Source organism: Brachycentrus maculatus, unplaced genomic scaffold (genome assembly GCF_059751285.1).
Source record: "Brachycentrus maculatus isolate JH-2025_06_01 unplaced genomic scaffold, ASM5975128v1 h1tg000073l, whole genome shotgun sequence".
Taxonomy (NCBI): domain Eukaryota; kingdom Metazoa; phylum Arthropoda; class Insecta; order Trichoptera; family Brachycentridae; genus Brachycentrus; species Brachycentrus maculatus.
In genome coordinates this window covers 539,022-683,200 of record NW_028280827.1, presented here as the reverse complement: position 1 = coordinate 683,200, position 144,179 = coordinate 539,022, and the positions used below count along the sequence as shown (strand labels likewise).

Sequence of the window (144,179 nt, the reverse complement as noted above, 5' to 3'; positions counted from 1 at the left end):
CTAAGCCATCTTAACACACCTTTCTTAATTTTATAGATAATGCTTATCTCAGCCTTACATTCTTTTGTTAGTATAACACCATTCAAATATCTATAATACAATGTTTGCCACACATACCTCTGAGATAACGCACTGTTAGCTACTTTCATCCTTTATTTGCCAACTTCATGCTATACTCCTTATATATATGTATATATATATATATATATATATATATATATATATATATATATATATATATATATATATATATATATATATATAGTTTATATACGCCTAAATGGAAATGCCTGGATGGAAGTGAAAACTTACCGGAATCCAGTTATAAATGGACAAATATAGTTTTACTAGATGCCGTGAATCACAATGCATATTTTATGGAAATACGTTCAATATTGTATCAGAAGCTGCGGCCAGCCGACCCGGTGCGGTTTGTGAATGTGGGGATATGTTTGTGGATTCACATATTAAATGAATGTTACATTAAATTAATCAAATGGTCTGTTTTGGACGGACCATTTCAAGTCTCAAAACAGGCTACACTAATTATATCGTGCAAATGTTACCGTTACAGTATTGTGTCTAGATAATATTAATAATAACCGGTTATTTTTTATACATTCCATCTGGAACTCATTTTGAACTCTATACATATATGGAGTCTACCTCCGTAGTGTAATGACTACCGTATTGGAGGTCCCGGGTTCGATTCCTAGGACGTCAAATATAAGTGATTTTTTTCACTGTAATATTTATTCAATATTACCTACTGGTTTCAGATGATGACAGCGGAGAGATGTCATTATCTAAAATCACCTTTCCTTCATATGTAAACGGTCAAGATAACTCTGCGTTTATATGATGCAGTGCCCTTTATACTATCGAGTGCGGATAAGGATTTGAAGAAAAAGAATAATATAATGGATATTCTTTTAGTAAAATTATTTTAATATTTTTTTATTTTTAAAGAAACAATAATGAGTAAAGACATATCAAAATTACGTTCATCAAATTTACATTGATACATATTGATAGATGTTCTGTATGAGTGAGTCCATTTCCTATGTAAACTTCTTCTTTATGATTTAATACTCGTAGCTGTCACCAAAAAAAAAAAAATTGGCACCATCATGAATCATTTTAAGGTTTTCTGTTCAAATGATTTTTGAAGCATTTTTATTCGAATTGAGGGATTGTAAACATACACCGTCATAATTATATCACTTGCAATAATAAAATGGATTCAAAACTGTTCGCGTAAAATGACATTACGCCAAAATGGCCTGCGCTGTGACTGGGTCGCACTAATACGGTTTCAATCAAAACTGTACGCGCCAAAAGGTCGTGCGTCAAAACGGCCCCATGCCTAAACGACATGATAAACCGGCCGCGACAAAACTTCTTTATAAAAGAATATCGTAAATGCATTTATCATTTCTTTCATTAAATGTTGATAATTCTTAAAAGTTACCAATAAACAGGATTTTTTAGTATTTATTTTTAAATTTAATCACAGTATTTGGGTTGTATTTATGTATGAATAGTATCTTCCACCAGTAGTTAGAAATAGTGAGAGTGAGATGATCTTTAGAAAAAAACTGAAAATATATTTGTTTTAAATTAAATTAAAAATGTTCGGAGCGATATATTGCAGTGTTCGACTTCCATATTTATCGTTAATTCTTGGGACTATCAAACCTTTGTTGTGTGTAAATTGTGTATCATGGTTGTGTACCAGAAGATTTCGATATTTTTGTCTAGTTTGTTCTTCAACGGGTGTTTTTAATGTATTAACCACGTGTACCTTCTATAATTAAAATGTTACTTTGTTTTAAATCACTATTTATTCTTCTTCACTAAAATCACAAAAAATTCACTTTATAGTGATTTTAAAACAAAGTTACATTTTCATTATAAACTGGAAAATCACAAAGGTAGTGCTTCACAAATAAATTATACATATACCTTCATTTTTTTCACTATCCTACCAGCAGACAAGCCTCTAAAATAGAGGCTTTGCGGGTTATTCTTTTTTAAAAAATCCAAATTTATTATTATTATTTTTATCTTCTTCTTCCTGTATCGTATCAGGTTATCCGACGTTGGCGATCACTCTGAAGAAAGCTTCTTCTCCTCGGAACAACTCCCCTACTCTTATTTTTTTGTTTTAAACCCTTATATTTCCCACCCAGGATATCTGTTTTCTTCCAGCTCTTGGACTTCCCTCTATTTCTCCTTTCACGATAACGGAATACGAATAATAACGGGTAATTATTAATACTTACCGAGGAATCACTCTAACCGTAACTTAAATAATGACGAGAGATTCCGTTATACATCACGATTCCATAATAATGGATATAATTATATCTCCTTAATACAAATGGTTTAATCACCCTTCAGGCAGTTCTAGAACATTTCATGAAGGGGAATGCTTCAGCATTCTGCTTTTATTACAGTACGTTCGCTGCTATATAGTACATACAAACTGTTTCCTCCTTTAACTTTAACATTATTAAAGACCGACAACGTTTCTTTTTGTTCTTCAAGACCAGAGTTGAGTCCCGATGGACGATGTCAGTGTTAATATCTCTTACTTTGAATAAAATACACGTAGAAAAATAAAACTTTTCGGCCAAGTAATGCGGTAAGCAAATATTTTTTGTTACAGTTTTGCCCAAATGATTTTTTGTGGTTCATTTTAATAAATTAATTTATAAAACAACATTTCGAGTTTGTCCAAATACTTCATATTAGACAACATTTTAAATGTGTCCAAATGCTTGTTCACAAAATCTGGATTATCTCCAATTACGGGAGTTATTTTCATTTTATTTTTGACATCTCATCAAAGATGAAGAAGAATATAGAAGTCTGGGCATTTACGGGGCAGACGACCGTCATAGGCTGGTTTAAATTATCACTTTACACACGTGTAACATTCACAAATTCTACCCAGACTTCTATATTCTTTTTCATCTTTGATGAGTGTCTAAAAAAATCATATTAGGATTTTCTCCACTTCGCAGTTATTTTAACATCTCAACGTAGATGATGAAAAAAATGGATGATATTATCTATAATAATAAAAGCTTTCCTAAATCCAACAGATAGCTGTTGTGCACTCAGTTGTGCTGTGCACTACGTCATGAGATTCAGGAGTTCTAAGAATTTGGTTAGTGTGTTTGTCAATCATGGGTAGAATGGTGAATGTTGCAGTGTGTAAAGTGATAGCTTAACCAGCCTATGACAGGTCATAAATCCTGTAAATACCTAGATTTCTATATTCTTCTTCATTTGTGTTGAGATGTCAAAATGTTTTTAATTCATAGTGAAAAGCTGAAACCAAATAAATTGTACCTAACACAATTTTTTTTAATCCGCACCCCGATAGTGAATAAGGTGCTGTATCGGATCGATACGGTGTTAACTTGGTATTTAATCCCATGAAGCTAAGATTATCAATCATGCCCTCCAGTTTTTGGATTTTGGGTAAGGACTGTATTTGACGGGATACAAATAACACAAATGAAGGAGCAAGAATGAATTCAAGAAATATTTTTTTTCGTTATTTTAAACTGTTCGAGGTGTATTTTTCACATCTTCTTTTCCTTTCCTTACCTTATTCTACCTGCAGATCAGCCTCTAAAATAGAGGCTTTGTGGGTTATTTCCTTAAGAAAAAAACTAGATAGTGGGGGGAGGGGGAGGGGATGTTCGTTAAAACCGAAAGTCCATTATACATATAAAAATAAGTTTATGATAAATAATATTTTTGTTATTGAAAGTAGGTATGAATTATTTAGATATAAATAAACAATAAAAAAAATAATTTTTTTTTGACATCTCATCAAAGATGAAGAAAAATATGGAACTCTGGGCATTTACGGGGCTGACGACCGTCATAGGCTGGTTTAAGTGATCACTTTATAAACGTGTAACATTCACCAATTCTACCCGTTATTGACAACCACACTACTCAAATTCTTGGAAGTTCTGTATATATGAACCAATTTAGAAACCTTGTTCTTGAATCACTAGAACTTCACTAGAGACATCTATTGGTGAGATGTAAAGAAGCTTTTTACTAAGCAGAAACTCTCATATTAGTATGTGAGGTCCGAATCCTGGATTATAATCACACACATGAGAAACGCCAGAAAATACCATTTTCATTTTTATTATTTAAGCTTATAATTTGACCAGACAATTTATTTACAACAAGATGTAATAAAAATTAAATTAAAATTCTATTCGTGATTATCATGGCCGCATAAAATTGTTTACATGCAGCGACACTTGAATTTAAGCATGTTCAGGAAGTTAATTTTTTTTTTACATTTGCCTTGATTATTTGTTCGTTATATCCAAAGCTCGTTAAATAGAGGCCTGATATATCGAGATTTCACTGTACAGGATTAAATGTAGTGCCTTATGTACCATTGGGTATAGATAAAAAGCAGATGAATGCACAACAATCTAATCTAGTATTTAGATTTATATATTTCAAACGCCAAAAGTCGTTTCGCTGTGAAATAAACTCTAGGGTCATAAAATAGAAGTTACCAAATGTGCAAAATGCATATTCTGCTTGAGTTATTATGCAGCCCGACGTGAAACAGTAATTAAACATTTCTCGGGAGAGCTGAAGATGAAGAAAGTCCAATGGAAGCTCCCTTGCAGGCCATTAGCCCCCCACACACGGCACGCCACGTGTCTGAATGCAGTGGTGACGCATTAATATGCGTCTGATAAACACTTGCAGACGACAGTGCGAGGGGGTCGCTCACTGCTTACACCTTACACCACACAAATCCCGGATCCCATGCATTTCTAGTGCGCTAGATAAATTACAAAGATTCCGCTTCCGGAATGTAAGGTTGCCGCAGAAGGTGTCATAATATCTGCCCGCCCATTTATAAGGTTTGTGGCTTCGGTACTGCTTGAATCCCGACGAAGAATATTCGCTTAACGTACTTATTTATTAAAAATCCATCTCATTCACGGCCCAGTTATATAGATCGTTAGTAAATTAGCTGAGTTAATTATAAACATTTTAACATAATTACGATAAATCTACCTTGCTAACGATTTAGTCATTATATTTTCACCGATGTTATTTGTTCGGTTAATAAATAATTGGTTTAACATAAAATTGATACATCACAGAAATTATGGAAATAACAGAGAAAATAGATACTAAAAATGTATCGCAAATACCTGGAACAATTAAAAACAAAAATTTATTGAATTCACTTTTAAATTCAAACCACGATATCTGTTTTGTAGTCGAATCAACTACACAACGGTGCCTGCCGTATTATATAACATGTTTAATGATAAGAAATGGAAGTTAAGATTGGTAATTACCATTTTTTTATATTTATTACAGGTATTAAACACAAATTATTATGTAAAATATAATAAAACTCTGAAATACTGATGTAAATACATGAAGAAATAAATTATTTTATTTCTGCTCATAGAAATGTGTTTTAAATTCAAAGAATCTGTTTGCACGTTTGACCTCGGCTCGTAACGCATGTCTGTATTGAAAACTATAGTGCATGTTGGTCTTCGGGTCCAGCAAAAATCGCATGTGTTAGACATTTTGTGTAGTTTTGAGTGTGTGAATGGTGCTATGGCGGTGAAGGGTAGTATTGTTTGCATGCTGTGTTAGTGATTGTCCTGACGAAGAGACGGGTACGTCTCGAAACCGGTAGACATAAAAATCTCGGTGAGTGGTTATATACTAATTTTATTAACATTTTTGTAAAAAAAAAGAAATAAGTCAAATAATCCATTTATTTGAAAGCATGATACCAAGTATTGAACAAGTATATGCGTATTTTTTTTTAATAAAGGAAAAACATCGTAATAAATCATTTTTCATGTGAGTATTATCCATGGAAATAATTCATTACACAGTGCGATGTATGTATACTATATCATTTTTTGTATTACTTTTTTTGTAACAAAAACATGAAGGAATACATATTTTTATTACTTGTAAATGTGATACAGGCAAGGTGATCAGTCTTATGGCACAGGTGCTATTCTAGGATGGAGGTTAATCTTAATATAGTGAGAGAATATGTATACAATTTTTGTGACCTTATGAAAGTAAGACAATTGTGATAGTAGTGGTGGATATAAGAAAAAATTGGTAAACACAAAAATTACACACAGAGAATGCATATCCGTTTTCCGCAGACGCTCAGTAAATCGTATCGCTACACATTGATCCGGGAAAATTGATTTCGTTCTTTGAAATTGATTCGATTTGATCAGGAGCTCAGGAGGTGGAACGTATGACCCTTGGCTGGCGTGTAATAAGCTAAAATGCCTCCCTTAGTGCGCCTGCTACCTACATGTGGGCATGTGGACCTACCCACTGCCTGCTGCCAGCCCCCGCCTGCACTAGGTAAACAATAATTGCAACACGCCTGTTTGCCTTCCCATAAAACACCTACAGGCAGAAAAGGAAAAGATTTGGAGTCAAATGAAAGCGGCGGGAAACTTCAGTCCGTTGTTTGTGGAACCGCTGTAGTTAATTTTAAATGTAAAAAGGTTCCGTGTTCAAAACATATAATATATGTAACGGAATAACCATGTTAGATGACCTCATGAAATTTTGACACGATTCGGTGTTCTTTGGATTGACGTAAAATTAAAAATTTTGACCTATAAATTATTTTCAACATTTTGAGTATGTCCAAATCCGGATTACCTCCGCTTAGGAGTTATTTAATACATTTTTTGACATTTCAACATAGACGAAGAAGATTATGATCCGAAAAATGAGTAATCAAATTCGCGCATACTGTGTTACGAAATTTACCAATATTTCTAGAAGTTTCAAGAATTTGAGTACATAGTGTGTTTGTACATAATAGATAGAATTGGTAAATGTTACAATGTGTAAAGTGATCACTTGAACCAGCCTATGACGGTCGTAAGTCCTGTAAATGCCCAGACTTCCATATTCTTCTTCATTTATGCTGAGATGTCAAAAACTGAATGTTTTACTTGTTTATATATTTATTTTTATCATAATCATAACTACAAATTACAATCTGCAATAATGTACCCTCAACGGGATTTCATATTTTACAATACTCAATAATAAAATTAAAAATATGTTAATTTTTTATGACATGCAATCAAATAAGACATGGCCAAATGATGTGATCAATTTCAAATCTTCCCACCTCCATTATCCATTATGATTAAGTCTTTTTAGTATAATAATACTTGTTAATATATAAGTAGAAAAATACAAACAGCATTAGTATAATATTCCAAAGTTTCGTTATAACATATCTTTATGCATAATGGAAACAGGTTGTAAAACTTTATCGAACAATAAAAAAAGTTCTTGTGACCAAAATAGGTATACCATATATTGTATAATATATTTACAAACAGTAAATAAGTGTTTATTGTTTTTTGTGTGTCATTTTTTTCCAGACATTGAAAAAAGCCTTAATCATAACAAAATTATTATCTATCAAACCTTAAAAAAAATGTAAATGGTCGTTTGTTTAGTATATTAAATATCCTAAAGTTATTCATAAGTTGCTTTGAAATTTTTATATTTCTTAACCGCAATAGCAATGAATTGCTAATCGTTACAACAACACATGCAATACTCAACATTGCTCATAGAGACTTCTTGCGTGCTTCTTGACAGCTGCTGTCACTATGCATTTTTTAGATTTGCATGATTGATTCGAAGATTTTAATTATTTTTATTGTTTTATAAGCATTGTAAAATAAAAACACCAGAAATGCGTTATTTCCATTTTCTTCCTTTTCTATTTAATCAAAATAAGCCAAAGCAACGCTAAGCCGGATACAGTTAATATGTAATAAAAATATGAAAAATAAATAAAACGTTTTTGTTTAAATATTCTCTTTCAGAGTCAAGGGATTGTCAGTCGAATAAATATCAGAAGTAGTATTCTCGAAACATACAAGGTACTGAATAAAACTGAAGAATTAAAGAATAAGCTAGACCATGGATCGGCAAAGTGTGGCTCCGGAGCCACATGCGGCTGTTTGACATTTTAAGTGGCACAAATATCCACTGGAAAGCTCTTCTACTCTACGTATTCAGGCGAATAATCTTTTTGAAGCTTGAACCTTATTAAAAGCTAACTGAGAAATCGTCCGGAAACGTTTTAAAAATAACTACATACAATAATAATAAATAAAACCCTTACCGCACCTCAATGGTGCATAGGGCACTGCTTCATATAAACGCAGTGTTATCTCGAACGTTTTACACATGAAGGAAGGGTGATCAGCCCTTCACTTCAGGTACCAGTCCAGTGTAATATTGAATAAATATTAGAGTGAAAAAATCACATATATTTATTAAACCCCCCTGGGAATCGAACCCGGGACCTCCAGAACGGTAGCCGAGCATGCTGACCATTACACTACGGAGGCGGACATACAAACCTGACTTAATCAATCTTTCAAAAGAAATGCAAGGATATTATTCGCATTAAGTAGTGTTCTTATGGAATGTTTTGAGTACCTTACACACAAGGGATTTTTTTATCAATTCATAAAATTATTATTATTATGTGTGAAATCAAGTTTTTGTGTGTACCCGTAATTGTTTTAAATAAAGGTCTAAAATTTCAATAAAGGTGTACTAGAACTGCATACACATTTGACTCTCAATATTATTTAAATCGTTGTTATGTGCATACTTGGCTCTTTGGCTAATAAGTTTGCCGATCACTGAGCTAGTCCTATGTCCAGTATAATAAATTAAATTATTTTGTGTATGTCCCCGGATCATTTATAATACCTCATATTTGCTCTAGATCTCCAGAGATGTGGTCTGTGTGGGAATAGCCAATAATAAAGTATATCTACTCGTAGATTTTGTTTCATCATCGCATTTTATCATGGGGATGGTATTATATTGGTAGTCTAGCGAGATTTTCAGGGATATACTACAATATTCATTACGCTTCAAGTCGAATTCTATTTAAGAAGCGAACATAGACCTAAAGGGCGGAATTCCACTTCTTGCTTCATACATAATTACATTAACTTTCCTCTTTTTGGCATCGCAGCTCCACTTGATGTCCATTTTTTGTCAAAACTCTTTATTCAATTTGACCGAACAACCAGTTGGAAACAGTACTGGTTAAAAGATTTTACTGCCAAATATAAAATAAGGAAAATGCCGCTTAAAATGTGGAAAATACTACTATTAATTGTTTTTTTAGACACAGACACGTATGTATATATATATATATATATATATATATATATATATATATATATATATATATATATATATATATATATATATATAAAAATATATATATATATATTTATATATATATATATATATATATATATATATATATATATATATATATATATATATATATATATATATATATATATATATATATATATATATATATATATATATATATATATATATATATATATATATATATATATATATATATATATATATATATATATATATATATATATATATATATATATATATATATATAAATTAAGATGTTTATTTTTATTAATTTACGGTTGAAATGAAACTTCTTAAGTGATAAATTTAAGAAGAAAATTCATTATTGTAAAAATCTATTCCAATTAAATTCATGTAAAATGGTTTAGTGAAACGATATTTGATTGAATGTATAAACATACCGGGTAACCGGAAACGCGTTGTTCAGTCGGTTAAATGGAAAAGAAAAAAATTGATTTCGCGATGCTATTAAAAATATTTGAAACAAAAATGCAATCTAAAACATTGAAAATGTTTAGAGACTGCAGCTGTCAAGAAGTAATCTGTCCACCATGAGCAATGTTAAGTTACGCATGTGTTGCTGTTACATTCAACAGAAGGCCAATATTTTGTTGGAAAAAGTTGTTTAAAAATATATACTTATGTTACATGTAAATAAAGCATCACAGTGAGCAACTTAACGATATTTAATTTATTAAAAAAACTAATATTTACATATTTATTTAAATAAATATATAAAAATACACGCGTAGTTAAACGCAACGTTGTGTCAAAATTTCAAAGCAATCGATGAATAATTTTAAGAGATTTGAGATTTTGAACAAACGACATTTACATTTGTCTTAATATATTATAGATAATATAATAATATTCTCAATATTATTATTATTTAAGGCATTTACTTTGTGGTTAGTCATATTGACTTTTTTTTTTACAAAAATGTTCATAATATAAGTATATAACCACTCACCAAGATTTTTATGTCTGCCGGTTTCGAGACGTACTCGTCTCTTCGTCAGGACAATCACCACCACAGCATGAAAAAAATAGTACCAATACGTACTACATACGTTACGTTACATTACGTACGTACATACGTAAATGGTGCTATGGTGGTGAATGGTACTATTTTTTGCATGCTGTGGTAGTGATTGTCCTGACGAAGAGACGGGTACGTCTCGAAACCGGTAGACAGAAAATCTCGATGAGTGGTTATACACTAATATTACTAACATTTTAGTAAAAAAAGAAATAAGTAAATATAATAATAATTTTTATACCACTTTTTTTATTAAGAGGTATTAAAATTATTACTCTAACTTAACCCTTCACTGCATAGTGTATCAAATTTGTTATATACCCAAAAGTTAGTGTTAAAACGTTCTGTAAAAATATGAGCAACCATTCTTTGTTGTTACTGATTAGATACATTCATAGCTCACGTATATAGTTCATAATTTAGCCAAAATACGCGCTATGAACGCCAAAATAATAACTTCACTTCTCTCGAAGACGAACTGTCAATGCAGTCATGCAGTCATGCAGTGAAGGGTTAAGCTTGAATTATAAATAGTATTTTGTTTCCCCTGCAAAGAAACAATGTGACACTTCAGAGATACCTACCACTTATACCATACATACCATCAATGCATAGCTACCATACCAACCCAATATAAATCTTGTTACCGGCAATGGTGTAGTGCAGGTTGCATACCACTCAGTTAGCAGGCGCTGGCGCTTCTGCGTGTCGGCTGATATTTCCACAAAGGCACGTAAATTAGTGGTGACAGTTGTCACTTGAAAACAGACGGGATCCCACTTCTTTCGATTAAGTAACGTGATTTAAGGCTTACACGGATAGAATACTTCCGCAGGAATTTGAAACGGAATGTATCAATGTCATGGGTGTTCTGTACCTACCTATGATACTACCCATGGTGACTCATTATTTATTTATCAATCTATCCTTGAAATTCTGTCCGCCTCCGTTAAAAAACGATATTCTGTCCGCCTCCGTAGTGTAATGGTCAGCACGCTCTGCTACCGTTCTGGAGGTCCCGGGTTCGTTTCCAAGGGGGGGTCAAATAAATTTAAGTGATATTTTCACTGTAATATTTATTCAATATTATCCTGGACTGGTACCTGAAGCGGAGGGCTGATCATCTTTCCTTCATGTGTAAACGATCAAGATAACACTGCGTTTATATGAAGTAGTGCCTTATGCATCATTGGGGTGCGGATAAGAGTTTTATTATTATTATCCTTGAAATATGTTTGGCGGTTAATTTTAGAGTCACGAAAAACTAGCCAATCAGTAAACATCATATGTATTTTTAATATTAAATAATTTTTTAATCATATATCCTTTTTTCTATTGATAAGATAAATAAAACATATCACTAAATAGTAATAATCGGATGATCATGGAATTATCAAAACCATTTTTTAGAACGCTTGTATATATTTAGCAATACATTAAAGAACGATTTAAAATTAAAATAATGTGTCTTCACTTTATGATAGTGTAGTGGTTAATTTATTTGGCTACCATGCTGGAGGTCTTGAGTTTGATTCCCAGAGGGATAAAATAAATTACGGTAATTTTCACGTATAAATCTATTTAACGATATTCTGGACGCAATGTTATTTGAGCTCAAGATTGATCACCTCGTTTTCATATAAGAAACGATCAAATAAACATAGCATGAATTAAATGCAGTGCCCTATGCACCATTGGGTGCGGACAAGGTTCGGTAATACTCCATTAAAAAAGTCCTTAACGTCCGCCTTCGTAGTGTAATGATCAGCACGCTCGGCTACCGTACTGGAGGTCCCGAGTTTGATTCTCAGGGGGGGGGATCAAATAAATGTAATAGATTTTTTCATTCTACCCTGGACTGGTACCTGAGGCGGAGGGATGATCATCTTTTTTTAATGTGTTAACGATCAAGATAACACTACGTTTATATGATGCAGTGCCCTATGCACCATCAGGGTGCGAATGAGTGTTTGAAGAGGCGGACTGACAACCGATTGACAACCATACTACTCAAATTTTTGGAACTCATACACAGTACGAGTATATGATAAATCTCATGTCGTAAGTCGCATTTATCGTTGATTTGAGAAAAAAAATTATTAAGCTCATTTATATGAATGTCCGCCTCCGTAGTATAATGGTCAGCACGCTCGGCTACCGTTCTGGCGGTCCCGGGTTCGACTCCCAAGGGGGGTAAAATAAATGTAAGTGATTTTTACACTGTCATATTTATTCAATATTATCCTGGACTGGTACCTGAAGCGGAGGACTGATCACCTTTCCTTCATGTGTAAACGATCAAGATAACACTGCGTTTATATGACGCAGTGCCCTATGCACCATTGGGGTACGGATAAGGGTTTTATATTATATAATATATATATATATATATATATATATATATATATATATATATATATATATATATACAGTATATATATATATATATATATATATATATATATATATATATATATATATATATATATATATATATATATATATATATATATATATATATATATATATATATATATATATATGAATGTATGCAAGATCTTAAACCGATTATTTTCATTCTTCTTCATCTATGCTGGGATGTCAAAATGTAATGTAGGGTAGACTGGGTACGGTTGAAACAAAGGACGGTTGAAACAGAGCAAATATCTTGCAAACCGTATGCGGTAGGGTGAAGGGTCCAAGGGACGAACAAAGCGGACAACAAGTTCAAACACGAATATCAGTGTTGCATCGCTCGCCGCACTGTGCAGTTGCTTGTAGGAGGTCTTATTGTATTTTGATAACCAAAAGTAAGTATTTTTGTTCTGAGAATTTTCCTTTTATTACGGTTTCTATTGAAACGATATTATTGAGTATGATTTCGTGTTTGAAATGTAGCTTGTAGAACACGATATAGTGATTAGTTTTAATGTGCCATTATTGTTAACATTACTATTTTCTGTTTTCCACCTAAAGGAGGGGTTGGGGACGGTTGAAACATTTTTTGTGGGTACGGTTGAAACAACATATTTTTTCAGTTTTCCTGTTTTCTAGATGCCGAGAGTACGCGCAAGAAAGACTTCGAGAGGGGAGGTCGACTTGTCGAGGTATACATACGCTTATGAGGAGGTTAAAGCAGGAGATTCACTGCGAAAAGCGGTGGAGAAGCATGGATTTAACCACTGTTCGCTCATTATATATATACGAAAGCGAGATGCATCTGGTGAAGAAGAAAATGGGATATGCACCCCACAACGAAGTTTTTAATAAAGAGCAGGAGCAGGAGCTTGCAAAATACTTGCTACTAAAAAAACAGAGAAAGAAGAGATAAGAAAAGAACATGAAATAAGGTTGAAATGGATGAAAACTAAGTAGGTAAGTCAAGAAAAGATTGGATGGAGGAAAAAGTAGAAGGATCGTTAAAGGAAAAATAATCATAATACGCAACAGGAATCATCATCAGAAGAGGACGAGTGCTATTGTCTTGTTTGTCTGTCACTGTATTCAGAGAGCAAATCCGGTGAAAAGTGGATACAGTGCACCACTTATAAACTGTGGACTCAAGAAGACTGCACAAAAGGTGGTCTTAGCTATGTTTGCCACAATTGCGACTCGGAATGATCCCAAAGCTAGATTTTCGCTTGATTTATGACTAATCAAAATGAAAGAAGTGTTTCCTTTTAGTTTATTCACAGATTATTTTCGTTTGATTTGTTTTTTTTTAAATGCCATTGTTTTTAGTTGTTTTTGTTCATAACATATCTGTAGACTGATTAATATTGTCATGCGGTGCCATAATTATTTATAAAACAAACATAAATAATGAATAAAACGTCTTACAATATTAAATATTGATTTATTTGCGTGTGTTTCAACTGACCCCAATCACTGTTTCAACTGCCCCTGGTATGGGGACGGTTGAAACAAATCGGATATATTTTTTAAATTTGATCTGCCACTAAAAATAACACACCGGGTACTGAAATAATACTTCCCATTAGTAGACAGAACCACACTCTTGTATTTAATGCATCTTCATCATCGCTTTACTTGTTAAGAATAATTCTATGGACAATATAAGCAAAATTGTTTCAACCGTACCCAGTCTACCCTATATAAGTTAGTTTTTCGTTTGCCACAAGTCATGCAAAAATCGATGCTTTCGGCGATAACATGACTTATTTCGTATATACCCACCTTTATTATGCATTTTTTTCTTCAAATAGTTCCGTTACTCAAAGAGACATTATTCATTCCTTTTTGTTTTCGGTTAGCCTCGGATATTGTGAGACTGAAGTGCTTGCCCGCGAATAGAGACGCCGTAAACTTATGCCTCGGATACTGTTTCAACGAGTTACAACTAAAAGTAATATATCACTTTACGCACCTATATTCCAGACGGTAGGTGCTTTAAGGTGATCACGTGACTGGAAACTCTTGCTATTTTATCACGAAACCAACATCGCCGATTCGAACTCTGCATACCAAAACGTGCCTCTTTCTTGGGAAAATATTTTTTATTTAGTTTTTGAATATTCTTGTAGACGGTTGTTTGTCGATATATTTTATACGTAACGTAATAATGTTATGAATTAATTATGAATCATAACTTTTTTCCATCAAACACAAAACGTTGTTTTAGATGTTTGAATGGTAATATATGGAAATAATGCAAGGCTGAGATAAGCACTATCGATAAAATTCAGAAAAAGTTTTGAGATAGTTTGGGCATGTTCTTTTTTTTGGTTTTACAATAAATTGTAATTACAATTTCAAAAACATTACATTACAACATTTTGAGTGTGTCCAAATACTTATTCACAAGTATTTGGACACACTCAAAATGTTGTAAATAAATTATCTGGTCAAATTATAAGCTAAAATAATAAAAATGAAAATGGTGTTTTCTGGCGTTTCTCATGTATGTGATTATAATCCAGGATTCTGACCTCACATACTAATATAAGAGTTTCTGCTTAGTAAAAAGCTTCTTTACATCTCACCAATAGATGTCTCTAGTGAAGTTCTAGTGATTCAAGAACAAGGTTTCTGAATTGGTTCATATATGTAGAACTTCCAAGAATTTGAGTAGTGTGGTTGTCAATAATGGGTAGAATTGGAGAATGTTACACGTGTGTAAAGTGATCACTTAAACCAGCCTATGACGGTCGTCAGCCCCGTAAATGCCCAGACTTCCATATTCTTCTTCATCTTTGATGAGATGTCAAAAAATAACATTACATTATATGATATTAATACAAAATAAAAATCGCACAAAGGCATGGTCTGTGTGTGGGTAAACATATTATTTAAAGTCATAATAAAGAGTACTGGAAAGAATTCGATAGATATCAAAAATATAAATGAATTGAAAGTGCTAATCTAAACTACAAATATTTGATTTTAACAGAAAAATATAAAAAATTAAATCAGTATGTACTTTGTGAATCGAATGAGTGAAGTAAATTAATTTATGAGGTGAATGTAGTTCGTAATAGAAGCAGAGAAAGGCCGAGGAGAATTCGGCATCATCAAATATTTCAAATACTTGAAAGTGGTCACGTCAGGAGTTAGAATAATTACATATATGAGAAGATGTATGAATGTGGAAGAAGCGAATATTGTGAACTAAGACAGATTGGTTTGGCATTCTATTATCTGTGCCTACCCCTAGGGGGAGCGGGGTGATGGTTTTGAAGTAAGTTAGTAAGTTAATCTTAAAGAAGTTCCTGATTGGCCCACACTAGATTATCCCACCTGTTCCCAACACAGATTTAAATAAAACATCGTTATTTAGATAGTAGAAACAAAACTCCACATAATGATCTATAAACTTTGTGCGTAATAAGCAAAGTAAATAATAAATGCCATTACCATTTATAAAAAAAAATTATTATGATGTATCATTGTAATGAAATTGTCCTGTATGGTCATGTTTCATGGCTACCTGTACGAGGTGTTCGGCGGTTCAGCAAAGCCGGCCACGTTTTCGTTCTGGAAAGTGGTTACCACTTCATTTAAGCGCCGAACTGGATCTATTCGAAAATCAGTTCAGAAATATCAAACGTATAATTTGAGCCCTTACTAACTAACTAACTAACTAACGAACCACCACCCCCGCTCTGTAGCACGAGGATGGAATGCCACACCACTCTGTCTTTACAAACATTCTTCGCCTCTTCCAAGTTTATGCATATCTTCATACATACCCGTCGATTATTACGACTCCTATCATCTTGTTTCACTTCCATACATTAGAGTTGGAACCAGGACTCCGTTATGTACTGCCAGTTTAGCTTGCGCTGGTTTTTATTTGTTGTAACTGATTTCAGTGCACCATTCACTCTGTTCCCAGCATTCACTCTCCTTTCTATGTCTTTATCAATCTTTGCATCCCTAGGAAAACATTGATCCCGGTCCGGAATAAAAAATTAGTACAGTGTGTAATTTTTCAAGAAAAATCTTATTTTATATAGCTTTTGATTAAAAAATAAATATTTTATTTATTGTTTCGGCATTAACTTTGTGGTAAGACATGTTACAAATAAATAAATAAATTAAAAGTCACCCTGTGTCAAGTATAATGTATATGGCATTAATGAAGATGATTGCAATAAAATAATTGATTTACACCAATCTTCCTAAGACTCTTGGTTAGCTGAAGGACAATATTCTTGATGCTAATGCCGACTTAGGCGCAGATATGCTGGAAAAACTAGTCAGAAATGTAAAAATTTGCCTCACTTAGCGCATTGACGAGTACAGTGGCAGCCTTCGAGATGTTGTTTTTAAAACTCAATAAAATAGAATTTAAAATGTGCCTCTGTATATAGAAAAAAGAATTAAATCCTTACTGATAATACTTTTTGTGTTATGATTTTTTAAAATAAGGAAGTGACCATCCTGTATGTGGTGATTTTCTTGGACTTATTATGTAAATGGCTGAATATTGACTCTAATATCTAGCTATAGCTTACGTATCACCACATATCATGTTTACCACTTGGCTCCAACTTTATCAGTTTTATAGCCTTCTTGTGAGTAGGTTTGCTCTTTATGTTTAAAGTAACCATAATTTAAAGTAATTTTTTAGTAAAAAATCTTCCCGTTTAAAGAGTTTAGAAAAGCGTTATGTTGATTTTTAAGTTAGGTGATAGTTTTCGTACTGGATAGAGAATCCTTTAATTTTATACCAATCATTACAATCTTTACTTAAAGGAGAGCTTTGAGAATTGGCCCACGTGTAACTTGGCACCACTCCTACCCCAGGATTACTAGACATTATTCTTTTCTTCGTCAGTACGCTGGACGTATCGTTGCGAGCGTAGCTCTCTTATTTTAATGGATTGGAGAGGAGAACATTGGAATGTTGGTACAGATTGTGAAACTCGTCAATCCCGATTTGCCCTGCGGGAGAATAAAATTACAAGTGCCTTTGTAAATATCCGCTCTAATACTCTCGGGAACAGGCAAATACATTTGTATAATGATCGGGAGAGTGTGTAAAATACAGAAGAAGGCATGGACTGATTAAATACTTCCAAATATACTTAAATAATACACCAAATACAGGTCAGGATATGGAAGAAGAGACTCATGTTAACCAATACCCGGCATTTTGCCTTCCCAACGTCTCTGTCTACCAAAATAACGTAATGGCTATTTACGGATACAGACGAACTATTCAACGACTTTCAACTTATGACAGTCAAACAACTATTCGCTAAAAGCATCCTTACATTTGCATTTGAGAATAACTCTCACATAATTCAAGAAAGTACCTCACAGCAATGCCCAAAAATCACAATCAACACGTTTTATGGTAATGTACATAGAACGATAAGATTTTGAAACAATTTTGTGTTATCACCTGTTGATGAGAGCAACTTCTTACAGCCGTCTTTTCCATTTGTTTAATTTTTATATTTAAATCATTATGTTATTCCACAAAGTTAATACCTAATCAATAAATAATGCATTGGTAAGTTATATCAATGGTATGCTGTTGTTTCATTTTCTGTTGGTTTTAAAAAAATATGTCAGTTGAGTAGGTTTTTTTTTATTTGGCAGAGATCATAGAGATGGTGCGAAGAACTCGCTCGGTGCCAATTGAAGGATAAATGTACAGCTTCTGAAATTTTAGTAGAGTGTTTATAAATCATGGATAGAATAGTGAATGTCACACAAAAATAAAGTAATCACTTTAACCAGCTTACGACAGGTTATTTAACTAGATTTCCATATTCTCTTTTACCTGTGATGAAATATGAAATATGAATATTGGTATTATTTATTCCTCGGGAAAATACGTTTTCGGTGTTTGGCAACACTCGTCATTATGTATTTTTTTATCTCTCTGTTTTTCCTTTGTTTTCTGATTGCTTGTATAATTGATTGAGCTGAATTTGATACATTCTTGTCATGATAAATGGGGGATAAAAAACCGATACATAAAATTAATATATTAAATGAAGTAAAATGTTTGTCATATCGATTGCTCGTGTAGTATAAATTTTGTTTGTTTTTAAAACACATTTGTACATATTTGAATTTTGCATGATTTCATTTTTCTCTTGTCCTATTCAATAATAAAAAAAGTCTTTATCTTGATTGATTTCCAATAATACGTATTTATAACGTCTTTCTTCCTTAAGGGACCAGTTCACCCCTACTCACCTTACTTACACAAACTTGTACGAATACGTGTATGGAGCCCTGAGTGTTATCCATTATTTTTATTCATATCTCATATTCCTTTCTAATATTTTTATCCGTTCACTTTTCCATATAGAAGTGATGTTCTTCACCCAGAACTCGGCATTCCTCATTTTTATCACGTCAAATATATTTCAAAAATTTATCACGTCAAAAATCTTTATCCCACAAACTGAAGTGCAGAATTGATCTCTTTCTTTGTGAAATCGACGATTAAGTTAACACCGCATTCATCCTTATGCACATCCTATCAGCATCTAATGAGATGCTGATAGGATGAGGTTAATAAGATTTTTTTTCATAGCTCTCGGCACCCAATGGTGCATAGGGCACTGACTCAAATTGATGCAATCTTATGTTGATCGTTTGTTATATTAAGGCAAGGCGATTAATTGATCTAAAAATATTTATACTTATATTAACCCCTCAGGGATCGAACACGGGACTTCCAGTATGGTAGCCAAATGTTATAACTACTAGACAATGAAACTAGAAAAAACATGTATTTAATAATAATTACTTAAGAAATTGCAAGAATTTAAATGAAACAGAAAACAGACTGCGGAAACAAGCGTAGTAATTCCCGTTATGATTATTGTACGGTTCCGTTATTATTCAAAGTATTTATATTAAAAAATATTCTGCATGAAAATTATTAAACATCTCTCTTGAAATTACAGCTGAAAAACGAATAATTCGTGATTCTCGAGACTGAATAAAATAAGATAAGTTATTCAACATGTTTGTCTTTGGGGTGTAAGGCGGGTGACGGGTGCTGGGCGGGTGGTGGGTGTGGGGGAGGGTGGCGGGCGTGGGGGCGGGTGTGGGGGCGGGTAGCGGGTGTGGGGGCGGGTGGAGGGCGAGGGGAGGGCGTGGGGGTGGGCGGGCGCGCCCGGGCGGTAACTTACAGCGCCGGGTGGGACAAATTAACGCCTATCCAAATGCGATCATTATCTGGAGAAAAATATACGACGACGGCTCCTGCGAAGATCGTATGACCAGATAGAACATGGCTCGCCGATGAGCCGACTCTGATTGTGTATTGAATCATTAGGAATAATGTCGGAGGGTGAACTTCTGTGACCCTAGGTGATTAAATATTTGAATACGTCTCCCAAGCATCGCGCTGTATACCGTACGTACACAAAAAACATCAGGGAAATATTCTATCAATTTTTTAGTTTATTTATTGATTTGGCGTTAATTTGACAAAAAAACACCTATTTTTACATTTAGTCCTTATCCACTGATGCATAGAGCACCTATTTTTTTGTATGAAATATTGACAAATTTATGTTTTGCTTGTTTTTTTTGCTTACAAAGATATTAGTACTCCATTTTAATTTATGTATTAATTTTTAACATTTTTTTCATGTATTTTTGCTAGTAAAATACAACTTCGTAGACTCAAAAAATCTGTGTTTGATTTAAAATTAATAAATAAATTTTTTAGTTTTGGTAAATAATATAATTTTTTTCATTAATTGATTCGGTAGTTACTTTGTGGTAAAATATTTGCATTTTTACTTTATGTTTCACTTGGTAAATATTTCTTCAGATTTCAACGTCTCAAGGACACGATTGTAAAATTTAGACCTAGCTTCACATACGGTGTTTTCATTTTTAATTGAAGTTTTACTTGGTAAATAACACTATTTCTTAAAATTTTAATGTACCAAGGAGACTACTCTAAAATTTAGACTTAGCCTTAAATACGGTATTTAAAAATGATGCTGAATGCATCGGAGCAAATTTAATGAAATTTTAATATTTACCAACTAAAACATAAATGATTTTTTTTTATTTATTTAATGCGAAACCGATATTTCTGAAAACAGGAATATCTTAAAGATATTTGATTCTATAATTAGAAACAAAGGATATAATACAAGAAGGGACTATGGTAATTTGAGCATTATTAAGACTTTCGATCTGTCATTGGGTGTTTAAGTAATCACTTTATACTGCTACTTTTATTTGCTCCTATCCACTCCAAACTAGTGCAAAGAAGACAGGATCGAATCGAGTTGAGTCGTTCCTGTTGAGTTGTAATCTATTTCTATACTTTAAATATAACTTTTCTTTTTCTTACCCTTATCCGCACCCAACGGTGCATAGGGCACTGCGTCAGATTAACGTAGTGGTTGTCTTGATCATCACTTCTGCGCTTGTAATTATATTACTAACAAATATAAAAAATACATCTAAATATTCAAAAAAATGTTTTTTCAGTATGGTTTTATATCTTTTTCTTATTAAGTAGGTACTTACCAACTACTACGGACAACTTTCTCACTCAGCGTGGAACACTATGTATATTACTTTTCATGAGTTTTGATTTGTGTCCCGGTCAGTAACAAGACTATTATGGCAACCCTACGCTTTAGATTCATGGATATAGGAGTGGAATAGGCTTATTGGGACGAAAGTGAGGGAGCGAGTAAGGTACAATACTAACATGTACAAAAATAAATGGAGTTGGAATGATAGGCATAGGGGATGAAAGGGATTGAAGCAGTTGCGGTTACGGCACTCGGGGTTGCATACCCGTAAGCATGAGTAAATTGTATCCAGATCACACGTACGAACCTTTGATCTATTCATATCCTCCATTCTGACCACGTTTCAATATTTTGAGCATCAAACGCCATCTGATAATATTTATTTTTCGTGTATAAAACTTATTTTTTGTGTATGTCACATTTATCTCGATTTTTTTTGGATACCAGAAAATCATTAAAAAATTTTTTTTCTAAAAAAAAAATATGTTTATATGGGTAGTGTAACATTTATCGTATTTATTTGTAAGGCGAAGTCAAAAATGTAGAATATCTGTTCTGGATCCATTTAAGAGCAGTAGAATAAGTTGTATATATTTTTGGTCACTCTTTGTATGTTTTTTTATATTATCAGAGTACTCAATAAACAATTAAAACAATGACACTGTTGGCTGGAAGAAAAAAAGGCAATTTGTAATTGTGAACGAGACAAACATTCATTTATTTATTTTATATTGGCAAAAGAGATTTACAAATTAAAATCATGAAGCGCAGTCATTTTAATATTAAAAATACTAATTACATACGGAGTTACGTTTTGATTATATGTACAATTTACTGAAAAAACTAAAGGTGATTCATGATTAAAAGCCTCAATAACACTCGAATTTTATACTTTATGTACAAAATTGCAGGTAATTAAGAAAATGCTTTAATTTTTGTTTGTGTTGACTGTTTCGCTTCATATGTTCTGGTGTGCAGTTCTAATCCCTATGTGCACCCAATAGTGTATAGAAAATGCATCGTATTGACATGTTACTTGCATGAAAGTGAGGTGATGAATACTGCGCTTCTGGTACTAGAACATAATATTAATAAATGAGTATTAGAGAAAAAAAATCTGTGATATTTATTATGACCTCCCCTAGGAATCGAACCCGAGGCCTACAGCACGGTAGATAAACGCTTTTACCATAATACTACGGAAATAGACAATTGGTGAGAACAGTGGGGAATAAAGAAAGACTAATTAATTAAGGGTGTACTCTCAAATATAAAAAGTCAGTACGCGAGAACCAAACGTGTTGTCATTTTTTTAGAATATTCATTAGAATTTGGCGTATATTAATATTTTTTTACTCTTTGCCTTTAATCACTCATTTCTTTTCAAAACTATATATTTATTTCGAAGAAAATCTCATTTTTTAAATACAAAAACGGTGTTCTAAGCAAAAAATGCAATCACGTTAAATGTTACCTGGATTTAAAAAAAAATAAGTTGCAGGGTTTTTATTATTCCGCCTTAACATATAATTTAGTATTGCATCACAAATTTCAGGTTAAAGAAAAGATACAAATTAATATCTTTGATGCGGACCTGATTTTGAGTGACAGCTAGTTGAGAAAGAAAAAAAATAGTAAGAACATCTGCGACATACGAAAAAATATATTATCATACTCGAAAATTGTATCTAGATTTGATATTATATACCATTTCCTTTGTAAACAAGAAAATCGTTAGTCTCTTTTAATATTTAGTTTTCAACCCTAGAATGGTAACAGGGAAGCGATGTTTGCTGTGGGGAATAACTTGATGAAAAAATAAATAAAAAGCGATTTGTAATTTTTTGAGGCGATTAGTGACGTTTCGTAGTAATCGGTGGGGCGACGTGAATCGTTAGGTCACCGTTGGCTCGTGTTTGCGCTGGATGTTTGCCTTTAGCCAATCTAAATTATTGATTAGTTCGAGCGCACGCCGCGAGGTGTCGGCCTTGTTGAATCTTGATAAGGCCAACAGAAGCGAGCCCACATTACATGACCGGCATGGCCGCCCATTACGAGTCAACTACCCAGATGACATTAAACGCTCCGGAACGGCTGCGGAGACATCCTTTTCCGAAACGTCTTTTGTTCCCGATAGCTCGATCCTTCGGTCATACCGAACGTGCCTCAGTTCATCAATCTAAAAATACACAAATTCCAGATTTACATTCTAAATCACGGGATTGTATTTACTAACCCCCGTATAAAATACACCCGTATTTTTTTCACCGAAACTTAATGAATCGAGAGTTTTCTCTCCCTTTATTTTCCTTCTTTGTAAATAAATTGTTTTAGATGAAACATGTTTATTTCAATTATTATTCAAGACGCAGGATCCATTTTTCACAGGTTCTCATTTGCATGTTTATAACGTTCAGATGATATCTATTTGAATTTTTCTCTGATGCTTTATAAAGAAATCTACTAGCCGAGTCTTTCCTTTTTCATTTATTTATTTCCCGGTGTATTTCTGCGGCGGAAAGTTTAACCGAGTTAAGTCTCAAATCGCAAATTTGAGTTGCTCGGTAAAATTTACCGAACGCAAAATAGAAATGGTAAAATGTCTTTACTAAATATGTACTTAAACAAATTGTGCGCTTATTGCTTAAGGATAAACATTTTCATGTGTAAACAAGTTTTATGCGCTTTTCCTGCTTTTTAAATACATGTTTCAGAATGGGCGGGAGATTTTCATGGCAGTTGAACGTATGTCCGTATAATGCACGGATGATTTATTTAGTTGGTGCCGGATAAGTTTTCTATTCCATGCCAAAGTTTAAAGCCATATTTCAATCGTCATCTACAGGACTAAAAGTGACACGACCCGATCCGTTTTCTAAAAATATCCTTAAGGGAAACGTAATTTACCACACCTAGCTTCTTTTTAAAAATATCTTTACTTAATTTACATACTTTTTCTTATGAGAATTTACGTCTGTATTATCATAAACTATTGTTTACATAATGAAAATTTTCAATAATTGATAAATCTCAACAAATATGACAAATAATATATCTTGGTATTTACAGGGGTTGCGATCTGTCATAAGCCAGTTACGTGATCATTTTAAACAATTATAAGTGGAGTCGAAGCCAGATATATGAACATAGATTTGGACGCACTTAAAATATTGTGAATTTAAGACCAAGACGTAGACGTGAACTCAAGACGTAAGTTTAATAATCAGAAGAACAAGTACTTAAAAATAACGGGAAGAATGTTATGCTAGATATATTTCATAAATTTGTCTGCTATTTAAAAACAAACTTAATAAACTCAACCATAAACGTGCCAAGATAAAAAATGTAAAAGATGGTGTCAATTGAAACTTAAATATGGTTACCGAAAATTAAGTAGTGTGGTTTTATTTACATGTTAATTAATACCCAGATTTCCATATTCTTCTTCATCTATGTTGAGATGTCAAAATGTAAACAAATAGTGGAATATGTACACTATTTTACCTAATTATTTTTAAACACGCTTAACGTCTAATGTATTATATGTATTTTTTGCTACCTTAACCTAATTATTTATTGAAGCATTTTTTAAAAAATAATTTCTATTTACACACCTCGTTTAAAGCAAATATTTTTATACATTTAATAATATTTTTAAACCTTTGGGTGGAATAAAACAGTGGTTGCAAAAAAGATTAAGTTAACTGTTATAAGCAGCGTCCAAGTTACGGTTGCCGAGCAACCCGAAATAATCCGACTTAACGCCGATAGCCAACTGGTCGGCAAAGTGCCTAATTAGCCAAGTCGGCTAATATTGACTAGCCAATGCATCTAAAGTTATAATTTTATAAAATTCATACTTTATTTTTTATTTTTTTTTGCTGTTGAAAAAACGAAATTTTCATATTGAAAACCAACATGACATTCACTGTAATGATGTGATATTGCAAATTAAATGTCGAACTACTACTACTACTACTACCATCACGCCGTTTCCCCGCAGGGGTAGGCAGAGAGGATGGAACGCCACACTCTTCTGTCCTGACATACACTCCACGCCTCCTTCACATCCATATATCTAGTCATACATACCTTCCGATTACGCAGACTTTTGACACCGCCAGATTTTAGGTTCTGATTGATCTGATCGTGCCAAGTCTTGATTGTCAAACTATGAACACTAAATAAATTGGATTTTTAATGAAGTTTACACGGTAAATACTACAATTGTTGTTTATATTAAAATGTGGTATTTACCAAGCAAAACTTAAATTATGATCAATTAATGAAATTATGGAAACATTTTCTTAGCTTTAAGAATCTCTTTAAATGTATATGAGGATCAACAGTTTACATACTCGTACAGATACATATATGGTACATTTATATGTCAGACTTCATTCCAGACTTTGGTGTTTTAAAAGATTTTTTAACTAAGCTTATAAATTACAAAAAGTTGTAAAAATAGATTTTTGATATAATTTTGTCTATGAAATATAAAAAAAATATACAGTGCTCATAAATGTAATTAAAGTAACAAAATAAGTCATATAGTATGTGATTTCAATACGAATACCAAAAATGTAGCGGATAATGTATTTGGATGTAAAAAATATCCCAATATCGGTTTCATATTATTTTTTACACTAAAATAACACCTTTTTATGTTATTTATAAATGAAAGTTTTATTTTGAAAAGTAAAAGTATTAAAAATACTATTTTTAATCGTTATTTTAGAATATTTTCGGTTGTATGTTGATTTGAAATTAAGTTACACACATACAAACATAACATGTTATGTACGTATGCATTTATTTTAACAAACCAACTAACCAACCACCACGTTGCTTCTCCGCAAGGGCAGGCAGAGACAATAGAATACTACACCAATCTGTCTTTGCAAACAATTCATGCTAGCCTTTTACATATTCATGCTCCCCTCATACATATCCGCCGATTATTCAGACTCCTGACCAGACCACTTTGAATTTGAAATACTTGATCATGTTATGTTTTTTTCGGTTTTCTTCTGCTCTTATTTCCAGCTACATTTGTCTTATTAATTTGTTTTTTTTTTACTCATTCGTTCTACATGCCCAAACCATCTCGACGCATATTTGTTTATTTTATCGATAAAGCTTATCCGAGACTTGCATTATTAAATCTGGTGGTGTCAATAGTCTGCGGCATGTATGACTAGATGTATGGATGTGAAAGAAGTGAGGAGTATATCGCTCACTCCTTTCAACAACGTCATAAATAAAAAAACTTGATTTTTCAGGAGATCGTTTTAAAGTTTAAGAATCTTCTTAAAATTTAAAAATATAATGAAATGTATTAAAAATAAATATCAAGCCACTTATTGAACTTTTTACTGTGCAACAGATCTTTTTAGGTTAGGTTACAGTATATTTTCTGGGCATTCCGAAAACATTCACAACTGAAAAATGTCGATTTTTCATATATGACGGTTGTTGAAAGGAGTGAGTGGTTGTAGAAAATAGAACGGCGTGGTGATAGTAGTAGTAGTGGCATTCTTTCCTTATTTGACTCTTGACCTGACCACTTTCAAGTATTTCACATGCAAAGTTTTCCTTGGTCTACCTCTAGTTCTATTTTCAACCATATCCCCATCAATATTTATTTACCTGTTCTGATTTCACTCATCAATTCACATTTATTTATTTTCTTGAATATGTCGTGAATTTTATAAAATTTAACAAATTTGTTTTAGCCACTTTTTATTATAAGTACACTTTAACCTACCGATTTTTTCATCATTAGGGTTTATTAAATTTTAAAACATTTAAATACTCATAATTAATTACATTCCCTTGCCAAATTTTCTACACACTCCGTAAAAATTCTAAATAATAAAAAGAATCTAATACTTTTTTTTGTCATGAATTATTAATATTTTTTTTAAATATAAATATAGTTAGTAACATTTTAATAATCTAAGTACATGCAATCTTTTAACGACATTGAAAATAATAATATTTGAATTCTCCACAAAAGTAATAAATAAACGAATATTCATTAAAAAATAATTTGCATTCTCATTTCCATTTTAATAAAATCCTTCTTTTCTGCAGCTTTACGGTGCTGAGGTTCCAGAATCGTCCGCCCAAGGTTTTTCATTAAGTGTTATTATTACCACTTGTCATATTCTAGTATTTGCATTGCGACCTTTTACTGAAAATATAATTTAACGACACACTTTTAGAAGTCTTGAGGCAACTAAGTGGAAATATTCAACAAATAACAACTTACGACAGTCAAACAACTATATGTTAAAACCACTCTTACGTATGCATTACAATAGAATTACTCTCACATAACACAAGAAAACACCTCCCAGCAAAGTACACGAGTCCACAATCACTTTATGGTAATATTTCATAAATACACACACATACACATATACACAAACTTATATGTACAATATATACATATTATATATATATATATATATATATATATATATATATATATATATATATATATATATATATATATATATATATATACATATATATATAAATATATATATATATATATATATATATATATATATATATATATATATATATATATATATATATATATATATATATATATATATATATATATATATATATATATATATATATATATATATATATGTATATATATATATATATATAAATATAAATATATGTATATATATATATATGTGTATATAATAATTTTTTTTTCTTGAATGTTTTTCGCAGATACTTATGGCACATTTTATAAAATTCAATTTAATTATGTCAGTCCATTTTACACTATAGGATTACTGGGGCAGTGTGAGTAATGCATTATGAAATAGTGTTACTGTTGCTCAAAAATCAATAATTCTTAAATTTCTGAGATACCCACAGAGGAAATATTTAACAAATTACAAGTTATGACAGTCAAAAAACTATATGCTAAAACAGTCCTTACAAATGCATTTAAGATTTACTCTCACATAACTCAAGGAAGATCCTCCAAGCAAATTACACAAATCACATTTAACGCACTTTATGATAGCATAGAAACAAAGTAACACATCAAACAAAACCTAACTCATACGGTTTGAAGTCAAAAGGGCTTTGGTTATAATAAAATAAATTTTAACGACCTACTTTTTGGATAAAATAATCCATTAAGTTATTAAAAATGGAAACTAAATATAAAAGAGCTATTCATAAATGGATAGTGGAAGTGGGTAGATCTGAAATAGATCGCTTCATCAGCCATGTCGTATTTAATATGATTTCATAACTATTTTTCTCGTTTAATTTTTTAAATGAATATTGTAAAATGTTTATTTTTAAAATTATATGAAAAATAGGAAAACTATATGGGAAAACTTAGTGAGTGTACATTATTTTAACAGTTTCTTCGTCTAATTATTATTATTATTTTTAACATCTCATACAGGAGGAAGAAAAATTTAAAAGTCTGGGAATTTGCGTCAAAAATAATATGAAAATAACTAATGTAATTGGATATAATCCAGATTTTGTGAACAAGTATTTGGACACACTCAAAACGTTGCAAACTTTCTTTTTCATTCGACGTTCACTTTGTGTAGTACCACTTTAATATAACCATACCACAAGGTTAACAATGCTTTTAATATACAAAACACATTATTTTATTTTGTAATTATGTGTATGATGATATGAAATACATAAATAAATTAAGAAACGAGAAAATAACTATTAATTCATTTTAATGGTAGGTAAACAAGTTTCTTATGAGAACTTTATACTAACAGGAATTTACTGGAGTAAAAATCATAAACAATAGAATAATGTGCGTAACTTTGGGAAGAATAACATTTAGGACGTGGCTTTATAGAATGAAAGCTTCTCTCGGCCAATTACCGAGAGAAGGAAGGAAGGACGTTTCCTCTCCTTTTTAAATCCCTCCTTCAATACGTTACAAAGAAGAAGTCATTTAAAGCGCTTACTTTTAAATTTTTCGCGAGTGAAAGAAAATCCGAAATATAAGCGCGGAAATTGTTTAGATTCGGATGAAAAATATTATTCATTAGATACTAATTGCGTATCGCTGCTACAAAGCTGGTTATTGAAATGATCACGGTCTCCTCGGCTTCAGATTAAATAACCTTTTGTTCCGCGAATCTGATATTGTTTTTGCGTTTCAATCAGAAAAGATTTCATTAGGTGAATAGCCCCCGAAATATTCCGTTCGTTGAAATTTATTTTCGATATTAATGAGAGCCTATTAACCCGGCATACCGGCCGCCATACCTTGGCGGCTGAGAATATTTTACATTCGCATATTATCCACGGTTTAAGCCACACGTCCGTGGGTAGTTTGTATTATAAAATTACTTTCGTGTGATATACACAAATCAATAAAGATACTCCTCTAGAAAAGCATTTCAATAATAAACAATAAAATGTTTCATTTTATTTTTTGACATCTCATCAAAGATGAAGAAGAATATGGAAGTCTGGGCATTTATGGGACTGACGACCGTCATAGGCTGGTTTAAGTGATCACTTTACACACGTGTAATATTTACTAATTCTACCCATTATTGACAATCACACTACTTAAATTCTTGGAAGTTCTATATATGAACCAATTTTAAAACATTGTTCTTGAATCACTAGAACTTCACCAGAGACATCTATTGGTGAGATGAAAATGACGGTAGTCAGCCCTGTAAATGCCCAGACTTCCATATTCTTCTTCATATTGGATGAGATATCCAAAAATAATAAAATAAAATATTTATTTATAGTAAGAAGATTTTTTTAAAACTTACTATGTTAATTATTAAGAAAAGGTAAAGGCAATCTTATATATACATATATATATATATATATATATATATATATATATATATATATATATATATATATATATATATATATATATATATATATATATATATATATATATATATATATATATATATATATATATATATATATATATATATATATATATATATATATATATATATATATATATATATATATATATATATATATATATATATATATATATATATATATATATATATATATATATATATATATATATATATATATATATATATATATATATATATATATATATATATATATATATATATATATATATATATATATATATATATATATATATATATATATATATATATTTATATATATACACATATGTATATTTATTTAAAAAACTGATATTCGGATGGGTTAATGTAAGGTATGGCAATGCCGGCGGTAAAGTAGACCGGTCGACCTGTAGCATAGAATAAAAGTACAGCCCTCGCCTATGCGCGGGTGTCAAACAGGGGACAAAGCCTTTGTAAATAATGTGTTTAGTATGTAAATGAGGTATCCGCTTTATTCTTGGGGACGATGTTTGTTGGTCCACGTCAACTAACTTTAATTGTAGCCCTTATTCTATTAGCTTCAGGCCTCACCTGATCATTGCGAGACTTAGCGGAGCGCCCTCTGCGCTTGCCGCCCGCCGTCCCCGCCGCCGGGGGTAAATCCTCGTTACTTTATAAGGGTGAAGTATCATATCATAACATGTACGTATTATGTTCCATTCAAATATTTCAACTACATTTTCCTGATGTTAAATTATAATCACAGACAGAAATTTAGGATGCCCCTTTTATCAATTTTATTATTATTATTCGTAAAGCTTTATTAAGCCTAGTTGTAGCCTGAGGGATAAAAAAAAATAAAATTCCAAGAAAAAAACAAAGTAGAGGACATAATGGATTGCGTGGTAAAATTTAAATGACAGTAGGCAGGACATATTGAAAGACAGGACCCCACAAGATAGACCCCAAGATTTCTACGATTGAGACTTTGGGAGAACAAAAGAGGTGTCGGAAGACCCAAAAAGAGATGGTCCGACGACATAGTCGCTGTGGGGGGTAAAAACTGGCTGCAAGCAGCAACCAACTGGAAGAAATGGAAAAAAGGGGAAGAGGCCTATATCCAGCAGTGGAGGTCAGATAGCTCATAAAGAAGAAGAAGAAGAAGTAATAATTTATTCTCATAGTTATTGGTATCCGAAAAGTATACTCTTCTTGACTTTCATTTAAATATTTCTAAAAATATACAAAGCGATCAGCCACCAATGGTCTGGTTAACTAACTAACAAACCGTCACGCCGCTTTGCCACAGTGGTAGGCAGAGAGAATAGAACGCCACACCAAGCTGTTTTTGCACACAATCTTTGCCTTTAAAAATTGTATTATTAATCTTTCAAAAATGTATATATGCTATTTTACAAAACCGTATCACTTGTAAATTTCAGTATAAAGATCTTCAGGTTCCTGAAATTTAAGGTCATAAGAGCCAACATTATTATATTAATACTCAGACTTCCACATTATCATCTAAATAACTCTACCCATTGAGTTGTAATACAAAATCGATATCTGTCTATTTGAAATTTTGTCAAATTATAAAACTTATATTTTACTTTGTAATAAAAACATGAACTTTGAACCAAACGGTGACTTGCATAAGCTTTTACAGGTGTGGGTATGCAACCTCGAGTACTAAAGTAATTGTTATTCCCCTATTTTTCACTTATGGTACTTCTATCCCATCAAATATATTTCACTGCTAGAATCAAGATTCTAGAGCGCCGGACAGATCACCTTGGGTTTACGTTATCAGCAAACAGCATCAATCAGATCCGGTGCCCTATGCACCACTTAAGTTATTCGGGAGAATTTCTGATCACGTTTATGTAAGGTATGGGTGTGTAGTAAGTTTTGTAAGCAATGTAATTTTTTGTAAATATAAACGAAAATATTATTCCTGAATTTTGATGTACTGAAGCCAAAAATATGACAGAATTTCAAATTCTAAGTAGGCATAATAAGGAAAAATGATAAAATCTTACGTAAAAGAGAAATGTGAATATTTCATGGTCGAATGGAAACAATTTGAAGTTGTTTAGTTGCCTTGTTTTAAGCCAGCAAAACGTTATAAAAATGACAATTTCATTGAATGAATTTTCTCTCTGGGGTGATAACCTCGGAGACAGAAAATTCATAAAGCTCATAAGCTTGTTGAAATTGAACGCTTTTTTAACGAGTTTTTGCTTGGAATTGTGTTTGGGTTTAGTTCTGAATACGTTTTCGGATCAATTTCAATTTTGCATATCTACACTACATACATTATGTATTACGTTTATACGTATACACACTTTATATATATACACACTTGTGGATAAATATTGAACTCCATTCTTTAGATTAGTTTTTTTAAGGTACAATGATTTAATATAAGTTTCGATAAGCGGGTGGAGTGAAAAACCTTTTTTTGTTTCTATAGCGATTTATTTTAGTTTTATTCCATACAATACTGGATATGTAAGATTATGTCGTATATAATTATATTAAAACTAAGTACATATATCATTTATTGAATAATCCAGCAAAACAATAAAACAATTGTGGATTAAAGAAACATTAATATTTTTTTTCTCCCGAAAATTTTACAATAAAAAAGATATTTACAATTTCCTACTACACCCATGATAAAGTATATAGTGCGCTTAATTAGTATATAATACAGGTAAAATTCAAGCACTGAAAATGTACGTTTTAGTATAAATGCTGAAGAAACTTACAACGAAATATAAACTCCAGGAAACGTATGCATTAGATGCCGAACCGTGAACTGAAACAAAAATTACAAATTAGTCATAATATTTCTTTGTTTTAGTGCAAAAATAAATTTATCCAAAGAAATTAGGGCAGCTTTCATGGTAGATACCTACTTATCAAGGTAAATAAATAAAACAGTACGAAAATATCAGGAAAAAAGGAACAAATAAGATGAATCGTAGAAATGGCTTTGATTTTTTCCAATAAAAAGATGATATTTCATTTTTGTGAATATAAATGAATAGCACTTCAATTAATAATTTGTCAGCCATCCTTTGCCGGAGGACTTGAATTGTAAATATAACGCGAAAATGGATAAACATCAAAGGAAGATAAAAGCGGATTTGTAATATTTCAATAATGTTTCATTCATATTGTATCGCGTAGTTCCAATTTGTTCGGCATTTAAATAATTTTTCTCCTTTGCATAGGATTCAAGGGGTCTCCCACGGGATAGATTTCCTCACACGGTGTGCTGAAAATTTGTACTACGGAGTTAAGTTACTGCGCGATAGAAGGCCAGTGAATAAAATTCCAGTACATAAATCCACGGGGAAGGTTTGAATAATTGAAACATGTTGCCCCACCCCATCGGTGGCCGACAAAGAAATGAATAAATAAATTAGATAGTATCGGATGCGGAAAATGTATTGTTAATCCGGGTATCGGGTACAAGTCTCGTGTTGTATACAGTCTCTAGAAAGGTGTATCTATGTCGATGTCGGTGCGGTACTCGTATCGAATATCTTTCTTCCCAAGCCGCCTAAACATTAATTAATTCCGTGCAATCCCGGGCGCTGTATGCCAATCCGCAGATACGGCCATGTTAACTGAGATTTATATGCATCTGCTTCACTCCGCGTCAATAATACACTTCCACTTAAAGGTTTTCTACTCTCAAACAAAATGGCGAACAAGCTCCTCGGCGTTATGAAATCTCGCAAACAATACGACAAACTTCGGATGAATTAAGCGAGTATGAAGATACGAGAACGTAAGGACGCCGCGCCGCGCCGAGTAAGTAGCCGCTTCATAAGTAGGCGATAGCGCATTCTGAGGAATCATTTTTAACCGCCTTTACGATTTAATCACTTAAAATTGTTTTTTCACCGAGCAGTGCGCAAACATGATTATTTGGTACACTTCGTAAATAAGTAGAACGGGAAACGAGATTCCGATAAAATGTTCATACAATCAGCTATTGAATGAATACATCGGCGTTACGTCCGATCGGTAAACAAGGGGACCGATAGTTTCTTCCTGACTGATTTATCAGGGGACTCACAACTTGATAGAGTTCTTGGAAAATAGTTATTCATAAGTAATACCGGTAAAGAATTGTTTTCTAAATCAAATATTAGCTCTCCCGGAGAAAGAGCGGACATGCTATACTATAAGGGATACGTACCGCAAAAGGTTGCCTTCTGTAGGTTTTACTTATTGAAAAACCCATTTCAATTTCATAAATTCTTAAATGTCAAGATATTTCCTCCGAAGGGAAACATGAAAGAATTTAGGTGATTTAAAGGCGTCCCTTCTCGAGTTTAAAACGAGGTAAACATCGCTTTCAAATATTTACCCGATTAATATTTTTTTACTCAGATTGAGAAAAATAATTGCGCAAATCGAATCAAACTCTACGAAAATTCGTAAAAACTGTAGGATGATTGTATTTGATTTATTTTCGCTGTTTCTTGAATCAATTTCTTGAATCAATTTCTTGAAATATTTATAGTAAACCACAGTTACTAACTCAACTCTTTGCTTAATATCACTTTACAAAAATACTAATTTTCGGGGTAGGCAAATAACAAAATGAGGTTTAAGTTTAATAAATATTTAGGTAGGTACTGTAAAAAATTATCAACTTTTTTCATTAAAATTCATTACTATTCATAAGCCTTAATGTTTTCCAAACTTTCGGCCCTGAAATAGATTAATTCCATACTATGAAACCATCCTTATATGAAATATGAAAATCTATATTAGTATATGTGAGAAGAATCCCAAAACCAAAAAAAATATCACGTATTTTTTATGAGTAGATTTTCGTGTCAGAATTTTATATTATTAGAAAATCGAAGGAATAACTTTTTACCAAGCACCTACAACACATGTCGATAGGGGTTGACAATGGACCCTCATCTGATTTTTTCCTCCCAAGTAACCCGCCAAGAAATCACAAGCAGAAAGTTTTACTTATGGTGAATGACGGATGTGATTGCTGGAAAATATAGACCCGAAACTGGGACAAACTCGTGGAAGTAGTTATTGGGAGCTTTGATTGCGGTGAGCGCGATGCTAACAATACGACGGAAGAACAGTTTGTTCACTGATAGTTTTACCTCAAACTGAGCTAATCGCCTTAGAATAACCATTCTCGAGACGTTTTACGAACTATCGTTAGTAATGCCTGAGGGGAAGATCGAGTTACGCGTGATATATCTTACGTTTCGACGTATCCAGGATATTATGCGCACAGTGAAATCTTGGCTTTGAAAACATAAATATGTATCAGTATTTTTCGAGGCATTATACTTTGGAAGTATTCAGTAAAATAATGACCATTAGGGTTAATACTTTACAAATAGATTCATTAACATCGATTTTATTTTAATTTCACGTCATCTAGAATTTTATATTTTGAATGATTAAAAAACCTACATTGGATTATATTTCCAGTTTTTTTTAAACCCTTATCCGCACCCCAATGGTGCATAGGGCACTGCGTCATATAAACGCAGTGTTATCTTGATCGTTTACACACGAAGGAAAGGTGATCAGCCCTCCGCTTCAGGGACCAGTCCAGGGTAATATTGAATAAATATTACAGTGAAAAAGTCACTCATATTTATTTTACCCCCCCTGGGAATCGAACCCGGGTCCTCCAGAACGGTAGCCGAGCGTGCTGACCATTACACTATGGAGGCGGATATAAATTTTATACATATAAAATACTTAAACCACACACAAATTTTTAGACTCCATGTCTTTATAAGGACCCTCAGTCCATTTCATATTCACATAAGTTTGAAAATGCCGAAAGATGAAACAAGGCGAAAAAAACTGTCACAATTTTTTTTATACAGTATTTGACGTTTCTGCGGTTTACACTCGGAACTTCAGAATTGTACGTTAGACGCTAAATTAAGTTCATAAATGATACATACCAAAAAATTGAGCTTCTCGGACGTCTCCAAGGGGTGGTCTCCCCACCGTGCTGAGGCAGCGCACCGTCATCAGGCCCTCGGGAAAGTGGTGCCCCGAGAGCCTCACGCGGAGCCCTGAAGACGAGCCTGTTTCCACCCCCCCTGGGCTGTCGAACCACGAAGGTACCTGATAAAATTAAATTGTCATTAAAAGGGTGGTTTTCAATGTTTTCATGAAAAGTTTGACCTTATTACGAAAATTTGAAAGTGTAAACATAAATAAACCGTAGCGCTATCTCCTGTATTTTATTGCTAAACTTGCTGATGATTTGCAAATATTGAAGTATAGGAGAATGAATCAACTGTAATGGGAAAATGGATTCAGCGTGGTGCCAGAAGCCAAATTTTTCGAATTGTCAAAAAAAAAATCTGAACAACCTTATCATTGTCAAATTTTGGGGACAGAGAGAAAAGTGGTGAAGGTATCATAGTTCGGCAGTGTAAAGGCAAAGGGGTATATCTGTCTCAAAACAAATTTTACAGGAGAGCAAAAACAAACTTGTGAAATTAAATAACTCATTTGTTTTATGTATATTTATATACACATATCTTAATAAAACTAAATAAGTATTGAAACTACAGCTATATCCTTTTGCTAGATTACGGAATACACTATTTTAGACATTTTGTGGAACAAACTTAAAATAAATGATAACACATTGTCAATGATAAATACATTTCAAGGTATAATATTAAACCAGTAAAATTATTTGGTAGGCAATCGAAACAAACTGATTGATTTTTTGTTTGTTTGAAGTGTGGATCTCAAATCAGACTCGGTTATGGTAGAGAGTTTATAGTTTAATATAAACGAACCCTTATCTCCTCCTTTTCAATCATCGTTTACTTTGTGTATAACACAACGTGAACGATGAAAGATAAGCAGAATGTTATTACCATACCACAAAGTTGACAATTATATTAATATCTAAAATAAATAAATAAATATCTTTATCCTTTATAAAATAAAACAACTTTGTTTTAACCACTTTTTATTGGTACACTTTATCCAACCGGTTTCGACAAGAACCTTGTCATCATCAGAGTTTATGTACTAAATTCTAAAACATTGAAATACTTATAGTTAATTACATTTCTTTCAAAAACTTCCACGCACTACATACACCATATGAAAATATGATTAAAAAAATATGATTAAAAAAAAACAAGAAAAACTCCTTAATGTTTTTTTAATGTGCATTGCGTAGCGAATACGTCAACTCCAAATGACAACTTGTTAGCTAAATTTTATAAAGTTTATTAAATGTGCCGCAAAGTATCTGTGAAAAACATTCAAGAAATATCCTTATCCATTTAAATAATCTTTTTTCTAGTAACTTTCCTTCAACATGTACCCATGGGCTTAAAAAATATAAAAAGCCATTTTATTGTATATTTTCAAACAACGTCTTCATATTATCAAATATGAAGTTTTATGGACTCCAAAAAATTGTAATTATAAACGAATTTGACAAACATCCGAATTAAACTTGTCGATAAATTATTTGAGTTTGCACCCTCTTCACTCCGTACTTTGTTTCTGGAAAACGCGTGGGAAAGAGGAAAAATAAGTAGCAGCAATATTGTCCAAAAAGGCATAACAGAAACACCAATTTCTTGGGCTTGACTGCGTTTAATGTATGAGCAATTGTTGTGCATGCGTGATGTGTGAATGTTGTAGAAGAAAGGAATGTTTTAGCATATTTTGAGTAAGGGTTTTGTAAACCTTTCTGTCCTCTGTTTTTTAGTAGAGAAACATTATTTAGGCCAAGGGTGGCCAACCCGCGGCCCGCGGAGCATTACACAATTTTTTAAAGTGTATATAAAACTTCCAAAAGAACATTCCATCGTGCGTAGTTTGTATCATATTCCATATATAAAGAAGTATCTCACTATCGTGAAAATTTCTTCTATGGTATTTTCGTGTTAACGTTTCACAAGATTTGTGATCGACTTTAAACTTCACATTGATAATAATACAAGCTGCTATAACTGACTCCTAGATTGACTGAAAGTAAAAATGCTATGTAAAAGTTATTTATACAGTAGCCATGATACTTGCGAAAAATCTAAGCGATATTCAGATAGTAAAATGGCTAAGGAATGCTTGGCGTGTGGACGACATAAGAAAACAAATCGAATATAATTTGAAAAATCGAGCATCCAATATCATATTTTATGCTCTAGCATTAGATGGAAGTACAGACCTAACAGACACCGCCCAAGTGGTGATTTTTATCAGGGGCGTTGATGTCCATTTTAATAAAATAGAATTATTAATATAAGAATTAGCGGCATATATATATTTCATGTTTCCTTTGAATAATAAAAGAATTTTTGTTTTACGGCCCAGTAAGAAATCTGATTTCTAAAATCTGGCCCGACTGCTAAAAAGGTTGGCCACCCATGATTTAGGCAGTGGTAGAAACTTAATCACCTATTTGAAGTCCAGGCCTTAGTGTGTGGTAGATATGATCATGTGGTCTTAATTTACTACGTTATTTATGTGTATGGTATGCAAATAGTGCAAGTCGTATTCTGGAAAGGTAATGTTTTTCTTTAAGTGCATACAATTGGTCGTGTATTTTTTAAAAATATTTTAAACACATTTTAGTAAAATGTTTTTTTATTTGATTAAAAAGACAAAATAAGTAAATAATTATTTGATTTATTACCATCATATGCTATTCATTGCATAACCAGCTCATAAAATGGGTAAATATTTTTATTAAATTATATTTTAAATTATTTTATTGATTGATTCGGCACTAACCGTATTTTAATAATGCCCCAACAAGGCGAAAAAATTGTCAAGACGAATTTAAATATAAATTTTTACGTTTAAAATAATACAATTTACAATTTAGTAGACTCTAAAAATCAGTATTTGATTTTAAAATTTTAAAATGTAAATTATGGAGTAGGTACCAATTAAATGCCATATCAATAAATGTTTTGTTAATTGATGTTTTAAATAGAATTATCTGGTGGTGAAGGGTAGTATTGTTTGCATGTTGTGTTAGTGATTGTCCCGACGAAGAGACGGGTACGTCACGAAACCGGTAGACGTAAAAATCTCGGTGAGTGGTTAAATACTAATTTTATTACCATTTTTGTAAAAAAATAAATAAGTATGAATTATCTAAATGAAAGTTTACAGTAAAAAATAAGTAATCTCTTGAACCATCCTATGATAGGTCATAAGCCATGTAAGACACTCATATTTTTCTTCATCCATGTTGTGACGTCAAAATGTTGAATGAACCTTTAATTAACTGGAAATATTTCTTATTTATATTTACATACATATATATTTACAACACAAAATATTACCGTATTTATCTGTCCTCTTTTCAGTTCTAAATCTCTTTTATGTCACATAACACCGTTGAAATGTTATTTAGCAATTTACTTGTTTTTGAAAATAGGTTAATTAATGTTGATATACTTTCCCGTATCGTACATTGTAATAATACGGGTTTCTTATTACTTGTTATGTAATGTTGGATATGAAATATAACAATCTACATTTACGAGTATAATACTAATTATTTCACGATTCACAAAGGTTACTAGATTATACCATGATTAAAATAATGTATATTTTCGTATTGGGATACTTAATGTATTAAGTATGGAGATGGTAATGTTCACATCATTTTATTGTAAGGATAAATCAAATTATACGATCGATATTCCGTTCTTTGTTATAACTCAATTCAATGAATTTTCCTGACGATTTTTTCATTATTATTTGTTCGTTATCAACACGATCAATACGATTATACTCGTATTCCGGTTACATATTTCGTGAACTAATTATTTTTTATCGATTAAATGCCTAGTTATCTAGATAAATCAATCGATTTTTAAATTCAATTGTATTTTTTAAAGAAAATACCTTATTTTTAAACGTTCATATAGATTATTTAAATAAATTTATTTTTATTTTTTAAAAGTAATATATGCATTACTATAATTTTTTTTCACCTTTTATCTTTTTCGCATCCACCAATGTAAAAATCTATATATATATATATATATATATATATATATATATATATATATATATACATATATATATATATACATATATATATATATATATATATATATATATATATATATATATATATATATATATATATATATATATATATATATATATATATATATATATATATATATATATATATATATATGTATAAACATACATACCGGGACCGGAACTACGTGTGGGGATATTTTAAATATTAGTCTCCATTTTTATTTCTACCATAAGGTATCTTTGAAAGTTTAGAAAGCTTCGCCAACGTCACTGGTAAAAGGAAAATTTAAAATTATTTGACGACGCAATTATATGTTTTATAAATTCCGACCATGGTGAGATTTTAATGATATTAGAATAATAAAGCAGAGCATCCTCTAAAAAGCTCGAATGTTTATATAATACTTGTACACGCCACTTTGTAGGTATCAGAGTTGTGGGACGTAATTACACATTGCACTCGTGTGAAGTTAATTGCACTAATTGAGAAAATCACCGAATGCTTTCCCAAGATATTCATATTTAATTACACCGTACGAAGTTTTCATGAGTTTGTGCCGACGGAAAAGCAAATATTAAATTGTTTACCGACATTCACTGAAATGGGGGCGGTTAATATTCTATTTCATATTAATATTTCGTTAAAAAAACAGCCTCTTGTGTTAGTGGGATGGAAAAATCAATTGTGATTTAAAATTCTACCCGATTTACAAATATTGTCAGTCGGTATGTTTTGTAAAGACAGTTTATAAGTAAGTCAACAAACGCCTTATTATTGGAATTGAAAAACCACCGCATGATTGACAAGCCACGAAAACATTATTTTAACGTGTTTAGAATTTCTTATTTGTAATGTTTCTTTTCGGAATGTTGAAATGTTTAAGGTTTAATGCTCGCGTAACTCGGTTACATTATTGGTACCCGCATTCATTAAATTCACAAGGTTCCAGTTATTTTAGGAATCTAATTTATATTCCACATTTTAGATGCGGGATTAACGGTGGATTCACCTAGATATTGCAATTGTTTTTACTTAACGAACCAAAATTAAAATTTAATTAAGTTAACGCTTTTCGGTAATACGAAAAAAACGGCCAGGTTAAATAATTTCAGTCCCTTGATACAAGGAAATGGATCCAAAGTGGATTATTAATGACTTTAAATTGAAAAATATTTAAGTAAGCAAAACAATAATTCAAAACTAAGAGAATAATCGAGTATAGATGGTTGTAATCCCGTGGTTAGCTTATGGGTTCAAACCCACTATCATATTTTAAAGTTTGTTTTTAATTTTGATCGGCTTAGAATCACAAAAATACTATTGTATAAAATTTAAATATTTATGTATACTCAATTCAAATTTTCAATTCAAACCCTTATCTGCACCCCAATGGTACATAGGGCACTGCATTATATAAACACAGTGTTATCTTGATCGTTAATACACGAAGGAAAGGTGATCAGCCTTCCACTTCAGGTACCAGTCCAGGGTAATATTGAATAAATATTAGAGTGAAAAAATCACTATATTTATTTACCCCCCTTGAAGTCGAACCCAGGACCTCCAGAACGGTAGCCAAACGTGCTGACTACACTACGGAGGCGAACAATTTTATTTATTTTTATTTGTACAAATATTTATTTTAAAACTTAAATTATTACAATAAATATCACATTTAACAGAAACATACAAGATAGATATTTATACATATTAGAAAATTCATTACCATATGAGATATTGTTTTGATGAGCAATTTTTTAGTTAAGAAATGGATATTCAATTGTGTGAAATTATTGATTTGAACATTTTTGTAATAAATTTACTGCATGGTGTAGATAAATTTATGTTGACTTTTATCTATTAAAAATCAAATATCCATTAATTTTCGGAAAATATAATAACTTAAGAAGTAAAGTTCGAATAAATTGAATAGTAAGAAGTAAGAATAAAGACTTTATTTTTTTACATGTTAAGAAAATCATTCATTCAAATATTTTTAGAAAATCTTGCATAATTTGGTCAAACTGAGATATCACTTTAGCACGAAAGGGTAAAGGAATACCAAAATGTAACAGAATTACTTCTCTTTGCAAAAATACGTTTCCTCTCTAATTAAAATGAAATTCGTGAAATGTTTTAAATATAACCACTATTCTCTTAAATCTTAATCACTCACTAATACGTTTTGTTTCTCTTACATCTTATTTATCTCTACAACTCCTTTGCCAACTCAATTGCATTATTTTATTATATTATTTTGAATTTTTTTTATAAAATTAAAATTAAAAAGCAATATCTTACTAAAAATACTTTGAATAAGGGGACAAATAATTTTTTTATCAGTTGATTTTAATATAATATCATTCATATAACTTAGAGATAAACCTGCCAATTTAGCAACTATTGATTGCATAAAAATTATTTAAATAAATGGTATTCAATTATTTATGTGAGTGAATATCACTGCCATCTCCTTTTCTCTTTATCCCATCCTTGTCTCATGTCTCTTCCTTTATATAGACCTCTCTTATGTATAGTTGTGAAGAACTATAATTGGTACTCATGATTTAATTTTTTGTATTCTGTATGTATCATATATTGTAACTGTTGTTCTTCCTTCCAATAAAAAAAAAAAAAAAAGAATCTAAGACACCGCTTCCCCGCAGGGATAATGAAAATAGATAGATATAAGATCCAAAGCACAAGAGATTTGTTGTTTTTTTGAAGGGACGAATTAAGAGTTTATTTATTAGTTGTAAAAATATATTTTTAAAAATGTTAAAACAAATACTACTTACTAACTAATCATCACGCTGCTTCTCCAAAGAGGTAGGCAGAGACAATAGAACGCCACACCAATCAGTCATTGCAAACAATCTTCGCCTCTTCATATTGCAAATCTCTTCATACATATCCGCCGTTTATTCCTATTCCTGATCTGACCACTTTCAAGTATTGAAAATATTTGATCATGCCAAGTTTTCCTCGGTCTTCTATTTCTAACTACATTGGCCTCATAAAATTGTTAGTGGTATTAATTTTAAAGAATATTGATATAATAAAGTATACATTTTTAATAGGAATTTCATTTGAACAAAACCAACATTTGTAGATTCTTTGAACTACAAACAAAATACGATGTAAATGATACAATTTCATAGCAATATAATTCGTGTATTTATTTCCACATTTCCTTTCATCTCGTCCCTTCTGGAGCGCTATTTAAAATTTAGAGTAAGGCTTTAGAGTTTAGAGCAAAGGTTCCCAAAGTTGTCCTAGCTCCGGCCCTTCTAAAAAAAATCCAATCTTGGGACCCACCTCTTAGCTGTCTTAAAGAAACGAGCATAAATATTGGTAATACATTAATGTTTAAATTAATGAATATAATAGCGCCTCCACCTCTGTGGTGTAGTGGTTATAGGCCCTGAAGCGCAATAGTGATCACCTTGCTTTCATGTAAGTAACGATGAAGTGCCTATGCACCATTGGGTGCGGATAAGGGTTAGAAGATACAGTGGCGACGGCCCACTCAATATTCGCTCGCGACCCATAGTTCGGGAAACCATGGTTTAGAGCAGTGTCCCGCAGAGTGTGTGCCGCGGCACACTGGTGTACCGTGATGATTAGCTAGTGTGCCGCGGGAAAAATTCTAGTTTTGTGAAAATAACACAATTCCTCCAAATTTTTATTGCCTGTGCCCAGGTTAGTAGATTCACATTTCGCATTAAACATGATATGTTACCATAATATGGTAAATATCTTCTTCTTCTTCTTGGTGTAGGCCTTGCGGCCTGTTTTTTAGGGATTAGGGATTAGCCTCCTGTGAGGTCGATTCCCAGCTGTCGATCCATCTCTTTTGTGGTCTGCCCGAGAGTTGTGTACCTTGGGGTTGGCCGTACAGTGCGATGTGGGGGAGTCTGGATGGTTCCATTCTCCTCACATGCGCATTCTCTGATCTCTTTCATTGCCTTTCCCACATAACGACATCTTTGATCTCGCATGGTAAATATGCACTTTTGAAATTTCTTAATTTGGTAGGTGTACCTTGAATAGAAAAAGTTTGCGGAACAGTGGTTTAGTGTATAGTTGATTAAGGTCGACCCACCTGTTTCTCGTTGACCATCCAGCGCAGTTTGGCCGGAGGGTTGGAGCTGCCGGCCGAGCAGTTGAGGGCCAGCACGTCCCCTTCCCTGTAGTCCCGCGGGAACACGTCCCCTGTAATCTGGGGCGCCTCGCCGGGTAGCACTGGAACATATCACTCCCTTAAGTAAAGGGTTATGGCGCGTCTAAGAACGGTAAAAGGCACAATAAATGAATTCCTTTGGCAAGTACCGGTGCTACGACTCGGCATATCTAAAAAGGTGCGCTAAATGATTCCTTTCGGTAGTCTCGATACCACCTGAAGCGAAGAAAAACGGAAATACATAATATAAGTTCTGTGATCTCTAAGAAGTACATTATGTAACAAACAAAAAAGGTATAGTCACTACAAGTTTGTACAAAATAAATTCAACGATGTTCACATTTTTTTATTATTTTGAAAATACGATCGATCTGAATATATCTTAATATAGATTAAAAGAATATGAGTTTTACTTAGTAAATATCAAAGTGGTATTAATTAAGTAAAACTCAAATTGAAAATGGATATTTCTTGAATGTTTTTCGCAGATACTTGGTGACACATTTTATAAACTTTATAAAATAAAACAATTTTGTTTGGAGTTTATCTACATACACGCTAGGCAATGCACAATAAAACAACATTAAGGAGTTTTTAAATCATATTTTTTAAATCATAATTTTTTAATCATATTTTCATTTGGTGTACGCAGTGCGTGGAAGTTTTTGGTAAGGGAAGGGTAATTAACTTTGAGTATTTTAATGTTTTAGAATTTAGTACATAAACCCTGATGATGACAAGGTTCTTGTCGAAACCGGTTGGAAAGTTTACCAATAAAAAAGTGGTTAAAACAAAGTTGTTTTATTTTATAAAGTTTGAAAATGGATACATTTTACCACAAAGTGACTGCCAAGTCAATTTATAAAATAATATTTTTTGATTAATTTTATTTTATTTTTTCCGGAATCGCACAGCTTTACATTTAAAAAATATATAATAAAAAATAGTTAACAATAATAAACATAAAATTACATTAACAAAAATAGTTACAATAATAATAACAAAGCCAATTAAACAATTCCACATACATATCTGTTATAATTACTATTAAAACATTAAGAGGTAAATAAAAATGTTAGAGCTTACGAATTATCATAGGCTGGTTATGTGATTACTTTACACACTTGTAGCATTCACCACTCTACTCATGATTGACAGTCACATTACTCAAATTCTTGAAACTTCTATAAATATTGATCAAACTCGAAACACATTATGCGAGAGTTCACTAGAGACATCTATGGTGAGATGAGATACAAATTTTCGGACATAATATATGAATAATTTCATGACCCACCATAATTGACTTCACAACAGCCATCCATGATTAGGACAGCTTTATATTTTGACAGCTTTTATTAATCAGAGACCCTTTTATATGTATGCAAGATCCGAACCTGGATTATTTTACATACTTGGCCTGAAAACCTAATTTTCAATTTTTATGCAGCTTTTACTTTTTAATCTTTCATTTTTTAATTTTGTTTTTATTCTTTTTAAATTCTTTTGCATTATACAAACATGACATAAATTCAAATACAAAAAATATGAATGAAAATATAAATACAAAAAAAAATCCCACAAAGGCCTGTGTGTGGGTATTCAATATAATTTAGGTCATATTAAAGGACACTGGCAAGAATACAATATATACTATAAGAAGTAGAACTAGAATAAAAGTGTTAATTTAAAATACAAAAAAGACTTGACTATCAGAAAACAAAAAAAAAAATCAAAACTTAAAAACATAAAAAAAGATGAAAAAGTACCAAGTTATCAAGCATGTACCACATGAGTGATACGTCTACAAGAAAAAGGAACTTAAATCTGTCTCTTCAATAAACAATCTAAGCAAAATTTTAGATCTAAAATCTAAACAAATCTAAATTTTATCTTTGACCAGTTATTTCATTCACAACGTTTTAAGTGTGTCCAAATACTTGTTCATAAATTTTGCCTTTTTTACATCTCAACGTTGATGAAGGAGAATATAAAGGTCTGGGTACCCAGACCTACTAATTCTTGGACACACTCAAAACGTTAGGATCGATTCAATAAATATTTGGTTGAATTTGTCTATTTCTGGTTGCAGACAGTTGATATAACAAATGCATGCGTCAGTATTTACCAAACGACATCGTATTTTTAGGTTATGATTAGTAACACTACAAATTATTAACTATTTCGCATATTTTCTTTAATTGATTCGGCAGTCGCTTTGTGGTAAAATCTATCCATTTTAAATTTAAGTTTTAATAATAATAATAAAACCCTTATCCGCACCCCGATGGTGCATAGGGCACCGCGTCATATAAACGCAGTATTATCTTGATCGTTTACACATGAAGGAAAGGTGATCAGCCCTCCGCTTCAGGTACCAGTCCAGGGTAATATTGAATAAATATGACAGTGAAAAAATCACTAATATTTATTTTACACCCCTTGGGAATCGAACCCGGGACCTCCAGAACGGTAGCCGAGCGTGCTGACCATTACACTACGGAGGCGGACAATATCACTATTTCTTATAATCTATTATGACACGTGTTTCAACGCATTTCACATTATTTTCAAACATCGTATGTGAAGCTAATTCAAAATTTTAAAGTTTGGTCCTTGGGTGGTTGACGGTTGTAGAGGGGATAGGAGCTTTTTATTATTTGTATTCACTTATTTTTATTTTAATAAAATGTTTTAATTTTTATTTCTCATCAGTGGGAACATAGACAAAAGGGGGTTTAGTAATTGGTATATTTTTAATTATGGGAATATGATTATTTGTGTTTTTATGCATTTCTATTGTTTCAAAATGTTGCAGTTAATGACTTTTCGTATTATTTTTTTCTAGGATTTCTACGTTTCTGTTGTTAAATGGTTGGCGAATTCTGAAAAAGTAATATTTCTTATATAATTCATGTTTTCTGATTCTTGTAATGAATTTTCTGGAAATCAAACCAATGTAGGATTTTCCACACTTAAACTACGACTGTGGACTTTACTGTTTTTAAGTAAAACTTAAAACTAAATATTTCGTAAATCCTTATATTTGATTGCTTTTTCTGTTTTTTTTTCTGTTTTTACGTATTTTTAAGGGTATCTTACCCTCTCGTACAACACACCCCACTTCACAGGTCACTGAGTTTAGATAACTTTTGTAAATCAGACCAGACGTAAATAAACATTAATTTCAATGTTAAACAGAATTATAGAAAGTTACAAATAAATTTGCATGAAAACGTAGTTGAATCAAAAAGGTTTATTTCGTCAGTTTCCTGTGGAAAACAGGTAACCAATATTTTTGACCGAAATGAGTTATATTATTTCGAGGAATAAAAATACTTTGTGTTCTGATCTACTCACATGTGAGTGGATCAGAACACAAAGTATTTTTATTTCTCGAAATAATATATCAATATGATCCACAAAGTTAATGCTTTTAATATTCAAAACACGAAATGAGTTATGTATGGGAATGTACAAATTTCATAATTTGAAATCAAGAATTAAAAATTAAGATAATTTTTTTTATTGCATGGTATTTTTTTATTTGAATATAATTAGTTATATATGCGTCAGTTAAATATGTACATAAACAAGAAAACTTTTTCGTTTAAGAAAAATGTAAATTTAAAGATATGAACTTTGTTTTAAAGATATGTAGAATAAAATAACAACTATGTAATTTTTTCCACATGTATTTTATCAGACTGGTTACAACAAAACCCGGTTGTTGGTCACATAAAATTCATGTGAAAAAATACATAGTTGTTATTTTATCCTATAAAATGCAGTTCCACCAAGAAATGTCAGTCGAAAACGCAAATCTATTAGAGATGTGTATTAAATGTTCATATTTTTACCAATGATGCATAGTATGGTATTTCTACATTGAAAGTCACTCTAGCTGGAATTAAATCGGAATTTTAGCACTCATTAGCACAAATATATATATATATATATATATATTTATTTTTATTTATTTTTTTTTTTTTTTTATTGGAAGGAAGAACAACAGTTACAATATATGATACATACAGAATACAAAAAATAAAATCATGAGTACCAATTATAGTTCTTCACAACTATACATAAGAGAGGTCTATATAAAGGAAGAGACATGAGACAAGGATAGGATAAAGAGAAAAGGAGATGGCAGTGATAGGAAGGAAAGAAAAGGAAAGGACAGGGAATAGAATTACTTTTTTAGGTTTATAAGATTTCGAACAATTTAGCTTTAAATTTTAAAAGATTGGAGTAGAACATATCAAGGTCGGTACAACATTCATTAAATTTTCCACAACTTCGATAAATAAAGGAATTTTTTGTATAGTTCTTTGTTGGTGCTGGATTATAAAAGGTATGACTATGTCTATTGATTCTAATTGGACAGTGAAAAGGTATCTGCGCAAGAAGATAAGGGCTCTCAGTCATATTATTTATAACTTTATACAAAAAACATAAATCTGATATATTCCTACGTTTACTAAGTGAAGATAATTTATGGAAGGCTAAAGATTCTTCATAAGAGTTGAAACTTAAATGAAGCTTACCATCCATCATTTTTAGAAATTTATTTTGAATACGATCAAGTTGAGCTATATATATAGCGTACTGAGGGTTCCAAACGACTGAGGCGAATTCGAGGTGACTACGAACATAAGCGTTATATAAAGTTACAAGAGATGATGTATTTTTAAATGGTTTAGTGGTTCGAAAAATAAAACCTAAGTTTCTGTAGGCCTTATTAACGCAGGCTTCAATATGTGAAGAAAACAAAAGTTTCTCGTCCATTATGACACCAAGGTCTCTTAATTCAGTTTTCCTGGTCAGCCGACTATTGTTAATTTCATAATCAAATATAATTTTATTTTTTTTTCTTGAGAACGTAATGCTAAAACATTTATTGACATTCAGAAAAAGCTGATTAAGATTACAATAAGACACTAGATATATATATATATATATATATATATATATATATATATATATATATATATATATATATATATATATATATATATATATATATATATATTATATATATATATATATATATATATATATATATATATATATGTATATATATTTATATATTTATATATATACATATATATATACAATATATATATATATATATATGTATATATATATATATATATATATATATATATATATATATATATATATATATATATATATATATATATATATATATATATATATATATTTACATACATATATATGATACAATTAAGAAGCCTTCAAGATCGGTTAAATCATAAATGTGATATTTTGGTAGATAACAAATGAAAAATGATGATTACATTAAAGTGAAAAATAACAAAATGTCTATATTCTGATTATCCATTCATATAATATCATGCGCGACAAATTTTTTTTTTGTTCCAAAGTGTTGTTTCACGAGTATTTTTTTGATTAAAAAAAACATATTTATTATATAAAACTAAATATTATTATTGAAAAGTAACGTTTTGGTACTCAATTTCGCATTCACGATCCATGGCCGAAAAAAGTAATTTTCGAGACAAAAAAAAGTCGAAGACATTATTTATTCTAACCACCTTTAAATATTTGCATTGGTCAATTTGAGGTAATTCATCCCAAATTCATTGTTTTAAAGCCTTGATTGTTATCCCAATAAATGCTGATTAATATGACGACAAATCTGTAGTTTATTGGAAGATATTGCACTAAAACAGCAAGCTCACCATCGTAGTAAAGCATTGCAAAAAAGTTTTTTCTTTCATTTCAAAATCACCCTGTATGCAATGTCAAGAAAAGGTTAAATTTTCGTATTTAAAAACACGTTCAGTAAAATCATAAACACTGTAGTATAATAATTCCTCTGTGTATGTATGCCCTTAATGCTATTAATATTTCTGCATGGTTGCTGCACATCAAAGCAAAGTTTTAGTTGGCAGTAAAGTCTCAATGTTCACATGAAATGGGTTTTCGTAATCAAACTGTATATGTACATAAACACACTCGTAAATATGTTAATGTTTTAATAAATTTGAACCTTTATCTTAAAAAACCGTGTATGAGTAAATACAAAATATATAAAGTACAAATTTATAATTATTATAAAGAGGATTTTCAGAATATTTCATTTAGTTTTTATGGGATGTCGATCTATCGATCAAAAATGATCCATTTTCATCGACATCTTTTGAATCGACATGCAATAGGTAGGTAGGTACCTTTCAAAATCTTCTAAACCGCTGTCAATGGTTGTCAATGCAAATGTACTCTCAAATAAATTTGTAATAACAATTGTTTTTAGTTTAAGCTTAACTTGGTAAATATCACTATTTCTGCTGAATCAATCAATGAAATTTTTGAAGCCAGTACGATTAAAAGAGGCAAAATGAATGGCAAGTAAAAAGTTAAAATGACTAAATAAAAAGTTGTGTGTTTTAATATATAAGTATACTCGTATTGTAATCAATCATGTTGAAATAGTGGTAAAACCATGTAAAACTTAAATTAAAATGGATATATATTATAAAAAAGTGACTGCCAAATCAATTAATGAGAATAATATTTGTTTTTGATGTTGCGTAAAAAATCATATGCGTTGTCTTACTCGTAAAGTAATTGTGATAAACTTCGTATTTTTATGAAATTTAATTGGGATAGACTTTGCATCCTTTATTTATTATATTTCATTTAAAAACGTTTGTATTTCAACGATAAATTATGATTTATTATAACTTCATAATTTTTTTTGCGTCTGTTCTCAAAATATGAAACTGAATTTTTCATCGTCTTTTTCTTAATAAATGCATTTCTTTTATTTATAATCTATGATTATGGAGAGCTTTAGTGATTTATATAAGTGAATTTAAGTATTTTTTAAAAACAGTTATTTTCACCAAGTTCTTCTCTAAATTTAAAAATAACACGTAACATGGTAAAATAACAACGTTTGACCAAATGTTTTTTAAGAATCAAATATTGATTACTCGAAATATATACTTAAACGTTAAAAAATTCCCAGCCAAAGTTTATTTAAACTTGAAAGTCCTTCACGTTAAAAAAACGAGATCGAATTCAGTGTTGTTTATTTTCATAGTTTTTTTTCTTCTTTAACATTTGGCGTATCTCGATTTATTTCTTTATTTACAACATAAATAAAATTAACACTAGAAGATAACGGTTAGCTATCGGCGACTGTTATCTGCTAGTGTTACATTAGCAAGCCTCCATTAGTTGGCCCTTTTGGTCAATGTTAATCGGTCCTTCGAGCCTTTTTTAATTGGCACTCCGGACCAATCTTGAACGTCTCTACGCACCCAGATTAATCGGTCCTTTGGACCTCTATTAGGTCCTTTGGGATGGTGAAAATTAAATAAATAAAACATTCTCCATTCATTATGGAATTGTCCTTATTTCACTTTGGTTATGGGCCGTATAAATAAATACCGTAGCCATCTTATGAACAACGTTTCTACATATGCATTTAATAAAAATAAATTTATATTAATGAATACTTTAAAATGATTTTAAATGTTTGTATTGTTTTCTTCAGGGATGACTTGGCTTGGGATATCGATACAATGTACCACAAACACACAATCAGCGAGTATTGATGATTTAATGAGAGATTTTAAACATCTAGACCCAAAGTAAGTTTACATAATATGAAATAGGTTTTTTTTAAATGTATTGCTCTGACAAAATACTTAGAGGGATTGTTTTTTAATTCAATTGTATGTACTTAATTTAATTTTTTGTTAATAAAAGAGAAGTATTTGTGTTTTTATTGTTTACCAAAGTACTTTAATTTCATACCATTTCTATGTGCATAAGCGGCTCATTATTAAAAATAGGTAATAAATTGTGGTAAAGTGTGTTCGATCCAGAAACTCTGACTCAAGAGTCAGGCGGTAACCATGAGACCACAACCCGACACATAGAATTTTAGAACACACACATTTAGAATTGGGTTTTTAGAGTAGAGAAAGAAATGGATGCTTTAAACAAGTAAAATATATTTAATAACATTTTTAATGTGTCCAAATCTTGTTCACAAATCAGGGTTTTTCCATTTAGGAGTTATTTTTTACATCTTTTCGATATCTCAATATAGATGAAAAAGATTTAAAAAATTAAACAGGGCTTACGACCTGTTGTACGCATTAATTAAGTTATTACTTTACACATGTGAAACATGCACCACCTATGATTGACAACCACACTAATATTTTTTTTGTAATTCTTAGACACAGCATTGCGTATGAGTTCACAACAAACAGCTTTCCCATTCCACCATAGATGTTTTCTTGATGCAATCACTTAAGCTTTCTCAAGCCAATATCATGTTTATCGCAGCTTTGAATTCTTTCTTTATTTCACTATATATCGTTTTGCCGCACACTCGTTAGAAGAATCGCATTTCGACTGCATTAGACTTGCATAGTCTACTTATGTCCTCCTTTTTTATACATATTTTTTTAAAAAGCAATTACGGTATTGTAGGTATTTAAATAAACAACAAATTTTTGAGAATCTTGAAACGATTAAAAGCGTAAAACCGATATTTCATAGTTTAAAAATGCTTCTAAAAGAACGCAAAAAGAAAGGATTACAATCATATTTCAAAAGTAAATGAGCTTTTATGACTTAATAACGAGGTTTTCTTTCACCTAAAGGAACCGCATTTTAAAATTTTTTATTTTTCATTTTCATCGTAAGTTAGATGAAATCGGGTGATATATTAAGCCCTTGATAACGAGCACTTAAAACGTTATTAAAATTATGAAATTCTCGGTAAGCGAAGTCAGATATTTTACTGATTATGAAAAATAAATTTCATAACGTTTTCCCTCAACTTCGCAGTGCCCGGCGAGCGCTATGGAGAGGATTAGTGCATTAACTCAGGGGTCACCAGCGAGTGGCTCGCGAGCCGCACATGACTCTTCAAGCAATTTTTGTGGCTCTTTCTATGTCAAATTCAAAATGACATTTTTTCAGAAATGTTGATTTTTTTAAATTATTCTGCGCATATTCATTTTTAGTTCGATTAGGTCAGGAAGGATGGTGCTGTTTAAACACATATGAGCCCTCATAAAACCTTTCTCTTCTAAAAAAACGATTTTTTTTATTAAAAAAACAGATCTAAGTACTATTTTCTTTTAAACGTATAACTCATGAAGAACATATTTGCTAACATTTTTCGTTTTTGTTTTTTTGATTTTTTGTTTACTGATAAAATCATATATTTGTAATTTAGTTTAGTACATTTAATCTGAATTAATTTCTGAAATCTATTGCATTTTTGCCAGTGCACTCTATTATAACCTAAAATAAAATGTAAACCCACACACAGGCCATGCCATTGTGGGACCATTTTTTGTATAATATTGTATTTGTATTGTGCTTGTAATTATAATATATTGTGAAATACAAAAGAATTCTAAATAAAGAAAAAAAAACAATCTTTGAAAAACCACATTAGTTTCGAACCACTTTCACGTTCAATCTTCCAATAAAAGCCTCGTTTCATAGCAAACATATGTATTTATAATATAGACAACCATTTTTATGCTCGAAATGTTGATACTATACATACCAAAACTGTATTTTAATAAAGAAGGGCGTTATCAAAATCTTGTAAGGCTGATAGATGTATAAATTGGCTATAATAGACGTTTGCACAAAAAAGTATTACTTATAATAAAACTGTTACTTTAATAATACTTTTAGGTACCTTTGAACATTCAATAAATTATTTAAAAAAAAAATTGGCTCCTCCAAAATTTCCAAACCGTTTTGCAACTCACGTTTGGCTCTTTTGGTCCAAGAGGTTGCCGACCCCTGCATTAACTCTTCAACCGCTTTTACAAAGTCATCGCTTCTCTGACAGGTATCAAGAGTCTCGCTTCAAAAGCTTTTCAATGGTAAAAATAATAATTGGTTTTCCATTGTCTTTGATGTCGGAATTAATCGCATAAAATTTTTCTAACTAATAACTTCTAACTAATCCTCACGCTGCTTTCCCACAGGCAGGGATAATAATACGCTACACAAATCTATTCTTGCAAATTTCTTTCACCTCTTCTACATTAATGCACTTCCTCATACGGATCCGCTTTCTATTACGACTCTTGACCTGACTACTTTCAGATGCTTGAAATACTTGATTATGTCAAGTTTTCCTCGATCGTCCTCTGTTACTACTTACAACTACATTTGACTCATAGATTTGTTTAGCTGTTTATTCTTTACTTATTCGTTCTACATGTCAATAATCCTTATTTCAGTCTTGCAGTCTTTCCTTTTTTTACTATTCGAAAATCTATCATACATTAATTTGTTCGCACATTCTTCTAAGATATCGCGTTCCGACCGCATTCAGTCTGCTTTCATCCTTTTTTGCCAATTCTGCGCTTCACTTACATCCGAATTGTGCATTAGTTGCACATATGTACATTAGGGTTGATACCAGGACTCGTTGTTTAACGCCAGCTTTCACTGTCAAACTTTTATTTGCTTTAACTGATTGCAGTGAACCATTCACTTTTCTTTCTATAATTTAGAAAATTTTTGGATTTGATGGAAGTATTTAAACTAAAGAAATAAATGAAAAGCATCTATATTTTGAATATTAAATATTATATTATATAAATAGGATATATCAATGGATGGGTAAGAAGCACAATGCAACGGTAATTAAATACTTTAATTATAAAATACTATTTTTAATTACATTGAATGTTGAAAAAGATGTGTAATTAAGTGAAACTTTCGAATTCAGTTACTTAATGGTTTTGTTATAAAAACACGTATTCGATTAAAGTAAACGTATCGTATCTATGGTCAGCAAAAAGGATCCAATGTCTAAAAAAATTAAAAAGTGGTATTTTCTTAAACTTTTTTGTGAGCCTTTGTACTTTTGTATTTATCATCATTGGGTATTTAACAAAAAAAACTTTTAAAACGTTCTGGGAATTTTTTTCAGTTTTTTCCTCGAATGGAATATTTATTCGTTATATGCCAATGGAATCTGCACATAATTAATATTGAAAGCAGGTTTTATTTTGATGTGTTTAATATATTTTTTAGTAAAAAAATTATTGAAAATGCTTATGTTTTTCATAATTTTTTTTATTTACTTTTATTTTTATGATTGTGTATCAAATAAATAAGATGCTCTATATACACCATACAATAAGTCCAATTTAAAAAATATTTGAAAAATCAAGAACAAAATGTGTGTTTTATTAAATATCAATATATTTAACAAAAATGCATCTTGGTAGCGGATGATCTTTCCTGTTTTACAAAAATATAAAAAAAAGTGTACTTAAAAAAATAAAATATTTATAAAAAATGCCCATTAGTTGCGGATAATTATTATTTATTTTAATAGCGAAATACAATTTGATTCCAATTATATATTTAAAAAATTGGATTATTCATTTAAAAAAAAAACACATGATAACAAAAGAAAAATATTAAAATATTTAAAAAGTAAAAAATATGATTTTAAGTCTATTTGTTTTCATTTTAATTTTTTTTAGTATCAATTTATTTATCAAAAACGCTCCTTAGTTACGGATGATTATTATTATTTTTAAATGCGAATATTTTTATTTTTATTATATGTATAAATAAAACCAATGGATTTCATGATATTTTTTTAAGGCATTAGCGGTTCGTTATTGAAAACATTGATTAAGTTGTGGTAGTTTGGACTTGAACCAAGAAACTATTTAAGTCCATTATACTTACTACGAAACCACGAACCGACTTTACTCGGGTAACTTTGAATAAAAAAAATGGATTTTAAGGGTGAAAGAAAGAAGCAAAGAAGGATGAAAGTAGACTGAATGCAGTCGAAATGCGATCTCTCAGAAGAATGTGTGACAAAACGATGTATGATAGATGTGCGAATAGTGAAATAAGAAAGGAATGCAAAGCTGAGATAAGCATTATCGATAAAATTAAGAAAGGTGTGTTGAGATGGTTTGGACATGTAGAACGAATGAGTGAGGAAAGAACGGTAAAACAAATTTATGAGGAGAATGTTAGTGGGAAAAGAAGCAGAGGAAGACCGAGAAAAACATGGCACGATCAGGTATGCCAAATACTTGAAAGTGGTCAGGTTAGGAGTCGTAACAATCGGCGGGTATGTATGAGGAGATGCATGAACGTGGAAGAGGCGAAGAATGTTTGCAAGGACAGAGTGGTGTGGCGCTCTATTCTCTCTGCCTACCCCTGCGGGGAAGCGGCGTGATGGTTAGTTAGTTAGTTAGATTTTAAGGGTTGTTAGAGCGCTTTGAAAACGTACAAACTATAATTCGACATTCGCTAATTAGGTACTTACTGATGACATCCATCCTACCCTCGCCACTTATAGAGGTGAATGAAGGCGCCTCCGCCGACACCTCGCACCGGTATAGTCCGCTGGCAGGTAATCGCGCTCCCCGCAGTATCAGAGTTTGAGCATCAGATTTCTGCAACTAACGATACAAAAACAAATCGATCATTAATGTAAAATAATACCAAAATAATTCCAATGAAACTTTACCCGTGTTTGTGGTGAATGAATTTTATTTTTGCTATGGATGTCTCGACAAGAGATGAAGCGTTTATCGTTTTTTTTTATAAAGAAAGGTAGAAATCCGAGTAATCCAGAGCTTGTGACTTAGAATTTGGCTGGCTTAAGTATTACTTTGTACACTAATGCCCATTATTGGTCATCCATTTTGCATTTTTTAAAACTTGTGAATGTGCAATAATGGATAATTATTTTTATATTTAAATTGTTTATAGTTTCTTTACTTATGAAGTCTACTAGTAAACGTCAGTTTACTTTGACGAGGAATGACGTGATTAAATGAACAAGGATTTACAAATAAGGTTAGAAACATCAAACTCTCCATTTACACTCGATGTCGTGTAAAAATGTGTAAAAAAAGTAAACTTGAATAAAAAAAGGTTTTCTTGAAAAAAAATAAGGATAACAAAAAAGAAAATTTGGAAATTACAAATTAATTAAATTAGTTTTCGATGAATGATTGACTATTTTTCTCCACAATTTTACTTTAATTAAAAAAATGTAAAAAGGGATAGTTGAACCAAAAATGGAACAAAAGTATGAATATATTATATTATTAGATTAAAATCAATATTTTTAGCCTCTCCACTTTATTTTTATTTGACCAGTGACCGGGTTTCGTCGTTACCGACATCATCAGACTGGTCCATCAGACTGGACCTCAGAATGGTCAAATAAAAATAAAGTGGAAAAACTAAAAATATTGATTTTAATCAAATTACATATTAAAATACCATTCCATCACGAAGTGTCAGTGGATAATATAAATCTCTTAAAAAGTATGAATAATTTTATTGATTTAAATTACTGTTTAAAACTACTTGCATCAAGTTTAGCACCGTCAATCTTGTATGTATGGTGTTTGGGATTGTCTTTCGGTACGTATCTGTAGAACTCCTCGTGGTCTTTGTACCAGGACACGGAGTACAGGATGTCGTGGTCCAGCCTGAAGAGGCATCGCAGTTCCACTGTGTCACCTTGCAACACCAGCGAAGGCACCATAACTCCTTCCATGGTCAGACATGCCACACCTGAAATGAAACATTTCGTAAAATTAATTGTATAATCAGATAGATAAAATATATTCTGTAATGATAACCTAAAATTGAAAATTCGAAATAGAGTGGTAAGGTGTTGTTTGGTCAGTATTTTTATATGGAGTTCAATTGTAAACTTTTAAGATCAGCACTATGAACCGGTTGAAATCTAGTTACACTGTAGGATGTAATTAAAAAATATAATAACCCTGAAATCCTCTACTAATAGGCTTCTCTGCAGGTAGGATAGTAAGGATTGGGAAGGTAGATGTGAAAAATACATCACAAACACCCAGACTAATTGAAAATAAATCTTTCTTTTGTTAATTTTGCACTTAGCGAGAATCAAACCCGCGACGCCAGTTTTGCAGTCGGGCGTCTACCCAACTACGCCACTGCACTTGTTATTACATTGCATTTCATGGATTGATTTTGTCAGCAACGTGAATGTGGTCCAAAGAGCAATAATATAAAGACAGTTGCTGACTGATACCAAAGTGCGGAAAGTGCCCATCTGAGGCATGTTCTTAGAGAAATGTACCTACACCTAATCATAAAAGGCAAAATAAGAAGTAGATAAGGTGTAGGCTGAAGGCAAATTTCCTAGCTCCAAAATATACGAGATTGGACGGGGATCAGAATAGTCTAGGCGCTGTTTAGAGATAAACAAGACATATATTTACAAGTAACTCGACTCGGGGAGACCGGACATAGTACATAAAGAGGAAGAAGAATCGGACAGAAGTGGAAAAATATAAAATATATGTCAGTTAAACAGTACTTGAAGGATGTACTGACGTCAGATGATTTTAATGGTATGATCTTCATGAAGCTATCAACTGATAGTTAAAGGGTTTTTCAATGCAGTTATCAATAGATGTAAGCAATCGAATTCAATAAAAAACCTATTAAATACTGACTATTAAAAAATAAGTCGTCATTTAATTCGTTTTTTTTTTATTCAATCGTTTAAAGCTTATCACGCCAATGTGCATAAATTTGGTTGTCATTTTTGTTTGCAAATACATTTGACAATTTTAAACAAAAAATCAAACTGGAAAGAAATATAGACAGAGAAAAAGTAACGAATACCATCTTTACCGAAAAAGTAACAGCCATTACCCCATCTCTAATGACTCATCAGAAAGAATAAAAAAATACCCTTGAAAAATAAACTTGAATGCGGGATTTATTATGATTTGTTATGTTCATAACTACATTACAGCAAACCGTTAAAATATAATAATTCTAAAACACAATATTTAAAACCCTATACTCCAGATGTTCTAAATAGCTTCTTAGGGGTTAATGTTGATGTTATAAAAACATTAACCATTTTTTAAATACATTAATCTACCCTAATGTAAGTTTATCGTTATTTTGCCCTAAATTCTACCCCGCTGCGTTGGTGGACACAATAAAACACTGTTTGATCCGCTAACATTCTCTATTCTATATTCTCTAACCGGGTCGAACAAAATAATTTTACTTATACGCGTGTACAAATATGACCATCTACATGTATAGACGTAGGAATCGTGCGATTATCAGAGAATTGTAAGTACGATTCAATCAAAGTACATAACTATATCCTGGAAGAGTTGCATGGATTGAATTGACTTTATGTGCATATTTGACGTGAACTTACAAGATCATGCAGAAAGTAAAATATATTGATGAAAAAAACCTTTTTTATTTCACAGCAGAATAAGTTTTCAATATTTTAAATCGTACTAATTTGATTTTATTTTTTAAATAATATTGAAAAAAAAACACAAGGAAGTGCTTGTAAATTAAAAAATACTCATAAAAATATAAATCGCCTGTGGGTGGAACCTTTAGATTGTTGTTGAAATAACATCACTGTTATATCTATCTTGTAATATTCACCGTGTATTATCTATCTTATAATATTCAACACGAATTCCTCATACGAAATAATATGGAGTTAGTCAAATACAACCCATGGAATACTATTGGCCATACACTGAAAGAGCCATATTAAACGTATTGAATTGTGTAAAAGAAAACTAGTTTTATGTTTTCACCTTCTAATTTATAACTTAATTTAAAAATGTGTCTAAAACAAAAACGGTCTTATATTGCGAATTTCTTTTATTGAAAAATCCATTTTATTTACTCAAAATAACATAAAAAGTCGAACTGAAACAAAAAATCCTTTAAAAGTGACATTCTTTTTTATACAGTAGCTTACACAGCGATACTTAAATACAAATGTAAAGTGTAAAAATAGCGAAAATTGAGAAATAATTTACAATTTTGAGAAATTAGATCCATATAATTTACTGAAAACATAAAAATAGGTACAAAATTTACATGCTTTGAAATACAGTAGTTTTCAGGTCAATACTTTGATATAGTTACAATATTAAAAATAGCGAAAATTGAGTAATCATTTACAATTTGAAGAAATAACATCCATGTAATTTACTAAACAAAACATAAAAGGAGGATAAACTGGAAACATAAAAAACATGTATAAAAGTCACATTTTTTGTAATACATTAGTTTACCGGGCGATACGTATGACACAATTATAATATTAAAAATAGCGAAAACATCAATGAACTAGAATTTGAGTTAATAAGCGACTAAGAATTTTGGCTGACTATTATTTATGCTAACGACAGAAATATGTTAATATTTTGCTCTAAATTATGTACCTTGAGTGTAATTGAACACGACCCAATCCTGAAAGTTATCATTACTATAAGTTCCATATAATAAAAGTGAGGTCAGTGCAACACGCTTGCGAGCTTTTATACCAAAGCGTATTTTTAAATTACGACTTTTATTAAATACTAAAGTCAGACGTGATTTTTCATGGTTATTAATGTCCACTACCTACAAACAACATACCCCAAGTTAATTTCAGTCACAATCTGATGGGATGTAATGTACGTACATTAATATTTACCATTGTACTCGATGCGTGACGTCACAATATTAATAATCGGTCCTTAACATGTTCTTTCACAAATGGTAGGAACCTTATATGATTAAGGTTATTTAATTTTAATTTTCAGTTGGTAAATAACGGAAATCGGTGTTTATTGCTTCATTTATAAGGAAAATAAAATGATTTATTACGCAAATTAGAGTATACTTTGTAGAATTTTATAATCCACTTTTATTAAAAGGTGTCTTTTTTGGTCAAGCAGTAGTACAATTACGCGGTAGTACAACGTTACTCGTATAAATTAACACTATTTGGAACTTAAAACGCAGGAGTTATCAACTTGCCTTTAAATATTTAACGATTCAGTAAAAATTGTATCATAAAGTGCAGTGCCTTATCCACCATTAAGTACGGAAAAAGGTAAAAAAAGGAAAATTCAAATAATAATACGTATATCATACTTTATTGAACTTAATCGTTGAGTACATAATTTGTATGATCATATTGCGCCAATTGAAGAAATAAATTCAAGAAATATTTATTTTCAATTGGACTGGGTGTTTGTAATGTATTTTTCATATTAACCTTCCTTTTCTTAAGTATCCTACCTGGAAACAAGCCTCTAAAATACAGGCTTAGAGGGTTATGCCTTTTATGAAAAAAGGTTTTTAATTCTTTTGGGAAAATAACCGATTTTACATGAATCGCGTTGTTCTTGTATGAAATATATATAAGAACAACAAGGTCCATCCATCATTATGAATATTACGTTTATATGATTACAACTAATTACTATATGTGAGTACGTATGTATTTACAATACGTATTTGCCAAGCCTGACAGCAACACTGAATCATTAACGAAATATTAGTTGATAGGGACGATAAGACTATATCATATATGCTTACAACATAGTATTATTAATGTAGTTACATATGTACGAGTACAATAAACGGAAACGGAATTTACGTATTCACAATAGAAATAGTTTGACGTTTCTTTTCATTACGTTTAATACTTTATGCAGAAAATTGAGCAACGCAACGAAATTGTTTTTGTTTCTCAAATACTGCCTAAAAAATAAAAATGTATATCGAGAAAACTGTCGGGTGAATGAAGTGCTAAGATAGAAATTTCTCTCAGGGGGAAAAGGTGTCAAAGGCACCTGTTTTATTTTTATATGAAGGCAAACATTTTTATCTCCGACATTTTATTTAAAGGTACGATACTGGTAAAAACCCTTGTTTTCTCAAAGGGTATGATAACATAAATATGTATCTTCTTTCCGATATCGATTTGTTAGAATGTACATTCGGTCTCATCCGCATCATAAACAAAATAGTTATTTTACGACACACGCCTTAATCTTTGTCAAATAACAGCGGGGAATAAATCTTCTTTCCAATTTTTACTAGGGGGAATATTCTCGGAATGTTCACCTCGTACGAAGGCGCGGTTTGTCATTATTATAATTAGGGAGTAGCCTGTATTGTATTGTATGGTGTCGGAAAACGCACGATTTAGATGGGAGATAACACAAATCTTTCCAACGGCTTTATTGTGGTTCGCTTTTGTTCGAGCAAAGAGTGCACCCCTCCGTTTTCCGTTTTCGTGGTCAATGGCCGTAAGCGTGTTTTACTACGCAACTGTAATTAATAACACCAATGGAGGAATTTATTTATTTTATCTGCAAAACATAATTGAAACGACTCGTGCTTAATGCGAGGTGTTCACCTGCCAAATATGAAAACTTCATTTTCAGAATAAAATTATATCTGACAATATTAATTATCAGTACTTTTACATGTTCTCTTACAAATGACAAAAACCTTATATGAAAATAATGAAAATCGGTTTATATTGCTTCATTTATTTTTATTCATTCAAACCCTCATCCATACCCAATGGTGTATAGGGCACTGTATCATATAAACGCAGTGTTATCTTGATCGAAATGCAGATCAGCAATCCGCTTCAGGACAATATTGAATACAAATAATAGTGCAAAATTAATTTGATTTACTTGACCCCCATCATGGTAAATGAACCCGGGACCTCGAGTATGGTAGCCGAGCGTGCTGACCATTATACTACGAAGGCGGACTTCAGCGGTTTCATTTATAAGGAAAATAAATTGATTTATAAGGAAAATTAGAGTATACTTTGTAGAGTTTCATAATAAACTATTAATATAAGGTATTTTTTGGTATAATAGAAGTACAACTACAGTGCTACCACAAAGTAATAAACTTATATTCTTTAGAATTTAAAACGCAGGAGTTATCAATCTGGTATCTTATTTTTGGTAATGTACCCAAAATTATTGGATCGAATTCTACTTTTATTTTGATATATATACAATGATATATAATGTGACGCGTTTTGTTTTATCAAGATATTATCAAACTATGATAATGCTTTGATAATGTATTGAGAAACTCATGATTAAATGATTTACTTGTAATTATGTTTTGATAATAAGACGAAACACATCACATTATATATCATTGTTAATATTTTGAGAAAAGTAGAATTCGGTCCAATAATTTACCTTTACTTAGGATACATTACGAAAAACATATAAAAATTTAATTCTACTAACTAACTGCAATTATAATGAATACTGTCTTCATATAATGAAGGATTAAGTAAATATTATATATCTGATGAAACTGAAACATGGAACTGGCAAAGTAAGGATGAAAGCAGAGTGAACGCTGTTGAAATGCGCTCCCTCAGACTAATGTGTGGAAAATCATAATATGACAATTAAAAACGATGAAATAAGAAAGGAATGTAAGGCTGAACGAGGAATAATTGAAAAGATTAGGAAGAGTTCTTTACGGTGGTATGGACATGTGGAGCGAATGGATAACGAGAGAATGACTAAGAAAATATATGTGGCAAATGTGAGAGGGAAAACAGAACGAGGACGCCCGAAAAAGACTTGGCACGATCAGATCAATCAGAACCTAAAATCTGGCGGTGTCAAAAGTCTGCGTAATCGGAGGGCATGTAGATGTATGGATGTGAAGGAGGCGAGGAGTGTATGTCAGGACAGAAGAGTGTGGCGTTCCATCCTCTCTGCCTACTCCTGCGGTACTAGTAGTAGTAGTAGTATATATCTGATCCTGAAATTATTTGCGAGTAGTTGTAAGCAGGACGTTTCAGTTGGAATTGTTTGATTAATGAGAGCGGAATGAATTCGAGAAGGGGGTACTTTTTATTGATAATGAATGGCATACATTATTTTCGGGCATCACATCAAGATAGACGAAGCGACCCTTTTTGTTTTCAGATCATGAGTAATAATGTAAACCGTTAGTTGGGAAATGGAGTTATTCCACTCGCCGTGAATGTGATGTTAGGGGAACGTATATCGTATTTTTATTTGCGTTTGAAAATGTAATCGAGAACGACATCATTGTATTATATTCGTTTGAAATTAATTATTAAATTCGATTAATGTTTTATTTGATGATCACTACACTGAACGTTCTCAGTGAAGTTGTGCACGAAAAACTAATTGGATACATTGGATATATGATACAATACACATTTGTATTTAAATATATTATGTAAATCATAGAGTAATTTAGTTTACAACATTTTGAGTGTGTCCAAATACTTGTTCATAAAATCTGGATTATCTCCAATTACAGAAGTTATTTTCATATTATTTTTTGACATTTCATCAAAGATGAAGAAGAATATGGAAGTCTGGGCATTTACATTAAATCATTTAGTGATTCAAGAACAATGTTTCAAAACTGGGTCATATATATAGAACATCCAAGAATTTGAGTAGTGTAGTTGTTAATAATGAGAAGAATTGGTGAATATTACACGTGTGTAAAGTGATCACTTAAACCAGCCTATGATGGTCGTCAGCCCCGTAAATGCCCAGAATTCCAAATTCTTCTTTATATTTGATGAGATATTAAAAAATAATATGTTATTTAGTTTGTTTTCATTACACATATATTTTTACTAAAAAATATCTTTTGACGTTAGTTTTGAAAAATCTTGTTCAAACCCTTATCTACCCAATAGTGCCTTGGGAATTAATCATATAAATGCAGTGTTATCTTGATCGTTAACATATGAAAGAAAGGCCTCCACATGACGGTTTTGAAAAATACCAATTAGTTAATCACATTGAGAGATATTAGCTGTTTATAATACTACTTTATTATATTTCATTTGCTAGATTATTTCATTAACCAATACAATAAAAAATACTTAATTAAAATTAATATTTCTTCCTTTTGAAGTTGTAGACGTATCTATATCAGGTTCATTTTCAAACATTTCTTTTTAGTTTTTATAATTGACAATATTTTATTATTTAATAGACACCAGTTTATTCGCCCTACAGATGGTATATCAATATAACATATATTATGTGTATCTCAACAACGAACCATCTATCCTTTTATATGAAAGAGGATGGAATTGGAGAAAGCTATATACATATTTTACAAATTCTCAACTGAGGGCTCCCGCCGCTAACCGAACTTCCGAATCTCTTAAACTTACAACTGACATAAGAAAGGAATCCAACAAAAGTGCATGCTTATGTTGCGTTTTTTTTTTAATTACAGAATATGGAATTTAAAAAATGAGTAAAATGGTGAAAGTTGCACAAATGGTGATCAGCCAAATGCCAGGTCGTAAGCCCTGAGATGTTCAAACTTATTTTTTTCTCGAAAACGAAAGATCCTCAAAAACGAAGCAGCCGCACTTATAAATGGTTTGATTATTATTATTTTTTTTTAAATGTATATGTGTTTTATGATTTACACAAATATTTTAATTTCATTTTATTTCTGTGAGCCTAAGCGGGTCACTATAAGAAATAGGTATCAAGTTGTGGTAGAGTGGGTTCGAACCGAGAAAATCTGACTTAAGTTCTAACTACGGGACCACAACCCGACACTAAATGTATTATAATAATGTATTATAGGTAATAAAGTAGATTGGAGAGGCTTATATTCAGCAGTGGACAGATAATAGGGGTTGATATGATGACAATGATGTTAATATTTAATCCGAATGATGAATGACTTTGGTTTCCGTAACAAAGAATATTTTCGTTATTTCTTTTCTTTGTTATTACGGATTCCTTTCAACCCGGAATTTCAATGAAAAAAATATATTCGTGCGACCTTAAACTGGGATTTTGTATCCGCAAATAAATTTCAACGTTTTGAAGACAATAGAAAATTTAGTACGTGCGATGTACTATTGTAATTCATCAAATCCATATATTTTATCTGGAACCCCTTTTAAGTGTTTTCACGACTTGATCACAATGGGCATCTACTCTATTTAAACGGAAGAACCGGAATAATATAATGTGTATACATTTATATATTGGCGAAGGCCACCATTACAGTATTGCGAGGATAGGGTAAGATCCTTCTCATTGTTCCTTCCCCCCATGTTCGTACGTACCGCGGGGAAATCGCTTAAACTTAATCGTCTTAATGTAAGTTTTAGAGGACCGACAAATAAAAACATCGCATTTTCCGGGAAACTCCAAAATCAAACGATACGATCACAATCACATTAAATATCGTTGATTGCAAACAAGGAAACCTTTCTCATTAATTATTTTTTTTCCATTAATCTAAATATTGAAATCAAAAGCTTTTGCAATCCCATTACTCGCTTTTATTTAACCCTGTGTGTGCGGCAACGATGCTTTCAAGTAACCCTATATTTGAACACTACCCCTTGACTCAGGTGAGATCATTTTGCTATGCAAAGTACTCGGAATACTTCAGTGAACATTAGCAGAGACCAGAGTAAATTTGGTTATTATTTTAATGAATATAATATAGTTCAAAACGCCTTTAGTGAGACCTGGAGAGTTATTAATAATTTGGCAGAACACGAGAATAAAATACAGATATTTTATTGTTTGCTGCATATAATGCGATCAAGTGTTTTTTTTGCAAGTTGAAACATGCGTTTATTAATTCAATATATTTTTAATGGAATAAAAAATTGTTTTCCTTGTAAATGTGATCGACAACCTCGAAACTGAAAATAAAAAAAGGTATAACATGCAAAATCTTCACTTTTAGAAACTCTTCTGCAGGTAGGATAATAAAGGCTAATGTGAAAAATCACAAAAACTCAGACCAGTGGAGAGTAAATCTTCTTTGAATTAATTTTGCAATTTGCGAGAGTCGAACCATCTACGCCAGGTTCACAGTTGAGCGTCTACCGAATATCTCAGTATCTGAAGGTTGAAATGGGTTTTAAAATGAAGTAAAAGCACAAACTATGTTTTTGACCACATTTAAAAAAATAGTGGTAGAAAATAATGTTGGTATTTAAAAATAAATATATATATATACCTCGATGTATTGATGTCAAAATGATAAAAGTTAATAATAATACATAGTAATTATAATAATAAGAGGCTATATATCTTAAATTTCGGTGTTTTGATTTCTAGGTGTACAAAAATGGGTTAAAAATACTTCACATCTCAACCGAATCTCTTAGGAATGACTCTACCAAAATGAAGTTTCATTATTTTAAAATACTTTCATACCTTCTTAAAAGGTAGGTAGGTACTCTCATAATGCATTAATTTAATGTTGTGAAATCTACATAGAATGCCTTAAGATTCATACTAATTAAGCGACAAGGGTAAACAAACATATATACGGGTAGCTCTTTCTTATGATGTGTTTGATATTCAGTTAAACATTTTCACCGTTAGAAATTATCATTATTGTCGCAGTTTGTAATTACAATATTTAAAAAAAATACCTTGATATAAGGATTTTTATTTGCTAAAAGATATATTGTTTATGAATCCAAACAATTTTTTTTTCAGTAACTGTTATGTCGGATTGGATACGATAGAATAAGGAACATCAGAATAAGATAAATATGTGACATCTAACATGTTGTAAGCTGTGGAAGGCAACGAAGAAGACAATAATGGTATGCGCATGTGAAGAGCATGGAACCATCCAGACTCCTCCACATTGGATGCTTGGCTTATACTGAGGTAGACGGACCCCGGGCAGATCACCAAAGAAATGCATTGACAGCTGGGAATCGGCATCAAAGGAGGTTAATCCCTCTTAAAAACATGCGACAAGGCCTACACCAAGAAGAAGAAGAAAAGAGATCGTGATTTCATTAAAAAAATTAATTAATTTTTTATTTATATGAAAAACAGAAGAGTGACAATACCATATGAGGGTAAAGGGTACATACAGTCTTAAAAAACTTTACAATCCTTTATATAAGAGTTTGTTATAAGTTTATTATTATATATAGATAACACCACCTCCCTCCAAGAAATTGTGAAAATACTAATGGTATTTTTTTAGATTGAATCCAAAAATACTTCATTTGACAAGGATTGCAATGTGCCAGAATTAATTTTCTTACATTGGTGGTAGCTTCTTTCAGGTTTTATATAGCGTGCACAATTTATTTAAAAAAAAGTTCAGTTCAACAGTGTTTTAAAGTTTATTCTTGGCAAGTAAAACCTTTATGGGCCCATTAATGTGACATAATGAAGATAATTGAAGAAAAGATATGTCGAAAACAACACAAAGGAAAGTATTTCACAAAGCAATGGATTACAGAAAAAAGTAGCCATTTCTGAGTAGGTGCTTAATATGTAGACATTTGTTATTTTAGAGCGAGTGCGTGCATTTAATAGTAAAAAATATACGCAATACTTTTTTTTCTTTTAAAAAAGAGAAGTATTTGTGATTTTATTATTTTCCGAAATACTATTTCTGTGAGCCTAAGCAGCTCATTTTATATGTATATATATATATATATATATATATATACATATATATATATTATATATATATATATATATATATATATATATATATATATATATATATATATATATATATATATATATTTATATATATATATTTATATATATATGTATATATATATATATATATATATATATATATATATATATATATATATATATATATATATATATATATATATATATATATATATATATATATATATATATATATATATATATATATATATATATATATATATATATATATATATATATATATATATATATATATATATATATATATATATATATATATATATATATATATATATATATATATATATATATATATATATATATTTATATAAATATATATTTATATGTATATATATATATATATATATATATATATATATATATATATATATACATATATATATATATGCATATATATATAAATATATATATATATATATATATATATATATATATATATATATATAAATATATATATATATATATACATATATATATATATATATATATATATATATATATATATATATATATATGTATATATATATATATATATATATATATATATATATATATATATATATATTCATATATATATATGCATATATATATATAAATATATATATATATATATATATATATATATATATATATATATATATATATATATATATATATATATATATATATATATATATGCATATATATATATAAATATATATATATATATATATATATATATATATATATATATATATATATATATTTTATTTTTTTATTTTTTTATTTTTTATTTTATTGGAAGGAAGAACAACAGTTACAATATATGATACATACAGAATACAAAAAATAAAATCATGAGTACCAATTATAGTTCTTCACAACTATACATAAGAGAGGTCTATATAAAGGAAGAGACATGAGACAAGGATGGGATAAAGAGAAAAGGAGATGGCAGTGATAGGAAAGAAAGAAAAGGAAAGGACAGGGAATAGAATTACTTTTTTAGGTTTATAAGATTTCGAACAATTTAGCTTTAAATTTTAAAAGATTGGAGTAGAACATATCAAGGTCGGTACAACATTCATTAAATTTTCCACAACTTCGATAAATAAAGGAATTTTTTGTATAGTTCTTTGTTGGTGCTGGATTATAAAAGGTATGACTATGCCTATTGATTCTAATTGGACAGTGAAAAGGTATCTGCGCAAGAAGATAAGGGCTCTCAGTCATATTATTTATAACTTTATACAAAAAACATAAATCTGATATATTCCTACGTTTACTAAGTGAAGATAATTTATGGAAGGCTAAAGATTCTTCATAAGAGTTGAAACTTAAATGAAGCTTACCATCCATCATTTTTAGAAATTTATTTTGAATACGATCAAGTTGAGCTATATATATAGCGTACTGAGGGTTCCAAACGACTGAGGCGAATTCGAGGTGACTACGAACATAAGCGTTATATAAAGTTACAAGAGATAATGTATTTTTAAATGGTTTAGTGGTTCGAAAAATAAAACCTAAGTTTCTGTAGGCCTTATTAACGCAGGCTTCAATATGTGAAGAAAACAAAAGTTTCTCGTCCATTATGACACCAAGGTCTCTTAATTCAGTTTTCCTGGTCAGCCGACTATTGTTAATTTCATAATCAAACATAATTTTATTTTTTTTTCTTGTGAACGTAATGCTAAAACATTTATTGACATTCAGAAAAAGCTGATTAAGATTACAATAAGACACTAGATTATCGAGATCGTTTTGCAACATGGAACAATCGTCTAAAGACTTGACTCGTATAAATAACTTGGTATCGTCAGCAAACATGAGAAAATTTTGATTGATATATTTGTTAATATCGTTTATGTATATTAAAAATAATAATGGGCCCAGGTGGGATCCTTGGGGAACCCCAGAAGGAATCATAATGTAATTAGAAGTAAATCCTAGAACCGCTACCGCTTGGCTTCTATTTTCAACATAAGAAATGAGCCATCTAAGAAGATCACCATGAATACCCATTTCGCGAATCTTACGAATCAAGACATTGTGATTTATTTTGTCGAAGGCCTTGGCAAAATCAGTATATATGGCGTCCACCTGGTAGCCCTCTTCCATGGCCGATAGTATGAAATGATTGAACTCAAGCAAATTTGACTCAATCGACCTGCCGCTTAAGAATCCGTGTTGGTTCAATATAATGTCATTTCTTATTACTGGGTTGATTTTATCCGTGACAATTTTTTCCATAGTTTTTCCAAAAAGTGGAAGTTTGGATATCGGTCTATAATTACTGATATCGGATCGGTCACCACCTTTGTGGATAGGAGTAATGAGTGCTCTCTTCCACACGGAGGGAAAACATCCCTCTCTAAAAGATTGTGTATACAACTTGGAGAGCGGAATGGAAAGTTCCACAGCACAATGTTTAATAAGCAAAGGGTGAATACTGTCTGAAACAGGACCCTTATTGACATCAATATTACTAAGGTATTTAAGGACAGTAGGTCGATCAAAGTCAATTATATTCAATGAAGTGCTTGTTTCGTTATCATTAGTTTGAGGAGGCGCCATACATGATGTACTGCCAGAAGAGTCAGGTACAAAAACGGACTTAAAATAATCGTTAAATTGATTTGATATGGATAAACCATCACAGGAAGATACATTGTTTAAATGCATTGACGACGGTAGATTAGAGTTGTTACATCTTTTGTATTTAGAAAATGACCACAAAATTTTTGGGTTTGTTTTCAAGGTTTCTTCCACACTTTCAATATATTTTTCGTAACATATTTATGAACGGTTTTTGACGAGATCTTAAGAGGGAAAAAGTTTGAAAATCTTCAACTTGTTTAAATTTCTTCTATTTTTTATGGAATTTAGATTTTTCTTTCAATATCTTTATTAGGGCTTTGCTATACCAAGGGGGGTATTGATTAGGGCTAAAAACTATTTTTTTAGGGACACGTAATTCAAATAAATATAAATATATATATATATATATATATATATATATACATATATATATATATATATATATATATATATATATATATAAATATATATATATATATATATATATATATATATGTATATATATATATATATATATATATATATACATATATATATATATATATATATATATATATATATATATATATATATATATATATATATATATATATATATATATATATATATATATATATATATATATATATATATATATATATATATATATATATATATATATATATATATATATATATATATATATTATATATATATATATATATATATATATATATATATATATTTATATATATATTTGTATTTATTTATATATATATATATATAAATTTATATATATATATATATATATATATATATATATATATATATATATATATATATATATATATATATATATATATATATATATATATATATATATATATATATATATATATATATGTATATATATATATATATACATATATACACATATATTATCATCATATAACAAGTAAACATTAACACACACTGGTCGTTTGGAGCATTTAGGGAGGAAATAAATATGTTCTCATTCAATTTTTTTAAACGTTGATACATCAAAATATAATTAATTATATACATTGAATACGAAAAGTATAATAAAAAACGTTTTTAAAGATATTAATATAAGAAAATAATTTAAAATAAAGTAGTAGTTCAGCGAAAATGAGTATTAATAGTACAAGATTAATATTAATTTGGTACTAACCTTGAATTTATATATATTATATTATACCCATGTGACTTATAATAGCCATATTATTTGCAATATCCATTATAAAAACTTTTTTAAACAGACAGAAAAAAAAACAAAGAAAAAATAAAGAACACATTTTTCTTTGTAACGCTTTAAATATACAAAATAAAGCTAATTCTATTTATTGTCCAGGAGGCACTGATTACACGGAGGGATGATCCCACGGATTTTATTGGGTTTTCTCTTATTAAGAATATAATATTCTTTTAAGGGTTGCTGTTTCTTGTGTCATAAGTGTTTCTTGATGACACTTCGGAGCACATTAGAGTGTCCATAACCGGTGCTGATGGGTTCCGGTGGTTCGGAAAAAGGTAGCTAACGATACGTGGCGTAGTACCACACGGGGAGACTGTATTCATACGGGACGAATATTTCCTTTTTTGCCATACAAATTTTCGAGCCAAAGTGCCATTATCACTTTATTACGATTCATCGCCAATGTGATGATGACAATAACTATAGCATGCAGATTGAAAAAAATATTCATTGGTTAGGTTCATACACAGGGTGGCGCAAAATTAACCATCAATTTTTAATACCAAATAACTTTTTTACTAAATAAATAAAAAAAATAATTAATGAAAATCTTTATTTGGACTCTTACATTTTTTTGTTAAGTAGAAAAGCTGATATCCGTCTAAGTGGTTGCCACCAGTGTTGATTAACATTTGTGCCCGTTTGATCAATCTGTTTGTATACTGCATCTATCTTGTTCATAAACGTCAAATATGATTGACGTACGATGTCATTTGCAAACATTATAACATCTTTCGAATGGGTTATTAATTTTTCGCCACCCTGTACAACCGGAACGGTACGAAGGAAAAAGTAAGAAAAAAACATGTTAAATCATTTTTACATATATCTTAAGGCTAAACTTGCAAACATCCAATATAAAAAGCGACCGGGCGCGCAAGGGGCTAGACGTGATAATGCGCGCAGTTGGACGTTTTTGTATTGATTTTTTTTTTAAATACAAAAACGGTGAACATTTTAAATACAAGTTTTATTTAACTAAACTCCGCGTTTTAAAATGATGAGGAATGCATCGAAACACGTCGGAAAACATCGAAATAGTGGTATTTACCAAGTAAAACATAAAATAATAATCCATTTTTAATTAATGTTTTACTTTTATTACATTACATTTGACGGTGTTTGAAAATGATGCGGAATACATCGAAACACGTGCCACAGTTGATTTTAAGAAATAGTAGTATTTAAAAAGTAAAACATTTATTGAAAATGTATAGATTTTTACCACAAAGTGGGTGCCGAATCAAAAAATGAAATAATAATCCATATTTATGTTCACCTACGTTGAGATATTATCATTTACATTGTTATTTTTATAGATTTATACAAATTTACAAAAAATTAGTATGATTTTTTAATTTTTTTTTCTGAATGCTTGATGTAAAAATAAACACTTTATTTCTAATTGACTAAATCAATTGTAGAGAGGTTACATACAAACAATACAATAAGTTTATAATACAAATTCGTCCCCACTGGGATACCGTGCTGAGGGCACATTAAATTATTTTAAACGAATTATAATTACTATCTAAGTTACTACAATTGGACAGAGGGGGATGAGTATAAATTAAATAAAACGGCATAGTGTTGCTTCGTTGAAATTTTTGAGCTATTTTATTTCAGCTTGCTTCATTAATCTATTCTGATGTCAGTTTTTTAAAACGTCAACATTTGAAATCCGATATTTCAATAGAAATGCATGGAGTTACCCAAGTTTTTTAATTTTATTTTTTTAAATCGATATATTTAGTGATACAAATATTTTAACAACTTCTTCTTCTTTTTCTTTTTAAAGGACTAAGTCCTGTCACTCTCCGCTCCTGGGAGGTGGAAGACCAGCTATCCCTCCATCGTTTAGGTGGTCTTCCTGGGGGTCTGCTACCTCTCATGCTGCTGTACGCTGGTATCTTCACCACCCGATCTGAACTCGCTCTATTTTAACGACGGTATATATTATTATTCACCCCAAATTGTGCACAGGACACTGCGTCGTATAGAAACAGTTTTATCGTACAATACACGAAGAAAAGGTGATTGGCTTTGTGATTACGGTACCAGTCCGTGGTAGTCGATCGCTAGGAGGTCAGATCATGAGCTAGGATCATGGTTCCGGGTTCCGGTGAAAAATCACTTATATGTATTTATTCTGACCTTCCTAGCGATCGAACCCGGGACTTCGAACACTGTTGCCTGTCGAACTAACCACTACATTATGAAGGCCAACTCAGTAAATACTATGAAAACTGAAAATTTGTTACGTATAAAACATATTTCGTACTTAAGATTTTCTAAGTATAGATTTACGGATATTATTATTCGATCATTTAACTTTGTTTCTTAGAACGGAAAGCAAAGTATAAGTATAGCATTTCACAAAAGTTTGGTTGTGTCCAAATCTTTGTTCACAATTTCTGAATAATTTGAATAAAAAAATACGGTCAAAATATAATAAAAATAAAAATTGAAAATGATGTTTCTGAAGTCTCCTAGTATAAAAAATAATTTTAAGTTAAAAAGTTTAAAGTAAAATTAGTAAAGATCTTTACTAATTTAAAAAAAACTCACTGAATTCAATTCAACATGCTATCACGTGAGGAATGTGGTTTCAACTGAAGTATAAATATAACTTCCGAAATTCGAGTAGTCTAGTTGTAAATCATGGCTAAAATGTTGAATGTTACACGTGTATAAAGTCATCACTTAAACCAGCTTAAAACAGGTCGTAGATCCAGATTCATCTTTGTTGAGATATCAATAAATAATCTTCTTAAACAATCAGATTATTTAAGTAATATAGTATAAGGTCTTTTTTTATTTTGTTTTGATTCATAATAATTTTTGATATGTTGTATATTATTTTGTATAGGTGTTTTCAGTCTTTTTATTCAGGTATTTTTCAGTAATTCTGTGCAATTATAACTTCGAAAACGCTAATAGACTTTTAATTGAAAATCGGAGCCCTTGTTTTGTTATACCTGTATTTTGAAAATCCGGATCAAGGTAGGAATACCTCACAGCGGCTTGCGATTGAATATTTGTATTTTATTGATTTGTGCAATGGGATAATACTATACGTCTTAAGGACTTGTACAATATCATCTCTTATCGGAGTAACGGATGTATGTAGGAGATCGGCCGCACGTCTGTACTCGACTAATAGTCCCCCCAGTCAGGTGGTGCGTCTAGGTGAGCGTATCAATCAATCACCCTTAAAAGGTATACTTTCCTAGTTGCGGTTACATCTTTTATTTATGAAAAAGTTTGTGATTTGTTATATGGGTTACTGTTATTTCAATAATGTAGCAAATGAACAAAAATTTGTAAGAAACAGCGATTATACAATTTTTTTATCAGTTCTTGTTTGATTACCAAGACAATTATACGAGTTCAACAACAAATTAATCTTATTCATTGAATAAATCGCGTAATTTATTAACAATTTTTAACTTTCAAAAAAACGTCTGAAATATTTGGAGCCTTAATCCTGTCCATCATATTATTTTTCCTTGGCTTCCTGAGCCTCTTATTCTTCAAAACTTTACTTGATCCTACTTCCTTTTCCTTTCCTTGTTCTCATTCCATTTAATATTAAATATGGAATATTTTTTTTTAATGAAAATCTGGCTATTAACAGGGCTTACAACCTGTCGCAGGCTTAGACAGGCAATAATTCCTGTTAATACCCAGACTTTTGTATTCTATTTCATCTATGTTGTGATGTAAACTCCTAATTGGACAAACCCAGATATGTGAACAAAGACTTTCTACATACCCAAAATACTGTAAATTGTAATTATTTTTACATTTTGTCAATCCGACATAGATGAAGAAGAAAATATGGAATTTTGGGTATTAACAGGGCTAATGACCTATCATAGGCTGGTTAAGTGATCACTTTACTTCCATATTCTTTTTCATCTAGGTTGAGATGTAAAAATGTAAACATAACCACTAAGTGAAGAAACAAAGATTTGTGAACTATTATTTTGACACATTAGAACTAGTTTTATATATTTTTTATTGTTGATACTTTTCTGCATGTATTATCTGCTTTTTAATTACAAATGGCTGTATGAGGCTCAAGCTTTAGAATACTATCACAAGTATATTTTGTTGTTTGGAAGATATTGTTTCTTAGTAACTAACTCGCCCATATGCATTTATTCAGTAAAAGAAGATTAAATTATTGAATAATAAGAGTATTCGTCGTTCGCCGATCGCTGCAGGGTAAGTGAACCCTTAGTCCCTGGTAAGTGGTCTTATTTAAAAAGGGTGCGTCAGCCGCTGCATAGGAAACCCAACTCAAATCCATTCAAATTAATAATTCAAATATTTTAAAAAGGTTACACCAACTAGGCGTTGTACACGTAATACTAAAGTATTCGAAGCATGGAGTAAACAATGGGGTAATACACTCACAATAGAGAAAAGTCCGGAACCATTTTGTTCCTTTTTTATGAGAATATCCGGTAAGGAAAAAAGAAATAAATTGAAAACAGTTATTAAATTTCGTCTGGAGGGAGATTTTTTTTCAATAAAGAAATTGAATAGTTGTTTACCATTACAGGTTCGATTCCTGGGAGAGTAATGAAAATATTATTATCACGAAAAAAATACCTTTCATGGTGTAAATTATGAGCTCTCATGAATTATTTATTCAATATTTAGTGTCCGCCTGCGTGGTGTAATGGTTAGTGTGTTTAACTACCGTACTGGAGGTACCGGGTTCAATTCCCAAAGGGGGGTCAATCGCTTATATTTATTTTTAACACTCTTATAAGTATTTCATTGTTTTAGAATTAGTACATAAACCCTGATGATGACAAGGTTCTTGTCGAAACCGGTTGGAATAAGTGTACCAATAAAAAGTGGTTAAAACAAAGTTGTTTTATTTTATAAAGTTTATAAGATGTGCCACAAAGTATCTGCGAAAAACATAAAAAAAAACTCTAAAATGTATTTGATATTACTCTGGTCTGGTCCCTGAAGCGCAGGAGTGATCACCTTACCTTCATGTGTTAACGGTCAAGATAACATTGGGTTTATATGATGCAGTGCTCTAGTGATCATTGGGTACGGATGAGGGTTTGAATGAATAAATATTTAGTGACAAAAAACTAAAATTTAAATTAAACATGACTGCCAATTAATAAAAAAAGTATTTCATAAATTATTTTGATTTTACAATTTGATTTTTACAGCATGATTTATAAAGAAAATTATCATATAAATCAGGATTTTAATTACAGGAGTTTTTTTCATAATTTTCTATTGTAATTGGAGATAATCCAGATTTTGTGAACAAGTATTTGGACATACTCAAAATGTTGTGATTGAAATAAATGTTTATCCTTTGCTGTTTATTTTTTATTTAAATTTATTATCCTGATTCTGCCACCGGATACCCTGTACATTTATTCCATTAAAATATCCACCTGATACTATATTACATGACATTCATTTTTGTAAAGTTTTCCTCGTCAACTTATAAATAGAAATATCCAACTTGTTTTGTTTGTGACATACCGTAAAGTGGGTTTACTTTGCACCATGGGTGATACTTTGCACCACCTTCTGTAAAGAAATTGTGGAGCTGGTCATCCCTGATACATGTCACTTTTCATTCTACTTTCTTTTGTTTCTGATAGATGGCACTTCAATCTACTTTTTGGTTTATAGAAGTAACAGTCGGTCGCTATTGCTTCAATGCGTTTTTCCTGTCCGAATGTAAAGAAAGTTTTCTGTCTGAAAATTGTGTCCGAAAAAATCCAATGTAATCAGTATACTGAAACAAGTTACAACAAGTGAGTGGTCTCTTAATCGTAGGTAGGTAAGCCCTGCTTTTCTCAAATGCTGTATTTTTTAGTTACGTTGTCAAGTTTATGTAAAAATAATATTTTTTTAAGAACTGACTTGTATTGACCACTTTTGGGGTAACATTGCACCAGGTGCAAAGTATCCACAAAAGGCCATAGTTAATTAATTTGATGAAAAGTCTTAAAACGGCTAATACAACTTGACATTTTTGCTAAATATCTATAGGTTTTGTGTACTTACTTTATTCCTGATGGTATATTTTTTTCAAAAATCTCAAGAACACACAAACAGCGGCCTTATGCCAGACGATACTGCGATTTTACACCGAAGAGAGTGGAGCAGTGTTTGGAGGCCATTCGAAATGCTACAATCAGTCAAAGAAAGGCTGAAGAAAATCCCCAGAAGGACGATTAACTATAAGCTCAAAGGACCTCCGATATGTGACAAGGGCGAAGAGCAATCCTTCGTAAACTGCATAGTAGACATGAGTGAGTACGGTTTCCCAGTGAGTGTTTTTAACATTCGCTACATTCTTATAGCCTATTTGGATAGATTTGGCAGAAGAATACGAATATTAAAGAACAACGTACCAGGCTCTGAATGGATAAGATCATTTTTGCAAAGACATAAAACCTTGACTGTTGCTAAAACTAGTCAGTTGCTTAATCGGTTGCCATTAAAAGCGTATGACGATGACGTGCGCCAGAGTTTTCAACAGTTTTTGGAAGAAAACAGATTCAACCCAAAGAATTCAGTCTTAAAACGCAGGAAAACGATACCGATAGAACCAGGTAAGAGCATTGCTCACGATCCAAATGTCGAAATGAACGTTGACGAGACACAAATGCTACCTGAACCAACTACATCAATGATCCCATCTTCCGCATCGAAACTTCCAGCATATTTAGCATAAACTGATAATAGTTCACACGGAAGCTTTGAGGAAGAGGGAGAAGAACAAAAACGATGACTGAAACCAGTTATCGTATTTGTTCTTCCGTTTCATTAGGACCAGTAAAAAAGAAGGTGGGAGAATATGTTGTATTTCATTATGAAGGAGAACAATTTCCGGGACAGATTTTGGAAATAAAGAAAGACAGAGCTTTTAAATCCATGCAGGAGAGTCTCAAATCGTGGATGTGGCCGATGAAGGATGACTTTCTTCAATATTCTTGGAAGGATGTAGTGGGTTCCATAAAAGAACCGAAAATGCAATCCAAAAGAGGTTTCTTTACCGTCCCGGAACTTGACTATATTTAGACCTAATTTAATTTTAATTCCTATTACCTATGTAGTACGATATGTTTAAATATCCACCTTTTATTTTATATAATTTTGAACCTTCAGTATTGGAAAAAAGATCATTTTTGTTAGATTTTTCAATATTTTTTTTTTAATTTCTATCAAGTGTCTTATTTTTCCATAATTATACAATATTATAATCTGCTTTTAGCGAACTGTGAGCCAAAACCCTTCATAAGGTGCAACGAAACTTGTAGGATAGCCTTTACTTTGCATCAATTGGGATTCTAGTACGAAAAGTGTAGAGAAAATATCATGGTGCAAAGTTGTACTTTACCCGGGGATACTTTGCACCAAAATATAAATATAAAAAAAAAATACAGGCAAAATAGATAAAAATTTAAAAATGTATCAGACATGTTACAGGTATATGTGTTATTACATTGCAATAGTTGAAACCTCAGAAAAAGTAAAAAACCTGATCTGAATAGACAATTTTTTGAAAAAATGCAGTATTTTGGTGCAATGTATACCCACTTTACGGTACCATTTGTGGAACGATGATAAAACCAAATGGAATAATAAATGTGCGAGCACCACCATTTAAATGGGTCAGGCTGTGGTCCTGAGGTACAGTGTCACGGACAATGAGTCAGAGCTCTTGGTTCGATCCCTACTCTGTCGTCACAACTTGATTCCTATTCGCAAACACAAATCTGAGTCTTGAGAGAGCCTATCTAAAAATAATATTAAATTGAAATACAACATTTTGAGTGCATCCAAATACTTGTTCACAAATCTGAATTATCTCTTATTATAGGAGTAATTATTCATATTATTTATTGACATCTCAAAATAGATGAAGAAGAATATGGAACCCAGGCATTTACGGGGCTGACGACCGTCATAGGCTGGTTTAATGTTGGTTTTATGTTACACGTGTGTAAAGTGATCAACCAGCCTATTACGGTCGTAGTTCCCGTAAATGTCCAGACTTCCATATTCTTCTCCATCTTTGTTGAGATGTCAAAAATAATTAAATTGAAATATTTGTGTATCTCGTAAGAACTTTGTCTTCTAGCAAATATGGTGCAAAAAGCACTAAGAAGGTGTCAATTGAAGGATAAATACAAATTACAATATTTGAGCAGTCGTATCGTCATGGGTAGAATGTAGAATGTTACACGTGTTTAAAGTGATAAACACGTATAACATTCATCATTCTATGATATGACTATATAAGTATTTATTCACTTTAACCAGCTTATGACAGATCAAAAGTAATGAAAATACCTAGACTTCTATATTTTTCTGCATCTATGTTTAGAAACCAATGTATTTGCATATCAAAAACACTGGCAAATTCAATTCTGGAGATGTGAAATTCTTGTATTCTTGAAATTATTATATGTCTGCACGTAAATTGTAGTCAGTTTTAAATGTACGTCTTCTCACTGTGGAGTAATATATAGAGCAGAATAATTTTACATGTCAGTATGAATGAGAATCACGTTACAAGTAGGAATATCATCTGCAATCCTTTTAATCAAAAGGCTTACAACAATCTCTTTATCATTCATCTTTACACAAAGTGAACGATGAATGATAAGGAGAGTGTTATTTTACCATACCACAATGTTAAAAATGCTTTTAATATACAAAAAAGGCATAAAAACTAATTTGTCTTACAATACACACATGTATGTAAGGATTGTTTCAGCATACCTATCGAGTAGTTGTTTGTTGAAAATATCCGTATTAAAAATATCCTCTCCTGTCTCATGTATTTCAATATTATTTTCATGATTGATTTTAGTGCAACATTATACAATTGTATATATATATATAAATATATATATATATATATAATATATATATATATATATATATATATATATATATATATATATATATATATAAATATATATATATATATATATATATATATATATATATATATATATATATATATATATATATAAATGTATATATATATATATATATATATATATATATATATATATTATATATATATATATATATATATATATATATATATTTATTTATATATATGTATATATATATATATATATATATATATATATATATATATAAATATATATATATATATAAATATATATATATATATAATTATATATATATATATATATATATATATATATATATATATATATATATATATATATATATATATATATATATATATATATATATATATATATATATATATATATATATATATATATATATATATATATATATATATATATATATATATTTATATATATAATATATATATATATTTATATATATATATATATATATATATATATATATATATATATATATATATATATATAAATAGTTAGCATATGATGTTAATTTCAAACATATTTATGTACTATCGTGAAATGTACATATAATGTAATGACGGATCATTCAATTACGAGAGCTTTGTTAAAAAAATAATGTAGTTAAATTCTTGCCTTTTTAATAACGATACAATAAAGTTTTCTTCATTAAAGTAATGTGACCGAGATATTATTGTAAAGGTGAAATGTATACTTAACTTGGGGTTCCCTTAAATAAATGACAACGTCAATTCAGACGCTCAAAGAAATGCATAAAAATGCTGATTTAAGGGATGAATTAAGTAAAATTACCAACTCAACTATGCAATACCATACAAAGTTGAGTTCATACGTAATATAGCGAATGCATTTCCTAGTCTACTTGAGATTGTAATAAGCTATTCCAGAAAGGGTGAATTATTTAACACGTTGTGCCTCAACTGTTTTGTGAAATATATATTTAGATTTTTTAAAAATATTTTGATTTCATTTTTATCATCAAACGTTTTGAATTTTCAAGACTCATGATTTACACGGGGATTAATTTCTGGTGTTGAGTTTATAATTGAAAGGTATGTATAATATTACTATGGAGTTAATATCAGTAACATAATCGTTTATTTTTTTTAAACAGCACAATATAAACGATTATGTTCAAAAAGTGACATTTGGCTTTAAAAATATAAAAAAGCATCTAAAACCATGTGTTGTTGCAATATTTAAATGAAAAATTAAATATAATATAGGATACATAAGTAATGATGAAAAATATTGGAATGGTTATTTTTTCAGATATGCTAGAAGCTGAAAAATTTTACTGACTTAATAATTATTTTGTTAATATGGATCTTTTAAAAATTTGAACATAATGAATAATAAAAAAAAATTATGGACTTTCACCGCGAGTGTCAATGTTTTATTTGTATTACTTGAATAATAAAAAACATGTCTTGATAGTAATTCCTTGTCGCACAGTTGCAGAATTGTTGCATGGAACGGAAGCTTCCGCTACCCGGAATGCCGCGAGGGCGCGAAATTCGAGGAACTCGCATCTCTCGCTGTCAAAAGAGACAGAAATCATAAACATCAAAGGTTCCCACTGCCTTATCTGACTACCTCACAGCCACTGTGACTCCTGACTCCACGTACTCTGCACAAACTACACTCCGTTACATTCCTCATCCTTCAAAACGCTTTCTGAACTGAGGAAAACATCAAAACGACCTGCGCCCGCATATTATCATTTTTTACGGCCTCCCTCATTTCAATCTCGTCTGAGATAAGCAATGCGATTTTATTTATTCTGGATGAAATGCACGCCGGTATCTGCGGACGGATTTGTCTGAACGAGGCTTTGCGATGTTTGTGATGTGTGGGCACGACCTTTCCGAAGGATTACGCTTGTTATTAAGTACACAGACATCGGTTTCGGATTTAAGCTTCGATAGTGAACAAAATATCCTCTGGCGTTATTGTGTATACATAGCTTAAAAATTTATCTGTTCATTTTCTCGTCTCATTTTTACCAAAAATACTTAAATAAAGCATGAAAAAATCTATGTTTTTGTTATTAACAAACATAATTTAAACTTTTATATTTAATTTCAACTCAAAGACATTAAGTAAGCTAAATCGAGGATATTTCCTCGAACGAAATACAGTTTCATGTCAAATATTTCTTTAAATTTAATATACTTTTGACGTCCATTTCATTTGAAACAATAAATTATACGAGTAAAGTTTCAAAATTAATTAAATAATATTATTTCATCACTTGGTTTTATTTGATCTTATTTATATTGAGTATACATAAAGTATAAAACTCTTTACTAAACTCTTTATATATGGTATATATTAAGAGTTTAATTTAATTGTTTTGTACTTACTAAACATATTTTATAAAATGACGAAAAACACTAAAACTAACATAAAAATAAAATTACACTTATGATATTTAACTGAAACACAAAAGTTTCTCAATTTTTATAAGAATATTGAATTTTCAAAAAAAAGTTTTAAAAATAAACCAGTACTCGTGACAATTACGTGTTTTATTATATTCATAAACATTGTTAAATATTGCATGCGTAACATAAGCTTAATTAGGATGGGATCACGTAAGATTAAAGTTTGGTGTCAGGAGGGAGGTGTATTGGCTTGGGGTGGTTTTGATAGATCTTACCCCCTTTTCTCCCCTCTATCCGTATTCTTTACTAGGATGTCAGAAAAAAAAGAATAAAAAGTAATGAAAAACGTCATTAAAACCATGTTTTATTCAGCGTTCGTTAGCAGTTTCTAAGTGCCCAATAAGATTTTTTGTGATATTAGAAACATATACAAATTATCTTCTAATCCTTATCCACACCCAATGATGCATAGGGCACTGCATCGCATAGACGCAGTGTTATCTTGATCGTTACTTACATGAAGGCAAGGAAGGCAAGGTTGAAACTCCAGCGTTTCAGAGACCAGTCCAGGGTAATATTATATAAATATTAGAGTTGAAATCACTAAAATTTATTCTCTCCATCTACCCCTGCGGTAAAGTGGCGTGACGGTTAGCTTGTTTAGATTTTACAAATTATATATTTTTTCCAAAACTACATACGGTAAAAACCCATATCATTCGTAAAATCGCCCTATCACTTGACATGAGGATTTTTTTTGGTTATATTTAAAATCAGCTTTTATAAAAATGGGTGGCCTTTATTCGAAGCTTTACGTAGTTATACTGCTCGATCTGGCCCAGGATCGTCCATTTATTACATATTCATTTATAAAATGCAGGATGTAGTTCGGTTTACATATTTTTTTTATTCGCAACGTATAGGGTGTCAAAAAAATTCATCACTTATTCCAGATTTTTCTCCACTTTGGAGTTATTATATAGATATAGATATTTTTATTCATATTTCATTACGTTAAAATAATAATAAGAAAGTCTCAGTATTTATAGGGCAAACGATCTATTAAGTGTTGTTTAAGTGATCACTTTATCAGTTTTAATATTCACTATTCTGATTTACAACCACACTACTCAAACTTCTGTAGTTATTTTATGTTTTAATTTTAAATCAAAAATAGATTTTTTGAGTCTTCTAAGTTGTATTTTATTAACAAAAACACAAAAGAAATTAATATTGTGACAATTGTTTCGCTAACTTATGGCATTTTCAAACGAATGTTTCGACATTCGACAGAATGTCGAATTGAAAATTGAAAATTGAAAATTGATACATAAATTAAAATGGAGTTCTTCAAATTAAACGCCAAATCAGTAAATTCTGTAGTTACATTTATGCTTCAATTAAAAACGTCTGGCGCGTGTGAGCAGTTTAAAAAATTTCAGTGGTGTGGTCGTGGGTATAATGGTGAATATTGCACGCGTGTAAAGTGATCACTAAACCAGTCAATGATAGGTCGTACGCCCTATAAATACCGAGACTTCTTTTTGATCTATGTTGAGATGTCAAAAATTATACAATAAAGTTGTACAACCTGCTTTCATTATCTAAAAAGTCATTAAAAAAAAACTTATTTAAAAAATATACATATAAAAGTGCAATTCAAATGAAGATAATGGAAGTGTGGAATAGATCTGAACTGCATCGCATAATTTAGCCATGTCGTATTTGGTTGCATATTTTTTATTTTTATTTTATTTTACGGGAAAACTCACTGAGGGCACATTATTATAATTTGTGATTTGTAATTATGAATAAGATGAAAAAATCAAACAAGAAGTAAATTCTATATTCCTATTTGAGAATACTTCAGTCTGCCTCCGATAAAACGTGTGTCTATTATGAACTACCTTTCTTTACGTGTGGGTGGGTTGGAATACTGTAAATGTACCTACACAAAATAAAAGCCAATTTACAGACAAACCTTGCTATTTTAAGAATATGATCAAATAATCGTTTGAAACTTTGAAATAATTTACAAGGCTAGTTTGTAAACAAGGTTTCACTATTACATGACGGTATAATTATACCCGAAAATTATAGAAAACTTAGATTCTAAACCAATTTGATGAGTTTAGTGTTTGATTGCTCAAAACGTCTTAAAATAGAGAAGATTTCAGAACAGAATGAAGACAAGCATATAAAATAAAACTATAATATAAAACTTGGTAACTTTAATATAACCTTTGTAAATTAAACTAAATTTTTAATAAAATATTTGCAATAAATAAAACTTTATGTATTATCGAATATGTGAAAAAACAGCTTTACGGAAGCGGAATGTATTTATGCAAAAGTAACATGTATATAAATATATATATATATATATATATATATATATATATATATATATATATATATATATATATATATATATATATATATATATATATATATATATATATATATATATATATATATATATATATATATATATATATATATATATATATATATATATATATATATATATATATATATATATATATATATATATATATATATATATATATATATATATATATATATATATATATATATATATATATATATATATATATATATATATATATATATATATATATATATATATATATATATATATATATATATATATATATATATATATATATATATATATATATATATATATATATATATATATTATTTTTAACAAAGTAAACTTATTACAAATTGAATAAAATGTCCACCGTCTTCTAAACTAACAAACTTACGGCTTCATTGTTATAAACTATTATTACGTTTGTGAACACACACACATAAATACATATAAAGAAAAAATCTTGAAGAATAAACACATGAATATTGAATGTGTATTTGTACATGAACATTTAACGTTTTGAGAGTTGGCCACTTTTTCCAGTACGACTACGTTATATATATATGTATGTGATAAAGTTATTTCGTTAGTTGTAAAATGGAAAATGAAAAAAATAGTTCTTCAAATATCCATTGTATTTGAAATATTTTTTCAGTCAATTATTCAAACAGTTTCTTAGAGAAAGGTCGATTAAAACCATATAATTCCTAACAATATAGTACGTCTATGGAGGCATTAATTATATTATTTAATAGAATACCATTCTACGTGAAAGCGTCTCCTCTTTTCTCGCTGTTTCTTAGTGAAAATACTAAACAACCCTTATCCACTCCCCAACCCTAAATTTATCATGATATCCCAATAATTAAGATTAGCTATTGAATGCGGAGTCAAACAGAAATGCGGAGAGAATTGAAACAGGAGACAAATAGTTTTTTTGGTGGAAATTCGGTGGTCTTATATGTATATTATTTTTTGTACGAATATTTAAATTGTATTTTTCTGGCATGCTGAAGTGGTTTGTTTTCTAAATTATAAGTTAAGTTGTATGGAAATGTTGAATAAATAAAATTGCTTATCTTCTTAACATGAATATCAATAGATGTCGCTTCAAATTTGCGCTTTTATGGGCAGTAGTATTTAGTACATTACATTTAGTACACCTTCTTTCTGAACCTAATTCTAGAATTGCGGTCATAATTTCTAAAATGATAAAGCTAAACGCATTTAAACTATGAAATTTTGTATAATTTATTTTTGTTATTATTATTATTATAACTATTACTACCATCACGCCGTTACCCCGCAGGGGTAGGCAGAGAGGATGGAACGCTACACTCTTCTGTCTTGACATTTTTTTTGTTTGTGAATAAAAATAATACTTGACACTGGCAGAAACATCTTTTGAATGGGTGACTGCCAAATAAAAAAAAAATAAATTGACATCTCAAAATAGAAGAATATGGAAGCTTGGTTATTTTATTCTGGGTATTGTATTGTAGTCTGGGTATTAATATCAACCAGCCTGTGGTTGGTCGTAAGAAAATTCCCAAACTTTCATATTCTTCTTCATCTATGTTGAGATGTCAATTTACTTTATGTAGTTGTTGTGTTGATTGAGTGCTACAAAACCACGTTTATTTTAAAAACTATGTTAAATTCAAGAAACTTGCCTCGAATACCGCAGGGTTTATAATGGCTATATTGCTTGCGAATGCTTTAGTCAGTGTTTCTCCACCTTATTTGTACCGTGCTCCACTTCAACAATTAAAAATCTTTACGTCTGTCATTTTATTTACCTAACAAATTCTAAAAAAGAATTACTTAAAAAATGCACATATGCGATATACACTGTTTTCATTTCTTATTTGTCGTCTTTTTCTTCTTCTTCTTCTTCTTCTTGGTGTAGGCCTTGTGGCCTGTTCTTTAGAAGAATAAGTCTCTGATTCCCAGCTGTCGGTATTCTGCTCTTTGGTAGTCTGCCTGGAAGTCTACCTTGAGGTTAGCCGTCCAGTGCAATGTGGGGTATTCTGGATGACTCCAATCTCTTCAAATTTTTCTTATCCTAGTGTTACTTGTACTTGTACTAATAACGGGAGGAATTGGTGAATGTTACACGGGTGTAAAGTGATCAATTAAACCAGCCTATGACGGTCGTCAGCCCTGTAAATGCCAGACTTCCATATTCTTCTTCATCTTTGATGAGATGTCAAAAAATAATGATGTTCAAATTGTCTGTTGGAAAACACTGGTTTGAGTAATATCCTTCCGGCGCCCGCAGCCCACCTTTTTGTGTTACATTGGCTACTCGTAGGCCATTATATGTATATTTTCATTATTTCTGTTTTATCTTATCAAATAACCCAAAACCCAACAAGATACTTCATTCTGGGTTGTATTAAACTCTGTTCACTTCATAAAGCCTTCGAAATTAATGCGAATAATTTACTTTAATTTAACTAACTAACTCACTAACCATCACGCCGCTTCTCCGCAAGAGAAGGCAAAAATAATATAACGCCACACCAATCTGTATAGGAAAAATAATCTTCACCTCTTTCTCATTCATGTATCTCCTCATACACACCCACCGATTATTCAAGCTCCAAACCTGACCACTTTTAAGTATTTAAAACGCTTGATCATGTTTTGTTTTCCTCGGTCCATTTTTGCATCCATTTACAATAAATTTATCTATCGCCCCATAATTAAAAAAATATATTTTTTCCTCACTCCTTTGATTCAAATGGCAAAACCATCTCATCACACCTTTCTTAATTTTATGTTTATCTCAGCCTTGAATTATTTCCTTATATCACCATTATAACATCTATCATACATCGTTTTGCCACACAGATAAAAATAAAGATAAGCTAGCTTTGTCTCAGAGATCGCATTTCAAATACATTAATTTTTCACATGTAAATAAAACTACTTGTACCTAAGTTGATGTTATGTAGTACCCTATGCACCATTTGAAGCGGATAAGCGATTTTATTAGTAGTAAATGGTTTGAAAATGTCTATTCAAAATTTTTATCAATAATATCAGGAGAGGAAAAAATGACTTTATGAGAAATTTTTTTTCTTGAAATCCCTTAGTCGCTTCATCCCCCGTCATGCACCCCATGACACACGTCTATCCGTATTTGTGTTTCACCCCGTGGGAATTTCTATTCTCATTTTATTGCGAGTTGCTTGTATGTTTTTATTTTTTGTCAAAAGCACGTTTTCCGATATTATTTTTATTTGCAACGAAATATTATCAACTTTATATTACACAACTGCAATGATTTACCTTTAAGCGAGTTCATTATTCGTTTAGTTCGCAGCTTAATAAATTTTATATTAAAACCCACAGTTCGTGAAACAAAACGATGAATTTCATGAAAATTATGAGGATCATAAACAAATGTATTATTTTTAGATTAAAACCAACGGATTTAACGCATACAATCGCGACATTGTGAGGAAATTAACACATTGTCTATTAATGAATGCAATTATTAATTGAATATTTATGATGAAATTAACTTACCTATCTACAAATATAAATGGACCATAAATATATGTTTTTAATATGAATGCAAAAAATGATTTGAGTCAAGTACTAGGTATTTTTAACCCTTTGTAAAACACCAGGTATTTCTTTTGTAATTGTTAAAGCTTTCTTTTTGGTAACTTCAATCTAGATTTTGGGACTCCAACCCCATTGGGTTATCCGCCATCTTAAATAAAATACAATCTATCTTTATATATATATGTATATATATATATATATATATATATATATATATATATATATATATATATATATATATATATATATATATATATATATATATATATATATATATATATATATATATATATATATATATGACACAAAATGAAATACGCATATTCATTTCCAAATTGATAATTTATAATATGATATCTGAATATATTGAATGCAAAAAGGGAATAATCCCCACATTTTGTGAAAATCACTTTGCGAATTTAATGGATTCTCTAATGAGTCGCAAATTATTAAACGGAATTCAACGCAAATACCACGAAAATTGGCATATATTTTACCACTTTAAAATTAAATGTAAATTTGTGAAAGCTGAATAAGAAAAAGTGTCAGAAATAAAGAAGGTATTAAAAGCAATCTTAGTATCGTCCCATAAAATCTAAAAATATGTGGTAAACCAATTTTTTTTACATTGCATGATAAAAGATGCGATGTAAAACTGTATCTCGTTAAATTAAAAAGTTTTTTTTCAACAATTCATTAATTATTAGTATTTAAACATTAAGCAACCACTTATCGCGTTTTTTTTCTATGAAGTTTCTGGTAAGACATCACCATCTGCTGATGTTGATAACGACGAAACCTGATCACTGGAAAATAAAAAAAAATTGGAAAATACTGCACTATTTTTTACTATATAAAATGCAGTTCCGTCAAAAAATGTCATTAAAAACTAAAATCTAGAGACTCATGTGATAAAAAATTCAATCTCATAAAATTTAAAACAGAAAATGTTTTTACGTAAAGGTCAAAAGTTTTTTTTCCAAATATCTCAGAAACTCATGTGAAAAAAATTCAAACTCATAAAATTCAAAATAGAAAATGCTTTCAAATAAACGTTGAATGTTTTTTTTTGTAATATCTTTGAAATTCACGTGTTAAAAAATTCTAATTTTACATACATTTAACGTTTACATATTCCTCAATTTAAAAAAAAAAAATCTTTGGTTTGCTACGGTACTACACTCGTAAAACGCCTGTAAAATACGGAAGTAGCAGTGTTATATCACGTGAATTCTCTAGTATTTTAATAATGTAAGTAATAGCTTCTTTTAGCATGCCCCAGAGATAAAGATTTTCAGGAAGAATAATGGTTCATTGTAATAAGTAATTTGTTACTAAATGAATATTTCGAATCGCCCGAAGAATATAAATATGTGATGGGTTTATGGTAGCGTGTCTTGTCCGATGGAGTCATTATGGAGCCATCTACATAAATACATATAAATATAATTATCTATTTAGGCCAACATTTTGGGAAAAACATATTTATGAAGACTTCAATGGTCAATCAGTGTAAGTTGATGAAGGGCTGAAGAGAGATAATTAGTATTTTTTAAAATATGTTTTCACTGTTTTCAAAACTAACTAGCAAACCATCGCATTGCTTTCCATGAGGAGGCAGAAAGAATAGTAGGCCACACCAATCTGAATATGGTGAAAATATTCTCCTCTTCCACATTTATGCATCAACAATAATAGCAGTACACAACGGAATCCTGATTCCAACCATAATGTATGAAAACCATGGAATTGGCAAAATAAGGATAAAAGTAGACTGAATACGGTCTCTCGGACGAATGTGCGGCAAAACGTTCCATAATAGATGTTTGAATGGGGAAATAAGGTAAGGCTGCAAGACCAAGATAAGTATTATCGATCAAACTAAGAAAGGTGTGTTGACATGGATTGAATGAGTAAAGAAATAACAGTTAAACAAATTTAATAAAAAAAAGTTAAACGTACGCTGATTGACCCCTGAATCCTGAAAGAAACCGCGACATATTCGTGATTCATTTCATTGAACTCAATATAAAACCTGTAATAATAATCACAACATTAGAGTATTATATTATGAAAATATTATTGAAAAGCAGAGATTGATTTTTTCTTCCTGTAAAGATACGTTATGAATAACGGTTGAATAATGGAAGTACAAACATGAACATACAGGTAATATTGTGTATAAAAAGCAATTTAGTTTTTCATGAAAATAGAAAAGAAATATTGTCGAAATTAGCACTACTAATAGTGTTGTGTGATGTATACATAGATGGCGTGCGAGTGCCAAAGTGATCGACACGCGATTTGTATATTCTTAGGGTGAAATTATTACACCTATATGATGTGGCGTGAGGGGATATTAATTGCTATACTTACCATATAACAAAATGGGCAGCAAGAGGAGATTCTTCTTCAAATGGTTTTGAAGCTCGATGCACATCTTTGCCTACTATTTTATCACTCTTGTTTAATAACTCAATTATAAAGTCCAATTAATTCTCCATTTTATCTGATATTATTAATTTTAATTTACTCTGTGTTTAAATAATCTAAAAATTTAGACTTGTCATCTTGAAAGAAACTGACCACCGTCATAATAGTTTAGTTATTGCATTTTATTAAAACATAAGTAATACAAATTGTTGATAATAATAATCAAAAATTTTTGATAAAATTTTACTTGATAAATACCACTCATTAAAAAAATCTATCGTTAAATGCTTTTTGATGCATTCAGGGTTGTTTTCAAATAATGGTACTAAATGATGATGATACTGATGATGGTACTAAATGTATGGAAATACGTGTTTTAATAGATTTTAATAAAGAGTGGTGTAAATCAAGTAAATATTAAATAAAAATTGAATGATATATTTAAAAGTTGTCTTAAATATCTTTAGCTTACATCCAAGTTATATGTATTTCAAGAGAATATAAATTAATAATTTGACATTAAAGGGATAAACAGTAATTCACTTTAAGTTTTACTTGGTAAATACCACTATTTCATATTAAATAAAATTAGAAATGATGTTACTAATAGTTAACTACTGAATCAATAAATGTATGTATTTTTAAGTTGTTTTTTTTACTTACTTCCAAACCATATATATTTCAAGAGAATATAAATTCATAATTTGACATTAAAGGGATTTCCAGTAATTTACCTTAAGTTTTGCTTGGTAAATACTACTATTTATATTAAATAAAATTTGAAATGATGTTACCAATAGTTACCACTGAATCAATAAATGAATGTATTTTAAAGCTGCTTTAAAAATTTAAAACTTACTTCCAAAGCATATGAATTTCAAGAGAATATAAATTCATAATTTGACATTAAAGGGATTCCCAGTAATTTACTTTTTACTTGGTAAATTCCATTATTTCATATAAAATTTTAAATTATATTAGCAATAAATAACTACTGAATCAATAATATATAAATTTTAAAAGTTGTCTTAAAAATCTTTAACTTACTTCAAAACCATATGTATTTTAAGAGAACATAAATTCAGAATTTGACATTAAAGGGATTCCCACTACTATTGCTTTTAGTTTTACTTGGTAAATACCACCATTTGAAAAATCCATGTTTTAATAAACAAACAAACAAACGTGGTAAACAAATTTTTGAAAATATGGATACAGAAATATTTGCCTAAAACGAGTTCGATTTGCACGGAAATCAATTAACGCGCTTAGGCGAAATAATACTGTTTTCCGCGGTTTGAGTATTCCATCACCGCCCACTATTTATACTTCTCGCCTGCCTGTGGTTATGTGATTATATTAGCCGAATTTTAGGCTAAGCAATTACCGGCAATTGAAAATTACATACTGAAATTAAAAATCCAGGTTTTGTTCACACATTATTCGTCGAGGGTTCAAAATATGTTTTGTATCTCTACGTTCTTCTTAATATATTAAATTGTCTCTAAATCTTATATAATATGGTTCTAACCATTTAATAACCATGAATTAGTTGGGCGGAACTTAATAAAATTTTTAATTTAAATTAATGCCGTATTCATTGCATTAATATTTTTTTATGATTTTTTTAATAAAACAGTGCCGCGGAATATTTTATGACTGGTTTTGTAAATTGAACTCTTTCCTTGCCTTACTACGTCATCGATAATGGGACCTTTGGCAGCGCATCCGAAACTCAACAAATTAGAAGATGAAAGCCACAGTACGATGGATATAGTACCCATTTAACACCCGTTGGATGATTTCATAAAGATGGCCTTGACTTGCTGCCTTCTGCTGTTTTATTTGTAATGTGTATTTATGTAAAATATATAATTATAAAAAAAACTGTTTTGAATTTTAAGCAAATCTTATTTTTTTTAATCTAAAACCATCCGTTAGGTGCTCCATATTACGATTTAGCTTGGATAAATTGAGAAAATTGTACTTGGCAGTACAAACTAACTTCCGAAACTTTACAATAGAGATAAAATCCAATCATGTAAATTTTTGACAAAAAAAATACTTCTAAAATACTATTTTTTTAACCACCCGCCTGATTTTATGAACGACGCAATCACGTAATCGTAGAACAGCATTCAAACTGTTGAAACTAATTACGAGATAATTAGATTGGATTCTTACTGACCTACTTATCTAAGACAAAGTTTACAAACAGGTACCTACATGTATAAGTGTATAAAAATATAATCTCGTATGTATTTCCAGAATGGTTATGTTTCGCATAATGGTTTAAAGTAAGCATTCAATAAATCTTTCGCAAAAAGTTTTGTTCGTGAATTTAATACCAAGAATTGCCGTAAGTTAAAGCAATCAAATAGATTTGAATAGATATTTGCCAGAGCAATTAGCACGCTCACCAAATTATCGAATTTTGTGAGTTGGAACGCGAACTAGAGTCCGTAGACTGAATTCACTAATTAATTTATCTGTGGGTAAGACTATGGTTTTTTTATACACGTCTTCTACGGTTTATTTATGAATCTCAGGCAAATAAAAAAAGCTCAATGATATTAAAAATTAAAAAATTAATTATTGAAATAGTAAAAAAGCTTATTCATTTAAAAAAGTAAAGCTTTACACACAACATTTTGAGTGTCTCCAAATACTTGTTCACAACTCACGCACTCCTTTCAAGAACGTCATAAATCAAAAAACTTGATTTTTCAGGAGAACGTTTTTAAAGTTTAAAAATATAATACAATGTATTAAAAATAAATATCAAGCCACTAATTGAACTTTTTTCTGAGCATCAGAAATTTTTAGGTAAAACCTGAAGGTTTTTTCTCCATTTGAAAAATATTTACTTTATTTAAAAAAATAATTAAACAATACCTTTTCTACAAAATGAAAAAACAACATTTTCTTCCCTGTAGCGGGTAAATATTAAGTTAAAAATATGATTCTTTTCTGGGGTATAGTACATTTTCTTGGCATTCTGAAAACATGCATAACTCAAAATTGTCGATTTTTGATTTATGACGTTCTTGAAAGGAGTGAGCGAACTGTGGATTTTCTCCAATTATTTATTTTTTATATTATTTAAATTGACTGGTAAAATTAGAAGTTAAAATAATAAAATGAAAGGGATATTCTCTGGCTTTTCTCATATATGTATGTGATTATAATACAGGATTCGGACTTCACATACAAATGAAAGCGTTTCTGCTCAATAAAATCTTCTTTAATCTCACAATAGATGTCTATTTTGAATTTCTAGTGATTAAAGCAGTATATTTCGAATTTGAAAAATAAATATAGAAATCCCAAGAATTTGAGTAGTGTGGTTGTTAATCATGGGTACAATTAGTGAATGTTACACGTGTGTATCACTTAAACCAGCCTATGAAATAAAGCCCTATAAATGCTTAGACTTCCATATTCTACTTCAACTATGCTGAGATCTCAAATATATATATATATATATATATATATATATATATATATATAAAAAAACTTTTTATTGTAAATTTATTTATTTTTTCTCAAATATTATGTAACAGTTTCAAAAAAAGCGATAAAGATAATTTCCATTTGAAAAACTCCAAATTGATACGAGAGTCCTTCATATTAAAAACTCTGTGTTCAGAAACATCCGGCTTATTTCTTTACTTTGAATTCGTTTAAAAATGATTTACTAAGTAAAAACAAGTTTATTTCTTGTTTAAAGAATAAGTTTTTAATGACATTCTGTCAATCAAACGTGCTACGAGCTGCTGACATCTTGAGTATCTGTTTTACAAATAGTTAAATCGTTCAAAAAATGTTTTCTGTTAGCAAAAAGCAAAAGTAATTTTTAAGTTAAAAATAATATCTCATTCTGTTTTATATAAAAAAAAGAGCCTAAGAGGGGTTTAAATGGGAATTTTAGCTATGGTAAATTAAGTTCCTCAAGATTCATAATGATTTCGTACAAGTAATAACTATAAAATTAATTACTTCAGATACAAAATTATGTTTTGAAAATATCATTTAATTTTTATTTACAAGATCTTGCAGTTTACAGTGTTTTGTTATGAGTATTGAATATTCGAGGTGCAAAAAATTTTTACTGAAAAATTTGCACATTTGATTATTAAACTATCATCTCCTTATCATTCATTGTTCACTTTGTATATACCACATAAATTAACGATGAATGATAAGGAGTATCATACTACTATACCACAAAGTTAGCAATGCACTTTATGTACAAATTATATACTTCTTTTATTTACTTTGTAAAAAAATATATTTTCCAGAATACATGGCATGAGTTTTGATGCCTTTAACATCATTATCAAGAATCGTAAAAATAATAATAATTTTGGATAATTTATGTAGCCCCATTTTCGTAAAATACTACCAGCAAGTTAAAGTGTATGATGATGATGTGGAATTCATCGAAACACGTGTCACAATAGATTTTAAGAAATTATATTATAAGCTCAGATAGAAATTAAGCGTCCTTGAGGTGATTTCTTACTAAAACGGCGCTTAATAAATCGACCATATTTGTTATTATGTATTTTTTTAGATAATCCCCTTATTACGTTGAGATATGTTCCGCGTTATTGGGGAAAACTTTATAAGGTTTTAAATTGTATTTTTACACTTTAACCAGTAGAAATAATTCAACTTGCGTGTCGATTTTGGATGACGTAATCTTCCTACTGCGTTATACGGGGACCACTGTTATAGGAAAAACAATGACGCAAATGTTATAGGGGGGTTTACTGTATTATCATCAAGTGACTGCCGAATGAATCAATGACGAATAATAAATCTTTAGGCGCGTGTAAATATATTTTTAATTTAGCCTTTTCATTCAGTAATTAATACGTTCGTCTGTTACTTAAGTAAACACGATAACCCTTTTTATGGTTCCAATCCTAGAATTTCAGTAATTACACGATAGTTTGTCATCAACTGTTTAAAATGGCCGATATACTAGTAGATAGTTGAAATGATTGATTAATTGAAAACGTATAATTAGCAACTCGCCCATGGCTGATAGGAGTTGGGAATGTATTGAGTGGTACAGGGTGGTACAAAAAGACCGATTGAACGATTCCTAAGTGTATGTAAAAGGAATAAACTTCTTTATTATACCCTAGCTATAATCGTTAAGTGAAGCAAAAATTTAATTAACTTTCGGTTAGACGTGGATCTCATTATATGCACGTTGTTAACCGGAACAAAGTTTGGTTTTTTAGAAATACCCTTTGGGGCTACAAAAACCTTCATTTGTAAGACGCAAACGGTTTATACAATTTCTGAAATATATCTCGTTTGTCTTCCGAATCTTGTCAAATACAGTTTTTAATTCGAGTACAATGAATAAAATTATATTTTTGTATAGCCAGAAAAATATAAAATGGGCTCGCTTGTTAAAATGGTAAGAAGTCTGAGATGTTTTAATTAACGTATGATTTTATTATTGGTTAAAAGCGATAGGACCAACTTATCGCTTCGATTAAATACATTATTATGTATTTTTTAATATTTAACAAAAAATAAGACAGTAAGTCTGGGTATTTACTAGGCTTGCGACCTGTCAAACGTTAGTTTGAGCGATCGCTTTGTACACTTGTAACACTCACAATTCTGCCCACCCATGTCAAAAAATTATTATTTGCTAAATGGCATTTTATAAATGCAATATAAATTAACAATATTGTAATATTAAGAAAAATATGTAAATAATTTATTTGCGTTTTCAATGTTGCAAATAAACAAAAATGCTGAATTCCAAACATCAAATTTTACGTAAAAAAATATAATTTGGCATTTAAAATTACATAAATTAATATCTAATATTTATCTTGAAAAATGACACAATCTTATACTAGTCCTAATAAAACTGTTTCTTCATAACCGATTTAAATATAACTTGAGGGTTTATTATAGTATGAACGCATAATATAATCATGATTTAAAATAATTGTTTGTAAAACTTAACATATTAACGGGGCGTTTTAAGGCAAAAGGCACTTAGTGATCATTGAATAAATAATAATAAAACTTCCCCAAAAACCTTTTAAAGGGATTATTGACTATGCTTATATTAAATCTTAATAAAAATAATCGTTTTACTTGGTCAAGAGAAATAAAACAAAAAGTATTTTTTATGTAAATTTGCGTAATTATTTTATTTAAAGTTACATTGATTGTAAATCGAGATCAACGTACAGAAAATAAATACTTTTATTTCACTTTTTAACCACAATATTGTATATATATATATATATATATATATATATATATATATATATATATATATATATATATATATATATATATATATATATATATATATATATATATATATATATATATATATATATATATATATATATATATATATATATATATATATATATATATATATATATATATATATATATATATATATATATATATATATATATATATATATATATATATATATAGTAATTTTATTATATGAATCGATTGATTTTCTTTTAAAATATTACTAATCAAACCATTTTTCCTTGCAAAGAACCTTTGACCTTCCGCATCGAATGAAATGTAAGCAGTAAACAAAAATTGTACTAACCATAATAGATTTCTAAAATGTGATAACAAAATTGAAGCACAGTGGCGTGCTCATGTAAAGAAGAGAAAAAATCGCTGAAAAGTTGAAAGAAAATAGCCGTAAAACAATATGTCAGATAGTTCATAGTATATCACGTTGTATGGCCATTCAAATAAAAATAAAATACCACTGGAATAGGCAAGGAAAATAGAAAACGATACTTAAACCAAGTTTCCTTTGTTCTTTAAGTTGAGGAGAAGTTGCCGGTAGACAATAAAAGACCACCTACCCCAGAAATGTCAACTGTATCCAAGGCAGTCCTTTAAAATGTCAACCAAACTAAAGCCTCTACACGCTATTAGAAATAGAAAACATCGAGAAATGTTGCATACTGCCTTAACTTCATTCTTAGGATCTGCGCTTAACCGCGAATTGCTGGGAAAACTATTACTTTCCTTCGCGATAAACCATCAGTTGAATTTTAACTAGACAACGAACGGGCATTTCAGCTATTTATCTGATGTACGTTTAATCGCTAATCTCGAGAAAAACTAGAGAAACTTCATTTGAACCCTGTCAGTTGGGTTCATTAGACATTCAACAATTGGGTATGCGGTGTAATAATTCCTACAGCAGGTACTTGTATACGCTTGCATGGTGCAAATTCATTTGCATCCAGAAAATGTAGCGGTTAAATTACTTTTCCCCATTTTGTGTACTCACTTCACTCCAATAATTGCAAGCGAGTGGCGAATATAATTACATTGTGTTGAAATTCAAACAGGAAGCTCAAAGTCAAAGGTTTTATAAAAAATCATATAAATAAAATTAATTCTACTACGAATTTGTACTGAAAGTTAATTAATTTGAGTTCTGCTCTGCTGTCGGTGAACCGCATTTAAATTCCAGGGCTTTATGCCGCAAAATTTATAAAGCTTATTACATTATGTATTTAATATTGTATTTACCCTTTATTTGTGTATTTCGTTTGTTATGGATGTCGTTTTTTTCCATAACAAACGAAATGATGAATAAATACGGAAGGAAGTTATTTTATCATTAAATATTCTCAACAAACGTGAAACTGCGTTTAGTTACTTATTTTACTTTTAAGTTAACTTATTTAAAATTACTTAAAGAGTATAAATCAAATAGAATCTTAACCCCGGTATTCCATTCATTTGGACTGATTTTTTTGTTACTATAATGCACTATATCATTTGATTTGGAATATAAATACATAACTTCTATGGTTAAATGAAATTTTATAAAAATATTTAAATTAATTGAAAAGATTATTATTTTATAATTTATTTTAATTTTAAAAGTCAATTCAGAACTTTTTATCGAGGGACAATAGTTTCACTTTGTATGTATGGTATGTATATCAATTTAGAATACTTTGAAAATGCCTTGTATAACTGAACAATTGTGACTAAAAATACAAAAGAAACCATAATTCGATTTTATTATTAGTATTTTTGATTGTTAATTGTTAGTACCCAATAAATACGGTGGTTGCACAATGTTTCGGTATACAAATTCACATTTTCCACCTGTTTATTTTGGATATTTATTTGCTTTTAGATTTGAGTCATGTATTTAATTATTTGTGGCGTTAGTACATTTTGTAATATTTTTTTTTAATCAAATTATTTTAAATTGCACGAAAATCACGAGTTTTCATTTTACTTTACTCAGATTACCACAAGAGCCATTTAACTATTTTCCTGTAAACTTCAGCCGTTTACAATGTAGTTGCGAACTTCCTTTCCCGCTTGCACGAAGTGCTAGAGTAAGATTTGATTCACGAACCGATACGGATTAAGTTTTAGGACACGCTCTATGTTCGTTCTAAAGCTCGCGACCGGCGTGCTCTCGCCCCGGCGACCGGCGGTTGACTGAGGGCGAACGAAACCTAAAGTTTATTATAAGACTGTTGCTTCTTAACTCTGTCGTACACAATGACTACCAAAGCTCGGGGCACGTAGTAAGAGATTTTTTTTCATTAAAAAATCAACCTATTCTACATTCATTTTGGAAAATGGACGCATGCGTTGTGAAAATGAACTTTTTACTAAGTCCTCGTGTTCGGCTACGCCTGGTTGCATTTCCGCGTTATGCGATTTTACTGAATAACTGTTTTGTCTGGATACCAAATTTATGGTGGATTTAAAAAGTGTTTTTATTTTTTATTTTTATTTAAATACTTTTATGCAGTTTACTCGATTGAAACTGCATTTTATGGGCTAATGCTGAAAAAATAGTTTTGTTATCGAAAATATAAACCGGAGACATAAAAAAACGTATTTGTGAAAAATATGCCTAATGAATCCAAATTTTTGTTCACAAATAACGGATTCACTACAATAAGGGATTGTTTATCAAAATTTTTGTTCACAAATAACGGATTCACTACAATAAGGGATTGTTTATCAAAATTTTTGTTCACAAATAACGGATTCACTACAATAAGGGATTGTTTATCAAAATTTTTGTTCACAAATAACGGATTCACTACAATAAGGGATTGTTTATCAAAAATTTTGTTCACAAATAACGGATTCACTACAATTAAGGATTGTTTATCAAAATTTTTGTTCACAAATAACGGATTTACTACAATTAGGGATTGTTTTTCCAGATTTTTATTGATATTTCAGTACAGATGAAGAAGTAATTTAGAGAGAATTACAGACGTCGGGGTTTTTACTGGGTTAACTACCTGTCATCGATCGTTTAAAGTGATCACAAATATACATTGCAATATTGACTACTCCACCCACGATTGACAAGCATATGGCTTGAAATTAATTCTTTAATTTATATATATTTGAAATGACAGGAACACTGGCATTTCAAATATATATAAATAAAACTTATATAAGAATATCATTCACCCTTACGTTCAATTATTTTGTGTTGGTCGTTTTAAACTAATACTATTTATTATTGTAACCATTAAAAGGTTTTTTTTCCTCTTATAACTATTACTACTAATATGTTTTATAGTAACATGTTAGGTATATTTCAATTTATTGTACTGTAAAATTGGATTAAATGCATTGAAATTGAGATGAAAATTAAAAACATACGATAATCAAAGCATTTTTATTTTCCATTCATGCTCGTTTGTAAGCCACAAAGAACAACGTTGGATTGAAAAAGCGTTTTTACAATACGTGTATAATCGTTAACCATTTAATGTAAAGCTACATATATTACATGCATGTACATAACTTTGCAAAAACCGTCGCACTTCTAACTCTCATTTTTGCGTTTGTACAAATTATACATATTACAAAAAAAGCATTTACGGTTAAAATGGTTAATTTAATCTTGATGATCAACTTTGGGTTCAGGTCTGGAATTTTTGTAAAAAAAATACTCGTTTCCTTCATATAATGTGTTAAACCAATTAATGAGTTTTATTTTTATACACGACTAGTTACGAAAACTTACAGATGTTTTCATCTACAGGTGAAAATTAAAAAATTAGTATTTTAATTTAAAAATAAATCAACATGACATTCCACAAAGATAATGCCGAATCAATAAATAATGGGAAAAAATGTATATGAGTTCTTTTTTGCACAAAAAAACACTCATATAAACTATGAAGTAAAACTATTCCTTCTTTTTTGTAATATAAAACTAATATGTATCGCCAAATCTGTTTTCCGTATCGTTATCTATCCGACAATATTGACGTTTAGCAGTTTCCAAAACGCCAAAGTCTTCGAACAATAGAATAATTGAATATTTATAGAATCTCAATGAATCTCCTGAATCTGTATAGAAACTCTGGAGTGGTCATTTAGCCTCCCCAAAGGTTCAGTTTGTCTTTATTTATCGATATATGGTAAAGTAAAAAAGTAGGATATAATTTTTCTCTTGTGTCACCATTACTTTTTAATGTGGATACAAAAATGTTTAACACTCGATACATGTCGAACTGTGAAAGATACAGATATCTAGATACAGACTTAGAGAAAGTAAAGATGCATGATTAGAGAACATGGAATATATTGGGCGCAGATAATATTATTAATAATTAAAATGTGAATTTGTTATAACGTCACCATAAACTTATAGTGATTTTAAAACAAATTTACATTTTATTCATAAAATAGAAAATCACAAAGATAGTACTTAAAATACAAATTATAACATTTTGCAGTATGCAAATCAAGTTTAAATTTTACCTAGGCATACAATTTCACCATAGTGTAATGATAAATATCGATTTATCGACTCTGGTATACTTTGAAAAAAAACATAGACGTCGAAATACCGACGATGACGATCGTTTTCATGTATTGTGAGATGCCAAAAAAAAAAATACATTTTTAATGGAAAATATATTTTTGAATGGGTAATTCTTGCAATTTTTTTAAATGTTAATTTTATCAAACACCTAATCACTGAAACGGATATTTTCCTTGTTTTAATTTAAAAAGATTTTTATAAAGCAGATTTGCGTAAAAAATAATTATGAAAGATTTTTAATGGATTTCAATAATCACGTCAAAAGTTTTAATGCTGATTATTAACGATAATTAATATTAACGAGAATCAGCGAACTTTTTCCAAATCGATCATTAAAAAATATATATAAAACGGTAAAATGCAACATAATGTTATCTTTGAAAACACAGTATAATATCAAACAGCGCTGTTTGATGCTGTGTTATGTAATTTCCGTACAGATTGATTTGCTTATGAAAGTTTTCAAAACATTATACGTATTTGTATAACGCAATGAACCCGTATCAGTGTTTATGTAGTCCCGTACGATATTCTCTGGAAGAGACCACTTGTGGATACATATATGTACAAGTATATGAGGTAATAGGAAAGATGAGTAACATATTACATCAATTGTGTCAAGTATGGCTTTACCGTCTCCGCTGTCTGGATTTTTAATATTATTAGATAGGAAAAATACATTATTGGATTCTTGGAATATGTGAAATTAAAATATAGTATTTACCTTCAAATGTAAATACTAAATAACGTTATTGAATTTATCAATGCGCTATGAAATATGTTTTAAATAACAAAATATTTCGTTTAAAAATATTTTTATTTTATAAGACGGAATATATCAGACACTTTTTTCAGGTAACTGTAATTCTGTCCGCCTTCGTAGTGGCAAGCTCGTTTAAATAGCTGGTATTTTGGATTTGATTCTCAAAGGTGTCAAAATAAATGGGGCGGGTTGTGGTCCCGTGGTTAGTGTCACGGACTCTTAAGTCAGAGTTTCTCGGTTCGAACCCACTCTACCCCAATTTAATACTAATTCTAACAATGAGCCGCTTAGGGTCACAGAAATAGTATGAGATTGAAAAAGTTGTGTAAATAATAATAATAAAAATAAAAATATTTATCTTTAAAAAAATGTATTGTACGTGTGATTTTTCACAAAATATTTATTCAATATCGACTGGTACCTGAAACGCTGGTCTAATCACTTTGCCTTCATATTATTAACGATCAATATTACACAGTCGATATGATGCAGTGTCCTAAGCACCATTTGGTGTGGATAAAGGTTAAATGAAGCGGTAATTCTTAGACTAAATAAAATTTTACGACTTTAATATAACTTAAATTAATAATTAAAACATCTCAAAATAAAATCATTTCAAGGATTATCATAAGAAGTTGAATCACTTATTTGATAAATTCATGATCGCCAAATTTTAATATATTTTAGCTCGATAATGAACTGACTAAGTATGTAAAATAGGTTTGAGTTATTTTGTTTGTAATGAAATTACTTTACTAATATAAATGCACAAGCTTTTACAAGTATAATTCTGCATGTCTATAAGTTCTTGCAAGTTAATTTACATACAACACAATCATTGAGAACAAATAAATTTCCGTGAACGCTGCTCATACACATATTGCTCACTCCTTTCAAGAACGTCATAAATCAAAAAACTTGATTTTACAGGAGGACGTTTTTAAAGTTTAAAAATATAATACAATATAATAAAAATAAATATCAAGCCACTTATCAAACTTTTTACTGTGCAACAGATCTTTTTAGGTAAAACCTGAAGGTTTTTTTTTCTCCATTTGAAAAATATTTAGTATTTTTAAAACAATAATTAAACAATACCTTTTCTTCAAAATGCAAAACAACACTTTCTGCCCTGTAGCGGGTAAATATTAAGTTAAAAATATGCCACTTTTGCGGGGATATAGTACATTTTCTGGGCATTCCAAAAACATGCACAACTGAAAATTGACGATTTTTGATTTATGACGTTCTTGAAAGGAGTGAGCGATATGTGATAAAATGATTGTTTTCAGAGATCATTAAATAAATGACGTTGTTGTTTCTTACTAAAGTAGAATTATCTGAATTTAGAATGAGGGCAGTTTGTCTACCATTGTTTCAGTTTTTTTCCAATATTTTATCAATGGTTTTACCGTAACCGTCAAATTATTTCTGTTTTGTTAAAAAATAAAATAAAATAAAATATTGTATGAAGTATGTAAAAAAATGAGCCGGAAAAAATAATATCTGATACCATGATTGGGAATGTTTTGACAGTGAAATATCTTTTCTGGTTAACTTCTATAAATTTTGAAGTGATTGTAAGTAAAATCAAAAGATTGTATGAAGAATAACAACATTTTTCGCCATTATTGTTTAAAAAAAACTATATTTTCAATCAAATAAAATACATTGTCATCTTTATCGATCGTGTCGAGAGCTTTTACATTATGAGTCCACTTGTCACAGGCGTTCAGGCACTTATTAACAAGGCATTTAAGTATTAATTTACAAACTTATAAATATCCATCCCTTTTAAGTAAGGATTGGAGTAAGCTCTGTAGAAAGCTTATGGATTTTAAAAACCAAACTACTGCTGAAGATGGATATCAAAATTATTCAGTGAATAATGTAATTTCCAAATGCTGGATCGTTCCGCACAGTAAATAATAAACTTATAATTATATTCGACAAAAAGTAAGGTGATTTGAGAGTTTTTATTTCTTCAGTCAATAAAAAATATTTTTAAGTAAAGAAATGTACTTGAGTTTGATTTTATAAACAGTTATTTAATATATATATATTTTCTAACAAACACAATGCGAATAGTTTAATATAAACTTTATGATGAATTGAAATATAAAAAAATGAAATTCAGTCGAAAAAGATTACTTGTAATATTCAATGTATTATTTACATACCTCATTTTGTTAAATTAGATAGTAAGTATGATTATTTATCTTCTATCCTTGTTTCACAAAAATGTGGTATTTATAATAAGTCTTTCAGGAAGTTAAAAATTAAAATAGCATTATTTAAACTGTACAATATATATTATAAAGATAAGGGTACAAAAACAAATAATATTTTATTTATTTTATTATTAGATTAAAACCAATATTTTTAGCTTTTCCACTTTTTTATTTGACCAGCGACCGGGTTTCGTCGTTACCGACATCATCGTCTGATGATGTCGGTAACGACGAAACCCGGTCACTGGTCAAATAAAAAGTGGAAAAGCTAAAAATATTGGTTTTAATCTAATAATAAACTAAAAATGCAATTCCATCACGAAGTGTCAGTGGATAATATAAATATTTTATTTATTGTTTCGGCATTCACTTTGTGGTAAGACATGTTACAATGATTAAAAAAAAACACTTGTTTTTTACCACTTGAGTAAAAAACGAGTGTTTTCTTTAATCATTAAAACAAATAATATATTAAAATCTTTTGAAAATTGGCAATTTCTACATATATTTCAATAATCGAATGGATTCTACATATATTTTCTAAAGTCCTTAAAATTTATATTCATTTAATTATATTATTTTAATTAGAGTCTAATGTTCTGGAAAATATAAAAGGGTTTTAGATTCCAATTTTTCTCAAGAGGTTTTAAACTCGAGTTTCGCGAGTCGGTAGATACCGTAACGGCAATCTCATATTTGAAAGAAATGCAGAGTGTATTGTTCTCGTCTACTCAGCATCAAATTTAATAATATCCCTTGGTCCTTGCAAAAACGCAGTATGTGGAAAATACGACTTTTCAGCAAATAATATAATGTTGCTTTGAATCGATAGTTTTCATATGTCAGTAATCTCACAGGGTAAAACGTTTTATTTTATTTTAACAATGGATACAGAATGGAAATGTTTCTAGAGCATTTCTTACATTTTAAATCGTAAATTAAAAAAAATACAGCATAATAAACATTATTTACTTTTTGTATTTAATAATATTTTACAATGAATATGTGTTTCGATAGAATTTTTTGAAGTATTAAAAACGATTTAATTGTACCTATAATTTAAATGTAACTTTGTTTTAAATATCACTATAATTTATGGTGATTTTTAAAACAAAGATACAGTTTAATTATAAAACAGAAAATCACAAAGTGAGTGCTTCAAATATAAATTAAACGATTTAACTGTCTTTAAAAAATATGATATACCTACTCTATCATTATTCTCAGAAGATTTTTTTTCGTTTTGGAAACAATTAAAAATAAAACTATAAACATGATTTAATGTGACCAAATGAAAATAAGGTAGTTCAATAGAGATGAATAACGATGAATTTGAGTATAATATATATACATACACATTCATGCACATATATTTATATATTCATACATGTCACGGATTGTCATCATTTGGCATAAGTGAAAATTTTATTAACTAGCGTCTACTTGTATATTTGTATAAGTATCTTTCCTTTTTTTAGTTTGGGCGAGAATTTGTTCAAATTCATTTTTATTTAAGATAGAATCAGATTAAAATCCTAAGAGTAGGAGAAATTCATGTTTTGCGGGTTAAATTAGGTATTAAGAAAGTATTTAAGTTTTTGAAATACGCCTCGAGCTGATTATCCTATTTGTGTTTTGGCTTTTTGATTAAGGCCATTGAAATTCCTTATTAGTAGTAAAAGTTAAAAGTTCTTTTAAATTTGATCACTAATATTTTTACAACTCAAACACCCTAAAATGATAATATTCGAGGGACAAGATGAAATACTAAATATTTTATTTGAATGTTCTAAATGAACCAAAAATTTTTTTTGTAATAAATCAGTGATTTTTATAGTGATTAAAATCAAACTTAATTGTAGTTTTTTTTTCAACCACAACAATAATTTGTTACAAAAATATTAGAAGCTTAAACAGCGATTAATGAATATTTTCACGGAACAAATGAATCATTTTCCTCGTTGCAATATTGATTAGGAAATAACGGAGCTGGAAGGGAAAAAAACATAAAAGTGTAGCGAATGAAAATCATTGAAAAGAATTTATCGAGGTGTGACGTTTTTGCTGGGAACAGGCAATATCTATCTCATGCAGTGATGCAGTGTAATATATTTATGAAAAGAGGACGGGAGACATCACTTTGCTTTCCTAGTTTATTGATCAGATGCAAACAATGTAGGTACTCGTATATGCTGTAGTGAACTCCAACATATTGGTACCCTATTGGGTTGGCTTAATAAATTGAATAACCTCGGTGAATAGTTTATTGTAAGGACTATTTGCTCATCATTCCGGTAATAATGTATTCAAATTAGTGGCGTGGATGAATTAACGCTATTCTCGAAACTCGGTGATAGAATTACCGGGGCCTACGTCGACTGCTTTGTACATAATCTTCTTAGTTGTCCGAAATATACATACATTTCACCTTGATTATATTTTTAATTACAAAGGCCTCGGGTCATAAATAAAGTGTTGATTATTATACCGCTTTCATTTTCTTTTAACTTTTAAGAGTTCTCTAACGCTGGCACTGCGGCCTTTATTTCATCGTTTAACGTAGCGCGGACTTAAAAACAATTTATTAACAATTTAATCAAGCGCCTTTCTTGGCTAATGTCATTATTGCTGAAGGAGAATCGGGCAGAATTTAGTGTTCAGGTTAGGTGGGAAGTTTTATGTGCACTCTGAGATACGAACGAATTATTAAGGCGAGAACGAATATCTAATAATTCTGGGAAAGAATTTCATTAAGGGGAAATCATTGCGATCCTGAAAAATGATTATGCAAATGAGACGATTCGATATTATTGTTTAAATTTCAGTGCTGAAAGCGCGTAACGGGGAGCTTGTAAAAGCGTTAAAGGATTTAATAATAGAAATTAGTTTTTAAATCAATTTGTTTGAATAACCAATTAATTAATTACCATAAACAGAATACAATTACAATTCGTATATTGAAAATATTTCAATTATATTTTAATGTATTCTGGTTTTAATTTCAAAAGTAGTTGTACAATTTATAATTTTAATTTAACTTAAGAAATATTTATTGTATAAACTCTATAAAAAAATACTCTCCATTTTTTTCTATTATGTTTTTGTTTTTTTACGATCATGAATGATGGTTTAAATTAAATATGTCATAAACACAATTTTCATCACAAAAATGTAAATTTTCTCAACATGTTGTTAAACTATAAACTTCTGGTATTCAAAGATGACTTCTCAACCTAAATTATACTAAAAGGTGGAAAATTTTACAGCTCAGTCATTGAATTGTGCCTGTTTTATTGTTGGTTATATGTATAAATTACTTACTTCAAGGACTATATCCACCTTGCTGTGGTCCAAAAATACAATTTTTTTAGTTTCTGTTAAATGAATTTTTCGTCTCCTTATCACGTCATTTTTCTTAATCACATCCATATTAAGGTAACCAAAATGTAAATGAAGCCCTGTTTGACTAACATGATAGCATCTTCACGTTATTGGCAGGTAGACAATGACCTGGTGCTCGAGTCGGACAACTCACTCAGTTCGTAAGGCAGATGATGCGTTTCTCTTTTACTGCATTTTGGAGAGGTTGTTCCTGAAAATATCAGTATTGGCATTTTACTATATACATCTAAAGTTGAAACACACTACTGACCATTCTTCAGAAAACTTCGCTATCTTGTTAATGCATTGCCGACTGAGTAGGAGCAGTGAATGCAAATTAGATGCTATAAAAATGGGTATTTGACCGGCCGAGCGTGCCCGCGAACAGTATTATGACATAACCGAGACAAGGAACTTCTTAAAGATAGCGATAGCTAGATGGGTAGGTAATTTAGAAGGTTAATATCCAATGACAAGAGGTGCATAAAACTTTATGGTACTGTATCTGAATGTCAACGTAAGTACCTTTGGTCATGAAACTATTCAAATAATAATAATAATAGTAATAAACAAAATTTTGGATAATTTATAAAGCGCCATTTTCGTACAATACTACTTCAAGGGCGCTTATATAGATGTAGATTATGTGATTATGAAAATGATAAACAAATAAAAATCGCCGACAATGGGCTAAATCTTGGGGGACGGGTTCATTTTCAGACTTTTACGATGTACAGAGTAATATAATGAGGCAAGATTTTGGGAATATTTGATGTATCAAATATATTTCCAATAAATTTAGTTAACAGGCGACTTAAATTACTTAGAAAATTAAGCACTGATTTTTTTTAATAAAAAAAAATTTTCGTATAAATTTAGATGATTTTTTAAAAACTGTGTCCAACACATTTAAACCTTTTTGTACTTTAAACAGGTAGGTACGCAAATTGTAAAATATAATTGAAAATATATATACTTGGAGAAAATTGGGAAAACCCGCTGTCAATTCACTATTGTCATTTCCGGGAGCTAACAACTACATTATATAATTTAATAATAAATAATAATAAAACCCTTATCCGCACCCCAATGGTGCATAGGGCACTGTGTCTTATAAACGCAGTGTTATCATGATCGTTTTACTTATGAAGGAAAGGTGATCAGCCCTCCGCTTCAGGTACCAGTCCATGGTAATATCGAATAAATATTACAGTGAAAAAATCACTTATATTTATTTTTACCCCCCTTGGGAATCGAATCCGGGACCTCCAGAACGGTAGCTGAGCATGCTGACCATTACACTACGGAGGCGGACAATTATATAATTTATTTACTAAAAAAAGTAAATTGTTACAATAATTTTGCTTCGTTCAATCTAAAACACATATTGAATTTTTCGTGCGACCAATTTAACTGAAACAGCTAGCAGGAAAATTGCCAGTTGAAAATTGCTTCGAACTGTTCGGCGTTATTAGTTAGTTTGTATGAGGTTTCGTTGTAATTTGACACATTTCCAGGCAACTTCGTGGGATAAATTCATGTATCTACTCACAATAGGAATATGTAAAAGGTATTGACTGATATGTAACGTGCCTTAATTAAGAGCGGTATTCACATGAATTTCGAAGTTATAAAAACTACTTGCACAAATTTATAGAAAGACGAATATACTTCAACATACAGTACTAGATATTTTTTTATTATTTTTTTTATTGGCATCTCAACATAGATGAATTTTCTATTTTAAGATCTTAAAAAATTATATGAAAACTAACTCTCAATTGGAGATAATCCAGATTTGTGATCAAATATTTCAAGACACTCGAAATGTTTCATAAGATAATTTATAAGATTTATTAATCTTTTGAGTCTTTGTAATATTTATTATATCTGCGAGCTTTTTAAACTTAAAATGTTATTTAATGACTTACCCTTCACATTGTAAAGCTACGTTTTCAAATTTTCGCTTTCTGCCCAGTTGCAATTACTATTCATCTATGAGCAGTACCTACGGTCAATCCAAATGTAAGATTTTGTAGGTCGGCCCTTAGGTTGCATACTTCGCATAAAATCATATGGGTCTGACGTCATCAAACCGTGGGGAGAGCCATAATGCGAACGTCCGATTTCGAAGAATCCTGGCAATCACTATTCTATAATAAGCAGAACGTTTTATGTAACTAAAGAGAGACAGATTGAAATATTAATATCTCAACATCGATGAAGAAGAATATGCATATTTGAGTATTGACAGAGCGTATGATCCGTCATAGGCTAGTTTAAGTGAGCACTTTATAGACGTGTATTATTCATTATTCCACCCATGATGATAACCACTCCACTATCATTTTGGAATTTATATTAATACTTCAATTGACACCTTCTTTCATATGCCAGATCTCGGCACCATCTTTTGTTAAGACTTTTTAGTAGAGACTTATGTAATGTTTGTAAGATTTTTACCAAATTATTTTCGATTAAAAGCATAATCAAAAATAATTCTAGACACATTATTCTATTTTTTTTTAAATTCTCATAAGGTGCAATGTATCCAAATTTTGGTCACGAATCACATCTCAACATAAATGATGAAGAATGTGAAACTACGATATTTTACAGGACTTACGACCTATCATAAGCTAGTAGTGATAAATTTATATACGTTTCATTCACAATTCTGCCCATTATTGAAAACTGCACTACTTGAATTTCGCAAGTAGTATGATATATCCTTTAAGTCAGTGCTCAGCAACCTTTTCTCACCTGCGACACACCAAAATTCTTCCTAGAACTCCGCGGCACACCTAAAGCTAAAATTTATAGACCATTGAAAAATTATTTATTGATTTGACATTTAATTTGTAGAACTCCATTTCAATTTATGTATTAATTGTTAAATCAAACACAGACACGCTAAACAATTATCATAATATTAATTTTTATGTATTTTTTCACAGTAAAATACAACTTAGTAGACTCAAAAAATCTGTGAATGATTTAACAATTAATACATAAAATACGTTGAAAATTATGTATTTATAATTTTATTATAATTTTGAAATAAAAGACAATGTTATGAAAAATAATTTGTCATTGTGTGTTAATGACCAATGACCCAATGACCAATTATATTTGTATCTAATTACATAATGTAAAATAAAAAAAAATGTCATTTACATTAAATTTGGCTGCGGCACACCTGAATCCTGCTCACGGCACACCATTGTGCCACGGCACACCTTCTTTCACAAGTGAGTTCTCGGCTGAAAAAAAACATGAGTTCCATATTATTGTTAATCAATATTGAGATGTTAATATAAATAAGTGGACAAACCCAGATTTGTAAACAGAGATTAGGCCACTCAAAATTTGCCCATTGCAGGGAGTTCATATATCTGAAAGGTAAGGTTACAACTGTGAGCGGTGTCGGCAGGCAAGGTGCAGTACCGTCACATCCTAATTTCCCAGGGGGTGTGGTGGGTCAGCTTTGCATGGAGAGTATAGGATCTCGCCCTTAAGTCTATTACGCGATGCCGCTCGATAAAGAAATGAATATTTTTCATCCCCTAAAAGTAATTTAATTGAAATCAATATTCAGTCCTGGTGGATTTATCACGGGATTTTTTCAACCCTTTCATATGCCGTTCTGGAATATTTAAATGTACCTACATACTGCTCACTCCTTTCAAGAGCGTCAAAAATCAAAAATCGTCAATTTTCAGTTGTGCATGTTTTCGGAATGCCCAGAAAATGTACTATATCCCAGCAAAAGAGGCACATATTTAACTTAATATTTACCCGCTACAGGGGCGGAAATCGTTGTTTTTGCATTTTGAAGAAAATGTATTGTTTAATTATTTTTTTAAATAAAGTAAATATTTTTCGAATGGAGAAAAAACCTTCAAGTTTTACCTAAAAAGATCTGTTGCATAGTTAAAAGTTCAATAAGTGGCTTGATGTTTATTTATAATACATTATATTATATTTTTAAACAGATTTATATTATCCACTGACACTTCGTGATGGAATTGCATTTTTAATTTATTATTAGATTAAAACCAATATTTTTAGCTTTTCCGCTTTTTTATTTGACCAGCGACCGGGTTTCGTCGTTACCGACATCACCAGTCTGATGATGTCGGTAACGACGAAACCCGGTCGCTGGTCAAATAAAAAAGTGGAAAAGCTAAAAATATTGGTTTTAATCTAATAATAAAAAAAAATATTTTTAAACTTTAAAAACGTTCTCCTGAAAAATATGTTTTTTTTTTATTTATGACGTTCTTGAAAATAGTCTTTCAACCGCTTTTACAAAGTCATTGCTTCTTTGACAAGTATCAAGAGTTTCATTTTTTTGACATCTCAACATAGATGAAGCAGAATATGAAAATCAGAGCTTATGACCTGTCAAAGGCAAGTGAACACTTTACACTGGTGCAACATTCACTATTCTACCCGTGATTGACAAACACACTGGAGTGAGTTCTAAACACACAAGTTCTCAGCTGCATCTATGGTTGATTTGAGCCATAATTATTATTCCTGAATAAAAGCTCACTTAAATCAACCTCAGATACTGCCATGAACTCAAGCATGAAGTGACGTAAAAATTATACGCTATATTTGTATGAGTTCCATATTTTGAGTGGTGTGGTTTTGACAACCACATGTTTGACACACGAATAGGATGGAGAATGTTACACGTTTGTAGTTTCTTGATATTCCTTAACTATTTTTTAATGATGGTTGTATTTTTAAAGAACTAAATTAAGTATTATAATATAATGGAGGTTAGAGGTCAAAATAAAATACGGAACAAAGGCAAAGTAAAGGAATGGGTAAATGATCAAGTGTTAATTCTTGAATTAACCCTTGAATGAAAATTGCAAAATAGTTTATATTCATAATTTTTCTCTCTTTTTTTCGTGTATATTAGGTTAAAATGGATAAAAACAATAAAAAATGTATACAAAAAGAACTCCAGCGACAAGACACACTAGGTGGCTTAGTAAGTCGCTGTGATTTTTTAAAAATATGTCTATAATAGTTCTATAAATAAATGTATACAATTTATGTAAATAAATTTAAAAAAATAAATGCAGTATATTTTCGTTTTATTAAATTCATTGTGATTCTTATATTAATTAAATATTGAAAGGCATCTTAAAACTCCTAGATATACTATATGCAATACTGGTATGCCATAGTAAATACTGCAATAAAGTGTTCAATCAATAATACAGTCAATAGTATTATTTTTTGTACAGTTTATTGTAACACAACCATAGTAAATACTTCCCAACGTACTGGATGGATAGAATAAAGTGGGAATGAAAGCAAAATAACTTTTTCATTAGCAGTTAGGCGTCTAGAGTACGCAGTAACGCTTCGGCATTCTCAATATCGCACGCGTGTATAAATCGTTTCTCACGTTATTAAACTCATTTTCATTTGATTGACAGCACTCTCTTCTCCGCTGCGTTCCTTTATTTAGGGAAAGTAATGTGATTTTTATGCCCTCCGTCTGTATTCAGGCGCTTATCTGTGCGGTGGAAGTGAAAATCACGAGCAAACACTGAGCGGCCCCCTTTCCCGCGTAATTTCGGCGGCCGCCGCCATTTTGTTGATAAAAAATCTTTTCGTCGCTCGGCGGCAACCGGCGGCGCTATCTACATCAAATGACACTTAAGGCCGGCTCCAGCTAACGGGTACTTAAATTGGCGACTATTTTCATAAAGAGAGGAAGACATCGCTCACCGGAGGAGGCCTCGAAGTTATTTAGTATCTTCAATCGAAACAGAAAGAAAGAATTAAGTGTTTTTTAATCAATGTCGAACTTATAATGAACAAAAGTTATCGAAGTTTCTCCAAAAGGAAGCTTTGGGAAAAAAGAGTTAAACGGTAATTTTTTAAAGGTAAATTATAGGCATATTGCTCATTTACCGCCTCCGTAGTGTAATGGTCAGCACGCTCGGCTACAGTACTGGAGGTCCCGGAATCGATTCCCAGGGGGGGTCAAATAAATATAAGTGATTTTTTCACTGTAATATTTATTCAATATTTCCCTGGACTGGTACCTAAAGCGGAGGGGTGATCACCTTTGATGCAGTACCCTATGCACCATCGGGTGTGGATAAGGGTTTGAAGAAGGAAGAAGATTGATCATTTAAAGTAAAAACCTAAATTCTTCATTTATCAATTTTATTAAAGTGTAAGAAAAATATATAACTGACTAACCGACCATCACGCTAGCTCACGCAGGCGTAGTCAGTCTTTGGACACAATCTTCGTTTCTTCCACATTCATACATCTTCTCATAACGTACACGCCGATTATTCTGACTTCTGTCCTAACTGACAACTTTCAAATATTTGAAATACTTGATCAAGTTTTCTTCGGTCGTCCTCTGTGCTTGTATTACCAACCACATTCGCGTCATAAATTTGTTTAACTATCCTTTCTTCACTCATTCGATTCACATGCCTAAACCATCTCAACACATCTTTCTAAAGTTAATTAATAATACTTTGATATCGAAACGATATGTTGGTAATAATAAATATATTTTATAAATATTATTCACAATAAATTCACATATCGCTCACTCCTTTTAACAACGTCATATTTAAAAAAAAACTTGATTTTTCAGGAGATCGTATTTAAAGTTTAGAAATATAATGAAATAAATAAAAAATTAATATAAAACCACTAATTGAACTTTTCACTGTACAACAGATCATTTAAGATAAAACCTGAATGTTTTTTCTCCATTTAAAAAATATTTAGTATATTTAAAAAAATAATTTAAAAATACCTTTTCTTTAAAATGCAAAAACAACACTTTCTGCCCTATAGCGGGTAAATATTATGTTTGAAATGTGCCGTTTTTGCTGGGATATAGTACATTTTCTAGGCATTCCGAAAACACGATGAAAATTGACGATTTTTGATTTATGACGTTGTTGAAAGGAGTGCGCGATATTATGATATTTTAATCGTCTCAAATCTGAAACTTGAAAAAAAACATATTCCTTAATGACAATTCAATAGTCATAGATGGGTGGTCCATTTCATTTAATTGAATCCATTAGTGGTAGTAGTGGTTTTTATTTTTATAGAAACACTTTACCAACTTATAAAAATTATTTACGGCCTCATTACATTTAATGGATTCCATTTTCATAATCCATTGTGGTGAATGTGAACACATTAAAAAATCTATTTATTAAACAATAACTGTTTATTTTTAGTAAACAAAAAAACACAAATAAATAAGTGATATTTATAATACCACTATTTCTTAAAATCTATTTAACGTAACACGTTTGACAATGATGCGGAATGTATCGAAACACGTGTCACAATAGATTTTAAGAAATAGTGGATTTACTAAGTAAAACTTTAATTAAAAATGGATAGGCTTATTTTTTTTTTACCACAAAGTGACTGAATCAATTTATCAAATAATAATAACTCGTGAGCAGATAAACTCAGATTTGTAAACAAGGATTTGGACGCATTCAAAATATTGCGACTAGTATTCTTAAAAGAATCTTAAAATAAGCATAAAATCAAGTATTTGGACACACTCAAAATGTTGCAAAGCTTTTGTTTATATAAATTGTAGTTTAAATGTTTTTTTTTAAACTTATTTAGATTAAAAAGATAATAAACAATCACATTTTTTATAAATACAAAGATAATCTAAAAAAGAACATATCGTAAAGGAGAAAGTGACCAACTAACAAAACGTTTAATGTTCAGGAGGGCCATTGAAGTAATTTTTGCTTGGCAAGAGAATAATCATCAATGCAGTAAGTAATTTTTTACAAGTCAATATATTAAAACTTCCATATATAAAATCGTTTTGTAATTTTCAGGGCAATATTAAGCTTGTAACATATCAAATAGTTAATAGTCACGTTTTTGTAAAAAAATGCACTTAGTCACTTTCTCCTGTGACTACGATGTATTAATTTCCATATTTTTAATAGAAAGATGATTTTCATAGTAACACAAAAAGTATAAATCGTTGAGCCAAGTTTGAAATGTAGGCGCGTATTTAGATTTGCACACTTCGCATTCACCGAATGCCGAGCCGACATAAGTCCCTCTGCTATTGCAGGGCCGGATTGAGTGGCCCGGTATCTAGCGCCCACCGGCAGGTAGCTACCCACCCCCTCCCCCGCGATGCGAAGGGCTGGCGCGGACAATACGAGTACTAGCGGCGTCAGACACCGCGGCCCACCGACACCCGCACTCCTGAATTATAAATCCCATAATAGATTGCATACGGCTCCTCAGCTCTCAGTCTCTCTCAGTCTGCCTCTCCACTTGGCTTGGCTTTCACCCCAAACTGAGACTTTCATCATCAAGTATCTTATTTCGGGTACATAATATTTCTCCACCCTTTGCTCCCCTGGCCCGCTCACCCTCGCAGGACCAGGACCTAAGCTTTCACCCTTCACGCGTGAATTGTGCGATAAGTTTATTATCATTTAACAATGGTTTGAAGAAGGTATGATTTATGGGTGTTTAATGCGTTGTAAATTTAGGTAAGACCTTGTTAACAAACGGCCCGATCTAAGACCAGAGCTAAAAACAAAATAGTTATTGATATTTGTGTTTTGTTCCATTAGTCGCTATCTACCTTTGAATCGCCTAAATTGCGTAAATTAGACACAACGCATTAAATACAACATCCCTGACAAACGCTGATAAATAATAAAACGTAAATTATGTATGTGGTTGACATTAAACAAACTTATTTTTTTAAAACTGATTTTCACTTTACTTTAAAATTAATACACAATATGGCACTACGTCACATTATTTATTGTTTTTGCAGTAACTTTGCTCATGATGTTAAAAATAAAAATAAAAATAATTCAAACGGTGAAAAACAAGTGTTTTAATTTTAATGACTAGTTTGGGAAGCCACAGACGCTTCCATCTTCGGGTCTAAATAAAAACATTATCAGTTAAAATTTAGACCCAAAGATGAAAGAATTTGTGGCTTCCTAAACAAGTCGTTAAAATAAAAATTTATATAACTCAAGTGATGATAGAAAACAAGCGCTTTAATTTTAATTTCATAAATAAAATAATTTTGTTGATTATTAAAAATTAAATATTGTATTAGACCACAAATTGAGTTTTATTTCACACAAGTTTCGAAAACTACAGATGTTTTGTGTCCAAAAATGATCCCTAAAACTAGTTTAGTTTTACTGTTGGCTTTTGTGATCACCAATTGATGAAAACATTTTTAGTTTTCGAAACTAGTCGTGAGAAATAATACTAAATTAGTGGTCTAGTACAAGTATTTAATTTTTGTTAATAAACACAACTTTATTAAAATTGCTGGTTAAGTCATCGATAGTATTAATCCATAATTTCGGAACATAAACCATGCGAAAGAAGTAAAAGTTCTCACAGTTTAAAGTCTTGATACTGTTTTGGCAAAGTTTAGTGTTTATTTAATTTTTTCATACTTCAAATTATATATTCAAATATGTTTATCAGAATTTAACATGTGTAGATTGTTTATGTAGTAGCTTTATTGATTTTTGAACTTAAAATTATTTGTTTGTTTAGGTATTCAATCGAAATATAGATGCGCAAAGCGGAGAAATTAGGTTCCAAGAAATTAATGGTCGACTGCTGCTAGAAGGCGCTCTCAGAATCTGCTGGGAGTTAGAGGTGTCATCTACTCGAAGGAAAATGATGATAAAAATACCTTTGTTACTATTCACAAGAAAATTCCTGTCAATATTTATCTACAACATTTTGAGTGTGTCCAAATACTTGTTCACAAAATCTGGATTATCTCCAATTACAGGAGTTATTTTCATATTATTTTTTGACATCTCATCAAAGATGAAGAAGAATATGGAAGTCTGGGCATTTACGGGGCTTACGACCGTCATAGGCTGGTTTAAGTGATCACTTTACACACGTGTAACATTCACCAATTCTACCCATTATTGACAACCACACTACTCAAATTCTTGGAAGTTCTATATATATGAACCAATTTAGAAACCTTGTTCATGAATCACTAGAACTTCACTAGAGACATCTATTGGTGAGATGTAAAGAAGCTTTTTATTAAGCAGAAACTCTTATATTAGTATGTGAGATCCGAATCCTGGATTATAATCACACACACGAGAAACGCCAGAAAATACCATTTTCATTTTTATTATTAAGCTTATAATTTGACCAGATAATTTATTTATTGAAAAAATCAAACCTCTAAAAAACTAAGTGTCTTTTTTTAAGTAGTTACTTCGGTTATTATCATGAAATAATTACAGTTACATCATTCATATGATGACATTTAAATACATTACAATTTTTTGCCTTTTAAAAAATGTAATTCTAAAGATAACAATCAATTTTCTCTTTTTTACCCTTATCCGCAGCCAGTGGTGCATAGAGCACTGTATCATATTAGCGCAGTGAAATCTTAATTGTTGCTTACATGATGGCAAGATGATCAATCTTGCACTTGTACTACTAGTCTAGGGTAATATAAAATACATATGACTTACATTTTGATCCCCTGGCAATCGAACGTGGGACCTACTGCACGATAGATAAACGAGATAACCATATTACTATGTAAGACTAACTTATATTAGGGGATGAATTTTCTATAAATAAATTACTACCGTATATAGTTCTATGTTTAAAAAATAGACATACTCGTAGTTCGAGATAGGGGCTAACGTGAAGGGTCGGAGTCGAGAATACCTGCATTTAAATTACCAATGACATTTCATAATTATTATTAATTTTTGTTTTTAAATAATTCAGATTAAAAAATATATTGCGACTGGCCTAGATTTCACGAGCTTTTGTTATCATCATTGATTACATTATTGTTTTGATTTCGAGTTTGTGTGTAGGAGGATTATATCCCCTCAATTATATTTCTGAGTTTCTGTTAACATATTTATTTCTTTGTTATCGTTCTTCGCTAACGAACAGCTTAAATCAATGTATTTGAATTAATAATGGTAATTATAATGATCCCTGTTAAAGTAGCTTCGAATTGTAATTGCTTTGTTTTCTGGAAAGAAAATACCAACTTTCATCTGTACAGTCGAAGCCAAAGTACAAAGCCAATTAGGAGAAAAAGTACTTACAATAGATATGAAATGTTACATGTACACGAATGTATTTGTTTTATCCAGCATTAAATATTAAAATAAAGTGAAACACAGATTTTGTTGAATTTTCTCAATATGTTCGTGGTTTTAATATTATATAGGTATACATCATGATTTTTATACAATCAGAATAGAATTTTACATAAGTATCAACATCTTTAAAGATTAATTCATAAAGGGAAGTCTTAAATACATGTACTAACTTATAATATATCATGATCCTTTACCATTGCCAAGTCGTGCGAAATCCATCCAATTAAAATCAAAATTAAATAATAAAAAATTAACTTATGAAAATCATATAATCATGTATATAATTTTTGGGTTACTCATAGATTGAACGAATTAGTTTTTAAACGTTTGATTCATTTTTCAAGTATCATCGTTTATAACACACGCTTAAATCAGGAGTGCCCAACCTTTTAGCTGCACTGGACTGCATTGGAAGAAGACGAGTTGTTTTAAGGCCACGCATTAAATACAACATCCCTGACGAACAATGAAAAATAATAAAACGTAAATTATTTACATAGTTGACATTAAAATAACTTTTTTTCTTTTAACTGATTTTCACTTTACTTTAAAATTAATAGACAAAATGACATGTTTTGTTTTGAGACATAATTGCTTCGATGTTTGCTCCGATATAAATGGTTGAGTTATCGGCAAGTTCTCGATTTGATATGTTGGTTCCAATATTATAATCCGAGAGATTAAAATTGAAAACATAAAAAAATTGTTGTTCTCAGACACAGGTGTCTCGAATAACACAAACACATTTTGACGACGTCAATAAAGCATAATTTTAAATTTCCCGTCCATTTAAAAAAAATCTAATTATTAATTTTTTATCCCTGTTTTTATTTAATTCAGTTATCAGTGATTTTTATGAATATTTAAATGAACAAATTAAACAAACTTAAGAATTAATTGTGTATTAAATTAAAAATAATTGTATTCGTAATGAAATTTTATAGTTTTTTTAGGTGAACCAATCCGTGCAATATATGCGGTCTTACGGACCACGGGTTGGACAATCCTGATTTTAATAAATCTTTCCATGATGGCATTGAATACATTTTAGGATTCAGTAGGAGCTGGAGGTGCCACAGTATTTGCTGTAGATGTGGACTGAGTGTCAACATTCGGTTCTCGAACTCCCAACCATGGCACTCGTTTCTCAAGCTCCTGACTGAAATTATAAATACACACATATGTAAAATACTTATCATGTTCATAAGCTTTACGTCTCTTCCTTCCCGACTATATGTTGCATGTGGGGTTATGTTGGATTAATTCAACGGTTCGTAAATAACATGAAGGTATCGTGCTCACTCTAACATTGGAGGTGTAAGGATAAAAATAATAAATTACAAATACTGTATGATATTCATGGGAAGAAACACTTATTTATAAGTTTACAACATTTTGAGTGTGTCCAAATACTTGTTCACAAAATCTGGATTATCTCCAATTGCAATATAAGAGTTTCTGCTTAATAAAAAGCTTCTTTACATCTCACCAATAGATGTCTCTAATGAAGTTCTAGTGATTCAAGAACGAGGTTTCTAAATTGGTTAATATATATAGAACTTCCAAGAATTTGAGTAGTGTGGTTGTCAATAATGGGTAGAATTGGTGAATGTTACACGTGTGTAAAGTGATCACTTAAACCAGCCGATGACGGTCGTCAGCCCCGTAAATGCCCAGACTTCCATATACTTCTTCATCTTTGATGAGATGTCAAAAAATAATATTTATAAGTTGTTGTAATAATCATAATGGATAATTAATAAACCATCATTTTCATGAAAATCACTTCAAGGACGCTTAAAAAAATATATGTAGTTGGGAATTGATTCAGAAAAAGTACAATATCCCCTTAAAAGTAAATAAATAAACGCGTCTTTTGAACAGAATTAGTAAGGGCGTTTAATATGGGTATCATTTTACCGTCGAAAAATCAAAATTAGTCATAATCGCGAGTAAATTAGTAAATTACAAATTGATAATAATTTACAATTGTGGGTAACAGATACTTTTTCAGTTACCCTTTTGGGATGATTTTTGTTGTTTTTTTCGGTTTAAATTTCATTCTAGTTCGTTTTTGGTTTTGAATTGGAGTTTCCCGGTTCGAACCCCTCTACCGCAATTTGATACCTACTTCTAATAATGAACCGCTTAAGCTCACAGAAACAGTATGAAATTGAAATATTTGTGTAAATAATAATAAATAAAAAATAATCAAATATATTAGAAGCTAGAAATACGCAATACGCAACAAATTGTATTCACTTATTGGAGTTATTTGGTTTAAATTATTGAATCGAAAAAAACTGAATAATTTAAGACTTATTTTGAAGAAATTGTAAATTGAGTAAATCTCTGAAGTCGAGTATTGAAACAAATTTGTATCACAATCATTTTAATCCTTCAAAATATCTTTTGAACTATCTTGGATTTCAAACAGATGTTTAGAGAACGCGATATAAACTGTTATGAGATGGTTGTTTGGTAAACAATTACACGTGTAATACTCACCGATATCTCGGGTGATTGATGGCGTATATCCAGGGGTCAATACAAGACACTATCTTCGCGCATAAAGCAGGCAACATTGTAGTTATTGGAGTCAACATTGACCTGAAATGTATATTTAAAAAATAAACATTTTTACTAAATATTTTGATGTACTCAGACATGGATAGGTACAAGCTTATTTTAAATAAATATTCAGATCAAAGAGTTTGTATATTTGTATACTCTTTAAATAAATTCTTGTTAAACAAATATTACAACCGAGAGCATTTTTTTGTATGAGAGTTTTTCTTCAAGTTGTAGTTATTTTACAGTTATATGTATTTATTTTATAAGCTAAAATCTGTTATTTATGGAAATTTGTTCTTTGATTTAAAAACTTTCACATTCGGAAAAAAAAGTTTTTGGAAATATTTCTAATTCCGTCAATAATTAGCTGAAGAGCACAAGCTGAAAACATTTGTAAAATGAAATAAAATATTATATTATTCTTAAATATTGAAATGGAAAAAAAAATATATATGACGTACTTTTATTAGGATCACTTTAACTCTCCGCCTAAAGGCAATTTATTTTTAAGATATTAAAAAACAGCTCTATGGGGTTTGATAATCCTTTGCAATTTGAAAATATTCGCAAGACTAAGAGAAAATGTTTTAATACATTTGATAGCCAGCTAAATGGTGTGTAAACTATTTAGTCTCGGTGATAATTCATTTATAATCGTCCTGGCAAACAAGTTTTATCAGATACATCTTCTTAATAGCTAATGCATAAAAAATAGAAGATGGATAAATAGAGGTAAAAGAGTATATTATTTATGAAAGCAAGTTCACTTGCAGTTCGTGGATCGCTTATAAGATTAACGAGTACGCGACTCTAGCAACGCCAGTATAGCGGAGAATGTGCTCTCATTTGGAAGAAAATATGGAGTTAAGTTCGGTAAATGTGTGAGTTATTAAGATATAAAAATAAAACACTTAGAGAAGTAAAAATATAACATGAATTAAATGTCGATGAGAACATTTTTAGTTCTCGAATGTAAGTCGTCTCGTGTTTACATTAATAGATTCAAAAGTCTTCTTATACAATTGTTTTACTTTAATATTTAAAGAATCAAACCCTGATCCGCAATCCAATGGTGCATATGGCACTGCATTATAGAAACACAGTGTTATCTTGGTCGTTAAAAAAATCATGTTATTTTTTAAGAATCATGTTTTTAAAAAAATAATGATAAATCAATAAATAATTCAGTTCTTTAGATACATGTATATACAGTGGCGTGCAGAGTTTTTAATCAGGGAAGGTGGGAGGTTTGTATAAGGAATAGTAGGTACTGGTTGTGTTTCTATATAGAACGCGAGAAATCTAAGTTAGGCACTGTTTTTCTGCCTATATAGAATGCATGCCTCTGTCTATATGTATATGTGGGCTGGAGACAGATTTGTTTAACCATATAATGAAAAAAAACATCTTAATTATGTAACTATTTTTCACCAAGTGACTATTTTTCGTGTTCATTTGACATTTCGATAATATTTTTTTTACTAAGCTTTATCAAAACATTTCCTTAAGATAAGCTTCTAACGTTTGGCAAAAGAGTAATTAAAATTAAAATTAAGATTTCAGTCCACCATCTCAAACTGCTATCAAAATTAAAATAATAATTTTGTACTATTACAAAGAAAAAATACAATCATACTCGTATATATAATACATACATGGCGCGAACTTCCATGAAATGGAAAACTTTTGCGAGATTCTTATCTTCATTTCATATATGTATGTATTTTCCACATATGATTACACTATTCCTTATACGTGCATTTTCTAAATCACGTACTTTGACATACTCGTACTATATCCAACATTGTTTAGCGACCCGTGCATTTATATTACGCTTACACGATTTATAAAGCATGTGCTAGTACTTGGCGTACCTCGTGTAATACATGCGACTCTTTGATTCAACGATAGTTTATTGCAGTAATTTTTTTAAAAATGATTTGAATTATGAAAAAATCATATATTTGTACATAAACATACGCGAATATGTTTTAAAACTGTCAAATATGGTATATAAATTCCGATAAATTTATTCACGTATCAAGACATTAACCCGAATAAAAATCACAAAATTGAGTGGGTCATATAGTTCAATTTAGAAAAATGGAAATATATGCTCGGTACTACAGTACTGAATCGAGGTGAACTAATAATAGATAATAATAATGAGTTTCGGATACTAAAATATCCAATTTTTAACTCAAAAGCTTTTTATCGAATTTAAGATTCAATTTGAAATAAATTTAAAATAAACATTAAATCTGTTTCAATACTCAACACATCATATTTATTTGATGTTAGTGAAAAATTGAATTAAAAAATGATTTAAATAATTAACAAGGTTATTAAAAAATTATTTGAATTGAAAAAATCATCGTTCGATCGAATGGACTTAATATCGAAAACGTCTTTTGAAAAACATATATTTCATGTACCGTACACAACTCATGTGTAAGATATTTATTTGAGCACTGACATAATACCTTTCGACATATAATATTGCAAATACAATGCTCCAAATAATGTTTAAAACAACTCACAGCAACACCAAACCGATTTTTAACAGAGAAATTCATCATTATAATACACAAGTACATAATAAAATACATATGGAGCCGATAAGAACAACTAAGTTTGAAGAAGGTCCTTGCAATATATTGCCTTTACCCAATTTGAATAAAAAAAACATTTAAAGTTCTTTTAATCCAAAAATATAAATCAGTGTAATATTTTTCGTTCCAAACAAAAAGGGGATAAATCGAAATTTCCAGATAATTAACGTTTAACTCTTACCACTCTGTAGGCCAGACATTCTGGATCGTATGATTCTAGTAGGCAGCTCCGTAGGCCACAATGTCTGGCCCGGCGCAGGTATAAATTTAATCACTAATTTCTCTATCACCCAAGTATATTCTACCAAAAAATATTTCAGATAAATACAGTTAATCTTAATTAACATGGTCATACAGAGTCTCCAAAATTAGGGAACCAAAATATTTATTTTAATGGTAGAAAAATCTCGCATTTTTTTGATCAGAGTAGCTGATCAGTTATGAGAAAAATGGTCAGAGTGGAAAGGGTTAACGTTGGTAATTAAAAACGGTAATAATGATAATGCTTGGTTCATGAACTCTCACCTATCGCCGAAAGCTCCGATCATGGCCACAATGGCGTAGGGCGTCCAGGCGCAGATGAAGAGAAAGAATATTGTGAACGCCACTTTAGCAATCCTTATTTCGACGCTCTTATTAGCCGAATCCTGATTGGCCACCAAGGATTTCACGTTCATCTTTTTTGCTTGTTCTTTCAACATTTTTTCGTGCGCACGAACCTAAAAAAGACACAAATATAATAAAAATATTTACACTACACACTGTAAAATATATTTATTTTAGCGCTACCAAAATGCCTTTCGACATTCTCTCAACATATGATATTATAAATGCAATGCTTCAAATAATCTTTAAAATGATTTACAGCAACACTAATCCGATTTTTAACAAATATATTCAAATTATTTTTTGACATTTCATCAAAGATGAAGAAGAATATGGAAATCTGGGCATTTACGGGCTTTTAAAAGCTTCTTTTCATCTCACCAATAGATGTCTCTAGTGAAGTTCTAGTGATTCAAGAACAATGATTCAAAATTGGTTCATATATATAGAACTTCCAAGAATTTGAATAGCGTGGTTGTCAATAATGGGTAGAATTGGTGAATGTTACACGTGTGTAAAGTGATCACTTTAACCACTTTAGTCAGCCCCGTAAACGCCCAGACTTCCATATTATTCTTCATCTTTGATGAGATGTCAAAAAATAATATGAAAATTACTCATGTAATTGGAGATAATCCTGATTTTGTGAACAAGTATTTGGATATACTTAAAATGTTGTAAATAAATTCATTATTATAAAATACGAGGATATAATAAAACACATGTGGAACTGAAAAACACAATTAAGTTTGGAATAAAGTCCTTGCAATATATTGCCTGTCCACAAATTAACCAGCTGCCTGACATATATAAAATAAAACCCAGTCAGGGATCAAAAATGAATGAAGTGAAAAATTCCTTATGGAAAGATATTTGTGTTAGTGATTAATTATTTTTCTCATTTATTTCCTTTAAATATGCTTCTAAGCTTAAGTTTTTTTTACATATCTATTAACTGTACCTTATATTGATTTATATTTTACATTTTGCCATGTGCTTTTTTATTTGTTACTTTCTTTTTTTGTGTTTTAGTCTTGTTAACCCTTCACTGTATAGTGTATCAAATTTCTTACATACCCAAAAGTTAGTGTTAAGACGTTCTTTAAAAATATAAGCAACCATTCTTTGTTGTTACCGATTAAATACATTCATAACTCACGTATATAGTTCATAATTTAGCCAAAGGACGCGCTTTGAACGCCAAAATAATAACTTCACTTCTCTCGAAGACGAACTGTCAATGCAGTCATGCAAAAAAAGTCATCCAGTGAAGGGTTAACTTTAATCCCATGCCCCAAAATGAGTATGGAAATTACTCATCGGCAATAATATACAAAAATTGTAAATTATGTATGTTTTATGTTAAATAAAAAAAAAAGTTTAATATTTCCTCCGTTGGTGTCATTATAAGTCAATCTCGCATCCTGTACGGCTGTCCAAATTTAAAACACAGTAAGGGACATTTTTTTGTAGTACGTTTTTTTTGCATTTTTGGACTAAGTAGATTTTACCTAGTCCAAAAATGCAAAAAAACGTACTACAAAAAAAAAATCCCTTACTGTGCTTTAAATTTGGACAGCCGTGTAGTTTGAGCAAAACTACGTATAAATTTTCAGAAGTGAACGTTCAAGTTAAAGAGACAGGCTTGATAAGGGACCTTCGGAAGCCATGGGGGGTGACGACCTACCCAATCCAATTCACATTTCTCGTTGACAGTCGTGATCTCCATATTTAATTAGTAAAATTATTTGCAAGAAAATGGTCACGTTATAAATTCAATGAACTAAAAACGATCTGCTTTTAAAAATATTGTTTTTGCTGACACCTTGTATCACATTTTATAAACAACATAAAAATAATAAAACAAAATTTTTGTTTTTAACCACGATATGATGATTGAACGTACTCATTTTTCCCTTTTTTGATTTTTTTGTTGTTATAATAATAATAATAAAACCCTTATTGGCACCCCAATGGTGCATAGGGCACTGCTTCATATGAACACAGTGTTATCTTGATCGTTTACACCCGAAGGAAAGGTGATCAGCCCTCCGCTTCAGGTACCAGTCCAGGGTAATATTGAATAAATATTACAGTGAAAAAATCACTTATATTTATTTGACCCCCCTGGGAATCGAACCCGGGACCTCCAGAACGGTAGCCGAGCGGTAACACTTGTAAAGGATAATTTTGTAGCAGTTTGTACTTTCATTTGTTGATGAAAATATGTGCAGTTCTAGATATTAGTGATTTTATTAATAAACTCAAATGTGGTCTTTAACAACTGCTCAATTTCAAAGAATTTTACTATTTTTTTCTCCAGTTAATATTAAGTTAATATTCAATCAATTAATTAATAACATAGCTCTACGTCAATCTTTTGACATGTATGTGTTTAAAAGTGACCACTGATTTCAACCACCGTATAGCGGTGTTTGAATATGAATGTATTTTTTTCTTTAATTATTACATCGAAAAACATTTTCAACGAAGTCTTAAACATTTTCATGAATACATTTGTAAACAGAGTTCTTTTTTTTCTTCAGTATACTTATATGATTTTTAGTTCCAAATATGTATTTTTCGTAAGAGTGTTGATACTTTCATTGTATCAACACTCTTACGTTAAAATACATAAAAAAACGGTAGTAGGTATGTGTGTACATGTACCTACATTATTTGTCTTAATAGTTTGTCGTAGGTTTATGTACCTACGTTATGTGCTAAGTAAGAAAAGGGATCGTGGTAGTTTTATCTACTAGAAACGTTGATGAAATATTCTATTTATGAAACTGGATTTCATCGAAGCTTATGATGGTCTTACTGTGAGCTTTCTATTGTAATATTAGAATATTCCCGAGCACGTGGCTCAATTTTTATAATCCCACCTAAGATGAGCTTAGAATTTTCCATCAATATGCTTATCTGTATTTTGCTTTCATGTGTATTGTGCTATGAAATATTTCAAGCTCATCGATACATATCGAGTGCTTATAAAATAAAGATTTTCTGCGACTATTTAATAACCAACAATGAGATCATTAACGTAAATAACTCAGGAAGAATAGAAAAAAAAATAGCATTAAGGAACATCGGTTTTTGTAAAGGCATTAATTATTATTATGTGCAAAGAATATTAATTGATTTCTTTGTTATGAAAAACATTTACGCCAGCAAAACATATTGAATTTCTATACATTCATAACCACTCAATGTCAAAATACAAAAGATGTTTTGATAATTCCTTCAAGTTTTCAGATCTTTTCCATAATTTGTTTAAGTGAGAGGTAACAGATATTAATGGAAATAATTATAAATTTGAAATTCCTTTCATACAATTTTTACATCCGACATAATACCATCCGCTTTTGATTTAAAAATGCTTCGTTTCATAGTTGATCAATTTTAAATGATGAATTTATATCATTAAAATATAACTTTGTTTTATAATCACCAATAATATTTTATAAAAACTGAATTCAAATGTCTATCGGTTTCAAAGCCAACCGTTTCTTTTTCAAAACTTATGAATTTATATATATATAAAACATTTTCAAAAATGGCGTCTCAATTAAAGGAGAGTTTAAGTATGGGAAAAAATCGTAAAAGTGTTACAAATGTATAAAGAGATCACGTGATCACGTGATCAAGTGATCCAGCCAGCCAAATACCAGGTCGTAAGCTTAGGATGCTTAAACTTTCACCTTCATTATATAATATAGATATATCATCCGTAGCGTAATATAATATGTCACCAGTGTCTGATATTTTATAACTTATTTCGCGATTTCGAATAATTAAATGATCCTATCGTCCACCTCTGTGGTGTAATAGTTAGCGTGTTTAGCTACCGTGTTTAAAATAAATATTAGTGATTTTACACTATTTATAATATTTATTTGAAATTACCCTTGACAAGTCCCTGAAGCGCTAGAGTGATCACCAGCTTTCATGTAACTAATGATCAAGATAATACTGCGTCAATAAATGCAGTGCCCTATGCACCATTGGGTGCAGATAAGGGTTCAAAGAAGATAAGAGTCATAAAAAAACATATTTTGCTATTCACCGCTTTGCCGAGCTCAAAACTGCTTTTTATACACTATGAAGGTTTAATCTGAAAGAGGACAAACGATTTACTAAGTTCGTAGGTATATTTTAAAATGAATAATCTTGTTATGTCCCAGTTGAACGATAGCAAAACTATAACCGATAGTTTTGAATTACAGCAATTCATTACGTTAAAAATAGAACTCGAATTTTAATAACAAACACGTTGGTGTTATTTTGAAAGTTCAAACTAATTTGACGTTTTTATAGTACTTAATGTAGTATATTTGAAGCGATAACATTCAACTACACGTTTGCGTTCACACATTCGTCATTATGATTACAGAGGGGAATGTTATATACACTAACAAACATGAAATATCATATATAGTTAGGTGATCCTATTTTAGTATGAATTTAAAATAAATACATGTTCCATTTTAAACGCGGTATTTCATTATTTTAAAAACTATCAGAAAAAAACATTTATTTTCCCAATATTTATATGTAATACATATCTTTTCCGGTTTTTTTTTAACGTCACAACGTATTATTATTGAAGGAGTCAAAATGCCGTAGAACTCCACATTCCAATACAAAGTTTTTAAAGGAAAAGGAAAAAGTTTTAATACTATGGTATAATTCTCAATGATATCGATGAGTATTTCGTAATAAAAATAATCCTTTTTATACGATTTTTCTCATGGCAAAAAAGTATTTTTTGTGAAAGTTATCCGAGCCATCGCGTTCTCAATTACTGCCAATTAAAAACTCTGTTTTCGAGAGCAAAAGTCCTCTCCACGTATGAATGTTCAGTTTGTTTGAATGTGCATATCGTACGTACAGGTCCACATAACGAGGTATTGTTTTCACTCATTATACAAATAATGTGTGAAGAGATTTTTCAAAATCCTGGCTGTTGTGATGATCACATTTGTAAATATTATTTTACAGACTTCAACATTTTATTGAAAAATATAAAGGTAAAGAAAAAACACGTAAATGACATGTAATTATAACCCAATAATTTTTGCTAAAATATAAAGTCGAAAGGTTTAGGTTTTATTATTTAAAAATATTTTTAAAAACGGCTAGATAAAAGAAAATTTATACACGAAAAAAGTTATTCTCTCCGAATTAAAATGAAATAAATTGAAAACACTAGTGAATTACAAATTAACCATGAAAACCATCTCTTAATAATTGAAAAACGATGTGACAATCTTTGGTAAATGAAAAAATGATATTAAATGATTTATAATTGTGATGTGTTTTATAATTATCCAAAACAACTTTTTTATTTGAAAGTATTACCAAACGTCGATGAAAAATGAAAATTAGGTGATGTTATCAGGATTCATATTTTACGTTATAAAGAAATGTTATTTGAGTTTTACCTGAACAATAGTTGATTTACTTAAAAATAGATAATTGAACATAAAAATCTTAGTGTATGAAAAAAATTAGATACAATTTACTGCCACTTAGAATTGTATAGCTACATAAAACTGTCACTTAGAATTGTATAGCTACATAAGGACCGTAGTCCATTTGTTCTTCACATTCGTTTGATGCCCTAACAAGGGGAAACAATTGTCACAATATAATTTTTAGTGTTTTTGTTAATAAAATACAACTTAGTAGACTCAAAAAATCTTTGTTTGATTTAAAATTAATACATATAAAAAAAAAATTACTGCATTTATTTTTTGTTTTAATATTCTCGGTGGAACTGCATTTTATATAATAAAACAACTACATACACTGCTGTTGTTTTATCGGAAAAAAATATGTTTTAGTTGATAATACAAATTTTTATTTAATTTAAGAACCATAATAAATACATTGTCATAATTTAACATTGTTTAAAGGATTTTATAAAAAGTTTATAATCCGAGTAAAATTTATAAAATTTTTTGTTATAAATTTGAATAAAAAAAAGTATCTTTATCAAAAATGACAAAGGCATTATACATTTAAATTTAATTACATTGAAGGGAATATCCTTTAATTCCATACAATCAGCTTAGCAACTGATAACGGAATTGTTCGAAACGGAAATTGAATTTGAGCGCATTATTACGTCACAACTTTACTGCATATTGCATGATGGACATACCGTTTACTGAGTACTATATATATATATAGTATAGACTGCACACTATAAACCTACTCTATAGTGCAGTGGTCGGCAACCTACTACCCGCGGGCAGTTGAATTACCCATATTGACATTTGAATAACTCACCAAGAAAATATGATGATCATAGTGTTGGGTGATAGTCCCATGGTTACTGTCGTGGACTCTCGAGTCAGAGTTTCTCGGTTCGAATCTACTCTTCCACAATTTGATACCTATTTCTAATAATGAGCCGCTTAGGTTCACAGAAATAGTATGAAATTGAAGTATTTATGAAAGAAAAACACAAATATTTTATTATTAAGCTTATAATTTGACCGGATAATTTATTTACAACATTTTGAGTATGTCCAAATACTTGTTCACAAAATCTGGATTATCTCCAATTACAGGAGTTATTTTCATATTATTTTTGACATCTCATCAAAGATGAAGAAGAATATGGAAGTCTGGGCATTTAATAAAAATGAAAATGGTATTTTCTGGCGTTTCTCATGTGTGTGATTATAATCCAGGGTTTGGACTTCACATACTAATTTAAGAGTTTCTGCTTAGTAAAAAGCTTCTTTACATCTCACCAAAAGATGTCTCTAGTGATGTTCTAGTGATTCAAGAACAAGGTTTCTAAATTGGTTAATATATATAGAACTTCCAAGAATTTGAGTAGTGTGGTTGTCAATAATGGGTAGAATTGGTGAATGTTACACGTGTGTAAAGTGATCACTTAAACCAGCCTATGACGGTCGTCAGCCCCGTAAATGCCCAGACTTCCATATTCTTCTTCATCTTTTATGAGAATTATTTTTTTTTCCTGTATAACGTTTGTAGCCAATTAGTACATGATTTATTATATATTGAATACTTATGATGAAATAATATGTTTCCGCGTTTTTAGTATATGAATGGTTCGAAAAGTACTTATCTAATCATGGATGAACATATAAAACAAGGAATTATGCATTGGCCTTAAATATTGTAATTATTATTGATTTATAGTTAGGAAGAAACATTTTGCAGATATCGATACGGACTGCGAAATCATTTTTTTTTTGCATTCGGTGTATTGAATCTAAACACCTTTTTAACGAATTTTTACCCACTTATCAAATGTTTTTTGTTTACTTAGTCTCTTAAAAGGTTGCACTACTGTTATAGAGCATACACCACATACCATCCAGCCTACTTCACGCGCAATAACTTTATAAAGCAATTTCGCTGAAAACGTATGCCCATAATTAAAATAACAGTTCTCATAATTACGCACTGAAATTATCACAATGGAGGAGTGTAAAAATGTACTTGTATAAATGCTCCTTTTATTGATGGTTCTTATAACTTGACTTTAGTGTTCGCAGGAGATAAAGTTCACGAGATTTATGGGAGTAATCTTCGCCGTATTTTTCAGTCTTTTTATTTAGTGCCATTAAATACACTTTTCATAGCTTGGTAGTTTTTAAAAAGATGAAACGGAAATCATGAAGGTGCTCCTCGCAAAAAAATGTACCTCAAATATAAATCCTGGTTTAATTTATTTTTTATGATAAATTGCTACGAATGAATGTATTTATGACAAAAAGTAGTGTTTTCACCCCCTAGCACCTTTAATTTGAATTGAACTATATGAGCTCTTATTTTTTTTTAAATTTTATTTATTTTTCAGTTTTTCATTAGCGGAATTCTGATTTGTTTTAAATATTTTAATTTTATTTGTCATAGTGTAAAAATAAGAGTGCACTGATTTGAAATTTAATAAAAGCGCTGATGATAGGTTAGAAACTTGTCAATTTCATAAATTTAATTGCTACGTATTGCCTTGTTAAATAAAAAAGAAGGAAAAGAGACACCACCATTTCTTATATGTTTTAAATATTGAAAGCATTAACTTTGTGGATCATATTGATATATTATTTCGAGAAATAAAAATATTTTGTGTTCTGATCCACTCACATTTTTATTAACCAACTAGTTTCGGCAACAACCTGTTGCCGAAACTAGTTGGCTAGTAAAAATGTGAGTGGATCAGAACACAAAGTATTTTTATTTCTCGAAATAATATATTTCTAATATGATTAATTTCATCAGTTGTCAATGAACATTCTGCCGCCGTGGGCAGTGCTTCTTATTCTTTTACGTTCAATAGATGGAGCTGCCATTAAAATAACATATCTGTTTTGAAGTATAAATACCCATTAAAGGTGGGCTTTTGGTGAATAACTGAAGAAGATTTAAGATTTTGAACAAAATTCATATTTACATTTAGTTTTTTCAAAATCATTATCGTTGTATACAAGTACTGTAATAATTTATCTGTTATTATTAGGTTACTTCTTAGAAAATTTTATAATTTCAATTCATACATGAAGCAAACAATTATGTAAACGTATTTCTTTAATAATGTTTTATGATAAATAGAGAAATATTATGCCGTCGTATAATTGTAAATATATGTAACCAAACGTACATTCTTTATAATTTATAAGTAATAATTTTACTTAAATAATAAAGTGAGGAAAGAATAGTAAAACAAATATAATATATGAGGTGAAAGAAGTTGAAAATAGGACGAAGAAGAAAACCATGAGATGATCAAATATTTCAAATATTTGAAAGTGTTCAAGTCGAGAGTAGGAATAATTGGCAGGTACAAACAGAAATGTGGAAGAAGTAAAGAATGTTTGTAATAACTGAATGGTGTGGCGTTCTATTCTCTCTGCCTTCCCCTGTGGGGAAGCGTGGTTATAGTTAGTTAGTTATATAATGATCACATTACGATGCGGAATAAGATAATTATATTGAACGTAATAGAGCATAATAATGTTGTTAAATTCCATTTAGTATTTTAAGGTAGCAAATACCGTGTGACGCATTAGTAACAAAGCGTATTAAGTTACCTGATTGAAAAGCTGAGAGTAGAAGTAGCAAATGAGCGACATCGGAATGGCGTAACTCCACACAAAGATGCAAGCGACAAACACCTTAGTGTCCTGGTCTTCTGAGAGGAAATCGAACGAGCAAGTTGTCAGGAAACCCTCTGGAAGCAAACTTAATCAATTATCACATGTATGGAATGTATCACAATACAGTGGAACCTCTCATAACGAGCATAATTCGATCCAGAATCTGACTCGTTTTCACTAGCTTGAATGTCGTGAAAAAGAGACTTGTCCTTTCTCTGTAACTCGCTATGCGAAATGTCGCTCGTTAAGGGAGCAACTTTTAAACATTTTTTTGTTGCTCGTTGTGCAAATTACTAGCTTTTATAAATAAAAAAACAGAAGTATTTGTGTTTTTATTATTTACAAAAATATTTCAATTACATACTTTTTCTGTGAGCCTAAGCAGCTCATTATTAGAAATAGGTATCAAATTGTGGTAGAGTGGGTTCGAACCGAGAAACTCTGACTTAAGAGTCGCGACACTAACCACGAGACCACAACCCGATACACCGTTATGAGAGGTTCCACTGTATTTAATATTGTGATCAATTTTGATCGCAGGTTGTTTGAATATTTTTTTAGGTAAGTACATTTTTATTTCTATAATAAATTTTTTTTTTTTCAAGTGTTGTGGAAAAATAGCTGTTTAAGATTGCTTGTTCTTTGCCTTTGGTTTATTCTTTATACAAGTCAATAGTAGCTCTTATTTAGTGCTTTTAAAGAGAGAATTATCTAGAATGGTCAGACTACGTGGGTATTCACACGGTAACGGGATGTTGTTGTCACCACTGTTAGCAACATTCCCACATTCCTTACAAAAAATCATCCTAAATGGTTTTTATTGATATTAGTGATAGATGGGTGTCGAACCTAACAAACTCGTGTTCAGAATTCACGATACTTACAACGAGGCTACAGCTTAAATAGATAACATAAATTGATAAATTACTATTAACACCAATGAATTTGTGAGTGTTTAAGTACCTGCGATAAATTCTAAATTAGTTAAATTTTATGGTTTGATAATTTTACCTGGAACAAATCGACCCCAGATTTTGAAAAGTGGTAAGATGGTGAATGGCATCGACCAAAACCACGTAAATCCACACAGAATACAAGCCTGAGTTCTGCTTAGCCTTCCATCAAGCGGGCAAGAAATAGTTCTGTAAAATAAAGTAAAAGTTGCTACGTTATGATGTCATAAAATAGTGTGAAATGGAAGAATGTATGAAAGTGACGATACTTGGAAAACATGATTGAAATTTTTATACAAATACCATAACTTACATCTTTAAAAACATACATAATACAAAAGAATCAGTAAAAACATACTGTGCTTTATGTCAGTCTATTATAAAGTATGGGATTATTGGTTAGGGTGGTATGAGCAATTCATTATTAAATGGTGTTATTGTTGTCCAAAAATTTATGTTAAAAATAATATTTTAAGTTTCGAGGACTTCCATAAATAATATATTATACAAATTACTACTTATGACTTCAATATTTAATATTCACAAGAAAGAATATCAATATTCTTTCAGTAAAAGGTATCATGGATGAAATTATTGCGAGATTTTTTTGTTGATTTTGAAAGGTAGGTATCTTTTTTTTTTATATCGCATTCAGCCTTCATAAAAATATGAACATATATCCTAATATTATTGCAATACTCGTATATCCACGCTTTCCTTTGTGATACTCGCATGAAGTGCATATATTATCATAATTCTAGTAGTATCTTCTGGAGCACTGAGTCACGATGGGTATTTTCCCATTCCTCCATTTCGCCTTGAAAGCTTTTACAAAATTGATTATAGATTACACGAGGCCATCATATTCTATACTGAACCACACATACACCTGCTCTATTTTTCAGCAGAATGAATCAAGTATATTTATAGCAAAAGCAAGAAAAAATATCTTTTAAAAATTCGTAGACTTCCATCACAACACAATATTAGGGGCGCTATATTTTGTTTGTTCAACTTGAAAAAAATATTTTAAAGCAAGAAACAAGTAATAATATTAATTGACTACCGATATTAGAGCAAAATATTTATTTCTTCAGGTTTTAGACGAAATAAAAGAGCGTTTTATTCATAAGAGTTTTTTGTAACTAGAATGAGATACAAAAAATATTGTAAAATTTTGTCAAATTCATTAGTATCATTTGCTTTTCATTAAATAATAGCTTTTTAAAATTGTTTTTTATTGTTATTGTTGATAAAACAGGATAAAATTTACTTTGTTTATAAAAAAAATCATTGTAAAACGAACTCCCTCTCTAAATACAAGTATCTAATTTATTAGAGAGGTAAAAACGTTATATTTGAAATGATTTGTGTATTTACCAACTATTCTCTATTATTTAAATATGTATTTTGTAAAAATGTTAACGTAAAATAGTTAAGTTCCAAATATTTTTTTGTTTTTCAGACCAAATAAGTGCTTGCTCTCGCTTTAGAAAACCACAATCAAACATTATACACACAGAAATTAGCAAATCATAAAACGAAATGCAAACATTACAATTAATATAATCGTTCACCCAGCTGTCATCGAAATACAATAAATGTACGTTAAATGTTAAAATCAATCACTGATATTTAGAGTCCACTAAATTGTATTTTATTGTTGGAAACACATTAAAATAAAATAAGTGACAATTGTTTCGCCTTGTTATGGCATTTTAAAACTAATGTCATGCGTTTGAAAATGCCATAACAAGGCGAAACAATTATCACAAATTTTATTTTTATGTGTTTTTTACAAAAAAATACAATTAAGAAGAGTTTAACAATCAGTGCTTAAATAAAACATTTAGAACATAAATTAATATGGAGTCCTACAAATTAAACGCCAAATCTATAGATTTATAATAATATATTATAATAAATACCCAGCATTCATAATCCTCTTTTCTATGTTGAGATGTAAATATGAATAAATCAAATATAGTTCAAAATAACTCAAAATAAGTGGAGAAACCCAAATTTGTGAACAGGGATTTAGAATCATTCATAAAAAGTATTCTTACTTGTATCTATCGAAGGCAATAACTGCATTGGTAATAGCGCCACCGATTCCTGATAGCGACCCGAAAACTGCGTATACATTACACGCTGTTTCATATCCGAGAAGACGCTGCTGGAAGGAGTTGGCTATGAACATGGGTATCTCCAGCATCATGAGGAGGTCGAATATTGCTAGATTTATTACAAACATGTTGCTCGCTGTCCTTAAGGACTTGGCACTGAAAAAAAAAACAAAAAAGAAATATTAATTTGAGTAAATACACTGATATGATAATGATAATGAGATAATATTGCTAACGTGATTGTGTGTGAATTTGATTTTTGAAATTTCATCATCAATCAGAAATTTAATTTCCTTTTTTTATGATTATTTTTAATTAAAAAATAACCCGCAAAGCGTATATTTTAGATGCTTGTCTGCAGGTAGGATAGTCAGGGTAGCGAAGGTTAATGTGAAAAATACATAAAAAATACCCAAAACAATTGAAAATAAATCTTTCTTTAATTCATTTTGCAATTGGCGGGAATCGAACCCGCATCGCCAGTTTCGCAATTGAGCGTCTATCCGACTACGCCACGGCGCCTTTTGTGGCTGTATTGTTGCTTAACGGGGATGACTTGATCTTTATTTAGAACCACCTGCACTCGGCCACACATTGCTGTGATCTGGTCTAGTTTATTGATAAGCAAAGAATATTCTAATATGTATAATTTCATAATTTTTGTCGAGCAATAAAATCATTTAAATCTAGGAAATATTAAATCAATTGAAAACAACGAAATAGCAGCTGCTAAGAAGCAGGCTATCGACACAGGCAATGTTTATTATTGCATGAGTTTATGTCACGCTGCCATTGCAGCAGAAAATTGTTATTACAAAAAAAACGTGAGTAGCTGTCACGGGTAAAAACTCCTGTTACATGTTTATAAAAATGCTCATATAGGTTTATAACGAGTTCGAATGCAATGTTGTGTTAAAATTTCCAAATGAAGGATGGCTGGATAACTTTGGATGAAGTAACATTTTAAATAAACGAACATTTAGACTAGTCTACAGTTGACCTGATGATAAAATGGTTTTACCGAAACCGGCAGTAGTAGAATAAAGTTTTAAAATGGTATTACACAAAGTGAACGTTGAAAGACAAGTAGAGTTATATTACCATATCACAAAGTTAACAATAATTTTTAATATGCAAAAAAACAGTTGATACTTACGTAGAAAATATCCAAACGACGATACCATTCCCCAGGATAGACATAATCATTAGCATCATGTAGATAAGGGCTAATCCGAGGTGCCAGTACTTGGAGGGGGCTTCGAAGTTTCTCCAGTGTGGGTGTACAAGGTCCTGGTGCTCCGGAGGGTAGTTGTACCCCAAGACGATCTCTGGAACTGCATCTGGTTGACTGAACATTAATAAAATAAAATAAGTAACACTCTTTAATAAAACGATGTTTTTTTTTTTAATTTTCAAATTAATTAATTTTCAAATATTGAAAAAAAGAAGGAAAGCTAAGCTTAGATAAGCACTATCGATAAAATTAAGAAAGGTGTGTTTAGATGGTTTGGACATGTGGAACGAATGAGTAAAGAAAAAATGGTAAAAAAATTATGAATAAAATTTAGTTGGAAAAAGGAGCAAAGGACGACTGAGAAAAAGCGCAACCAGGTATGCCAAATATTTGAAAGCGATCAGATTAGGAGTCGAAATAATCAGTGGGTATGTATGAGGAGATGCATGAGCGTGGAAGAGGTAAAGAATGTTTGCAAAGACAGAGTGGTGTGGCGTTCTACTCTCTATGCTTCCCTTGCGGGGAAACGGCGTGATGGTAAGTTAGTTATAAAAATTAAGAAACTTTCCCAACAAAGAATATTAATAATATATATTAGAGGTATCTCAACCTGATATAAAACATCTATCGTTATTTTTATATGATAGAAGATGGAAGTCAGCACTCCAGGGCTTACGACCTATCGTTGATTGGTTTAAATTATCTTTTCTTCGTTTATGTTGAGATATCCATAGAATTTTTTTGCACAAATATATCCTCAGTAGAGCAAATCCACAATATGGGGGAGAAATTGGACCCAAAATATTGTAAAAAAAATAAAGACGTCATCATTTATATCAATCAGTTTCAGGTTGTTAGTCCTTTAAATATCCAGAATTTCATATTATTCACAGAGAAACAAAATATTTGCTTCATTTTTATAAAGATACCAATAAAAACTTTATTGCAACTCCTTTTAAAATTCAGTCTTTTGTAGATTTTAACACGCTTAAATCAATATTTCAAACATATTTAGATATTATAAAGTTGAAGAACGCCTTATTCGAAGGACTATTTCTTAAAATTTATTAGCTTTATTAGTTTATTATTAGCTTATTTATTAAATTGTCTTTTAGTCTTAGTCAAAATAAGTATAATAAATAAAAGAGTAATGATATCCTGAATTACAAGTGACAATTTTGTCAATCATAACAGTTCAATCATGGTATTTTTATAAAGGAGTTGAAACTTGAAATTAAGATTCTATGTTAAAGGCATGTAGAGAGTGAAATCAAAAGAAAAATAACATTTCTATCTCCACGCTCACAAGTTAGCATAAAAATTTAATTAATTGAAGAGCTTTTTTAAAAGCCTAAAAGAAGAAAGAAAACGATCCGTTCGTAGAAAATAACAGGGTAAAAGTTAATGATAAAATAATATCTACTTGTAAAAGTTCTACTAAAAGTGAAATTTTAATATCTTCAACGAAAAAGTTGTATGTTTTATGATTTTAACAGAGTATCATAATTGATTCTATAAAGAAACAACTTACCCTCGAAATGCCAGGGCCGCTGGCCCATATTCGGATGAATTCGAAAACATGCTTATTAATTTGACTACATAAATCACATGAACATTCAATGTAAAAAATGATGTATTGGGGTGGATTTATATTATTTATGATAAATTTCGGTTCTTATTCACAAACGCGGAATGAAAAATCGAAGTGAGTTCAGTCCGACTTAAAAAGTCGCTTCTCACTTAATTACCGAAGGTTTTCAGGTGACTTTTATAGTAAAACCTTAGTCGATGTGTTCGTGATTGATAAGAACTTAATGCAATAATAGAAAGAATAAACTTATTCACATACATACTGTCACGTAAGCGGTCTGACATAAAATTTATTGGAAGTACTCGTATGTTAGGAGGTCGAGAAGTAATTCACGTTGGTTAGGGTGACCCTTTTAATTAAATAAATCATGAAATTAAACATGTTCGAAACGTTTAACACGTCAGCAACGATGAGATATCTCAACAAGCTGCTCTTCGGTGTGACCTAGAAGACAGATACATTCTTTAATTTTTCTTTTTTCGACCGAAAATTTTGATCGAAAATATAATATATATATATATATATATATATAAATATATATATATATATATATATATATATATATATATATATATATATATATATATATATATATATATATATATATATATATATATATATATTTATATATATATATATATACATATATATATATATATATATATATATATATATATATATATATATATATATATATTGTATATATATATATATATATATATATATATATATATATATATATATATATATATATATATATATATATAAATATATATATATATATATAAATATAAATATATATATATAAATATATATATATATATATATAAATATGTATATATATATATAAATATATATATATATATATATATATATATATATATATATATATATATATATATATATATATATATATATATATATATATATATATATATATATATATATATATATATATATATATATATATATATATATATATATATATTGTATTTCTTTAACATTTTCACAGTTTAATTCTACTCAAGTTGCCCACTACGAGCACCTGAATAAACAAAAAAGCTTAATTCTTTTAAAACAAAATTTTATAAAGACATTTGGACATAATTTTTTAATGTTATTTTTGTTCTAGTTACTTTGGTTTGCTTTCATAATTCAAAAGGAAAATCTTTTTCATTATTTGTGTTTTATTTTTAACCCTGCACAGGCATTGCATAAAATTTAACATGAGTGATTGATTGCTTGGATTACATATGTAAATATTATTTTAATTGCATACATTTTCAATAAAATTATTTTTAAAATTAAGCGAATTTCTTACGTTCTTACAGCCGTTCTAATATTGATTTTTCAATAGTTAGTATGCCGTTTATTGTAATTATATTTTTCTGAGACATTAGGCTTTGTGTCATTAACATTTCTGACAGATGTTATGAATAATATTGGAGTTTCCATCATATCGGCTTATGCACATATTGTTCTTCTTTTCGTATATTTTAGACTAATGCTGAAGTGTGATCTGTATATGATATTTATTTGTATTGTACAAAGCTAAGGTCGTTTAATGAAAATCACAATAAAACAACGAATTTCATTTTATAAATAACGAGGCCTTAGTAGGTATTTCATCAAACGAAATTTACTAAATCTGATGCCTTGGTAAATGTACTTTTAGTACATTAAAACTCAAGTTCAAGCCTCCGTAGTGTAATGGTCAGCACGCTCGGCTACCATTCTGGAGGTCCCGGGTTCGATTCCCAGGGGGGGGTAAAATAAAAACAAGTGATTTTTCACTGTCATATTTATTCAATATTACCCTGGACTGGTACCTGAAGCGGAGGGCTGATCACCTTTCCTTCATGTGTAAACGATTGAGATAACACTGCGTTTATATGAAGCATTGCCCTATGCACCATTAGGGTGCGGATAAGGGTTTAAAAAAAAAACTCAAGTTCCATATTTATGGAGATTTTTGAAATTCTCTTTTTCAACGTTTTGTTTTACGTAAGTTATGTAATTTGTTAGACCACTGAGGGTTGAAAAGTGAGTAAAAAATTAAATGAATTATTTTTCATGACAACTGTTATGACGTTAGGTTATAATAATATTTTTACTATGACCTGAATTATTTTTAAAAAAGCAAGTACAAAAAAATAAACGTTAAACGTTTTTTTTAAGTTTTTCATAGTTTTAAAAATATTAATATTAAAGTAAGGTTTAGATAATACGGTATCCGTAATAAGTACGCTTGTCTTGAGAAACAAGATAAATTTTAAAAACGTCAAAATGAACCACAGATTAAATTAAGGAAATACCCCACGACTTAGAATGAAACCATTATATTTTCTTACTGTGTTATTTTTAAGAACTTCAACTTTATGTGAACAATAAAGAAAAAAATGTAAGTAAG

General features: G+C 30.2%; 2 protein-coding genes across 2 annotated transcripts; both read right to left on the bottom strand.

Annotated features, from left to right (window-relative positions):
• Positions 1–32,683: 32,683 nt before the first annotated feature.
• LOC148311127 (uncharacterized) lies at positions 32,684–100,976 on the bottom strand. The gene is made up of 7 exons (XM_088257188.1): positions 100,780–100,976; positions 92,419–92,623; positions 57,888–58,093; positions 56,829–56,964; positions 44,399–44,538; positions 36,206–36,371; positions 32,684–33,048 (listed from the first exon to the last, which is right to left on the bottom strand). The coding sequence occupies exons 2-7, from the start codon at positions 92,480–92,482 to the stop codon at positions 32,951–32,953; spliced, it is 810 nt and encodes a 269-aa protein (XP_088113314.1). The 5' UTR covers positions 92,483–92,623; positions 100,780–100,976; the 3' UTR covers positions 32,684–32,950.
• A 19,973-nt stretch (positions 100,977–120,949) lies between these two features.
• Positions 120,950–141,920, bottom strand: Rh5 (Rhodopsin 5). Its single transcript, XM_088257183.1, has 8 exons — positions 141,710–141,920; positions 140,101–140,292; positions 138,885–139,100; positions 136,877–137,007; positions 135,800–135,939; positions 126,639–126,832; positions 123,436–123,537; positions 120,950–122,086 (listed from the first exon to the last, which is right to left on the bottom strand). Exons 1-8 carry the CDS (start codon positions 141,757–141,759, stop codon positions 121,975–121,977), a joined length of 1,137 nt encoding a protein of 378 aa, XP_088113309.1. The 5' UTR covers positions 141,760–141,920; the 3' UTR covers positions 120,950–121,974.
• Between the last annotated feature and the right edge of the window lie 2,259 nt (positions 141,921–144,179).

Excerpts from the sequence above, each read along its gene's own strand:
- Rh5 (XM_088257183.1), bottom strand. The coding sequence starts at position 141,759 with ATGTTTTCGAATTCATCCGAATATGGGCCAGCGGCCCTGGCATTTCGA. Across the intron at positions 135,940-136,876 it reads CTGGGGTCGATTTGTTCCAG|AGGGTTTCCTGACAACTTGC; the intron begins GTAAAATTATCA and ends GTTTGCTTCCAG. Across the intron at positions 122,087-123,435 it reads ATCAATCACCCGAGATATCG|TCAGGAGCTTGAGAAACGAG; the intron begins GTGAGTATTACA and ends TTATAATTTCAG.
- LOC148311127 (XM_088257188.1), bottom strand. The coding sequence starts at position 92,482 with ATGTGCATCGAGCTTCAAAACCATTTGAAGAAGAATCTCCTCTTGCTG. Across the intron at positions 44,539-56,828 it reads GGGTAGGATGGATGTCATCA|TGCTACCCGGCGAGGCGCCC; the intron begins GTAAGTACCTAA and ends GATATGTTCCAG. Across the intron at positions 36,372-44,398 it reads GGATGGTCAACGAGAAACAG|GTACCTTCGTGGTTCGACAG; the intron begins GTGGGTCGACCT and ends TAATTTTATCAG.